The sequence below is a fragment of the Piliocolobus tephrosceles genome, chromosome 5 (genome assembly GCF_002776525.5).
Source record: "Piliocolobus tephrosceles isolate RC106 chromosome 5, ASM277652v3, whole genome shotgun sequence".
NCBI classification, from domain to species: domain Eukaryota; kingdom Metazoa; phylum Chordata; class Mammalia; order Primates; family Cercopithecidae; genus Piliocolobus; species Piliocolobus tephrosceles.
The window spans coordinates 150,389,761-150,505,264 of NC_045438.1; the positions used below are offsets into that span (position 1 = coordinate 150,389,761).

Genomic DNA, 115,504 nt, shown 5'->3' on the forward strand with positions numbered 1-115,504 from the left:
TGTGTGTGTGTGTGTGTGTGTGTGTGTGTGTGTGTGTGTGTGTGTGTTTATGTAGTTGTTTTCTGTAGGCAGATCAGCCAGTTGGAACTTCTTCAACAATACTGGAAAGGAAGTTTATCCATTAAAAATTTTTTTTAGGTTGGGCGCGGTGGCTCACGCCTGTAATCCCAGCATTTTGGGAGGCCAAGGTGGGCGGATCACGAGGTCAGGAGATCGAGACCATCCTGGCTAATACAGTGAAACCCCGTCTCTGCTAAAAATACAAAAAATTAGCCGGGCGAGGTGGCGGGCGCCTGTAGTCCCAGCTACTTGGGAGGCTGAGACAAGAGAATGGTGTGAACCCGGGAGGCGGAGCTTGCAGTGAGCCGAGATCGCGCTACTGCACTCCAGCCTGGGCGATGAGCAAGACTCCATCTCAAAAAAAAAATTTAATGTATTTATTTATTCTTCGGCAAGCATTTATTCAGTAAATCTGTCCTATGTGCTCACTGTATGTTAAGCAATGTGCTAGGCAGTGGGATATAAAGATGTCCTCAAGGGACTAATGACCTGGCCTGGGGATGAGCAAGATAACCAGAAGAAGATGGTAAGGAACGGGGAGTGCTATATAAAGACATGCTCAAGTCACTGTGAAGGGGGAGAGATAACCCCAAAATGGCTACTGCAAAAAAGGCATATATTGGAACAGGCATATATGCAACTCTGGAATTTCAGACTGATTAATGCCATAAATTCTAGATGATTCATCTAAAATGAAGTACAAATTCTAGAAGTAAACAATCGTATTTAAGCTTGCATTATTTCTTTGTGTTACCAATACCAGGATCTTTTTTTTCTGTAGCTGTAGCCAGTCAGGATTCTGGGGTTATATAAAGAAGACAAGATGACAGCTGTATTTCAGGGCATCTGAGGGTAGGATATTTTGGCATTAAGCTAAACACCACAGTAGTAAATCTATTAATATCTGCCTAAGTCAAGAGTGCCTATTTTGAACAAAGCTTGTGTATGTTATGATAAAATATTTCCCATAGTATTTTGTAATTTCCTCTCATGTTTAGTTCTTTCTCATTATGACAACTAAAGATTTTATGAGAGGAGGAGTCAAACTGACATTAAAAATATTTCCCTAGTTCAGAGATGTTTATCATTGAAGTTGTCCTTCTGCCTTCTCCTTCTGTGCTCTTGGTATCTCGTGATGCTTGACACCTGCCGACAAGCACTGATGGATCAGTACTAGACACTTTGGCGCTGAGAGTATCACCTGAGTCCTCCCCTTGTCCACTTGTAGTAAATCAGGTGGCATAGCTCCTACACACTTACCAAGGGACCAAGTAGAGCAAAATATTCAAGCTAAAGATACCATAAGCTTTCACTTGGTGGCTCTGATTAACAGATTGGGAACTGCATGTTAAAAGAGGTCAGAGCATTGAGTAATTTTGAAGAACAGTGTAGGAGAAATATGGAGCCTCAGAAAAGTGTTGACTCCAGGCCGGGTGCGGTGGCTCACATCTGTAATCCCAGCACTTTGGGAGGCTGAGGCAGGTGGATCACCTGAGGTCAGGAGTTTGAGACCAGCCTGGCCAACATGGTGAAACCCCATCTCTACTAAAAATACAAAAATTAGCCAGGCGTGTTGGCGTGTGCCCGTAGTCCAAGCTACTCGGGAGGCTGAGGTAGGAGAATCGCTTGAACTCAAAAGGCAGAGGTTGCAGTGAGCCGACATCATGCCACTGCACTCCAGTCTGGGTGACAGAACAAGAATTTGTCTCAAAAATAAACAAATGAAGAACAAAAACAAAAAAACAAAAAAACAGAAAAGTTTTGACTTCAGGCGTCTATCGCTCCATCAGGAAATTCCAGAACAGCTGCTCCAGTTCTAACGGAAACCACACTCAGGTTGATTTGATGGGCTATTTCACAACTGAACTAAGTATTTTTTGCCAGGGTATGTGTTAAATTTTCTGTACGATCCTATCTTTGTTGTGAAACTTGCCAAACAATTTATGAATACTATTTAGCACCATCTCTTCACGCAATCACCATCAATAAAAGGCTTCCTGTCAGCATATGACCTTTGCTTGTGTTCCATACTCTCTCTTCTAGTCAAGTTAATGCATTACCATCTTCCTCATGAGGAGAATGGGCTACTTCCTGCAGCTTTCCTGCTGGCACACTCTGAAGCTGGCTTCTGCCCCAGCAGGAGAAGTATAAGAGGCCTCTTATACAGGTTTTCCTGCTTAATGTCTGGGGTTGGCCATCCAGTGCACAGGTCTCCTTACTGGCTCCCATCTAGGCTAGATTGACAGCCTTGACCTTGTGCTTACTTTCAGCTCTTCTTCCGAATGTACATACTACATCTCGGTCTCAGCTTTGCCCTAGTTTTGCTGCTTTGGGCTTCCTTCCCTGTATCCAGATACAGCTGTAATCCATTGTGTCCCTTTCTATCATATCTAATGCTACTAAAGACCATGGAATTTATTATTTATTTATTTATTTTTTGAGACAAGGTCTCCCTCTGTCACCCAGGCTGGAGTGCAGTGGCGCCATCTCCGCTCACTGCAACCTCCACCTTCTGGGCTCAAACAATCCTCCCACCTCAGCCTCCCAAATAGCTGGAGCTACAGGTGCATGCCACTACGCCCAGCTGATTTTTGTATTTTTTGTAGAGATGAGGTTTTGCCATTTTGCCCAGGCTGATCTTAAACTCCCGGGCTCAAGCAATCCACCCGCCTCATCCTCCCACAGTGCTGGGATTACAGGCATGAGTCGCTGCACCCAGCCAGACCATGGAATTTATAAAGTTGAATTTTTCTGAACCATTAAAGGGAAAGATGCAGGAAATAAGAGAATGGCAAGTGGAAACGGTACCAAGAATTATTGGCTTCTTGTTGCATGCAGTGATTCCATGTTGGATACTCTCCTTCGGTTCTCACATATACTTACTGAAATGGTTTGGCTCTGTGTCCCCACCCAAATCTCTTCTTATAGCTCCCATAATTCCCACATGTTGTGGGAGGGACCCAGTGGGAGATGACTGAATCATGGGGGCAGATCTTTCATGTGCTGTTCTCCTGAGAGTGAATGGCTCTCACAAGATCTGATGGTTTTAAAAACAGGAGTTTCTCTGCACAAGCTCTCTCTTTGCCTGCTGCCATCCACCTAAGATGTGACTTGCTCCTCCTTGCCTTCTGCCGTGATTGTGAGGTCTCTCCAGCCACATGGAACTGTGAGTCCAATTGAATCTCTTTTTTTTTTTTGTAAATTGCCCAGTCTCCGCTATGTCTTTATCAGCAGCGTGAAAACGGGCTAATACACTTACCTAACTCTCAAAACAGCCTACTAAACAGTTGCTTTTGGCATTTTTCAGATGAGGAAACTGAGGCACAGAGAGGTTAAATAATTTGCCCAAGATCACTTGTACAGAAAGTAGACACACTATATAAATTCTCTGAGCCTTAGTTCTTTGTCTATAGCATGGAAATGTAATAGCACCTACTTTCTAGAGTTGTGGTGAGGCCTATGTAAGTTTAAATATGTACGTTAGAACAGTGCCTGGCGTGTTGTGAGTGCTCAGTAAATTCCTAGCAATTAATATTTTGCTTCAAGTATTTGGAGTAAAGTGCTCTCTTTTTTTTAAGCATGGCAGTTAAGGACCATGAAGCCTAGAGCTGCAGAAAGCGCTCTTTGTTACCATGTACAGTGAGCCTGCCTGACAATGAGGCCCGTTGAAAAGAAAGCAGAGCTGAGAGATTGAGGAAGACAACATCCATGTAACATTGTTTGGGCCCTCAAATCTTTCTGTTCCCAAAGCTAGATGCAACCCCAAACGTCCTAGTTATCTGAGCCAATATAAATTCTCTGTTTTTAAACAAGCTTGAGTTGGGTACCTACGACTTTTGTCTAGAAGAACCTTAAGAGAGTCTCAGGCAGACACTTCTAGAAAACAATGTGCATTTCCAGGTCTTTGCTTTAGCCTTGTGTCAAGGCAGCTAATAAAGCTGGTTTTCAATTGTGCTCAGAGTTCTACAATAGAAGAAAGTAATTTGGTTCCCTTGAGTGTTGAATGGGAAGTCAAGCTACTTATGAGTTGTTGGAACTTTTTTTTTTTTTTTCCTTGACTAGAGGGAGGAGAGTTGCATGGTACCAATTGAAAGGATTTTTTTGGATTATTATAGCTCCTTTGACCCACAGTTTTTACAGTTTGGCAGGCTCATAAGACCCTGATGTTTTTTTTTTTGTTTTTTTGTTTTTGTTTTGTTTTGTTTTGTTTTGTTTTTTGACCCTGATGTCTTGACTTTCCCACTTTATGAACGAGTAAATTGCAACCTGGAAAGATTAAGTAACTTGGACAAGCTGATTAGTCTACTTAGGAGAATAACCAGGTTCTAAACCTTGCTGTCATTTGAATTCTCTCTGATTTTGGATTTTCAGCAATATAAGCTGCACATAGGTTTTTTTTGGACATAGACATGCAGAATTAGAGTCAGCAGCTTATATCAGCTCACCCGACTCCTAACTTAGCTTGGTGTTTCTCTCATTGTATCATGCTTCTTCCTATCATTAAACACTTTTCCTGTGGCCACCATGTTTACTTAATACAGTAGTCTCCACCCCCCTATCCACAATTTCACCTCCACAGGTTCGGTTACCTGTGGTCAACCACAGTCTGAACATGGGTAGGGAGAGTACAATAAGATAATTGAGAAAGAGAGGAATCACATTTGTCTAACTTTTATTGCGGCATGTTGTTATTTGTTCTATTTTATTATTGTTGTTCTTAGCTTCTTATTGTGCCTAATTTATAAATTAGACTTTATCATAGGTATGTATGTACAGGAAAAAAATAGTGTATATATATGGTTTGGTACTATCTGCAGTGTCAGGCATCCACTGGGGGTCTTGGCACTTGCCACTGTGGGTAAGGAGAGACTATACAGTACACAGCAAGTAACAAATGTGCAGTGTAGAGCTCTAGCCCTACAGAATGTTTCTAAAATGCCGTAATGCAGAAAAAGAAGTTCTGTATTTAAATAAATTAATGAGTTAATTACTGGTGGTATGTGCCTGTATTCCCAGCTACTCGGGAGGCTGAGGCGGGAGGACTGCTTGAGCCCAGGAGTTTGCGGTTACTGTGAGCTATGATAGCACCACTGCATTCCAGCCTGCGTGACAGAGCAAAACCCAATCTCAACCCTTATAAATAAATAAAATGTATGAGTTGGTTGGATGCAGTGGCTCATGCCTGTAATCCCAGCACTTTGAGAGGCTGAGGTGGGCAGATCACCTGAGGCCCGGAATTCGAGACCAGCCTGGCAAACATGGTGACACACTGTCTCTACAAAAAATATAAAAATTAGCTGGGCTTGGTGGCAGGCACCTGTATTCCCAGCTACTCAAGATGTTGAGGCAGGAGAATCACTTGAACCCAGGAGGCAGAGGTCGCAGTGAGCCAAGATTGCGCCACTATACTCCAGCCTGAGTGACAGAGCAAGTCTCAAAAAAAAAAAAAAAGTATGGCTTAAATTGGTTTCTTTACTGCAGTACTTCTCAGAGCCTTTAATAAGCTGTTTTGCATTATAAATAGGGCAGGGTGGGGTTAGACATAGGATACAGTGTTTTCAGACTCATCTTACCACAGATCTAGTGTTCTGGGAAATGCAGCATTAGAGGCATGAATCTTCACATTGTTTTCCAGGGTTGAACAATCATCTTACCCCTTGATTCAATTCTGCCCTCTTCTTTGGTGTTCTTTCTGGATATCCTTTTAATTTTTATGCTATTAATTTATTTTAATTTTTATTTTTTAATTCTAATTTTTTCGAGACAGGGTCTGACTCTGTCACTCAGGCTGGAGTGCAGTGGCACAATCTCAGCTCACCACAACTGCTGCCTCCTGGGCTCAAGCCATCCTCCCACCGCAGCCTCTGGAGTACCCAGGACTACAGGCATGCACCACCACGCCTGGCTAATTTTTGTACATTTTGTAGAGATGGAGTTTTGCCATGTTGCCCAAGCTGGTCTCAAACTCCTGGGCTCAAACGATCCGCCCGCCTCGGCCTCCCAAAGCACCGGGATGACAGGTGTGAGCCATCGTGCCCAGCCAAGTTCTCCATTTAAAATTTTCACCTTGGCCGGGCGCGGTGGCTCAAGCCTGTAATCCCAGCACTTTGGGAGGCCGAGACGGGCGGATCACGAGGTCAGGAGATCGAGACCATCCTGGCTAACACGGTGAAACCCCGTCTCTACTAAAAAATACAAAAAAACTAGCCGGGCGAGGTGGCGGGCGTCTGTAGTCCCAGCTACTCGGGAGGCTGAGGCAGGAGAATGGCGTAAACCCGGGAGGCGGAGCTTGCAGTGAGCTGAGATCCGGCCACTGCACTCCAGCCTGGGCGACACAGCGAGACTCCGTCTCAAAATAACATAACATAACATAACATAACATAATAAAATAAAATTTTCACCTTCAATTTTCATACTCCCTCTTGTTTCTCCAAGTTTCTGTATTTGGTTGCTTTTCTGGCGGTGGTTCCTTTTCTCAGTCTCTTTGTGTGGCCTTTATTTTCGGGGTGAAGAGTTCTGGTGAGACAAGGTCTCTCGCGAGTTCTGTTTAATGAAGAATGATCAGCTTGAACACTCTCAGAAAGGCAAGATCAGCCCTGACTTATAATAATTATATCTCAATACTCTCACCCCTCAAGGTGTGCTTGTGGGAGGGAGCAGTACATACAAATGCTTTCAAAGATTGCCCAGAAGTGCCAAGAAAGCCACTATCCCCCTTGTTGAATCCTACTTATCTTCCCAGGCCCAAGCCCAGTGGCAGAACATCTCCACGAAGCTCCCAAACATCGCAAGCCCCTCTCCTGATTTCCAGCATCTCACGAGAAAGTGAGCTCCAGCTTAGCACTTAGCCTCTTCTCCCCTGACAAGCTGACACACTGACCCTCTGTCCACGGTGACATTTGTGTTTTCACTGAAAGAATCAGCCTCCCTGATTAAGATTTGCCACAGTCGTCACCAAGTATGGTGTTGTCTTTTATTGTCCTAAAAAGTGTTCTGTGTCTTCTACATTACCCTTATGTCCTCAAAATTCTAGCAGAAATTTTTAGTATAGTTTGCACACTGGGTAGAATTTATCTTCATTTATAATTTCCACACTCAAAATTCCTTATCTATTTATTTATTTATTCATTATTTTTTTGAGACGGAGTCTTGCTCTGTCACCCAGGCTGGAGTGCAGTGGTGCGGTCTTGGCTCACTGCAACCTCCACCTCCCAGGTTCAAGCAATTCTCCTGCCTCAGCCTCCCAAGTAGCTGGGAGTACAGCAGTGCACCACCATGCCTGGCTAATATTTTCATATTTTTAGTAGAGATGGGGTTTCACCATGTTGGCCAGGCTGGTCTCAAACTCCTGACCTCAAGTGATCCGCCCACCTCGGCCTCCCAAAGTGCTGGGATTACAGGCGTGAGCCACCGTGCCCAGCCCCTCAAAATTCCTTTACTTTCAAGGATCTTCACAGACCGAATGACAGCCTTGCGGGCATCACTGTGGTGCCTCCACGCAAACAACACAGCGTTAGAACCAATATTAGTGCTGATCCAATTAAATGAATGCCATAGGCTTTTTCTCTTGCTTGCGCTTTTTTCCCCCAACATTTTCACATTCATTCTAACACTGAGATGCATTTTATGTAAGTCTCTATTTTAAGGAGTTTCAGAAAGACTAATGCAGGCCTTTGGCTTCACGATAGAGACTACACAGCCAAACAAGCAATTTCAAAGGCCAGGTATGAGTTATTGACAGCTGGAGCTCTAAATAAACTTATAAATACTCATCAGCATTCACTTCAAATGTTAGTACTCTCTACAAGAATAGATTAGAAAATAGCTTCTGAAAGGTCCACAGAAAGTGTGCTTTTAGTATCTTCCACTTCAATGGCTTTCCTAGACACATACGTGCTCTTTTCACTATTTTATATTGAACCAAAACTTTATTGTCACACAGTGCGATTAGCTAAGCAGCTGATTGGTTGTTTTTGTTGTTGTTGTTGTTGTTTAACATTTTGGTATGTCTTGGGACGTGTGGGTCCTGAATATATGCTCTAATTAACACTTCAACAGAGAACTGTGGCCAGCCAACAGGATATCTCATATGCTTCCTCACTCAGCCTTACCTTTGAGACTCATTAATTGGTGAATTCACTACCTACTCAGAAGCTACCCTCACAGGTATAACTGAAGGAAACTGTAGTAGATGTGAGGCCTGATCTGATAACACCTAGGTCTCTTCCAGGGAAGAAGAGGCTAGAGAAGATTACTCTCACTATGAGAAGATTACTCCTGCTATAAACCTGAGAATCATGTAACATGATAAGTACTGCCTGGCTGGCCATTAGTTTAAATAAGTTACTTGCTTGGGCTCAGGTATCACACCAAGGTGTTAAATTTAATCTCTAAAGACTTATGTGGTTTGGAATCAGAATGTTCTCGTTGAACACACTTCTTTCCCTTGTCATGTTGCATCCAAGCCCTGTAACTGACCCAGATTTAACGACTTGGCCAACCTGGACCACCAGGTAAGCTGTAGAAGAGACAGCATTTAAGTTGAGAATGCTTCCGGCTCTACCTTTAAGTTTGGGATGTCTCCAGTTCAGATCTGTCAGCTGATTACACAGCCCATCCAACTTTCCTGGTTTCCTGTCTCACCTGCTTCTAAGTGAAACCTAAAAACCTTGGAGAGTAGAGCTTCAGACTTTCAACATGAGGATTCAGGGGTTAAGTCTGTCTAAGACAATGCCTTGGTTCCCTTTTCCTATCATAACAGATAAGGATAGTCCCGTACCTTCCTGAAATCCCTAGCACATAGTCAGTTTACCATTGAGATACTTTCAGCAGAAAAACCAGCTCAAAACAGCTTAAATAGGCCATTTATTTTACTTTATTTTTAAAGAGATGGAGTCTCACTCTGTCACCCAGGCTGGAGTGCAGTTGCATGATCATAGCTCCCTGCAGACTCAACCCCCTGAGCTCAAGTGACTATGGCACCTCAGTCTCCTGAGTAGCTGGGACTGTGGGCATGCGCCACCATGCCCGGCTAATTTTCAAAAACAATTTCTGTAGAGATGGAGTCTCCTTATTTTGCCCAGGCTGGTCTCTAACTCCTGAGCTCAAGCGATCCACCCACCGGAGCCTCCCAAAGCACTAGGATTACAGGCATGAGCCACTGTGCCTGGACTATGGCAACATATTTGAGTATCTGGGGCTCAGTTGGAAATTCGTAAAAACACCAATGCCCAGGACTACCTCTGGACATTCTAATTTCATTGGTCTGGGAAGGAGGCCTGAACCTGGGTTTTTTGTTTCTTTCTTTTTTTGTCCCCAAGACGGAGTCTCACTCTGTTGCCCAGGCTGAAGTACAGTGATGTGATCTCAGCTCACTGAAACCTCTGCCTCTTGGGTTCAAGTGATACTCCTGTCTCAGCCTCCTGAGTAGCTGGGATTACAACTGCTTCTCACCACGCCTGGCTATTTTTTTTTTTTTTTTTTTTCCGTAGATGGGGTTTCACCATGTTGGCTAGGCTGGTCTCAAACCCCTGACCTCAAGTGATTCACCTGCCTCGGCCTCCCAAAGAGCTGGGATTACAGGCGTGAACCACTGCACGTGGCCCAAACCTGGGTATTTTTTAAAGCTTCCCTTGGTGACTCTAATGTGCAGCCAGGATTAAGAACCACTGACTTAGACTAATCAGGAATTACCCCTGAATCATGTCAGGGAGAGATAAAACTTAACCTCAGTCAGGAAACTGAGAGGAAATGTCTATTGGATATGCAACCCACAGATTATCAAAAAATATTTCTTTAATTTCTCCAAAGAAGATAGACAAATGCCAAACAAGCACATGAAAAGATGCTCAAAATCACTAATCATTAGAGAAATGCAAATCAAAACCACAATGAAGTGCTGCCTCACACTCATTAGGATGGCTACTATCAAAACAGAAAATATCAAGTGTTGGCAAGAACATGGGGTGATTGGAACGCTTGTGCTCTGCTGGTAGGAATGCATAATAGTGCCACTGCTGTGGAAAACAGTATAATGGTTCCTCTAAAAAAATTTTTTAAATTACCATATGATTCAGCTATTCCACTTCTAGGAATACACTTCAAATAATTGAAAGCAGGGTCTCAAAGAGATATCTATACATCCATGTTCATAGCAGCATTATTCACAATAGCCCAGAAAGCAACTTAAGTGTCCTTTGATGAATGAATGAATAAGTAAAATGTGTGGTACAATGGGGTATTTTTTAGCTTCAAGGGGAAGGAAATTCTGACACATTCTATAACAAGGATGAATATTGAAAACATTATGCTAAGTGAAATAAGCTAGTCACAAAAAGACAAATAAATACTGTATGATTCCACTTACAAGAGACATCTAAAGCCATCAAATTCATAGAGAAAGTAGAATGGTGGTCCCAGAAGCTGGGGGAAGAGAGGACTGGGAAGTTATTGTTTAATAGGTATGGAGTTTCAGTGTTGCAAGATGAAAGAGTTCTGTGGCTGGATTGTGATAATGATGATAGTAGTGCAACAAAATGAATGTACTTCACGCCACTGAACTATACACTTAAAAATGGTGTAGGTGAGCCAGGCACGGTGTTTCACGCTTGCAATCCCAACACTTTGGAAGAGCGAGGCAGGTGGATCACCAGGTCAGAAGTTGGACCAGCCTGTAAGACCAGCCTGGCCAAGATGGTGAAACTCTGTCTCTACTAAAAATACAAAAAAAATTAGCCGGGCGTAGTGGCAGGTGCCTGTAATCCCAGCTACTAGGGAGGCTGAGGCAGAGAATTGGTTGAACCTGGGAGATGGAGGTTGCAGTAAGCCGAGATGGCGCCACTGCACTGCAGCCTGGGAGGCAGAGCAAGACTCTATCACACACACACAAAAAAAGATTAAGGTGGTACATTTTACTTTGTGGATGTTACCACGATTTTAAAGATAATGTTTGTTGAACACATGCAGAGCTGAGAATTTGCTCCACTTGCCTTCTATACTAGTGGCTAGCTGGCGTCAGGGCAAAAATGGGGATGCTGCACGGGGCAGGAGCACTCTGAAAACAGCAGATTGCATTCTTTAAAGAGCAATAATTATGAATTCCAGTGATAATTAAGAGGGACGAGGGTGGAAAATAAGAACTGGGAGGGAAGGCTGGGCGTGGTGGCTCATGCCTTTAATTCCAGCACTTTGGGAGGCCGAGGCAAGTGGATCACCTGAGGTCAAGTGTTAGAGACCAGCCTGGCCAATATGGTGAAACCCCGACTCTACTAAAAATACAAAAATTAGCCAGGTGTGGTGGTGCGCGCCTGTAATCCCACCTACTCAGGAGACTAAGACAGGAGAATTGCTTGAACCCAGGAGGTGGAGATTACATCATGCCACTGCACTCCAACCTGGACGACGGAGCAAGACTCCATTTCAAAAAAAAAAGAATTAAGAGCGAAATTCCAGAAATAGCCCACGCATAGTTGGTTACCACCTTTTTGAGAGCCCCTCCCAGATGTTCTTCGGCAAAATGCCCTGCTGAGAGCCAGGAAAGGTGAGACAGCCTGAGGTCCCATCCACTGCAGGCCTCAGTGCGGCTTTTGCAAGAGTCAGGTGGGCTAGATGTCTACTCGCCTCTCAATTTCCCATTCTAATGAAAGCCACTGGGACTGGGCAATTTAAAACTACTGATAATAGCAACATCTCTTATATTTGGCTTAGGGAAACGTATTAAGATTGATGCTAAATTTGAATGGTTCTGACATGGAGGATTATCTACAGTTCTTAAAGTAAGATAATGAAGCTGTACTTCCAAGTGCTGACTTACTATAAGCTGGAAGCTTTCCAACCCCATGAGTCCCCCATTCTGCAGCCCCACTTCCAAGACAGGCCATCTCCTCCATTTCTCCATTTCTCCCTGTACGTCACTTCCCAGGGGGTATGGTGCTCTGAAGGCCAGTGAAAAATGCCAACATTCCCCATCCTCCACCACCATCTGCACCACCACCTCCACCACCATCTCCACCACCATCTCTACTTCCTCAGTTTACTAAACTTTTTTTCTCACCACTTCCCGGACAGACCATACAATTAAATCTTCTAACTTAAAAAGGGCTTTTCCTTGGTTTATCACTAATGAAAGGAAAATAGTCTTCATATCAACCTGAAGAAAGACTTTGAAATTTTAAAATCATGTTTCCAGAAATGTGGACAACAGTTCACCAGACTCAGAATTACCTGGAACAGGGTTGAGGGCGGTGGCTCTCACCTGTAATCCCAGTACTTTGGGAGGCTCAGGCAGGTGGATCACTTGAGGTCAGGAGTTCGAGACCAGCCTGGCCAACATGGTGAAACCCTGTCTGTACTAAAAATACAAAAATTAGCCAAGCGTGGTGGCACTTGCCTGTAGTCCCAGCTGCTCGAGAGGCTGAGGCAGGAGGATCGCTTGAGCCTGGGAGGCAGAGGTTGCAGTGAGCCAAGATCGTGCCCCACTGCACTCCAGCCTGGGTGACACAGTGAGACTCCATCTACAAAAAAAAAAAAAAAAAAAGAACAGAATTACCTGGGACAATTAAAAAGGAAACTCCCTGGGCTATACCCAGATCCACTGCACCAGAATCTCCAGGAACAGGGCCCAGAAGCTGCACTTTAACAAGGATCCTAAGTGATTCTTAAACTGATGAGGCTTGAGAACCAGTCTTTAGAGGAAGGTTGCCAGAGATGAACTGCAGGTGAATGCCCTTGAGCTAAACAAGTATGGGGGTAAAGGAGGGAATATTTATTGACAATCTCCATTATGTTCCTGGTATATAAACTGTGTCATTTAAACTTGACAACAACACTACAAAATTAGGTATATTCTAATCTCTACTTCAAAGCTGATAAATGGGAGATTGAACAAGGTTAAGTGATTTGTCTAAAAACTGCAAAAAAATAGTGAGCCCTAGGCTGGGCGCGGTGGCTCACGCCTGTAATCCCAGCACTTTGGTACGCCAAGACGGGCGGATCACGAGGTCAGGAGATCAAGACCATCCTGGCTAACACAGTGAAACCCCCGTCTCTACTAACAATACAAAAAATTAGCCAGGCGTGGTGGCGAGCGCCTGTAGTCCCAGCTACTAGGGAGGCTGAGGCAGGAGAATGGTGTGAATCCGGGAGGTGAAGCTTACAGTGAGCCAAGATTGTGCCACTGCACTCCAGCCTAGACGAAAGAGTGAGACTCCATCTCAAAAAAAAAAAAAAAAAAAAAAAAAAGTGAGCCCTGAATCCATTTCTTTTGTTTTTGCTTTGATTTTTTTCCTGAGACAGGGTCTTGCTCTGTCACCCAGGCTGGAGTGCAGTGGTGTAATCATAGTTCACTGCAGCCTCGACTTCCCAGGCTCAAGCGATCCTACCACTTCAGCCTTCTGAGTAGCTGGACTACAGGCACCTGCTACTATACCCAGCTAATTTTTTTTTTTTTTTAAGACAGTGTCTCCCTATGTTGCCCTGGCTTGTCTCAAACTCCTGGGCTCAAGGGATCCTCCTGCCTTGGCCTCCCAATGTGCTGGGATTAACAGGCATGAGCCACCTCATCCTGCCCTGAATCTATTTGTCACTAAAATCCCATCGCCATGTCATCTCCTGGAATCTGTGCATTTTTGCTTTTGTCAGTAAAGCCTGGAGGATGTTGCGCTGATAAAAGCTTTCTCATACAGTATTTATCTTTGGGTCTTGTATTCATTTATGCCCATTGTACCAAGCGATCAATAATGAAAACCATTTGTTTATAAGAGGCCCAGAGACCCTCAAGGCACCTACTTCTTGCATCATTCAAACTAGAAGCAAATAACAACACCTCCTTGAGGGGTGTGACAACTGACAAAAGAGCAACACACCCTCAAATAAGGAAGAACCAGCCTAGTCCAGGGGTGTGGTCTGATATTCAATGTTCCCTTTCAGATCACACTTGGGCTCTGACCAGCTGTTATTTTCCACCAGGAAGAGTTCTACTTTCCGAGCTCTTTGTGCAGCCAATTCTTCTTCCTTTACATCCTTCACCTAGGGGAGGCTCAGGTGGTCAAGGTTCTTGGAAAAGGAGATCCTGTATTCTACCAGGCAATGAACCAGTCATTCTGCAAGGGTTTAGTAATCTGTAACTATGTGCGAGGGTTCAAGATGGATAAGGCATCACAAGAAGCTTACAAACCAGTGAGGGAAGCAGATCACTAGACAGCCCGTTCCAATAGTGATAGATACATGCACGACACTTCTGGGGAGAACTATGGAGTAATATGTAATCATAGTAATCCAACCCAGGACTGGATAATGGGAGAGGGCAGGGAAGGCTTCCTCAAGGAAATTCTCAGAGGCTTAAAAGGGTGAATAGGAGTGAACAGATGAAGGAGCTGGCAGAGGAGACAGTGTGAGCAATGGCAAGGATGGAGGAAATCACATAATGTTCAGACCAAAAGAAAAAAGCCATGTCTACCAGAGAGAGCCCATTGACCATTTCCATTTGGCCAAATCAGCATGCTACTTTTCAGTATTTTTTTCTAATTAAATTATTTCCCCAAATGTCTTTTGGCTGTCACTGTTTGTACTTTTTCTGACCAGCGCATGAATTCTAAAATTAGTTAGAAGCTTAAGGAAGACCCAGTAGAAATTAGACCGGAGTCCTAAGAAATCAGGCTGTGGAAAGATGATTATAATAAGGTTTTAAAGTAACATCTCAGACATTGAAATGATCTCCTGTACAAGCAAGTAATATAACCTAGTGCTGAGAGAGGAGAAAGAAAGAAATCAGTCAGGCAGGCAGTTAGAGTGGGTCCCCGGTTGAATTCTTTCAAAGAAGAAAACAGCCTGAAAAATCAAGCTGTAGGCCAGATAAGGGAACTTGCATGGGGGCAGGGGGTGGGGGCAGGGCTTGCCTAAGACATGCCCACAGTCTCGAAGATAAGAAAGTCTACACAAGTGACTTGCCTAGACATGCCCACCCTGGAAAATTCCATCCCCTGACACATATGCAGTAAGGGGAATGAAACAATACGGAGTAACTCAAGCTAAGGGTCCATGTGTACATTAGGAGGACTGGGTGGAGCTACCAGAAATTTCCCTTATGCAAATGAGACACCCAGCCCTCATCAGTTTCTTATAAAAGCTTTTACATTCAACTGTAAAAGCAGCAACCCTCGTTCAGGTCCCCTCTCCATGGCAGAGAGTTTTCTACTTTTGCTCATGAAACTCATGCTCCAACTTCACCCTTGGTGTCTGCGCTCCTCAATTTTCTTGGTCATGGTGTGTCCGGAATTTATTCTTCCAGTGGGTTCTTGGTCTCACTGACTTGGGGAATGATGCTGCGGACCTTCACAGAGAGTGTTACAGCTCTTAAAGATGGTGTGTCCAGAGTTTCTTCCTTCCAGTCGGTTCGTGGTCTTGCTGACTTCAGGAATGAAGCCGTGGACCTTCACAGCGAGTGTTACAGCTCTTAAAGGTGGTGTGGACCCAAAGAGTGAGCAGCAGCAAGATTTACTGTGACTTCAAGAATGAAGCCGTGGACCTTCACAGCGAGTGTTACAGCTCTTAAAGGTGGTGCAGACCCAAAGAGTGAGCAGCAGCAAGATTTATTGTGAAGAGTGAAAAAAACTAAGCTTTCACCACATGGAAGGGGACCCGAGCAGGTTGTCGCAGCTGACTGGGGTGGCCACCTTTTATTCCTTTATTTAGCCCTGCCCATTTCCTGCTTATTGGTCCATTTTACAGAGCACTGATTGGTCCATTCTACAGAGTGCTGATTGGTGCATTTACAATCCTTTAGCTAGACACGGAGTGCTGATTGGTGTGTTTTTACAGAGTGCTGATTGGTGCATTTTCAATCCTTTAGCTAGACACAGAGCGATGACTGGTGCATTTACAATCCTCTAGCTAGACAGAAAAGTTCTCCAAGTCCCCACTCGACCCAGGAAATCCAGCTGGCTTCACCTTTCAGTGGGACAAAGAACTTTGGGTTTACCTCAGACAACAAGAGTCTGATACATTGTGATGCACTGGTGAGACTGGAACAGTGCATATAAGAATAGGCGACTGGATGTAGACATCCACACAGTGTGTGCCTTCTGGTGAGTTAAGTCTCCTAAGCCTCACTTTCCTTGTCTGTAGCATGGAAGCATTAATAGCTATTTTTAATTACTGAGAGAACGCTTGTGGCAGATGACTGGCATATATTAATCTCTCAATAAATAGTAATTATTATTTTTATAACTACCCATACTCATTGTCACTAAACGTACATTACATAACAAAGGTTGAGTGTGAATAAAATGGGATTCATTTATCACAACAATTGATTTACTACATAGAACAAACACTGGAATCCCAGAGTCAGAAGGGTGAACAGCCATGAGGACCACGGGGCAGAGCACCAAAATCACCTGCTATGGCCACCACTGCAGGGTACATAGAGAGATCTAAAAACTGGTATTAGTCCACCCCCAGACTGCAAAAGAGTTATGGTAGAAGAGGCTGGGGGAAGTGAGATACCTTGGAGACATTTTCAATGTATAATAAACTTCCAATACCCTCTCCAGAGGAGAAGGCAAAGAGGGTTTTCTTCTTTATCTGAAGCTAAGTAGAATTGGCATTCAAAGGGGCACTCAAATAACTCGACAACCTTCCCTGGAGTTAGATATCACAGGGAATGATTTCTGAAATACGCCTGAGAACGCTAAAGGCTGTAGTCGCTGATGCTGACAGAAGCAGGAGGAGAGCATTGCACAGGGAGTGAAGTGCACTTCCAACTGCTCCAGAGCATTCCTAGGAACAAACTAAAGTGTTCTGTAGCAAAACAAGCTGCACGAAATGAACAATGCTTATAGAAGCATGACCAACATACCTTAGCATTCTAAGGCTCTGATAAGTCCTGCAGGAAAGATAACTGTTTAGTTTTATTTAACAGCACCTTTCAAACTTAATTTTTTTTTCTTTTAAAGAGACAAGGTCTAACTATGTTGCCCAGGCTGGTCTTGAACTCCTTAGCTCAAGTGATCCTCCCGTGCTGGCTTCCTAAAGTGCTAGGATTACAGGCATGAACCATCATTCCCAGCCCACATTTTTCAAACTTTTAAACCATAGAACCCTGTTTTCCTTGGTAATGCCTATTCATAATCCGTGGATGTCATGCTTTGTGGAAACACTTTTGAAAACACTGATGTGGGCTTTAGACTTAAAAGGTTCTGGACTACCTGGAAAGAGGCCCAGCTCACCTGAAAACTGGAATCCTTCTCATTACTCAAGGAGATAAACTATTGTTCCCACTGTTCTCTGGTGGGCAGAACCTTGGGGTCAGGGTCATTTCTAGTCAAGTGAAACATTTCCAAAGCTCTTCACTGGGAAAACCCTTGTCTTCAGTGATCGTTATCCTCTGTGGCTAGAGGCGGGTTCCTGGCAGGAGGAACCCTCCCTTTCTGCTTTCCATAAATGCTTATAATCATTTCATTGAATGAGCTGGACTTAGCTGGGCTTATAAGCACAAAATAACTTTGAATTTTTTCTTCCATGGCCTCTTCAAATCACTCCATGGTCTAATTCTTCCTTGCCCCAGGATAGGATCATGAGCACATTCCATGACTTTTCCAGTCATCCCTGGAAAATAAATGAAAAGCCCCTTGTTTGGTTATTAACAAATAAAGTCTGTTTCATAATCATATAATTCCAATCCAGCCCAGGATAAAAATCAGAACTCCAATTAACTCCAAATCTTTATCCAATTAAGATTTCTTCCCTTCTCCACTTTGGACTTGGCCACACTGGCAGGCAGAATTGAGAGTATCATCAATTTCTTTTCTCTTTTCCCAATCCTCTTGCTTCCCACTTTATAGCTGCTGTTTGTGACCCCTGCAGGGCTGGGTCCTGGGAAGAGGAGATTCAGGAAAAGGACACAGCTCGACTCAGTTGGATGGCTGGGGTCCTGCTGCCTGTACCCTCTGGATGGCAGATGCCTTCTCTCTTGGTGAGCTTTCGCAGGCTTTCCAGAGAGCTGCCCACTTACTCTTTGATGGAGAAAATATTGCTCTTGACCCCTCAGCATCCCATGTCCACCCATCTGCCTGGGTGGCACTGTCCCTTGAGGCAGGTGTCTTGGAAAAAGTCATGTTTAAGCAAATTCCAGGCCAGCTGCCTTCATATCCAGGTCCTAGTAAAATGTAGTGGAAATATAATGGGCCTTTGAGGCATTCTGTCTTCGCTGTGAGGCAGAAGCAGTCCCAGCTGTCTCTCACTAGGCAAGAGTGGGACACCAGTCCCCACAAGTGTTCTCTAGAAACTTCCTCTGAAGTGCATCCTTTTCCTGACTGTGGGCATGGGATACCCAGAACATGGAAAATTCTCACAAAGATCCTCCCTCTACTACTGATTATTGAAATTCCATCTTAAAATAGTAGATGTCTGTGATAGGCTAATAATGTAGGCATGACTGGTTTCTGATTCTCTCCCTCTCTTTTTTTTTTTTTTTTTTTTTTTTCATTTTGAGGTAGGGTCTCGCTCTGTCACTCAGGCTGGAGTGCAGTGGTGCGATCTTGGCTCACTGCAGCCTCAAACTCCCGGACTCAGGTAATCCTCCTGCCTCAGTCTCCTGTGTAGCTGGAACCACTAGCGCATACTACCACACTCAGCTAATTTTTATTTTTGTAGAGACAGGGTCTTACCATGTTTTCCAGGCTGGTCTTGAACTCCTGGGCTCAAGGGATCCACCCACTTCGGCCTCTCTAAGGGTTGGGACTACAGGTGTGAGCCACTGCGCCTAGCCAATTTTTTTTTTAATAACAAAAATTATTTGATGCTAGGTCTTGCTCTGTTGCTTTGTCTGCTGGAGTGCAGTGGTACGATCTTGGCTCACTGCAGCCTCAACCCCCTGACCCCCACCCCCAACAGTGGGTTCAAGTCATTCTCCCATCTTAGCCTCCCAAGTAGCTGGAACCACAGCGTGCACCATCATGCCTAGCTAATTGTTTTACTATTTGTAAAGATGGTGTTTCACTATGTTGCCCAGACTGGACTTGAACTCCTGAGCTCATGCGATCCTCCCACCTCAGCCTCTTAAAGTGCTGGTATTACAGCCATGAGCCACTATACCCAGTCTTTTTTTTTTCTTCCTCCCCCCGCCCCCCTACCTTAACGTTCCCTGCATGACTAGACCAGCATCTGCCTGTATCATCTGAGGGATACTTGGCACTACTGCATTGTTCTCGGCTTTGGGGAGCTCACTTGAAATCAAGCTATAGAGAATGTTATTTTAGTATCCTGTTATTTACAGCTTTCTTGCTCTGAAAGTTTTGATATTAAGTTGGAAAGTTTGCGATATTGCTGCAGTTGGATATAGGCATAACAATTTGCCAATACGCCAGATACGATATAGACAACAGCATCCCTAACTTTAATGGAAGTTCCTAAGGTTATAATCTCTAGAGATCTCATATTTCTCAATTTAAAATGTCTTTAGGGCCAGGCACCGTGGCTCACACCTATAATCCCAGCACTTTGGGAGGCCGAGGCAGGCGGATCACCTGCGGTCAGGAGTTCAAGACCAACCTGGGCAACATGGCGAAACCCTATTTCTAAAAAAAAAAAAAAAAATAGCCCAGTGTGGTGGTGGTGCACACCTATGGTCCCAGCTACTCGGGAGGCTGAGGCAAGCGAATCACTTGAACCTGGGAGGCAGAGGTTGCAGTGAGCCAAGATCATGCTGTTGCACTCCAGCCTGGGTGACAAGAGTGAAACTCTGTCTCCTAAAAACTAAAAAGTAAAATGTCTTTAGTTTTCTCCCTTTCCATTTGATTGTCCTGAATTACTTGATATTAGTAAACCTTTGTTGTTGTTAGTAATTACATTTCTTTTTAAACAAGTATCTTTATATATTGACATATGAAACCTTAACAGGGCTTTCATAGGAGTTATCTATTGCTGTATAACATATTACCCCAAAACCTAGTGGCTTAAAACAACAATGTATTACTTCATAGTTTCTGTGGATTAGGAATTCAGGAGCAGCTTAGTTGAGTGCCTCTGGCTTAAGAACTCTCATGAGGTTACAGTTAAGCTATCAGAGGCTCACGTGGTCTCATCTGAAGTCTCAACTGGAGTGGGGATGGGGTGGTGGTGGTGAGGATGGCTGCTTCCAGTCTCACTCATGTGTTTATTAGCTGACCAGAATCTCCCACCAGATGGGCCTCTCCATACAGAGACCTCACAACACGGCACCCAGCTTCCTTCAGGGTGAGAAATCTGAGAGAAGGCAAGAGAGAGTGTGGCAAAGAAGGAAGCCATGGTCTTTTTATAACGTGATCACACAGTGACATCCTATCACTTCTGCTGTATTTTATTCCTTAGAGGTGAATTAATAAGCCCAGCCCACACACAGGAGGAGGGAATTATACCAGGATATGAATGAGGAGGTAGAGGACATTGGGGGACATCTTAGAGGCTTCTTACCACAACTTCATAATGGTTAGTTAATAAGATTGGAAGATACAAATATTATTGTCTCAGAATCTTCTAGTGTTACTTATATCTACTACTGACTTTAGAGAAAATTCCAACTAGTCCAAGATTGCATATAATCTTCCAAGTTGAAAACTCACATAACACTACTTTATTAACTAATAGGTCAGGCATGGTGGCTCATGCCTGTAATCCCTGCATTTTGGGAGGCCAAGGCAGGTGGATCACCTGAGGTCAGGAGTTTGAGACCAGCCTGGCCAATATGGTAAAACCCCATCTCTACTAACAATACAAAAATTAGCCAGGTGTGGTGGCAGGTACCTGTAATCCCAGCTACTCAGGAGACTGAGGCATGAGAATCGCTTGAAACCAGGAGACAGAGGTTTCAGTGAGCCAAGATTGTGCCACTGCACTCCAGCATAGGGAACAGAGCGAGACCCTGTCTCCAAAAAAAAAAAAAAAAAAAAAGAATAAAATATGGCAACTGTATTCTACCTAAACCCAGGTGAGCTGAGCAAACTATAATTACAATTATGAGCTCCTTCAAAGTAATATAGGATACACAATTTGTCAGATTTCAATGAAAATATCTTTATAACTATGACCTATTGCCATCTGTCCAAAAAAAAAAAAAAAAAATCAGCAAGGCCAGGCGCAGTGGCTCACACCTGTAATCCCAGCAATTTGGGAGGCCAAGGAGGGCGGATCACCTGAGATCAGAAGTTCTAGACTAGCCTGGCCAACATGGTGAAATCCCGTCTCTACTAAAAATACAAAAATTAGCAGGATGTGGTGGTGCATGCCTGTAATCCAGGCTACTAGGGAGACTGAGGCAGGAGAATTGCTTGAACCCAGGCAGAAGTTGCAGTGAACTGAGATCATGCCACTGCACTCCAGCCTGGGTGATAGAGCAATACTCCGTCTCAAAAAAAAATCAGTAAAATACTTGCCTATAAGATGAACTGAGAATTTTGGTACCTTAAATATCTTATTATTTCATATTTTATTATAAACCAAAACTATAGATTATCTCCTTTTGTTAAATAATTGCATACTATTCTTTCTTAAGCTATGTACAGGCAGTATTTATATATTATTTGTATTCCACCTATTTTCAAACAAAATTTGTGGGCATTAGAATTTGGCAAATTTAGGCTTCATAGTACTTCTTCATATTTTATATCATTTCATTCTTCAAAATGATTCTAAATTTATTTTCTCCCGTGATCGTTATAAGTCTATGATGTACTTGGGATAGGTGGCTACTTTTTTTTTGAGATGGGGTCTCACTCTGTCACTCAGGCTAGAGTGCAGTGGCAGAATCTTACAATCTTGGTTCACTGGAATCTCCGCCTCCCAGGCTTAAGCAATCCTCCCACTTCAGCCTCTCGAGTAGCTGGGTCTGCAGGTGCACATCACCCACATCTGGCTAAATTTTTTTTGTATTTTTGGTGGAGATGGGGTTTCGCCACGTTAACCAGACTGGTCTTGAACTCCTGCACTCAGATGATCTGCCCGCCTCGGCATTCCAAAGTGCTGCAGTTATAGGTGTGAGCCACTGCACCCGGCCTTATTTCTACTTTAGAAGACAACAGATTTGGAGTTTCCCAAAATCATAAAACCTGTAAAAAACAAAATCAAAACATAAACCCAACTCCTGTGCATTTCCCATTATGCCTGAGCTCCATTCATTCTCAGCATGGTGATTATTCTTCGAGTGTGTTCATTACAGAGCCACCCACCAGCTAGAGACACACTCTTTGTTCCTATTTAAACCGTCCCCTACAACAAAATCAGTTTACCACATAAAACAAATGTTTGTCAAAAACAATCCTCTGTGAACCTGTTTAAACAAGCTTTTGGTTTCTTCCTTTTTAAAAAAATACAAGGAGAGGCAAATTTCCCCTAATATTAAAAAACACAACTTGGCTTTTTTCCTGAAACCAGACAACTTCTGTGTAAACACTCTCTTTCCTTCTTTGAAACCAGAAGACTCCCACATGGAAATTATTTCAATAGTTCCTGACAAAAATGCTCCTAGGCCTCTAAGAAAGTAACACATGCCTGGAGAAAAAGAAGGAAAAAGGCCAGGCATGGTGGCTCACGCCTGTAATCCCAGCACTTTGGGAGGCCGGGACAGGCGGATCACTTGAAGTCAGGAGTTTGAGACCACTCTGGCCAACATGGTGAAAATCTGTCTCTACTGAAAATACAAAAAACTTAGCTGGGTGTGATGGTCCATACCTGTAGTCCCAGCTGCTTGGAAGGCTGAGGCACAAGAGTTGCCTGAACCCAGGAAGTGGAGGCTGCAGTGAGCCAAGATCACATCAGTGCACTCCAGCCTGGGCAACAGGGAGAGACCCTGTGTCCAAAACAAAACAAAACAAAAAAAGGAAAAATTAAAAGGCACTAAAATGCCTACTATCCATGGAATAAGTATTCATTTTAAGAAGGAAGGGAACCCAAATCGTTTCACTGTGATTGAAAAGCAATGAAGTTTAAAAATTGAAAAGACAGGTCAGGCGCGGTGGCTCATGCCTATAATCCCAGCACTTTGGGAGGCCAAGGCAGGTAGATCACCTGAGGTCAGGAGTGAGTTTGAGACCAGCCTGGCCAACATGTTGATACCCTGTCTCTACTAAAAATACAAAAATTAGCCAGGCATGGTGGCAGGCGCCTGTAATCCCAGCTACTGGGGAGGCTGAGGCAGGAGAATCACTTGAACCAGGGAGGCGGAGGTTGCAGTGAGCCGAGATTGTGCCACTGCACTCCAGCCTGGGAGACAGAACGAGACTCCGTCTCAAAGAAACAAAAAAAAAATTGAAAAGACAAAGGAACTTAACAGCATGATTCAAAAATATTCAGGGAATTTCATTCCATTGGCATTTTTTGAGCTATATGATTTATGAGACACCACGTTAAGAGCCAAAGGAAATACAAGTATGAGAAAGTCCATTTCTATCACCAAGTAAATTATTTCATGCTGGGAAATACTGCAAGGTAGATATTTTCATATACCCCATTTTACAAGTGATAAAACTGAGATTCAAAGAGATACAGTTACTTGCTCAAGACTGGAAAAAGTGATATTCACCCAAATTCTGTGACTTTGAGCAAGTTATTGAACCTCTTTGGGCCTCAGAATTTGACTAATGAGTAAAAAAGGGAGGGACGTTCCAGAAACAGGGACCAGCCTGAGCAAAAAACAGACGGCAAAGTCAGTGCCGTGTAAATAAAAGATATGGGTTATGGGGCAGTGTAATAGGAAATAGTTTTGAAAGGCTATTTTGTGGGGTCATATCTTGGAAGATTTTGATTACCAGGCTGACGACCTGATTTGAAATATGAAAATAGGAACCCACTGAATACTTTTGGCAAGGAGGTGGCATGCAGTGATTGCGGCATTCTGAAAGGTATCATAATTCCAGTGTCTTTAGACATTCGGTGGATAGGCGCCAGCGTTAAAATGTTTGCCATTCCATGTATCATCTTGTCTCTGATGGTTCTGCTCTATTCTGGGCTGAAGGAGTGGCGTAACATGATGAAGAAGGAGGTATTCTGGACCATGTAAAGGACAGCAGATTGCTAAGGTCAACATTTAATGAGTCAGAAAGTCGAAAAGAGATGAGTTTGGAATGGTAGGGTCTGGAGATGACGGAAGAACTGGAATGAATGTTAAACTCAAAAGTGTCGATTCTCATAGGCAATGCGCACCCATGGAAGAGTCTAAGTAAGGTAATGACAAGATAATCGAGTTATAAGTAGAGAAATCATATGTGCTCCTTTTAAACTAGTTTTTGTTTGTGTCTGCCTATAAGCCACCTCATCATTCACCATTTGTCATTCAAAAAGCAAAGATCGTCCTACCCCTTGTGAGTGCCCTTTGTATTACAGATGCTAACTTTTAAAAATATCTTTTTATTATAATCTATATTGGTTTTCTATTGCCCCATAATAGATTACCATAAATTTATCAACTGACAGTAACATTCATTCATTCATTATCTCATGGTTCTGTAGGTCCAAAGTCCAGGTACAACATGCTTGAGTTCAGCTAAGCTGAATTCTGGTCTGGAGACTTGACTAAGGAAGAATCCACTTCTAAAGCCATGCAGGTTGCTGTCAGAATTCAGTTCCTTGTTGTAGGACTGAGGTCCCTGTCTTGGTGGCTGTTGATTAGGGTTGTTGTCAGCTCCTAGAGGCTGTTTGCAGGTTCTTATCCTGTGGAGACAGCCATCTTCAGAGTCAGCTGTGGAGAAACTCCCTGGCACCACGTTCCTGTCCTGCTTCAAATGTCTTCCTTAGGACAAGCCTCATCTCTTATAAGGGCTCGCCCGATTAGGTCAGGCTTACCCAGGTAGTCTCCTTTCTTTCTTTTTTTTTTCTCACTCTGTTGCCCAGGCTGAAGTGCAGTGGCATGATCTCAGCTCACTGCAACCTCCACCTCCCAGGTTCAAGCGATTCTCCTGTCTCAGCCTTTTGAATAGCTGGGATTACAGGTGCACACCACAACACCCGGCTAATTTTTGTATTTTTAGTACAGACAGGTTTTCACCAGGTTGGCCAGGCTGGTCTCGAACTCCTGACCTCACGTTCTGCCCGCCTCAGCCTCTCAAAGTGCTAGGATTACAGGCGTGAGCTACCGCACCTGTCCCAGGGAGTCTCCTTTCTTAGAGTCAGATGTGCAGTGGAACATTGCCCCATCACAGAAGTGATTATTGCTTCATCTGCAAAGTCTTAGGGATTATGCAGGGCATGTACACCAGGGGATGGGAATCTTAGGGATCACCTTAGAATTCTGCCTCCCACAGATTCTAAGTTTCTTGTGGGCTGGAATTATACAGAGGATGCTTTAGAACCCAGGACAGTGCTTTGCCCATAGAGACAATTCAACAAATACTACTGAGATAAAGAAGTACATCACTATCATTCTATTTAAAATAGACTCTCCCTCTGCCTCTCAGTTTCCCCTGACCTTCTTTATCTCCTTAGCATGTACCACAACCTGACTATATGTGTGTGTGTGTGTGTGTGTGTGTGTGTGTGTGTGTGTGTGTGTGTGTTTATATTTATTGTCCATTGCCTGTCCTCCCACCACTCGAATGAAAGCCTCCTTAGGCCAGGAGTGGTAGCTCATGCCTGTAACCCCAGCACTTTGGGAAGCAGAGGTGGACAGATCACCTGAGATCGGGAGTTCAAGACCAGCCTGGCCAACATGGTGAAACACAGTCTCTACTAAAAATACAAAAATTTGCTGGATGTGCTGGTGCATGCCTGTAATCCCAGCTACTCAGGAGACTGAGGCACAAGAATCGCTTGAACCTGGGAGGCAGAGGTTGCAGTGAGCCGAGATTGCGCCATTGCACTCTAGCCTGGGCAAGAGTGAGACTCCATCACAAAAAAAAAAAAAAAGAAGGCCCCCTTAAGGTATGACTTTTTTCTGGCCTATTCACTCACCACTTTGTCCCCAGTGTTTAAAGCACTACTTGGCACATTTTAGATACCCAATAATAAATATTTAGTAAATGAATGGATGGCTGAATGTTCTCAACTTGTCCAGGCATTAAAGAAGATGATGCCCCAGGGCTACAGAGTTATGTGCGGAAATATTCCAAATTTAAATTCAAGGATACATTTGAATTGCATTTCAATTGAATGAATGCATTTGTAATACACAAACATTCACTGATACATTATGTGTCCAGCATGGTGCTAAGTATTTTATCTCATGCAATCAGGTGAACAGCTGGAGAAAAAGTTGAGACTAAAATCATGTCCCTCTTCTACTCAAGGCCTCCAATGGCTCCCTTCTCCCTCTGGAAAATAGTGAAGGTCATCATAATGGCCTCTACATCCCTGTGCCTCATCTCCCACTTCTCTCTTCCTCTACTCTCCAGCTTCCCTGGCCCTCTGTGGTTATCACGCCAGCCTTGCTCCCAGCTCAGGGCCTTTGCCCTTTCAGTGCCTTCTACCCAGCCTGCTCATTACCCCAGATGCTGGCATGAATTGCTCCATCATCTCTTTCCATTGGTTCCTCACTTTGCACCTTCTAAGTGAAACCTTCCATGACCGTTGTGTTAAAATCACAGCCATTGCTCATCCTCCCTCACCCAGAACTCCCTGTTCCCTTTCCTGTTTCTGTTTTCTCCATAACACTCCGCACCATATATCACTTATATCTCATTTATATATTTTCTTCATTGTGTGTCTTCTCCCACTAGAATGAAAGAAGACTGGGGATTTTTCTGTTTTGTTCACTGCTGGAACACAAAAATCTAGATATTCCAGCACCCAGAACAGTGCCTGGCACAAAGTAGGCCCTCAGTAAATATTTATTGTGTCTTACAGAGCTAACAAGAATACAACAATAACTCAAATAAATTTGGGCTCAATATTTTCCCCATGAATTTCAAGCCAAATTTCCAGGCTCTCTGTCCCTCACCGCAGCTGAAAATATGACCCCATTTCCCACCCTTTAAACAGTGTACAAAACCCCAGGAGAAGAGGTTTTTGGTGTATTCTAAGAAACCTGGTGTTCTTATTCTTTTGTATAGGAAAGTTCCCAGTAACTTCTAGTAACATCTGAGCCTTGAATTGCCTTTGTAGAAGGCAGAAAGAAGTAGGTTAAAGTAACTGAGCTTTTTATCTGAGCTAATGAAAGCACTTTGAGTCAATGTTAGCCATGGGTTGGCCCTCCTTAAAAGAACGGTTGAGCAAAAATACAAATAAGGTGTCTTGGGAATTCAAAGGGACTGTCAAAAAAAAAAAAAAAAAAAGGCTACCAGGGGAACGTGGAATGTAGAAAACTGTAGTTATTACAAGGCCTGGGAGATCCTTCAGAAGGTTTAGGTTTGGATGCGGAGCTGTGTTCCAATGGCAATGTTGGAAATTTGTGATTGGCTGCCATCCTTCACCGGCCTCATTTTATTTGCCTTGCAATAATGCAATCTCGCATTTCACACAAGTTTTTAAACCTCTCTCACAATATGGCTTTATTCTTTCTTTCTTTCTTTCTTTCTTTCTTTTTTTTTTTTTTTCCAGACAGGATCTCACTCTGTCTCCCAGGCTGGATCTTGGCTCACTGCAAACTCTGCCTCCTGGGTTGAAGCGATTCTCCTGCCTCAATCTCCCGAGTAGCTGGGATTACAGGCACATGCCACCATGCCTGGCTAATTTTTGCATTTTTAGTAGAGACGGGGTTTCACCATGTTGGCCAGGCTGATCTCCAACTCCCGGCCTCAAGTGATCCACCCACCTCGGCCTCCCAGAGTGCTGGGATTACAGGCATGAGCCGTGCGCCAGGCCACAGTATGCCTTAATTCTAATAAGCTAACAACACAGCAAATTCTAATGGATTCGAAACAGTAGCTGAACAATGCCTCTAATTTTTTATTTTCAACAAAGTAAAAAAATCCCATAACAGTTCCTCAGTTCTACTAAGTCTCTCTCTGCAATAGACTTGAACAACAGAAGCTCAGCACACACTCACAAGCCTTGTCTACTCGCAGGAACACTAGCATATACTGGTGTTTTCTCCAGCATGGGAGCTGATTATAATCCTGAAAAACACAATCCTGAAAGCCACCATCCCATATGTTGAAATCCTGTAAGATCAAAGTTCTGAAAAGATAATTCTGGAAAAAATCATTTTAAAATTATTTTTTAAAGTTTTATTTACTGGCTGGTGCCGTGGCACATGCCTGTAATCCCAGCATTTTGGGAGGCAGAGGCAGGCAGATCACTTGAAACCAGGAGTTTGAGATCAGTCTGGCCAACATGGTGAAACCCCGTCTCTACTAAAAATGCAAAATTTAGCCAAGTGTGCTGGCGTGTGCCTGTGATCCCACCTACTTGGGAGGTTGAGGTACGAGAATGGCTTGAGCCTGGGAAGCAGAGGTTGCAGTGAGTTGAGATCACGCCGCTGCACTCCAGCCTGGGCGACAGAGTGAATCTCCATCTCAAAAAAAGAAAAAAAGTGAACGGTTTAGCACCATCCCCTTGGTGGCAAGTGAGTTCTTATTCAGTTCATGTGAGAAGATTTGGACCTTCCCCACCCTTGCTCCCTCTTTCACCGTGTGATACACCAGCTTCCCTTTTGCCGTCTGCCATGATTGTAAACTCCCTGTGGCCCTCAATGGAAGCATATACTGTTACAATTCTTCCTGTACTGCCTGCAGAACTATGAGCCAATTAAACCTCTTTTCTTTATAAGTTACCCAGCCTCAGATATTCATTTACAGCAACACAAAATGGTCTAACACAATGTTCACATTCATTTTCTGCTTGGTGCTGCTCTTTTTAAAAATTCTTCTCATTCCATATACACTGATATGAGCATTCTCTATTACATTTTGACACTTCTGTGCCATGCTTCTTTGTTGTTGTGAGTACACAGAGATCCATTTTGCAAGCACTCATATACAGACCACAGATTTGGTGGAAACAATCCTGTTGATCAAATAGCAACGCCATCTTATCCTAAGTGTTGCGTGAGAGTCTTCTTACCCTACCATGTACATAATTATTTTCAAACTAGTCCATAACTTCACTGGCTTTTCAGGCAAATGTGGCTCTAATTAATTAGAAGCTTCTGGAATGTCATCACCTGGAAGGAATGCCAATGCAGGCAAATTACGAATCTTTAAACTGAAGTTTTCATCATTGCCGTATCATGTGGCCAGTCCACTCATCTGAACTTCCCACCAAATGCATTGGGCTGAATGGAAAATAAAAATTATATTGGTAACACATTGAAATTCATTTTTAGAAGACTTGATTGCCCCTAATTCCAAATCTGACATTATGGTTTGGGGATTCAATTGAAATCCATTTTCTTCTGCATAAAGACAACAATAAGGCAGTAGTTCCACCTAACATGATGCAACTCTCCTGTGACTGTGATTTTCAGGATTTTATATGTTAGGGATCTTAGGCGTTAGTGATTTTGATCTTTTTGAGATTTCAACTTTTGAGATTATGGCATTCAGGATTGTGTTTTTGGGGATTATTACCTAAATCCCTCCAGAACTAAGTCAATCAGAGCCTGCTCTGGCGAGGCTGGCTCATGGCATTTTCTGACCTAAAGGTGAACCAGGATTTTGTCCTTTGGTAACTAGTTGATGCTCTAAAAGGTGAAGTTACTTAGACAGGTCAGGATCTAGACAAACAAAAATATATGAGTGTTTTTGTGTTCTGGGTGAGAGAGAGAAAAAAGGAATGAAAAGGAGATGGTGTGTTGTTTGTAACTGCATTTTATATAAATGTAAGGATCTGCTTATCTGATGGATTGATATGGTTTGACTGTGTCCCCACCCAAATCTCATCTTGAACTGTAGCTCCCATAATCTCCACGTGTCATGGGAGGGACTCAGTAGGAGGTAATTGAATCATGAGTGCGATTTTCCCCCATGCTGTCCTCTTGATAGTAAGTACCCATGAGATCTGATGGTTTCATAGGGGGCCTCCCCCTTCCCCTGGTACTCATTTTTCTTCTTCCTGCTGCCATGTGAAGAAGGGCATGTGTGCTTCCCCTCTCGCCATGATTATAAGTTTCCTGAGGCCTCCCCAGCCATGCTGCTGTGAGTCAATTAAACCACTTTCCTTTATAAATTAGCCAGTCTCAGGTATGTCTTTATTAGCAGCATGAGAAAGGACTAACATACAAGCATAGAAAAAGCAAAACTATAAAGACAGAGAACATATCAGAAGTTGCCTGGGGTTGGGGAGGATAGACATTGACCAAAGATAGACACTGACCACAGATAGACACAAGGGAAATCTGATGCAAGTGTTCTAAAACTAGATTGTGTGGAAGGTTGCACAACAGTATGAATTTACTAATAGTCATCAACCGTTACATTTGAAGGGGATGGATTTTTAATAATTCCACTTGCATTAGCATCAGAAAGAATAAAATAGGAATAAATTTAACCAAGGAAGTATAAGACTTGTACCTGAAAACTACAAAACATTACTGAATGAAATGAAAGAACACCTAAATAAATGGAAAGACATCTATGTTCACGGATTAGAAGGCTTGATATTGTTAAGATGTCAATATTCAAATCTGAGACTCCATGCAGTCCCCATCAAAATGCCAATGATCTTTTTGTGGACATTGAAAAACCAAAACCCAGTGCTCGAATTCATATGGAAGGGTAAGGGGCCCCAAAGAGCCAAAACAATGTTGAAAAAGGGTTGGGCACGGTGGCTCACGCTGTAATCCCAGCATTTTGGGAGGCCGAGGTGGGTGGATCACGAGGTCAGAAGATGGAGACCATCCTGGCTAACATGGTGAAACACCGTCTCTACTAAAAATACAAAATCTTAGCTGGGTGTGGTGGCAGGCGCCTGTAGTCCCAGCTACTCAGGAGGCTGAGGCAGGAGAATGGTGTGAACCCAGGAGGCGGAGCTTGCAGTGAGCCAAGATAACGCCACTGCACTCCAGCCTGGGCGACAGAGCAAGACTCCGTCTCAAAAAAAAAAAAAAAAAAAAAAAAAAAAAACCACGCAGTTGGAGGACACATACTTGTTGATTTCAAAAGTCACTACAAAGCTACAGTATTCAGAACAATGTGGTATTGGTAAAATAAAAGGCATATACACCAGTGGAATAAATTTGAGACTCCAGAAACAATTCCATAAATTGATGGCCAATTAATTTTTCACAAAGATGCCAGGACCATTCAATGGGGGAAAGAACAGTCTCCTCAACAAATAGTACTGAGATAACTGGATATCCATATGCCAAGTAATGGAGTTAGATTCCTACTTCACACCATATGCAAAAATTAACTCAAATAGATGAACGACCTAAATATAAGAGCTAAAAATATAAAATTTTTAGAATAAGACATAAGAGTAAATCTTCATAATCTCAGGTTTATGCAATAGATCAGCAAAGTTTTTTTTTTTTTTTTTTTTTGAGACAAGGTCTCTCTTTGTTGCCCAGGCTGGAGCGTAGTGGCATGATCACAGCTCTCTGCAGCCTCTACCTCTCAGGCTCAGGTGATCCTCCTGCTTCAGCCTCCTGAGTAGCTGGAACCACAGGTGCATGCCCCCTCACCAGCTAATTTTTTTGTATTTTTCGTAGAGCCAAGGTTTTGCCATTCTGCCCAGGCTAGTCTTGAACTCCTGGGCTTAAACAATCTGCCCTCCTCAGCCCCGCAAAGTGCTGGGATTATAGGCGTGAGCCACTGCACTGGGCCAGCAATGGATTTTTAGATATGGCGACATCTCTAGGAAAAACTAGATAAATTAGATTTCACCAAAATTTAAAACTTTAAAGGACATTATTGGAAATGTGAAAGGAAAACATAGAAGAAATTATTTGCTAATCATACGTCTGGTGTCTAGGATCCAGACTATATAAAGAATTCTTACAACTCAACAACTAAAAACCACCCAATTAGAAAATTGGGCAAAGAACTTGACTAGACATCTTCCCAAAGATAAATAAGTGACTAACAAGCACGTGAAAAGCTGCTTAACAAAACTAGCAAATAAGGGAAATGTGAATGAAAACAGTGAGATACTACTTCACACCTACTAGATGGCTATAAAACAAAACAAAAACAGAAAATAACACGTACTGGTGAGAATGCACAGAAATGGGGACCCTTATACATTGTTGATGAAAATGTTACTTAATATTTTCATTACAGTGGTGCAGCTGCCATGGAAAACAGTTTGGTGGTTCTCAAAAAGCTAAACATAGTATTACTATATGCCCTAGCAATTTCACTTTTAGGTGTATATTCAAAAGAATTGAAAACAGGGACTCAAACAGATACTCATCTGCCAGTGTTCACTGCAGCATTATTCACAAGAGCCAAAAAGTATAAACAACTCAAATCAACAGATCTGTTGATCTGTCCATCAACAGATGAATGGATAAGCAAAATGAGGTATATACCTCCAAAGGAATATTATTCAGCCATAAAAAAATGAAGTTCTGATACATGCTACAATACAGATGAACTTTTAAAACATTAGGGTAAGTGAAATAAGCCAGACACAGAAGGACAAATATTGTATGATTCCACTTTATATGAAATATCCACACTAGGCAAATTTGTAGAGATAGAAAATAGATGAGAGCTCACCAGTGGCTGGGAGAAGTGGGGAATAGAGAGTTTAACGTTTCAAGTTACAATGTTTCTGCTTGGGCTGATAAAAAGTTTTGTAAATTGATGGTGGTGTTGCTTGCACAACATTGTGAACATAATTAATGCTTCAGAACTATATGCTTAAACACGGATAAGATGAAAAATTTTATGTTATAGTATATACTCTGACACACACACACACACACACACACATCACCCTAGTGAAGTTAGGAGATTCTGATTTCAATAAATAAAATAAAACCACAGACTGTGTACAAAGACTATATCTATTTTTATCACTCTTAAGCAAACCCAATCCTGGTTAGTAAGGAATTTTACATACAGTAGGCTCCTATTAAATATTGACTAATGCTTAAGAAAATGGGTGATAGGAAAAAAAAATACCAATTCTGAGTGGGATAGCCCTAAACTCTAAGGATCTTATTAGTATTTTCCTGGTTGTGTTAATGAAGAGCAATCTTCCAAGCAATAAAATGTGTTTTGAGAGAGGCGATTCCTCTCTATTGAAACAGTTGCTGGTTTGGTACACTGCCAAACCCCCAGAAATTATGAAGACGGAAGACACTGGAATTTTCCATGGACCTGAAAGATGAAAATTGTAAACAAAGGGCACTAATTAAAGCATTTTTCCTACTCATTGAAGCAAAATATGCCTAAGAAACTGACAATAATATTAAAATATCAGCCAACAAATGACAGAATTACCAAATCTCTGCTAGAGTTTATTCTTTACTCGCATGCCAACCCAACCTTTTTAAAATCTGCACTGGCCACCTTGGCTGTAGAGGACTGTTCCTGTGCTGGTGACGGGATCCAGTGCCAGGCTCAAAGGCACAGATCTAAGGCTTGCCTTGTGTCTGCCACACTTGAAGTAGCACTGACTTGAGGGCACTTGAAGTACCAGTGACTTGAGGAGAACCACTGATAGGAAGTGTCTTATTTGTTTCTGTCACTTACAGTTTTCTATGTTAGAATAATCCCTACTACAAATTTCCAAGGGATCAGGGATTACCAAAAAAAACCTGGAGATTTATTTCATATTTGAAACATGTTTTTTTTTTCATGTTTTCTTTATTTGTTATTACTTTTGTAATTGGATTTATAGAAGCAGACTGGGGTGGGAAGAGATGAATCACTGGTCATTTGGCACACCAATGCTTTACCTGGTTATACTCCTAGATTAACCTGGCATCTGAAAAGCAGATGCCAAGACAGAATTCGATGAGTGCTATGGGCTGAATTATGTTGCCAGAATGTTCGTATGTTGAAGTCCTAATGCCCAGTACCTCAGGATGTGACTGTATTTACAAATGTGAATGGAGTTAGGATCTCTAAAGACGTAATTAAGTTAAAATGAGATCGTTAGAGTGGACCCTAATCCAATAAGATTGATGTCCTTATAAGAAGAGGGTATTATGGGGCCAGGCGTGGTGGCTCAGCCCGTAATCCCAGCACTTTGGGAGGCCGAGACAGGCGGATCATGAGGTCAGGAGTTCGAGACCAGTCTAACCAACATGATGAACCCTGTCTCTACTAAAAAAATAAATAAATACAAAAATTAGCTGGGCATGGTGGCGGCGTACTCAGGAGGCTGAGGCAGGAGAATCGTTTGAACGTGGGAGGTGGGGGTTGCAATGAGCCAAGATCACACCATTGCACTCCAGCCTGGGTGACAGAGCAACACTCCGTCTCAAAAAAAAAAGAAAGAAAAAGAGGATATGATGACACAGACACACAGAAGGAAGACCGTGTGAAGATACAGGGAAAAATGGCCAATTTATTAAATCTCTTTTGCATTGCTATTAAGGAATACCTGAGACTGGGTGACTTATAAAGAAAAGAGGTTTATCCCTTTCCCATTTAGAAAAAAAAAGTGCAGCTGGCTGCCAGTGCTCATTGAATTTTACGTAAACACGCTCTTTGGGGCTGAAGCAAATCTGACTGATTTTCAATGTGAAAATAAAATACAAACACTGCTCTCGTGGTTATTTCTAAACAGAACTAACATCAGAACTAACATCTGAATCATCAGAATTGTCTATTTCAGAAAAACCATATTCATCAAGTGAATCTTCGGCCAAAAACTGTTTGGGAACGATGTTACCATCACATGTAGGAATGCTACGTTTTCTAGGATTCGACAGTTTCAGCAAACGAGAATTACTACGTTTTGTAAATGAAAATACCACTACTAAAAACAGAATGCTATATAGAGAACGATGTCTTTTGTTTCCAAAGTATATATACTAAGTGATATGGAAATAATAAAGGTGAGATATTTCACGGCAAAGTTATCTCAGGGTAAACACTGCAGCCTCAAGTGTTGCCAGCAAATATTCTCTGGGCAAATGGGAAAAAGGTGAATTGACTGACACTTCTGCAGGCTGTACAAGCATGACACCAGCATCTGCTTGGCTTCTGGTGAGGCCTCAGGAAGCTTTCAATCATGGCAGAAGATCAAAGGGAGCTCAGGCGTGTCACATGGCAAGAATGGAAGCCAGAGAAAGGGGAGGTGCCAGTCTCTTTTAAACGGCCAGATCTTGCATGCACTAACACTCATTGCTGAGAGGAGGTCACCAAGCCATTCACAAGACAGTCACCCCCACGACCCAAACACCTCCTACTAGGTCCACCTCCAGTGTTGGGGGTCACACTTCAACATGAGATTTGGAGGGGACAAACATCCAAACCTTATTAGTAATCTACAGGTCAAGGAGAGAGATCGCCAAAGGAACCAGCTCTGCCAACACATTGATCACGGACTTCTACCAAGTAATAAATTGGCTTAATTTTTGTTAAGCCACCCAGTCTGTGGTACTTTATTAGGCAGCTGGAGCAGACTAATAAAACGAGTAAGAGACTTATGAGGGAAGTTCCTGTGAGGGAAAAAAGGGGGAGGAAATAAGAGAAAGTAGACAGAGTCTCAGACTGCAATGAGGTGTGACATATGTGGAGTGAGAAAGGAAAGGAAGTGGGCAAGAGCCTCAGGCTGCACCAACTGACTGGGGAATCCAAGTTCTTCAGCGTCTGACCTAGCACCCCTTCAAGCTCAGTCATTGGTTGGGAGCAGTTCAGGGGGTGTGTTCCAGGTATGAACCCTGCAACAGACCTGAGGGCTGGGGCCTGTCGGTCACCTGCCCTCCCCACAACCTGTTCTCCTGAAGCGAGACCTGGGTAGCATACCTCCATGCTGCCTCGCTGGGTGACAGATTGCAGGCCTGTCCCTGCCCTTCCCCTTCCCTAATACCCTCCTTTTCCTTGCCTTCCCGAAGCACCTCCGTAGAAGCTCATGAGAAATAGCAGAAAACCAGAGGTGAGTGGAGGTTATAGGGTAAACAATGGGAGAAATGCCAACCTATTGGAAAATTAGGCAGGGAAAATTCCAATTTACCCTAGTTTCAAAGAGTCTTTGGGAGGCTGAGGCAGGAGGATCACTTGAGCCCAGGAGCTCAAGACCAGCCTGAGTAACATAGTGAGACTCCAACTCCACCAAAAATGCAAAAATTAACCAGGCATGGTGATGTGCCTATAGTCCCAGCTACTCAGCAGGCTGGGATAGGAGGATTGCTTGAACCCAGGAGCTCAATGTTGCAGCGAGCTATGATTGTGCCGCTGCACTCCAGCCTGGATGACAGAGTAAGACCCTGTCTCAAAAAAACAAACAAACAAACAAACAAACAAAAAAAAGTCAAAACTACAGTTCAGTTCAGGCCAGGCTCAGTGGCTCATGCCTGTAATCCCAGAACTTTGGGAGGCCAAGGTGGGTGGATCACCTGAGGTCAGGAGTTTGAGACCAGCCTGACCAATGTGGTGGAACTTGTCTCTACTGAAAATACAAAAATTAGCTGGGTGTGGTGGTACATGCCTGTAATCCCAGCTACTCGGGAGGCTGAGGCAGGAGAATCGCTTGAACCCAGGAGGCAGAGTTTGCAGTGAGCCGAGATCGCGCCACTGCACTCCAGCCTGGGTACAAGACTCTGTCTCAGAAAAAAAAAAAAAGATCAGCTATGTCACAATCACTTGGAACACCTAATAAATATAGACTGTCCTGTGGTGGGATTGGAGCTGAGAAAGTTGAATGTGTGTGAGTGTGTGTGTGTGTGTGTACATGCATGTGTAAATGCACAGCTAGTCTGAAGATCACACTGCCCATAGTTTCTCACCATGACCCATATTTACAACACAAATGGTTGAGGATTATAGTTTGTCACTGTGAGAAAGAACAAAAAATTAATTGGCTTCATGAGCTCCTTGTATCAACTGAAGGCCCTGCATGCTCTTTGAGGGAGTGCTGAGATTCAAAGAACAGAAATGAAGGGAATAATATACGGTTCTTCTCAATCATATTGCCATGTGGAGACTCAGTGCTCTAGGAATTTTTATTATTAGCAACAAAAGGATCCACATGCCCACCTCTGTCACTTCCCACCCACTCCACATACACGGCTTCTTTGTTGGCAGAATATTACTCTAAGGGTGTTTTCACCCTTAGAATACAGTTCTAATTTCAGTTATTTTTCAGTTTTCATAACCGTTTTTGAGTGTGTTTGCTCATTCCAGTTTGAATAAAGAGAAATTTGGGCTTAGATATTATTTCATGTCAATCAGAGCCTTAAAAGAAGCTTAGCTCGGCCACGTTCGGTGGCTCACGCCTGTAAGCCCAGCAGTTTGGGAGGCCGAGGTGGGCAGATCACTTAAGGTCAGGAGTTCAAGACCAGCCTGGCCAAGATGGTGAAACCTCCATCTCCACCAAAAATACAAAATTAGCCAGGCATAGTGGTGTGCACCTGTAATCCCAGCTACTCAGGAGGCTGAAGCATGAGACTCACTTGAACCCAGGAGGCGGAGGTTGCAGTGAGCTCAGGTGAGACTGTGCCACCGCACCCCAGCCTGGGCGACAGAGCGAGATTCTGTCTCAAAAAAAAAAAAAAAAGTTTAGCTCTTCCATGTCTCTGTTTTATTTTTCTTTATGATATTATTGTGTTCTCTACTATAAATTTCAGTTAATGTGTTCGTGAGATTATTAGAGAAGTGCAGATACACTACCTGTGCTCTCACACCACAATAATCAACACTGAAGATGTCTGTGACCAAATTGGTGGAGATATTTTCCCCACTAACAGGAAGCAATCAGTTCTGCCGCAGACACTAGCTGGGTGTTCTCCAATTCAATTCTGACGCTATCTACCTGGAGACAGTGTCAGATCCCACAGGTTGAGGGCTCAGTCCCACAACAGCGCCTTTCCTTTAGATGCCAGTTGCAAGCCCAAGCCTGTCTAACTTCAGACCAATCCACTTCAAGTTGGGGTTCCCGTGACCCCCTCTTAATGCGCGATTAATTTGCTGAAGTGGCTCACAAAACTCAGGGAAACACTTAGGTTTACTGACTTATCTTAAAGGCTATTTTAAAAGATACAAATAAATAGCCAGATGAAGAGATACATAGGGTGGGGTCTGAAAGGGTCCTGCTTGCAGAGCCTCAGCTCCTGTGGAGGGGGATGCGCCACCCTCCCGGCAGGTGATGGGTTCTTATTCATTTTCTTGCAAGCCTCCAGAATTTCAGCTGTGCAAAAGTTTCCCATACCTTATCCTCTTGGGCTTTTTGTGGAGACTTCATTGGATAGGCATGATTGACAACCAGGGAGAACTGTGATTGGACAGAAAGAACATGATCTAATGCTTATAGATTGAGCGGGGAAACCCAGTAAGGCCAAGATTCTTCCTGGCCTCTCTATGCAGCATTCCTTCCTCCCGAGTGTGGGACAGGACCCCTTCTGACATGGTGGTCTTACAACCTAAAATCAGACAAGGAAGGCAGTTCAGAGAATTTCAGGTCAGAAGATTGTAATATATTTTTAGTTTCTGTGGCCTGCATGGAGAAGAAAAGAAGATAAAAGGGGGGCAGGAGGTCAGAGAGTGAGATTCTGTTTTCTGAGGGCTAAAATGCCCCAATATAACAAAAGACTGTCTCACCTTTATCACTCTGGAGCCATTCTGAAGCTGCTTCAGGAATCAAGGACAAAAGACCAAGTATGTTACGGAAAGACTGCGTATTATTTTAGTTACTTAGGAAATTAACAAGGGCTATCGGAGTTATAAGCCAGGAATTGTGGACAAAAACCAATATACATATACATATAACATAATATCATACCACCCCAGTAATAATTTTCTCTCCTTTCATTAGTTAAATTATATTAAGTAAAGCAGAAACAACCTCAACGTCCACCAACAGATTAGTGAATAAACAAAATGTGACATATTCATAAAATAGAATGTTATTCAGCATAAAAAGGAATGAAATACTGGCCCAGCGCAGTGGCTCACACCTGTAATCTCAGCACTTTGGGAGGCCAAGGCAGGTGGATCACCTGAGGTCAGGAGTTCAAGACCAGCCTGACCAACACAGTGAAACCCTGCCTCTACTAAAAATACAAAACTTATCCAGGTCTGGTGGCACATGCCTGTAATCCCAGCTACTCAGGAAGTTGAGGCTGGAGAATCGCTTGAATCCAGGAAGTGGAGGCTGCAGTGAGCCAAGATCACATCACTGCACGCCAGCCTGGGCGACAGAGTGAGACTGTTTTGTGTTTGTTTTATGAGACAAACAAAAGAATAAAGTACTGACACATCTTACAACATGAATGAGCCTTGAAAATATTGTTGTGCTAAGTGAAAGAAGCCAGACGCAGAAGGCCACCTACTGTATGATTGTTTATACGAAATGTCCAGAACAGGCAAATCCATAGAGACACAAAGTAGTTGAGTGCAGTGGTCCCCAACCTTTTTGGCACCAGGGACCGGTTTTGTGGAAGACAATTTTTCCATGGACCTGTTGGGAGGTAGCAGGGAGCGGTGAGGGGATGGTTTCAGGATGAAACCGTTTTACTTCAGATCAGCAGGCATCAGATTTTCATAAGGAGCACACAACCTAGATGCCTGCATGCGCAGTTCAAAAAAGGGTTCCGGCTCCTATGAGAATCTAACACCTCCACTGATCTGACAGGAGGCGGAGCTCAGGCGGGAATGCTCGCTGACCCCCCACTCACCTCCTGCTGTGTGACCTAGTTCCTAACAGGCCACCAACTGGTACTGGTCAATGGCCCCAGGGTTGGAGACCCCTGGTTTAGCAGTTGTTCCCAACTGGGTCGGGGAAGGGAATGGGGAGTAACTGATAATGGGAGTGGAATTTCTTTTGTTTTGTTTTGTTTTGTTTTTTTTGGGACATGGTCTCTGTTGCCCAGGCTGGAGTGCAGTGATGTGATCTTGTCTGACTGTAGTCTCAAACTCCCAGGCTCAAGTGATCCTCCCACTTCAGCTTCTGATATGGTTTGGCTGTGTCCCCACCCAAATCTCAGCTTGAATTGTATCTCCCAGAATTCCCATGTGTTGTGGGAGGGACCCGGGGGAGGTCATTGAATCATGGGGGCCAGTCTTTTCTGGGCTATTCTCATGATAGTGAATAAGTCTCAGGAGATCTGATGGGTTTATCAGGAGTTTCTGCTTTTGCTGCTTCCTCATTTTCTCTTGACACCACCATGTAAGAAGCACCTTCGCCCCCCTGCTATGATTCTGAGACCTCCCCAGCCATGTGAAACTGTAAATCCAATTAAACATTTTTTTCTTCCCAGTCTCAGGTATGTTTTTATCAGCAACGTGAAAACAGAGTGTTACAACCTCCCAAGTGGCTGGGACCACAGGAGCCCACTGCCACACCTGGCTATTTTTTTGTTTTTTGTTTTTTTGTAGAGTCAGGATTTCATCATATTGCCCAGGCTGGTCTTGAATTCCTGGGTTCAAGTGACACCCCTGCCTCAGCCTCCCAAAGGGCTGAGATTATAGGCATGAGCCACCAGGCCTGGTGCGGATGGCATTTCTTTTTGTGGTGATGAAAATGTTTTGGAATTAGATAGTGTTGATAGTTGCATAAACACCAAATTTAAAAGGGTGAATTTTATGTTACATGAAGTACATCTCAATAAGAAAATTAGGAATACATAAAATAATGGAAGCAAACATACCATAGTATATAAAAGATTTGCATCATCCGCAAACACACACGCACATGCGCGCGCACACACACACACACCACAAATGTCTGTATCTCATAACAGCCATCTTTATTTAAACTTGCTCAATTTCATTTGGATAGGACTGAAATAATTATATAATTAAAATTGGGTGACTTTGTTAAAAACAAGCTGACTTTACTAGTAAAATGGAAGATGTGTAGGCCAAGCTATGGAGACAGAAAGTAGATTAGTGGTTGTCTGGGGCTGGGGCTTGGACCAAGGAGTGAGTGTAAATGGGCATGAAGTTTCTTTTTGACAAGATGGAAATGTTCTAAAGTTGGATTGTGGTGACAGTTGTACAACTCTGTACATTTACTAAAAGTTATTGAATTGTACACAACATTACTCTATGTAAATTATACTTCAGTGTGTAAATTATACTGTTAAAACAAAATGCAAAGTAAATTAATAAAAGATCTACAGGCCAGGTGCTGTGCCTCACCCCTGTAATCCCAGCACTTTAGGAGGCTGAGGGGGGCGAATCACCTGAGGTCAGGAGTTCGAGACCAACCTGACCAACATGGAGAAACCCCATCTCTACTAAAATTACAAAATTAGCTGGGCATGGTGGCACACACCTGTAATCCCAGCTACTCGGGAAGCTGAGTCAGGAGAATCACTTGAACACAGGAGGTGGTGGTTGCAGTGAGCCGAGGTTGCGCCACTGCACTCCAGCCTGGGTAGCAAGAGCAAAACTCTGTCTCAAAAAATAAAAAATAAAAAAGTAAAAAACATAAATGCCTATGAGTTAGTCCTGGAAACAAAAGCATTGCACATACACAGAAGAAACACTGAAAGGAACTATACCAAAATTTTCCTGATGCTGTTTTTGCATGGTGGAAATATGTTTATTTGTTATTTTCTTCCTTATCCTTTTGGTTTTTCTAAGTTATCTATAGTGAGCAAATATTTGTAAGGTATGTTATCATTAAAATGCTTTTATATATCATGTATTTCAGCAAAAACTAAAACTTAACATGTTTTTATTTAAATAGTGAACAAAATGATTGTTATTTAACTCTAGAGCAATCTGTATACCTGATTTCTTTTGGGAGATGTTACTAGCTGAAGGACTGTCAAAATGGAGTTAAACTCGCTCAATTACATGCAAACATGGCAAACTTACACTCTGGCTATAATGGAGTACCTTGGATCCCTAATACCATCACAATAGGAATAAATATCAAAGCTGTATAAAAATGTAAAACAATATCAACAGGCAAAACAAAAAAAAAACAGCTTCTTTAAGGCATCAGAAATCAACAAAATCAGCCAGGACTTAAGGAGCCAAGATCCTGTATAGGTGACACCAACATAAATTATTGCTTTGCCCGCTTAAAGCATTTGCTAATTCCTAAACTGTGCACAAGTAGGGCAAGAGACTGAAAAACCAAGCAGAAAGCAGCTGCTGAAAGACTATAAAGGTAAACAAAGGTTTTGGCAGTCTCATAATACTGGGAGAAAAACTGGAGCTCAAGGCCTGCCAAAGATGAGAAGCCGTGATAAATACTCTAGCTTTCCACTGAGAATCTTAAAAAAACTAAGCCCTAGAGCCAGGTTTCTTAATGTTGGTACTATTAACATTTTGGACTAGATGATTCTTTTTTAATGGGGGGCTGTCCTGTGTATTGTAGCATGTTTAACAGCGTATCTGGCCTCTGCCACTTCCAACTTGTGTCAGACATCAGTAGAACACAGCCCCAATTTGTGACAATCAAAAATATTCCCAGATATTGCCAAATGTTCCCTAGAGATTAAAATCACCCTCAGTTTAGAACTATTGCGCTAAGACTAAGGGACTCCAGAAAGAAGCCCTCTCAAAGCTTGAAATTTAGCTTTTACTCATCTCAGTCTCTGATTTGACCAACTTGCTTGGCTCTTACTAACTGCATGCTAAGAAAAAAAAATGAAATTAATGTTCGCTGAAGGAAGATAACATCATCTAGATCTCTTATAACTTTTCACCCACAGTGTCTGGAATTCAATCAATATTTAGTAGATATGGTAGAAAGGAGTAATAAATGACTCAAAACCGAGAGAAAAAAATAGGCAATAAAAGAGACTCACAGTGACCATATAATGGAGTTACCAGAACAAAACTTTAAAGTAACCATGTTTAGTGTGTTCAAGAAATCAATTAAAAAATGGAAAATTTCAGCAGAAGAATGGGATTTATATAAAAGAGAATCAAGTGGAAATTATAAAACTAAAAAAAAAAAAAAAAATTAAGCAGATAAGCACAGTCCCAAAAGAGAAGAATCGAGCCAGGTGTGGTGGCTCACATCTGTAATCCCAGCACTTTCGGAGGCTGAGGCAGGCCGGTCACTTGATCCCAGGAGTTCAAGACCAGCCTGGGCAACATGGCAAAACCCCGTCTCAAGAACAACAACAACAATTTAGCTGATTGTGGTGGCATATGCCTGTAGTCCCAGCTACTTAAGAAGGTGAGGTAGGAGGATTGTTTGAACCCAGAGGCCGAGGCTGTAGTGAGCCATGAACACGCCACTTCATCCCAGCCTGGGCAACAGAGTGAGATTCTGTCTCAAAAAAATTAAAAAAAGAGGAATCATGAACTAGAAGATACATCAGCATAAAATATTCAAATTTAAGCATAACAAGAAAAAGTATGAATGGAAAACACAGAAAAGAGCATAAGAGATACATGAAATTTGTAGACCTCATGTATATTTAATCAGAGGTCCAAAAGGAGAAGAAAAAGAGATTAGCTACAAACCATAATTAAAGTAATAATGACTGAGAATTTAAATAAACTGATTAAAGGCGTCAAGAAGCTCCATCCACCCCACAATCTGAACTCCTATATGTCAGAAATTATGTAAAATGTAAAAGGGCTAAATACTGCAATTAAAGAACAAAGATTGGCTGGGCATGATGGCTCATGCCTGTAATCCCAGCACTTTGGGAGGCCAAGAGGGGTGGATCACGAGGTTAGGAGTTTGAGAACAGCCTGACCAACACGGTGAAACCCCCTCTGTACTAAAAATACAAAAATTAGCCAGGCGTGGTGGTGCGTGCCTGTAATCCCAGCTACTCAGGAGGCTGAGGCACAAGAATTACTTGAACCTGGGAGGCAGAAGTTGCAGTGAGCTGAGATCGGACCACTGCACTCCACTCTGGGTGACAGAGTGAGACTCCATCTCAAAATAATGATAATAATAATAAAAATAAAGAGCAAAGATTTCAGGCCAGTGCAGTGGTTCACACTTGTAATGCCAGCATTCTGGGAGGCTGAGGCTGGTGGATCACTTGAGGTCGGGAGTTCAAGACCAGCCTGGCCAACATGGTGAAACTCTGTCTCTACTGAAAATACAAAGAATTAGCTGGGTGTTGTGGTACACCCCTGTAATCCTAGCTACTTGGGAGGCTGAAGCACGAGAATTGCTTGAACCTGGGAGGTGGAGGTTGCATTAAACCGAGATAGCACCACTGCACTCCAGGCTGGGTGACAGAGTGAGACTCCACTAAAAAAAAAAAAAAAAAAAAAGGAACAAAGATTTTAGTCTGGATTAAAAGAAAACAACAAGTATATGCTGCTAAAAAAAAAGATGCATTTTAATTATAAAGACATAGAAAGACTGAAATAAAATGATGAAAAAAGATATGTGTACATTAACCAAAATACACTAACCCAAGTAAATCCAGGGTAGTTCTACTAACATCAGATAAAGCAGACTTTACAGCAAGATTTATTTGTCAAGCTCTAGAGGGGCATTACATGCATCAAAAGACATAGCCAACAGAGTGAAAAGACAAACTACAGAATGGGAGAAAATATTTGCTAATCACATATCTAATAAGGAGTTAATAACCAGAATATATAAAGAACTCCTATAACTCAACAACAACTTTTTAAAATACCAGTTAAAAAATAGGCAAAGGACTTGAATAGACATTTTTCCAAAGATAATATACAAATAGCCAACAAGCATAGAAAAGATGCTCAACATAATTAATCATTAGAGAAATGCAAATCAAACCCCATTGAGATATCACCTCATACCATTAGGGTGGCTACTTTAAATTTATTTTTAATTTAAAAAGTTTTTTAAATAGAGACAAGGGTCTCACTGTGTTGCCCAGGCTGGTCTTAAACTCTTAGGCTCCAGCAATCCTCCTGCCTCAGCCTCCCAAAGTGCTGGGATTACAGGAGTGAGCACCACATGCTGCCAGGATGGCTACTTTTTTAAAAAAGTCAAACAAATAGAAAATAACAAATGTTGGCCAGGTGCAGTGGCTTACGCCTGTGATCCTAGCACTTTGGGAGGCCCAGGCAGGTGGATCATGAGGTCAGGAGATCGAGACCATCCTGGCTAATGCAGTGAAACCCCATCTCTACTAAAGATACAAAAAATTAGCCGGTTGTGGTGGCGGACACCTATAGTCCCAGCTTCTCGGGAGGCTGAGGCAGGAGAATGGCGTGAACCCTGGAGGCGGAGCTTGCAGTGAGCCAAGATCACGCCACTGCACTCCAGCCTGGGTGACAGAGAGAAATTCCATCTCAAAAAAAAAAAAAAAGAAAGAAAGAAAGAAAAGGAAAAAAAGAAAAAAGAAAATAACAAATGTTGACAAGCATGAAGAGCAATTGGAACACTTGTGCCCTGTTGGTGAGACTGTAAAATGGTGCATGACTAAGAAAAACAATTGGTGGCTCCTACAAAAGTTAAAAATGTAATTACCACAAGATTCAGTGATTCCACTTCTGGACATATTCCAAAAGAATTAAAGCAGAATCTCAAAGATGAGTAGATAAACAAAATGTGGGACATACTTCAACGAAATGTTATTCAGCCTTAAAAAGGAAGGAGATCCTGTCACAGGCTACAACACAGATGAACCTTGAGGACAACATCCCCTTAGCGTCCCTACAACCTAACAGAGATACTTGATCAGTGTTTGATGTTGATGGAAAGAGGATGAGCAAGAAGAGGAAGGAAAGGAGGCAGGCAGAAAGGGAAGAGGAAAGAGGTACATATAACTTGATTGGGACCAGACTATGAAATATGCACCTGAAATGCAGGACATGGTGTAAGGGATGAATAGGAAGCAGGAATTGTTCCCTGCTGCAATGAGAATTAAAGTCAAACTCTCCACAATGAAGGATGGCTCTGCACTGGCTCCTGTCCTCTTCTCCGGCCTCACTTTCTCCCACTGTCCTGCACCCACGCTGGCTTTCTGCCCCTCTGTCTTTCTTCACCTTCTCAGAGAGGCTTTTCCTAACCTCGAATTTTATTTTATTTTATTTTTTTTTTTTTTTGAGACGGAGTCTCGCTCTGTCGCCCAGGCTGGAGTGCAGTGGCCAGATCTCAGCTCACTGCAAGCTCCGCCTCCCGGGTTTACGCCATTCTCCTGCCTCAGCCTCCCGAGTAGCTGGGACTACAGACGCCCACCACCTTGCCCGGCTAGCTTTTTGTATTTTTTAGTAGAGACGGGGTTTCACCGTGTTAGCCAGGATGGTCTGGATCTCCTGACCTCGTGATCCGCCCGTCTCGGCCTCCCAAAGTGCTGGGATTGCAGGCTTGAGCCACCGCGCCCGGCCCTAACCTCGAATTTTAAAGTAAGTCATTTGGTCTCAATAGTCTGTTTTACAGTCTCCTTAGCATTCTTCACTCTCTGAAATTCTTTTTTTTTTTTTTTTTTTTTTCTTCCTGAGACAAGGTCTCACTCTGTCACCCAGGCTGGAGTGCAGTGGTGCAATCATGGCTCACTGCAGCCTTGACTTCTCGGGATCAGTGTGATCCTCTCACCTCAGCCTCTCAAGTAGCCAGAGAGCTGGAACCACAGGCGCATACCACCATGCCTAGCTAGTTTGTTTTGTTGCTGTTGTTGTTGTTGTTGTTTTACCAGAAACAGGGTTTCAACATGTTGCCCAGGCTGGTCTCGAACTCCTGAGCTCAAAGCGGTCCTCCCGGCCCCACTCCTAAAGTGCTGGGTTTACAGACATGAGCCACCACACCCAGCCTGAAATTATTTCTATTTGTGTGTGTTTGTTGTAAGTTTCTCCTATAGACTGAAGGCTCCAAGACAACTGAGCTTTGCCTTGCCTCACCACTACTTCCCCAGCATCCAGAACAGGATCTACAATGCTTGATGCACAGAAAAGGCTGGATAACTATTTGTTGCGAGGGATGTGCTCTTCCATACTCCACTTTACAGATGAGAAAACAAGGCTCTGAGTCCATGTAGCTTGATGGAGCTGAGATTCCATCCCAGATCTATTTAGTTCCAGAGCCTGAACTTCTTAACCACATCACTAAAACTGTACTGCACCGGTTAATGTTAAGTTGGAGTGTGTGTGGTGAGGGAAGGCTCCTGGGTACAGCTGTATCATTAGGGTCTGTCTTTGGTAACACACCAGAGGAGACCTCTAACCTCAATGATGCAGGTGGATCTCCATGGAAACAGGTAGACTGAGTCACATAGTTTTATTTGAAATGGTGCTTCTCAAACTTGAACTAGCTTCAGAATCACTTGGAGAATTTGTCAAAAACACAGACTGTGAGGCTGGGCTCAGTGGCTCACGCCTGTACTCCCAGCACTTTGGGAGGCCGAGGCAGGTGGATCACCTGAGGTCAGGAGTTTGAGACCAGCCTGGCAAACATGATGAAACCCCCCCTCCCCCCCCCACTAAAAATACAAAAATTAGCTGGGCATGGCGGCGGATGCCTGCAATCCCAGCTACTCGGGAGGCTGAGGCAGAAGAATCACTTGAACCTGTGAGGCGGAGGTTGCATTGAGCCAAGATTGCACCACAGCTCTCCAGCTTGGGTGACAGAGCAAGACTCTGTCTCAAAAACAAAACAAAACAACAACAGAAACAAAAACACAGATTGTGGTTGCTCTTCCTCACGCCAGCCCCAACCACCTGGAGACCTCCCTCCCAATTTTGGATTCAGTAGGCCTAGGTTGAGATTCAAGAATTTGCATTTCTAACCCCAAATCACACTTTCAGGGAAAATAAAATATTTAATTAGAATGGATAAATGGATAACTTTTTAAAAGTGGCTTAATTTGGGATGGATAGGTAAGTGTTAAAGCAGGTGTGTTAAATGTAAATAGTAGAATTGAAAGGATAGGTGCGTGGAGCTTCACTGTAAAATCTTCGAACTTGCCTATGTTTGAAATTTTTTTACAAGAAAATGCGGCAGGAGCAGCAGCAGGGGGGTAGCAGGGAGACTTAATAAAAGATTAGGAACTGTAATGGAATATAGGCAGCAAATTAGCAGGGACTGTGTTACTACAGAATTAAAGCAACCTGCAAAGTAATGTTAAAATTAATTACATGTATAGACTAGTAAGCTGTTTACACATCACCATCTTCTAAAGACTTAATTGAGTGCTTATCTAACTTGACCTTTGCTTCGGTTTGTGACAGGAAATGATTAAACAGTGTGCCAACAGAAAAACATCAATCAATTGCTGCTTAGTACAGGTTAAATCCTGTACAGTGAAGACAGAGCAGAGCTTGTATTGCAAAGTGTGTTCACTTTTTTCCCAAGCCCGGGATGAGCATTCACAGAAAAAGGATTTTGATAACAATCAGAAATTATTCAATAATCTTATATGCAAATACTTTCTATAGCCATTCATTCATTCAATTAATTGGACAGCTATTTATTGAAAGTCTACTATGTGCCAGCACTGCAGGAGGTACTGAAGATTCTTTTTCTTTTTCTTTTTTTTTTTTTTTGAGACGGATTGTTACTCTGTTGCTCAGGCTGGAGTGCAATGGTACGATCTTGGCTCACTGCAACCTCCGCCTTCCTGGTTCAAGCAATTCTCCTGCCTCAGCCTCCCAAGTGGCTGAGATTACAGGCGCCTGCCACCGCACCCAGCTAATTTTTGTATTTTTAGTAGATACAGGGTTTCACCATGTTGGTGAGGCTGGTCTTGAACTCCTGACCTAAGGTGATCCACCCACCTCAGCCTCCCAAAGTGCTGGGATTATAGGCTTGAGTCACCCCACCTGGCCAAGATTTGTTTTTTTAATCAATGAATAATGTAAAAGAACACCAGCCCTCATGGAGCTGACATTCCAGTGAAGAGACAAAGATCAAATAAAACACAAGCCACCTGGTGTAAATGCAATGGAGAAAAACGAAGATGGGAAACAGGGTAGGGAGTGCTGGAGAGAAAGTGGGACTGGGTTGTAGTTCTAAATAGGATGTTTAGGAAAGGGTGTTTCCAGAAGGTAACTTTTGAGTAAGACCTGAAGAAGGTAGAGGAGTGAGTCATGTAGGAATCTGAGAGAGGAACCCTCAAGGGAGAGAAATCAGCCTGTGCGAAGGCCAGAAAGTGAGAATACACCCGGTGAACCTAGCGAACAGCAAAGAAGCCGCAGAAGTTGGAAGGGATGGAGCAAAGGGGCAGTGGTAGGAGATGAGAACGGAGAAGTAGAGGTGACAGTTGGGGAAAAACTATGTTAGTCCTTTGAAGCCTTGTGACCAAGGTCACTGTGACCGCTGGAGGATTAGTGACATGATTTGCCCGACATCAAATATTTGTTATTACCAGTATACTGTAAAGATGCTGAACGAATATGGCACTAACTCTGCCTGCAGGGAGCTGACCTGCTCCTAAGAGATGTATTCACAAACACTTAGAACACAGTGATGAATTGCAAAATCTAAACCCAGTGAAGGGGAGCTGTTTACCTATGAGGTGATCAGGGAAGCCTTCCCAGGACATGTGAATGGACGCAGAAGAGTGGATGAGATTCTGGCTGGGAAAAAAAAAAGAAAAAAAAGTCATGGAGATGAGAGTGCATAAGGGTAGAGGGACTATGGAACCTAGAACTTGTAAGAGGTGGTGGAAGGTAAGACTCAGAGGCTGGGTCATTGAGGCCACCTCCAAGAAGCCCTTGAATGTTGTAAGGAGTTTGGACTTTATAGGAATGGGAAACCACCAGAATCTTTGAACACAGAAATTCATCATTAACTATAAGGTTAATCTGGGCAGTGAGATTTCATTTAGCTTTTTCTTTTCTTCTTTGTTCTTTTTTCAATTTTTAGAATAATTTTTAAATTTTAAGTAGTGATAAAAATAACATGCAATTTAGAGTCTCAATCAATCATTTTTAAGTAAGTTTCAGTAGTTTCTGTGGTGTTAAGTATGTTTACATTGTGGTGCAACAGGTCTCCAGAACTTTATCGTCTTGCAGAAATGAAACTCTATGCCCATTGAACAGCAACTGCCCATTTTCATCTCCCCCAAGTCCCTGGCAACCATCATTCTACTTTCTGTCTCTACGTATTTGACTACTCTAGGTACCTCCTATAAGTGGAATCATACCATATTTATCGTTTGTGACTAGCTTATTTCACTGAGAATAATGTCCTCAAGGTTTATTTATTTATTTATTTGATACCAAGTCTTGCTCTGTTGCCCAGGCTGGAGTGCAGTGGCACAATCTCGGCTCACTGCAACCTCCGTCTCCCAGGTTCAAGTGATTCTCCTTCCTCAGCCTCCTGAGTAGCTGGGATTACAGGTGTGCAGCACCACGCCCGACTAATTTTTATATTTTTAGTAGAGACGGGGTTTCGCCATGTTGGCCGGGCTGGTCTTGAACTCCTGACCTCAGGTGATCAACCCGCCTCGGCCTCCCAAAGTGCTGGGATTACAGGCGTGAGCCACCGTGCCCAGACTTGATGTCTTTCCTTTTTAAGGCTGAATAATATTCCATTGGATGTGTAGACCACATTTTGTTTATCCATCCATCCATGAATGCGTACTTGAATTGCTTCCATCTTCTGGCTGTTGTGAATAATGCTGCGATGAACATGGGTATGCAAATGCTTCTTTGAGATCTTGCTTCCCGTTCTTTTGGATGCCCAGAAGTGGAATTGCTAGATCATATGGTAATTCTATTTTTAATTTTTTGAGAAGCCACTATACTATTTCCATAGCAGCTGCACCATTTTACATTCACAGCAACAGTGCACAGAGTTCCGATTTCTCCACATGCTTACTGACACTTGTAATTTTCTGTGTTTTTGATAGTAGACACCTACAGTGGGTATGAGATTTCCTTTGTTGGTGGTGGCTTTTTGTTTTGTTTCGTTTTGTTTTTGAGTTAGGGTCTTGCTTTGTCACCCAGGCTGGAGGGCTGTGTTGTGATTATAGCTCACTGCACCCTGGAACTCCTGGGCTCAGGCCATTCTCCCACCTCAGCCTCCCAAAGTGCTGGGAACACAGATGTGAGACATCATGGCTGGCTTCTGTTGTTTATAATTCAAGTAGTTAGTACCCTCCAATTCCCTTCACCCCTTCTCATTGCCACCATCCTGATCTCCACACCAAGTGGACTTGAGCTAACTACTCCTATTTCTACTTTTCTAGAATCCACCGTAACACATAGGAGTGAAGCTCGAGAAACTTGGATTATCTGAGGCCCTTTCTTCCCTTCATGTCATTGCACTTTCTTTTGCTTAACATTTCATAGCATAAACTTTGCTGCTTTGCTAGGTTCTGTGAACATAATGTGATTTTTAGTATTTTAACCAGATTTAACAAAAAACATTTCAAAATCCAGGAGAGAAAGGCATTTTATTTGCAGTTCCCTTAAAAGTGAAAGTGGAACTCAGTGCCCTCTGCGCAGGCTATTGCAGCCTGAACAGCAGGTTGTTTTTGGCCTCTAACAATCCAGGCTTAAAGTGCATCCCATTTTTATTGTTTGACTGTTAAGATGTGTGACTCTAGTTGATTAGATAAGGAATTCTAAGCAAGGCAGTGCAAGGGTGGAGGAGGAAGATGATAACATTAAAGGCTTTTCTCTTTCAGTTCCTGATCTCAGAAGCTCTCCATCATCCTCTGAATTTCCCTCACAAAGATCCACTTAATAACCATGTCCTTGGCAAGTGCTGATTCTTGTTTGAAAGTTTTCTGTTCTGAGCAAAAAGTCTTTAATTTTTTTTCATCCGCCTTAAAAAAAAATTGCAGTAAAGTGCCCTGGGCCAAATTCTGCCCTTAGTTACTATTTCTATGGCATTTGTATTGCACACATAAGCAAACCCTGAGGTTGATTCTGGCATGAACTTTTAACAATAACAGCTTCCATCTGTATGTCATTTGATATTGTGACAGTGATTACCTGTATAGTTGCTCGTTTGATCCACACATACACAAAAGCTATGTGATAGATAAGCCAGAAATATTTCACAGGTGAAGTAACTGAAACTTAAGAGAGGTTAAGTGGCTGACGGAGGGCCATACAAGCACAAGTGGGTCTCAAGCCCAGATTTCCTGATTCTTAAACCTATGGGTGTTGTTTTGACGATTATGACATTACAAATACATACACAAAGATTATTATATTCTTCCCATACCATGTATGGTGCTTCCAAAATAATATGAAAAGTGAGAAAGAAAACATAATTAAGTGAAATAAACCAAATCTGTGAAATACAGGACATGAGTAAGTACTTTGCAGGAACTATTGGGAAGGAATACAATAAATTGCAAACGACTAGAGGGCAGTGGTTGAGGTTAATTTGTCTTTGCATTTTAGATCATCGTCAAGTGTGCATGCACTTAGTGAGCACTGACTGAATGAAGGAATCAGTGAACACAGCTACCTGGAGTCCTAGAGGAACAGGCTTTGATGTGGCTGGGAGAACTTTCAAGTTCTCCCAAGAATGAAAGCCCCAGCTGGTTAACCGGAGCCTGACTGTGCACAGCCAGAGAGCAGGAAGAGAGGAAGAAAGGGATAAAGAGATGACCTTGATTTTCAGTGACTCTCATTCCACCCCCGTGAGAATCATTTGGTTGATAACACATGCAACACCGGGCAGAAAACTTGTGCAGAGAATTTCCAATATTTCTAATCTATTATCATTTTTTATGCATACAGTGATGTGAATGACCTGCCAATTGATATGAAGAGCTTGTGGTCATCTGAGGTGGTGCCTGGCCCATAGCAGATGTTCAGGAAATGTTACTGATAGAACGAACGAATGTGAGGAGTTAACAAGGAGCAGACAATACTTTTCTAGGCAAAGAGGTGGCTGGTCCTGCAGAAGAAGCTGTCTTATATACTCTTTTCCCTAACTGTCATTGAAAAGTGGGACCTTTGGTGTGGAGGAATGGCACTCCTTCATTACTCTCCACTTCGGACTTAGGAAAAAAATCACAAATTACAAGACAAGCCCCCTGGCAAGAATTCTATAGAATTCTATGAATTCAGTTAAATTATGAATTCATAATTTAAATGGTTAAAGGAAAACTGTTAAAAGTCTTAGGTAGGTCGGGTGCAGAGGCTCATGCCTGTAATCCCAGCACTTTTGGGAGGCCAAGGTGGGCAGATCACTTGAGGCCAGGAGTTTGAGACCAGCCTGGCCAACATGGTGAAACCCTGTCTCTACTAAAACTACAAAAATTAGCCAGGCATGGTGGTGTGGTCCCAGCTATTCGGGTGGCTGAGGCAGGAGAATCACTTGAACCTGGGAGGCAGAGGTTGCAGTGAGCTGAGTTCGCACCACTGCACTCCAGCCTGGACAAGAGCAAGACTCCGTCTCAAAAAATAATAATAATAAATAAAAATTTAAAAAAAGAATAGAATATACTTTAGTAAATTGAACAATTCTTTCATATAATGAAACATCATACCTAAACTTACTGGTTTCCTGAGGAGGTATTTTCATATTTCCAATTTTGCTTAAAGTAAGGCTAACCTATATCTTGTAAGTGGTAATTAAGTCTGTTCATTGATGTTCAACTATGTCCTTACTGATTTTCTGCTGTCAGGATCTATTAATTACTAATAGAACGGTGTTGAAGTAAGTCTTCAAGGATAATAGTGAGTTAATCTGTTTCTCCTTGCAGTTCTGTCAGTTTTTGCCTCACATATTTTGATGCTCTATTCTTCAGCGTATACACATTAAGGAATGTTATGCCTCTTAAATAAGTGATCCCCTTTTTATTGTGTAATGCCCCTCTTATCCATAATTTTCCTTGTTCTGAAATTAATACAGTTGCTCCAGCATTTTTTTGGACAGTGTTAGCATGGTATATCTTTCTCCATCTCTTTACTTTTAACCTACCTCTGTCTTCATACTTATTTGTTTTTTAAAATTTTTTTTGGGGGGTCGGGGTCTCACTCTGTCACCCTGGCTGGAGTGTATTGGTGGGATTGTAGCTCACTGTAACACTAGAACTCCTGAGTTCAAACCATCCTCCCACCGCAGCTTCCCAAGTAGCTGGGACTATAGGCATGTGTCACCACACCCTGCAAACTTCTAAAAATTTTTGGTAGAAACAGGGGTCTCACTATCTTGGCCAGGCTGGTCTTGAACTCCTGGGCTCAAGCAGTCCTCCCACCTCAGACACTTAAAGTGTTGAGGTTACAGGTGTAACCTGGCTTCTGTCTTTATACTTAAAGTGGGTTTCTTGCAAGCAAGGTAATTGGGTCTTTTTTTTTTTTTTTTTTTGAGACGGAGTCTCGCTCTGTCACCTGGGCTGGAGTGCAGTGGCCGGATCTCAGCTCACTGCAAGCTCCACCTTCCGGGTTTACGCCATTCTCCTGCCTCAGCCTCCCAGTAGCTAGGACTACAGGCGCCTGCCACCTCGCCCGGCTAGTTTTTTTGTATTTTTTAGTAGAGACGGCGTTTCGCCGTGTTAGCCAGGATGGTCTCGATCTCCTGACCTCGTGATCCGCCTGTCTCGGCCTCCCAAAGTGCTGGGACTACAGGCTTGAGCCACCGCGCCCGGCCGGGTCTTTTTTTTTTTAATTCAGTGTGACAGCCTGTCTTTTAATTGGTGTTATTTAGACCATTCACAAATGAAATGATCATTGATATAGTTAGATTAACATCTACCATGTTTATGACTTTTTTCTGTTGCACTTATTCTTTGTTCCTTTTTATTTTCTCTTTTCCTGCCTTCTCTGATTTTAAATGAGCATTTTAAATGATTCTATTTTCTCTCATCTCAGAATATCAATTTTTCCTTCTTTTTTTAAAAAAAAAATTTTTGTTGGGCTGGGCGTGTTGGCTCACGCCTGTAATCCTAGCACTTTGGGAGGCCGAGGCAGGAGGATCACAAGGTCAGGAGACAGAGACCATCCTGGCTAACACAGTGAAAACCCGTCTGTATTAAAAATACAAAAAAAATTAGCCGGGCGTGGTGGCAGGCGCCTGTAGTCCCAGCTACTCAGGAGGCTGAGGCAGGAGAATGGCATGAACCTGGGAGGCAGAGCTTGCACTGAACCAAGATCATGCCACTGCACTCCAGCCTGGGCGACAGAGCGAGACTCCGTCTCAAAAAAAAAAATGTTGTTGCCCTAGAATTTTCGGTACATATTTGCAATTAATCTCAATCCACTTTCAAACAATAGTATACTTCTTTGCAAGTAGTGCAGGTAGCTTTTGCTAGAGCATTTCTGATTCCTTTCTCTCTTCCCTTATAACACTGATGTCATTCATTTTACTTGTACATATACTGCAATCATCCAATACATTTTGCTATTATCATTTTGACAATTATCTATTTGATCAATTAAGAATTTAAAAATTCTTATTTTGCCTTCATTTGCTTTTCTTCAGTGATCTTCCTTTTTTTATGTAGAGCTGAGTTTCTGGTATATTATTATTTTTTAATTTCTAAAGAACTTCTTTTAACATATCTTTTAGGAAGGTCTACTGTTGATGAATTTTCTCAGTTTTCATTTGAATAAGGAAATCTTCATTTCTCCTTCACTTTTTAAGGATAATCCCACTGGATCTAGAATTCTAGGTTAGTGGGGTCTTTTAATGCTTTAAATATTTCAGTCCATGTAATCCCAGCACTTTAGGAGGCCAAGGCAAAAGGATCACCCGAGCCCAGGAGTTTGAGACCAGCTTGGGCAACACAGTGAGACCCCATTTCTACTATTAAAAAAGAAAAGAAAATAAAACAAATATTTCAGTTTGCTCTCTTCTTGCTGGCGTGGTAGTGTTTATTTATTTATTTGTTTGCTTGTTTTAGATGGACTCTTTCTATGTTGCCCAGTCTTGTCTGGAACTCCTGGGCTCAAGCGATCCTCCCACCACAGCCTCCCATATAACTGAGATTACAGGCACATGTGCTACTCCCAGCTTATGACTCCTCCTCCTCCTCCTCCTCCTCCTCCTTCTCCTTCTTCTCAGCCTTTCACTCTGTTGCCCAGGCTGGAGTGCAGTGGCATGATCTCAGCTCACTGCGACCTTCGCCTCCTGGGTTCAAGCAATTCTCCTGTCTCAGCCTCCTGAGTAGCTGGGACTACAGGCACATGCCACCACACCTGGCTAATTTTTGTATTTTTAGTAGAGATAGGGTTTTTCCATATTGGTCAGGCTGGTCTCAAACTTCTGACCCCAGGTGATCCACCTGCCTCGGCCTCCCAAAGTGCTGGGATTACAGGCATGAGCCACCTCACCTGGCTCCAACATGGTTTTTTATAAGCTTCTCTGAGCTTCCTGGATCTGTGGTTTGGTGTCTGTCATTAATTTTGAAAAAAAAAAAAAAAATCTGCCATTATTATTTCTTACTTCAATTATTTCTCTGCCTCTTTTTCTCTTCTTCTGGTATCCTAGTTATATATATTTGCAACTTTTATAATTTTCCCATAGTTATTGCGTATACTGTTCTGTTTTTTTTTTTTTTTTTTTATTCATTCTTTTTTCTCTTTTCATTTCAGTTTAGGAAGTTTTTACTGACATATCTTCAAGTTCACTGATCCTTTTCTTGGTCATATCTAGTCGATGGATGAGCCCATTAAAAGGTTTTGAAACTTTCATTAGTGCTTTTGATTGCTAGCATTGCCTTTTGGTTTTTTTCTTAGAACTTTCATTTTTCTGTTCACATTACCCATCTATTCTTGCATGTTGTCTACTCTTTAAAACTAGAGTTGTTAACATATTAATTTTAGTTGTTTTAAATGCCTCATCTCATAATTCCAAAATCTGTGTCGTAGCTGAGTCTGATTCTGATGCTTAATTTGTCTCTTCAGACTGTGTTTTGTTTTGTTTTACTTTTAGTATGGCTTGTCCTTTTTTGCCAAAATTGGGAATTTGATGTTTTGAACAAGAACTGTAGTAAATAGGCCTCAGTGTGAGGTTTTAGGCTGATCTGGCTAAGAACTGGGCTATGTTTAGTGTTTTATGTGCATATAAGTGCCAGAGACTTCAGTTTCCTTTAGTGTCCTTGTATTTTTTTCACCCTGTTTGTTTTGGATTTTCCTAAGAACTCTTTCTTAAATAGAATCTGTCTTGAAGTTCTTTTAGTTACAGTATACCGTTATTATGCTGGAACCTAGTTGGTTTGATGGTAAGGTGTGGAGAAGGGAAAGTGCTCAATAACCTTATCATCATCAGTAACATTATCAGTCTTTTAGTGGGCCTGGATCCCTGGGACATGACCTTGAGAAGTGTTTCTTATCCTGCTTTTCCCTCCACTTAGGGGAAATATTAATAGAAGGCAAAAGGTGACTGGAATTGACTAAGCGCCCTTCCCTGAGGTAGGTAACACTCTGGTAAAGGTGTTAGTCTTGGAGAGCAGACCTTTGTTATGAGAAACACTCTGGGTGAATTCCAAAACGGTTACTTCCCTTGCCCACCCCTGCCAGAAATACGAGGGGGCTTTTCTCAGATCTTCATCTTGAGAACCAAGTGGGGTTCCTGGAGGTAAAAACCCCCAAAGTATGGGGCACCGCTAAACTGAGCCTCCAGGAATTACTCTAGCAATTTGTCAGAATTGCCATCCAAGTGCTCCTACCAATGCGTGGCTCCAGTGGCTTCCGCTCCAGGTAAGCTGACCTCAGTTATTATTCTCTATATTCACCTGTGTCTCCAGATTTCAGGGTGAGGGTTTGCTCTATGACTTTATTTCTCCAATGGGTCTTTAAAACATCATTAATTTTCCATTTATTCAGCTTTTTTCTTGTTATAAGGGTAAAAGTGATGACTTCCAAGCATTTCTAAATGTCAGAACTGAAACCAGACCTCTCCTGTATTTTGAGAGACCTAATCATTCTTCCTCTCCTCTAGCTGAGTGCTGAGAAAATTAAGACAATAAGTTATCAAGGAAGGTGGTAAGTGTTGGAATTCAAACGCATTATTACTTCCCAACTCTTAATGCTATAAACTGTGTGCTTATCAGTTACATTCCTCCTTCGCTTTGACTAGGTTATGATAGAAGAAACTATTACCAAGAAAAGAGATTGGGAACAAGCTTGTCTACTCTGCCAAGGGTTTTATTTAAGCATGAACAAACAAGTTCATGGGCACAAATCAGGGGCTTCAAAGTCTACAGGAAGGAGATGTAGCTTCCTTGTTGAAAGAGAACCATTCATGAAATATATAATATATAAAGAGAGACAAGGGAGGCGGAGTCACTTGGCTAGATCTCAAGATCTGACTAAGCCCACTTCAAATGATGTAGTTCCACTGCTTACAGACAGAAAAGCTCACCATTCAGCAATTGTCCCAGTGCCCAAGTCAGCCCTGAGCCTAGGGACACAAGGGTTTGAAGGAGGAACAATGGGGAAAGAGGCTGGAGGGTTTTACCCTTGGTACCCTCACACTTCTTTGTTATTCAGGCTGCCTTTCTTCCATCGTGATGGCACTACCTCTTCTGTCTCCCGAAAATATTCATTCCCCAGTTTTACACGTCTAGCTGTCAGCTCATGGTCAGCCACCGAAGCCTGGATGCTCATGTTCACAACACCAACATTTTCAGCACATGCAAAGGCACACCGTTTCTAGAGAGTATTAAATTTTGACAAAGGGTGCCTTAGAACAAAGAAGCTTCTAAGATAATAACCTACGAGACCGACAGTATAATTTTCAGGCAGAGGATTCGACCTGTACCACTCACACCATGTCACCTAAATAGATGCCAGTGCACCCTTTTTGTAATCTGTATCAATGATTTTCCTTCCACTCCTTTTACTAGGGATGAGGGGCATGATCAATAGTAACATCCTTAAAAGAGAAAAGTAATTTGGGGAACAGAGGTAAAGTGCCAAAAGGGTATATGCCTCTATAACAGAAAACATTGAAATACAGTTCATGGGCACCATATATCTCTTTAAAAGGACTGTCAAACACAATTAGTCAGAGCATAACATTTTGCATTTTTAAAATGATAGAGAAATTTCTCAGTCGGGTGCAGTGGCACACACCTGTAATCCCATGACTTTGGGAGGCAAAGGCGGGTGGATCACCTTTGCCAGGAGTTGGAGACCAGCCTGGCCAACGTGGCGAAACCCTGTCTCCACTAAAAATACAAAAATTAGCCGGGCATGGTGGTGGGTGCCTGTAATCCCACCTTCTTGGGAGACTAAGGTAAAAGAATACCTTGAAACCGGGAGGTGGAGGTTGCAGTGAGCCGAGTTCACGCCACCACCACACTCTAGCCTGGGCCACAGAGCAAAACTCCGTCTCCAAAAAAAAAAAAAAAAGAAAGAAAGAAATTTCTCACAGAAAGGAGAAACTTGTGATAGAATCACTTAAAAGCCAACTTAGAATAACTTCCTGGTTTTCACCTTCTTATGTATTTCATTTTGCACAGCTAAAATCTTCTACATTTGGGACAAAAATATTAGAATCCAGTTTGCTTTTCTATTCTGTGACTTAATTTTCACCCACCTCCCAAATGACTTTGAAGTGGGACTTCTGAATGTCAATCCTAGACAAAAGCTAATGTGTAAAGGAAAAAAAGAAATCTTTATTTTTAGCTAGAGAAAGAATTCCAAAAATTTTTCACCATTAGTGAGGAAGAACACTGAGATACTTGCCATCCATACACATAGGAGCCCAAACCTGTAATGGTGCATTTAATCCTAGGCAGTTCCTTTCTAGAAAGATAGCTCAAAAATATAGGAAAATTCAAAGAGGAGTGAAAATCTAGTAAGATTCAGAGATAGTGTTAAAGAGAAATATTAAAAGATATTTCAGATGCCAGATACTTATTTTTTGTTAGTTAATTAACTGCTTGTTATAATGGCATTGTGGTTACATTTTTAAATGCCTGTAAATTCTGAGATATATACAGATGTATATAGGGGTGAAATTACATAATACTAGGAATTTGCTTTAAAATACTTCATAAGAAAGGGAAGAAAGGGAGGCAGGGAGGCAGGAAGGAAGGAAGGAAGGAAGGAAGGAAGGAAGGAAGGAAGGAAGGAAGGAAGGAAGGAAGGAAAAAAGGAAGAGAGGGAGGGAGGGAAGGAGGGAGGGAGACAGAAGTAAAGCAAATGTGGCAAAATAATGAATATGAATCTAGGTGATGATGTGTTCGCTTCCTGTGGCTGCCGTAACAAATTACCTCAAATTGCGGGGCTTAAACAACAGAAATGTATTGTCTCACAGTTCTGGAAGCCAGAGGTCTGAAATCAAAACAGGGTCTTGCTCCCTCTGAAGGCTCTAGGGGAGAATCCTTCCTGCCTCTTCCAGCTTTTGGTGGCTCCAAGGCTTCTTGGCCTTGGGCTCAGGCTCATCACTCCGATCCATGCCTCGGGATCACATGGCCTTCTCTTCTGTGTCTGTGTCTTCTCTGCTTTTGTCTCTTATAAGAATGCTTATCATTGAATTTACAGCCCACTAGATAATTCAGGATGATCTCATCTCCAGATCTTTAATTATATCTGCAAAGACCTTCATTCCAAATAGGGTCACATTCATAAATTTTCAGCATCAGGACATGGGCATAACATTTCCAACCCACTACTGAACGTATTATATTATTATACTATTCTTTCTATTCTTTTTTAAGTAGTATTGAGTACTTTTTAAGATTTTATACTAAAAAAGTTTTTTTTTTTTTTTTTTTTTACATTTTCGCTAAGCATTGAATTAGCAGAATTCAAAGAATCTTCTATTATATTTTGCTAAGCATTGAATATGGCAGAATTCAAAGCAGAGAACTTTATAGCTGAGGCAGAAAGTACTGGGAATGTTCAGGGAACAGAGAAATGTGAACTGATAAGGAATAATAGGGAGAAGCAACTTCCTTCCTCGTTGTCAGCCAGACACAGATACTGTACATAAAATAGTGCAAAGGAAGCATAGAATTCCTTTCCAGGCGAACCTGATTCCATTTCCACTAGCAATCCCATCAACCTTTGCCTTTCTCTTTTCTAAAGGGGCTGACAATGCTGGAGAGGAGGGATACGAGAGCCTCAGGCCTTTTTGTAAAACATCATTTCAGCTTCCAAATTAGGTCATGTCTATCCTGGGCCACACTGATTCAGGCTGCTTGTCCTCAAGTTAATGGTGATGTGATTGTTCCTATGCCGGGGCTGGCAGGGCTAAAAGTGTGTCAAGGTTGTTGTCCATACATCTTCCACTTTGCTTTTTAGCGCTTCATCATCTCGAGGAAGAGAACTTTCCCAGATACTGAAGTCAAGAAGACGCTGGAGTACACTTCCTTAATTCACCTCCAAAAAGGTAAACCTTTTTTACTCTGGGCCCAGGACACACCCACAGCACAGGGAGCATGCAGTGGGCCACACGGTGCGTGTATGGCAGGAGGACCTTTCGATGGGAGGAACGAGGAGAAGGATGGGACTTCTTTTCTGCTTGTTCTCTCTTCCATGTAGCTGGAAAAGTAGGAATGGCCTGGGGGATAAAAGCAAGGCTAGGGTACAGATGCTAATGTGAAAGGGGACGGCCTGGAGTCGTGCAAGGCACAACCTACACAGCTATGTGTGGTGGCCCAGCTGGTCCCTACCTTATCACAGTAAGGAATACCAGATGGGGATTTAGGGTCATAGCACTATTAAAGAATGCTCATTTCGGCCGGGAGCAGTGGCTCCTGCCTGTAATCCCAACACTTTGGGAGGCTGAGGCGGGTGGATCACTTGAGTCAGGAATTCGAAACCAGCCTGGCCAACATGGTGAAACCCCCTCTCTACTAAAAATACAAAAAATTAGCCAGGCATGGTGGTGGACACCTGTAGTCCCAGCTACTTGGGAGGCTGAGGCAGAAGAATCGCTTGAACCCGGGAGGTAGAGTTTGCAGTGAGCCGAGATCGTGCCATTGCACTCCAGCCTGGGCAACCAAGTGAGACTCCATCTCAAAAAGAAAAAAAAAAAAAGAAGAAGAAGAAGAAGAATGCTCATTAATTTGTGTTGTCATGCTAACTACCCCTCAGAAAAGTGTGTCAGTTTCTTCAGGCTAACAAACTAATATTGCCGGGCATGGTGGCTCATGCCTGTAATACCAGCACTTTGGGAGGCCGAGGCAGGTGGATCACCTGAAGTCAGGAGTTCGAGACCAGCCTGACCAACATGGCGAAACCCCGTCTCTACTAAAAATACAAAAATTACCTGGGCGAGGTGGCAGGCTCCTATAGTCCCAGATACTCAGGAGGCTGAGACAGGAGAATCGCTTGAACCCGTGAGGCGGAGGTTGCAGTGAGCTGAGATCGAGTCACTACACTCCAGCCTGGGTGACATAGTGAGATTCCATCTCAAAAAAAAAAAAAAAAAAAAAAAATGAACACTGAAGCAAATAGCAACTTTTTGGCCATCTGTAGTGTGGGATTCCCACAGTGTGACTCACCCTGCCATGGAATCCTGGAGGGGAGCACTGGTAAAGCAGCTAAAGCCTTGACTGCTGCAGGCATCATGGCCTCCAGGAACAACAGTGCTCTGCTGAGCAGGCTCCATGGGCCCTGCCCACTGACATCCATTTGTCAGAGTGGTGGGGTTAGGCAGCATGTTTTCTACTAGCCTCTTATGGATGTGGGACCAGGATGGAGCCTCTGACCCAGGCAGGTATGGGCTGACTGTGACTTCTAGCCTGAACATGGCCAGACAGTTTCTTTCTGCCAGCAACTTGAATGGAAAAGTAACAAGAAAAGAGGTCAGTTAGCAGGAGAAAGAACAGAAAACAAAAGGATGCAGAGACTGCTGTCCAAGTATTACAAGATCTCTGGAGTGTCAATTTTTCTGGTGGGAAACCTCTGTGGCCACAGCACCTTTGCCCGAATTATCACCCTGCCTCTAGGAAGAATGAGGTACACAGAGAAGCGCAGGGTGGAGAAGAAGAGTTTCATTTAGTGTTAGAACAGCTCGGAGGAGTGCGTAGCTCCTCTCTGCAGGCAGGTCGTCCGGTCGAGCGTTCAGCTCTCAGCAGACAGCAGGCCCTGGAGAGGATGGCTCCTCTCTGCAGGTATGTCTTTGCAGGTCTCTGAAGGTCCCGGCAGAGAGGGCAGCTCCTCTCTTCCAGCAGGTTGTCTCTGCAGCTCTCAGCGGAGAGGGTACTCCTCTCTGCAGCTGGCCTTCCCATCGTCTCCAGCTCTCAGCAGAAAGGGTACTCCTCTCTGCAGCTGGTCATGGGGTCTCATCATCTCTCTGCCCTCTTCATCCTCTGGCCATCCTCTGCCCTGCTCTGGCTGAGCCTATGGCTTTTATGGACCTCAGAGGGGAGGAAGTACATGCTGATTGGCCCATGAACAGCTATGGGTAGACCTGGAAGAGGTCCCATGAGTTCCCACTTCAGTTTATGGGACTGGCAACCTGGCCCCAAGCCTTCAGGCCCTCCCTGGCATGAAGGTGGGGCCTTACTGGGGACCCACTCCTTCTGCGCAGGACTCTGTCTGCCTCTTGCTGCCATTCATGGCCCTGGGGCTCAGCTGAAACCCTGCTATGAGATCGAAGCAGGCCCCAGGATTGGAGAGAGGTCAGGCAAACACCCCTGAGCTGGCAGGGATGGGGCAGTGGGGGGTCCTTCCTGGGGTCGCTGAGGGTGCTGGCTGCAGAGACACCTGGCTCCTGCATCTAGGAGGGTGGCTGCAGCCACACCCTCACCCAGAAAGGCAGATCCTGCCTGTTCCTGGCCCTCCCCCAAGAGCACAGGAAAGCTCGGATGGATCCACAGCTACAGTTTGGGTTCCTGTAGCCCCACCCAGGAGAGTGAGGCTCCTGGCTGCTCCGTAGAACAGGAGACCTGGGTCTGCAGCTGCATTGGGCGGCTACGGCAGCACCCGGGGGAGCTCCCGTCCCAACTCAGAAGGGGCGGGGCTCCCACCAGCTCCATGGAGTGTGCTGCCATCACAACTAGGTTTGTTGCCAGGATGTTCCAAGCCAAAGATAAGAAGGAGCAAAAACTATGAATATGCAGAAGAAACTCCCCCATGGGGAGAGGAGAGGATACAAGGAGAGAAGCAGGGGACCTAGCGTGTCCTAAGAGACCACAGGAAAATGACAAAGGAAGAGAAGAGCTCTCTTTGTTACGGGACTGGAGAGGCAAAGGTGGAGTGTCATTCAAAAAGTCATGTGAAATATCCTAACACAAACTTCTCTTGGAAAATTTTACAGTAATACAAAGTACCAAATGTGAAGTTTAATGAATCTTGGCTGTTGGCAAACCACTGATGATGGTATGTCCCTGGAAATCTATGTCAGAATCTCAGCTGGGGGAGGATGGAGCATGTGTGAAGTTGAAGTGCAGTTTTATCTAAGAGGGCAAAGGTTTTAAAAAGATTGAGAAACTGGCCAGGCGTGGTGGCTCAAGCCTGTAATCCCAACACTTTGGGAGGCCGAGGCAGTGGATCACCTGAGGTCAGGAGCTCAAGACCAGCCTGGCCAACATGGTGAAACCACATCTCTACTAAAAATACAAAAAATTAGCCGGACATGGTGGCACGTACCTGTAATCCCAGCTACTTGGGAGGCTGAGGCAGGAATCGCTTGAGCCAGGAGGCAGAGGTTGCAGTGAGCTGAGATTGTGCCATTGCACTCCAGCCTGGGTGACAAGAGCGAAACTCCGTCTCAAAAAAAAAAAAGATTGAGAAACTCTTCCATTATACTTTCCTCACTTTTTCAATTTTCTGAATCCTCACTCTAATTTCCCCTTGAAGATGCCCTTCTTTGATACCTGGGGAGCAGACTAGAGCCTCTATAAGATCTCTTTCTTCTATTTTTATGACATTGGTTTGCCTAAGAATGAAATATTAGTCCAAAAGTGTATGTGGACGTTAATAATAGAAGCCAGTTATGCCAAGCCAAGAAAAGCACTTAAAAAAAAAAAAAAAAAAAAAAAAAAAAAACGAACCAGCATCTAGAGGGAGCAAATAATTTTAGCTGTCAAATCCAAAAATTGTGTATCTAACCCACTGAACTGTGGAATTATCCTCAGAATTCTAACATTCAGTGGTTGAAAATGTCATAAATCAACAAATGTTCATTGGCTTGTTTTCTTTTCTCATATATAAGTGCTAAAACTTCATTTATTTTCTTATATAGCAAAAGATTCCTCAACTTAGTCAACAATCAGGCTACAAATTTCCACACATCCATTTTTTTTTAAAGCAAAAAGTGTACATCAGTGTATTTAAAAAATTTTTTTTCTCTTCTGTAACTGTTATATTCTTAAGTGTAAATTCTTAATGTAATGCACATCGTCAGGCCTGTTAGAGAGAACACAAGGAACAAATTGCTCAGTGGAAAGCACATGAACTTCCAAATTAGAAAGGAGTCCCAACTCTGACATTCCCCTCCTTTCTAGCTGTTTGATTTGGGAAGAATTGGTTTAACGGTTTAACAACTGTTTTTTTTGGGGGGGGGCGGTGAGTACAGAATCTTGCTCTGTAGCCCAGGCTGGAGGGCAATGGCATGATCTCAGCTCACTGTAACCTCCGCCTCCCAGGTTCAAACAATTCTCCTGCCTCAACCTCCTGAGTAGCTGGGACTACAGGTACACACCACCACACCTGGCTAAGTTTTTGTTGCTGTTGTTGTTGTTGTTCTTTTGAGACAGAGTCTCACTCTGTCACCCAGACTGGAGTGCAGTGGTGTGATCTTGGCTGACTGCAAGCTCTGCCTCTCAGGTTCATGCCATTCTCCTGCCTCAGCCTCCTGAGTAACTGGGACTACAGGTGCCCGCCACCATACCTGGCTAATTTTTTTGTATTTTTTTAGTAGAGACAGGGTTTCACTGTGTTAGCCAGATGGTCTTGATCTCCTGACCTCATGATCCACCCGCCTCGGCCTCCCAAAGTGCTGGGATTATAGGCGTGAGCCACTGCGCCCAGCCAATTTTTTGTATTTTAATAGAAATGGAGTTTCTCCATGTTGCCCAGGCTGGTCTCGAACTCCTGAGCTCAGGCAATCTACCTGCCTCAGCCTCCCAAAGTGCTAGGATTACAGGCATGAGCCACCGCGCCTGGCTAACAACTTTTTATCTTCCATTTCTTGATCTATTGAATGTTTAGCGTATGACTTATTCATAGGGCGTTGGTGAGACAAAAATGAACTTTTTTGAAGGGTGAATACTACTTCCCATTTAGTTGTCCAAGTTAGAAACTTATGAATCATTCCTAATACCTCCTACTCTCTCACTCCCCACATGTAATCCAAAATAATCCAGGAGGTTCAGCCTTCAAAATATATCTCAATTATTCCCCCTTGTCTCCATCACCACCACTGTTATCAGTCTTACACGTTATGGTTTTTCACATTCACTGCTGCTCCAGTCTCCCGACTGGTGTCTCCACTTGTTTTTCCCCCGGTCCCCAGTCTACCCCATATAGCAGCTCATTTTTAAAAGCATAAATCATGCCATTCTTCTGCTTAATTCTTTCTGATGATGTCCCACTATATATACTTTTTTTTCTTTTTTTTCTTTTTTTTTTTTTTCTTTGAGACAGAGTCTCACTCTGTCGCCCAGGCTGGAGTGCAGTGGTGTGATCTCAGTTCACTGCAACCTCCGCCTCCCGGGTTCCAGCGATTCTTATGCTTCAGCCTTCCGAATAGCTGGGATTACAGATGTGTGTCACTACACCTGACTAATTTGTGTATTTTTAGTAGAGACAGGGTTTCACCATGTTGGCCAGGCTGGTCTCCAACTCCTGACGTCAGGTGATCTGCCTGCCTCGGCCTCTCACCACTATAATTTTTAAATTACTTCTTCATTGAGATATAATTCACATACTATAAAACTCGCCCTCTTACAGTATACAAATTAAAACACACAATGTGGTTTTAGTGTTTTCACAATGTTCAATCATAACCACTATCTAATTCCAGAACACTTTCATCATTCCCAGAAAGAAACTGAAAACTCATAAGTAGTTACTACTATTCCCACCCCTTCCAGCCCCTAACAACCACTAATTGAATTTCTGTCTCTATGGATTTGTCTGTTCTGGACATTTCATATAAATGGAATATTATAATATGTGACTTTTGAGGCCTGGCTTCTTTCACTTAGCATAATGCTTTCAGGATTGATCTGTGTGTTGGCATGTATTAGTGCTTCATTTATTCTCATTGCCAAGTAATATTCCATTGTATGGATATACCATATTTTGTTTATTCACTCATGGACATTTGGTTATTTTCACTTTTTGACTATTACAAATAATGCCGCTATGAACATTCATGTGCACATTTTTGTGCAGACATGTGTTTTCAATTATCTTGGGTATATTGGGAAGAATAAAATGCTGAGTCATATGGTAACTTTATGCTTAACTGTTTAAGCAACTGCCAAACAATTTTCCAAAGTGGCTGTACTATTTACAATCCCCCCAGCACTGTATGAGGGCTCCAATTTCTTCACATCCTCACAAACACTTGTTATCTGTCTTTTTGATGATAATCATTCATGCAGTGGTTTCTCACTGTGGTTTTGATTTGCATTTCCCTACTGATTAATGATGTTGAGCATTTTTTCATTGCTTGTTAGTCATTTGTATATTTCTTTTTTTTTTTCTCTTGAGACAGAGTCTCACTCCATTGCCCAGGGTGAAGTGCAGTGGCACGATCTCAGCTCACTGCAACCTCTGCCTCCTGGGTTCAAGCAATTCTCCTGCCTCAGCCTCCCAAGTAGCTGGGATTATAGGTGTGCCCCACCATGCCCGGCTAATTTTTTGTATTTTTAGTAGAGACAGGGTTTCCCCATGTTGGCCAGGCTGGTCTCGAATCCCTTACCTCAAGTGATCCACTGCTTTGGCCTCTGAAGCTGGGATTACAGGCGTGAGCCCCGTGCCCAACCTACATATTTCTTTGAAGAAAATTCTATTCAAATATTTTGCTCATTTAAAAAACTGGGCTGGGCATGGTGGCTCACACCTGTAAACCCATCACTTTGGGAGTCTGAGGCTGGATGATGGCTTGAGGCAAGGAGTTCAAGATCAGCTTGGGCAACATAGTGAGACCCTGTCTCTACAAAAAACAAACAAGCAAACAAAAAAAAAAAACCTGTTGGGCATGATGGCATGTGCCTGTAGCCCTAGCTATTCAAGAGACTGAAACAGGAGGATCACTTGAGCCCAGGAGTTCAAGGTTACAGTGAACTATGATTACACCACTGCACTCCAGCCTGGGCAACAGTAAGACCCTGTCTCAAAAACAAAAAGGGTTATTTGTCTTTCTTTTTATTGCTAAGTTGTAAGAGTTCTTTATATATTAGATATAATTTACTTAACAGATATATTGTAAGCAAATACTGTCTTCCATGGTGTGAGTTATCTTTTCACTTTCTTAACGATGGAGGTCGTTTTTACTTTTTCTTGCCTAATTTTTCTGACTATGACCTTCAGCACAATGTTGAACAGAAGTGGTAACAGTTTTAGCCGTGTGTGGTGGTGCACACCTGTAATCCCAGCTACTTGGGAGGCTGAGGTGGAAGGATTGCTTGAGAGCAGCAGTTCAAGGCTGCAGTGAGCCACGATTGTGCCACTGCCCTTCAGTCTGGGAGACAGAGCACGACCCTGTCTCTAATTTTAAAAGGTGGTAAGAGTGAACGTCCTTGTCTTGTTCTTAATCTTAGAGGGAAAGCATTCAGTCTTTCATCATTAAGTCTGATGTTAGCTGTGGGTTCTTTTTTCATAGATAAGCTTTATTAGGCTGAGGAAATTCTCTTCTGCTTCTGGTTTGTTGAGAGTTTTTATCTTAAAAGGGTGGTGAATTTTGTCAAATGCTTTCTCTGCTATTTATTAATGTGACCATGTGGTTTTTGTCCTTTATCTTATTAATATGTTATATTAAATCAACTGAGTTTCATATGTTAAATCAACCTTACATGTCTGGCATAAATTCCACTTGGTTATAGTGTGTACTTTTTAAAATCCGTCATGGTATTCAGTTTGCTAGTGTTTTGTTGAGGATTTTTGCAACTATAATTCATAAGGGATATTGATCTATACTTTTCTAGTTATGTCATTGTCTAGTTTCGGTATCAGGGTAATATTGGTCTCGTAGAAACATTTGGGAACTATTCTCTCCTTTTTGGGAAGAGTTTGTGAAGGATTGATGTTAATGCCTCTTTAAATGTTTGGTAGAATTCACCAGTAAAGCCATTTGGGCCTAAGGTTTTCTTCATGGGAAATTTTTGTTTGCTTGTTTTTATTACTATTTCCAATCTCTTTACCTGTTAAAGGTCTGTTCAGTTTTTCCATGTCTTCTTGATTCCATTTTGGTAGCTTGTGTCTTTCTAAGAATCTGTCCATTTCACCTAGGTTATCTAATTTGTTGACATAAAATTGTTAATAGTATTCCCTTACAATCCTTTTTACTTCTGTAAGTTTGGTAGTGATATCCCCTCTCTCATTTCTGATTGTAGCATTTGATTCTTCTCTCTTTTATTCTTGGTCAGTCTAGCTAATTGTCAATTTTCTTGATCTTTTTCCCACTGCATTTTGAATAGAACCCAAACTCCTTATCTTAGCCTGTTAGGTCCCACGTGAAGAACCCTTTCTACACTCCAAATTCCCCCCGCCCCCTCACCTGTCAGTCTGCTGCAGCCACACTGGTCTTTTGTAAGCTCCTGAATGCACCAGTCCCTTTGCCAGCTCAAGGCTATCGCAAGTACTGGTTTCCACTGCTGGGAAGGCCTCTTCCCCGAGGTTTTGTCTGACTGGTTCTTTCCCACCTTGCGGAGTTCAAGTGTAGTAAGCCACCTTTCTAATTTGGAGTATGTACATATTACCTTCCTTATCTTACCTTCCGTATAGATACCTACCAATAGCCTCATTTGTAGCATTAGCCAGTTTCCGTGATGTAAACAATGCCACTACCATGGCTGATTTCAAGCTGCCAACACAATGTCACTGAACACGAAATAAGGAAAAGAGTCTATAACCTTCCTTATATACTTATCCTATATTTTCTTTACTACTGTACATCGAGCATTTAATTTTTTTAAAAAAGTGGTAAGAGTGAACGTCCTTGTCTTGTTCTTAATCTTAGAGGGAAAGCATTCATTCTTTCGTCATTAAGTCTGATGTTAGCTGTGGGTTTTTTTTTTAATAGATAGGCTTTATTAGGTTGAGGAAATTCTCTTCTGCTTCTAGTTTGTTGAGAGTTTTTATCTTAAAAGGGTGGTGAATTTAACATAATGCTTGGCTCATGATAGTAGTTCAATAAAGTTTTAAAAGTGAGAGTTTGAAACCAGCCAGGCCAACATGGTAAAACTCCATCTCTACTAAAAAAAAAAAAAAAAAAAAATACACGCCAGGCGCTGTGGCTGACGCCTGTAATCCCAGCACTTTGGGAGGCTGAGGTGGGTAGATCACAAGATCAGGGGATGGAGACTCCCTGGCTAACATGGTGAAACCCCGTCTCTACTAAAAATACAAAAAATTAGCCAGGCACGGTGGCGGGCACCTGTAGTCCCAGCTGCTGAGGAGGCTGAGGCAGGAGAATGGCGTGAACCTGGGAGGTGGAGCTTGCCCTGAGCCAAGATCATGCCACTGCACTCCAGCCTGGGTGACAGAGTGAGACACCATCCCAAAAAAAATAAATAAATAAAAAATAGAAAATTTAGCTGGGTGTGGGGGCACACGCCTGTAATTCTAGCTACTTGGGAGGCTGAGGCAGGAGAATCGCTTGAACCCAGGAGGTGGAGGTTGCAGTGAGCTGAAATAACACGACTGCACTCCAGCCTGGGCGACAGAGTGAGCACCCTGTCTCAAAAAAACAAATAAATAAAAATAAATAAATTTAAAGGTGGAACAAAATTAGAACTACGAAATTTACAAAATACTATAGCAATATAACACATGATTGTTGTTATTATTAATTGCACAATATTACTTACAAGTTTGCTTATTATTAGACATCAGGACCTGTCACTATTTCTAAAACATGGGCTATCTTTATTTAATGTGAGTGAAATGATGATACTAAATAGATGCCCTCAGGCAAAAGTGGGTTTTGTCTAACACGTAACATTTTTATTTGGCTATTGTTTAATTTTTAAATATCTTGGAGGACATTCACATTTCAAAGGAATCATTTCTTAGAAAGTACTTAGCCTTGACACAGTGCTTTGTACACAAAGTCCGCTCATTAAATAAGTAAATGTTTATTTGTTCATTCACATATTACTTGAGATTTATTGAGTACCTAGCATGTACTAGACATTCACTAAGGCCTTAGGATTCAGAGTCAACTACAAAAGCTCTTGACTTAAGAGGAGACAGAATGGGCCGGGCGCGGTGGCTCATGTCTGTAATCCCAGCACTTTGGGAAGTCGAGGCGGGCGGATCAGGAAATCAGGAGATCGAGATCATCCTGGCTAACACAGTGAAACCCCATCTCTACTAAAAATACAAAAAAAAAAAAAAAAAATTAGCCAGGCGTGGTGGCAGGCGCCTGTAGTCCCCGCTACTCGGGAGGCTGAGGCAGGAGAATGGCGTGAACCCGGGAGGCGGAGCTTGCAGTGAGCCGAGATGGCGCCACTGCACTCCAGCCTGGGCGACAGAGCGAGACTCCGTCTTAAAAAAAAAAAAAAAGGAGACAGAATGTACCGGTGTTCTCCATGAAGAAAGGTGAGGACAGGGACAGAGTCTGTGGGTGGTGCCAAGGGAGGAGCAGCCGGACAGATGGGATAACAATGGTATAAACCAGGAGACACAAACAAATGCCCCAGGAGCCAAGTGAGCTTGGTGTGGGACATTGTAAGTGGCAGAGTCTGTGGCTGGGGGAAACAGCATGTTCTTTTTTTTTTTTTTTTTTTTTTTTTTTTTTTTTTTTTTTTGAAACACTTTCACTCTTGTTGCTCAGCTTGGAGTGCAATGGCACAGTCTCGGCTCACTGTAACCTCCTCCTCCCAGGTTAAGCCATTCTCCTGCCTTAGCCTCCTTAGTAGCTGAGATTACAGGCGCCAGCCACCATGCCTGGCTAATTTTTGTATTTTTAGTAGAGGCAGGGTTCCACCATGTTGGCCAGGCTGCTGTCGATCTCCTGACCTCAGGTGATCCACCCGCCTCAGCCTCCCAAACTGCTGGGATTACAGGCATGAACTACTGCACCTGACCTGGAAACAGCACGTTCCATGTAAAGATATTTATATCTAAATTTAAAACAAAAATAAAGTGGCAGCCAGACAAAATACTTCTTCAGGAGGGATATAGTTCATTGGCCAATAGTATCAGCCTAAGCAAAGCAAACAGCGGAGAGAAAGGAGAAGAACCCAAACCACTGCTGATTTGCCGGAGCTGGCTAGTTCCAGCTCAAGAGAGCCAGGTTCCTACTTTGTGCTCAATGACGTCATGTTGCAGCTGGCAATGAGCCATGGTGGTGGCAGCAGTTACACCAGGGAAATCAACAAATTCTTCAAATCAAGCTATTGGTAGGCAATGCTGAACACATTATTTAAATGTTAAAACAAAAAAACCAGAGATGTGCTCCTATTTGAAGAAAGAAAAATCTTTTCACTTAGGTTTCAGAAACTTCTCACTTCTGCCTTTAAAAATATTATAAGGCCGGGCGCGGTGGCTCACGACTATAATCCCAGCACTTTGGGAGGCCGAGGCGGGTGGATCACAAGGTCAGGAGATCTAGACCATCCTGGCTAACACAGTGAAACCCCGTCTCTACTAAAAATACAAAAAATAAGGCGGGTACGGTGGCGGGCACCTATAGTCCCAGCTACTCGGGAGGCTGAGGCAGGAGAATGGCGTGAACCTGGGAGGCGGAGGTTGCAGTGAGCTGAGATGGCACCACTGCACTCCAGCCTGGGCGACAGAGTGAGACTCCATCTCAAAAAAAAAAAAAAAAAAATATATATATATATATATATATATACACACACACACACACACACACGCACACACATATAAGCAGTTTTTACTTGTACTCAGGATTAATACATAGTTAAATGTATGTTTTCCTACCAAAAATGAATAAATAACTAAGCAAACAAATAAAATGAGTACAAGAGAAGGCTTGTATTTTTATTTCTTTATGTATATTTTTAGATGATAAACTCATCTGAGAATATGGTTGTGAAAATGATAGGAACTAAGGAATTATCTTAATTACAGGGAATCAACTGTCATTTTCATCATTTAGTATTGATTACTATTTACAGTCTGTAAGAAATTCCTTTCATTAAAATCAAATCCCCCAAATGTGGGAATAAGTTCAATTATAGTGCTACTTACAGGTCCTAATTTAATAGTAGTTTTTCTAATTCCACTTCCCATTTGAAGAATGTGTAATTTATTTATTTATTTATTTTTATTTATTTATTTATTTTTTGAGACAAGGTCTGGCTTTATACCCCAGGCTGGAGTGCAGTGATGCAATCTCTCTCTCTCTTTTTTTTTTTGAGATGGACTTTCGCTCCTGTTGCCCAGGCTGGAGTGCAATGGCGCCATCTCAGCTCATCACAACCTCCACCTCCCAGGTTCAAGCAATTCTCCTACCTCAGCCTCCCGAGTAGCTGGGATTACAGGCATCAGTGGTGCAATTTCTGCTCACTGTAATCTCCCCCTCCCAGGCTCAAGCAATCCTCCTCCTACCTCAGCCTCCTGGGTATCTGGGACTACAGGTGTGCACCACCATGCCTGGCTAACTTCTGTATTTTTTGTAGAGATAGGGTTTCGCCATGTTGCCCAGGCTGGTCTCTAATTTGTGAGCTCAAGCAATTCAACCGCCTTGACCTCATAAAATGCTGGGCTTATAGGTGTGAGCCACTGCACCTGCCCATTATTATGTAATTTATAAAAATACTTTTAGAACTGGGAATAACCTTGGAGATTATTGTGTCCAGGGCAAGCATATAGATTTCAACTCTTCCAGATTATTGGTGGTGGTTGCCTGGAGTCCTGTCCCAGCTCAGCAAGCAAAAAGACCGTGTTCAATATCAACAACTGCCTTTGATATAGGAGGAGAAGGTGATATCATGAATCCAATCTAGTCCTAATCTAGTCCAGTGTCTTTATTTTACAGGTTGGAAACTGAAGCCGTAATAGGTTAAGAAACTTGTCAAAAGTCATACAATTAGTCAATGGCATAGCCAGGATTGTAAATTCAGCAGGAAGTTGTTATTGAATAAAATTTCTCCCTTTCACCTTCAGGGCCCAGTTGTTATACAGCCTTGTCCCCAAATACCTCTGAAATACATTTCCTCCACCCCAATTCCACTAATCTTGTCTATTATTGGGAGTCCCTTATTTTTTCTACCTGTCCCTAATATCTCTCAATATTTCCACATACAATCATCCTCCTTGGCCCAGAACACTTCCAGAGAAGAATTCTAAACACAAATATTATAATGTCACTGTAATGCTTAAACAATTCCATGATCCCAGCACCTTGTAACACTGTGCTCTCCATGCCTTTGCTTATTCCCTGCAGTTCCCCTCTGCCCAGCAAACCCTACTCTTCCTTCAGACCAGTGAAAACATCATCTATTCTGTGAAGCTTTTCTTAATTCGTCCCTACAACAATCCGTTTATAAAAGCAGGAACGACACTATCCTCATCTCAGTCTGTCTTCTGTCTTGTACTGCCTCCAGAGTTCCGCAGAGGAGAATGTCCATTCACATTTATTGATAAATGATAAGTCAGTCTGGAACTACATGCACGTCCACATCAGGATGCCAGGGCACTATGCCACTAGGCAGAGATTCAAGATGTTAGTTTTTAGTTTTTGCTGCTTCACTCCCCCCAACTTTTTTTGTTTAGATAGGGCCTGACTGTTGCCCAAGCTGGAGTACAGTGGCACAATCACAGCTCACTGCAGCCTCGGACTCCCCGGCCCAAGTGATCCTCCCACCTCAGCCTCCCGAGTAGTTGGGACTACAGGCATGTGCCACCATGTCTGCCTAGCTAATTTATTTTTTTCTTTTTGTAGATACAGGGTCTCACTTTGTTGCCCAGGCTGGTCTCAAACTCCAGGGCTCAAGTGATCCCCCACCTCAGCCTCCTGAGTAGCTGGAACTACAGGCATGCACCACTATACCTGGCTAAGAAGTTTTTAATGTCATGAGAAAGTGCTATGATATGATGATAAGGGGGAAAAGCAAAATAAAATATATATGTGTGATAAATTTTATCCTCATAAATATACACTGAAATAAGACTGGGGAGACTGTTAATGGATGACTGGATTATCAGCAATTGTTTTCAGACTTTTAATTTTTATGTTATGATTATTTATCCATTTACCACTACTTTATTGAAGTATAATTTATGTGTAGTAAAATGTACATCTTTTTTTTTTTTTTTTTTTTTTTGAGACGGAGTCTCACTGTCACCCAGGCTGGAGTGCAGTGGCCAGATCTCAGCTCACTGCAACCTCCGCCTCCCAGGTTCACGCCATTCTCCTGCCTCAGCCTCCCGAGTAGCTGGGACTATAGGCGCCCACCACGTCGCCCGGCTAGTTTTTTGTATTTTTTAGTAGAGACGGGGTTTCACCGTGTTAGCCAGGATGGTCTCGATCTCCTGACCTCGTGATCCGCCCGTCTCGGCCTCCCAAAGTGCTGGGATTACAGGCTTGAGCCACTGCGCCCGGCCCAAAATGCACATCTTAAGATGAATTTTGAGATTGAAAAAATCAACGAATGTTTGTATATATACACCTCTGTATGATCATCTTCTACATAAAGATATAGCACATTTTCATCACCCCCAAAACTCCCTTTCTGCCTCCAGTTAATACCCAAATTGCATTCTGACTTTTATCACAATAGTTTTTTGTTCTTAAATTTTATATCAATGGGATCATACAGTATATATTTTTAATGGTATCTGACTTCTTTCATTCCAACTAATGTTTTTGAACATCTTCCATATTTTTGCCTATATCAACGATGTGTTCTTTTTCTCTGCTGATTAGTATTTCATTGTATTATTATACCACAATTTGTTTATCCACTTTCCTATTGATGGACACTTTGGTTATTTCCACCTTGGGGCTATTATGAATAAGGCTCCTATAAACATTCACAAACAAATCTTTTTATGCACATATACATTTATTTATGGGTATATATGCAGAAGTGGAATTGCTGAGTCATTAAGGTAGATACAGGTTTAACTTTGTCAGAAATTGCCAGCCCGGCCAGGCATGGCTCACGCCTGTAATCCCAGCATTTTGGGAGGCTGAGGAGGGCAGATCACCTAAGGTCAGGAGTTTGAGACCAGCCTGGCTAACATGGTGAAACCCCATCTCTACTAAAAATATAAAAGTTAGCCAGGCCTGGTGGTGCACACCTATAATCCCAGCTACTAGGGAGACTAAGGCAGGAGACTCACTTGAACCCAGGAGGCAGAGGTTACAATGAGCTGAGATCATGCCATTGCATTCCAGCCTGGGTGACAAGAGCAAAACTCTGTCTCAAAAAAAAAAAAAAAGAGAAATTGCCAAACCACTTTCTGTAGTGGTTTGCCATTGTATGCTCCCACCAGCAATGTATGAGCGTTCCAGCTCCTCCACATCCTAACTATCATGTAATTGTCAGTCCTTTTAATTTTATTGATTCTGCCTTGTTTGTAGTGGTATCTCATTGCGGTTTGAATTTCCATTTCTCTGATGAATAATTATGTTGAGGAGCTTTTCATAGACTTTACAGCCTTTCAGTTATCTTCTTTTGCAACGTGCCAATTCAAATCTTTTGCTCATTTTTAAGGATTGCTTATCTTTTTATTATTGGTGTGTAAGAGTTTTTAAAACAGATGTCTTTATATCCTTTCTGGTTATAAACGTCCTTTATCAAATATCGATATTCTTTTTAGATAATAATATCGAAATATAGATAATTAGAGAAAATAAAAATAAAATACACCTTTACACTTTCTTTTTTTTTTTTGAGATGGAGCTTCGCTCTTGTTGCCCAGGCTGGAGTGCAATGGCATGATCTTGGCTCACTGCAACCTCTGCCTCCCAGGTTCAAGTGATTCTCCTGCCTCAGCCTCCCTAGTAGCTGGGATTATAGGCATGCACCACCACACCAGGCCAATTTTTGTATTTTCAGTAGAGACAGGGTTTCTCCATGTTAGGCTGGTCTCGAACTCCCGACCTCAGGTGATCCGCCTGCCTTGGCCTCCCAAAGTGCTGGGATTACAGGTGTGAGCCACCGCGCCCAGACTCCTTTTCACTTTCTTAATGGTGTCTTTTGATAGGCAGAGGTTTTTAATTTTAGGGAAGTTTAATTTTCAATTTTGTCTCCTATGCCTTTTGTGACTTGTCTTAGAAATATTTTCCTACCCTGGCCAGGCACAGTGGCTCACGCCTGTAATCCCAGGACTTTGGGAGGCCGAGTTGGGTTGATCACCTGAGGTCAGGAGTTCAAGACCAGCCTGCTAACATGGTAAAACCCTGTCTCTACTACAAATACAAAAAAACTTAGTGGGGTGTGGTGGCGGGCATCTGTAATCCCAGCTACTTGGGAGCCTGAGGCAGGAGAATCGCTTGAACCCGGGAGACGGAGGTTGCAGTGAGCCGAGATCACACCATTGCACTCGAGCCTGAGCGATAGGAGTGGTACTCCGTCTCAGAAATAAATAAATAAATAAATAAAAATAAAGAAAGAAATGTTTTCCTACCCTAAAGTCATAAAAATATTTTTCTATGATTTCTCCTAGAAGGTTTGCAGGTTTAGCTTCATATTTAGATGTATGGTCATTGCTATTCTTTAGTCATAAGGGGGAAAGGGACTTAATCTTAAGCAAAGAAGTGTAAATGGCAGGCTGCTATTGAGGCCATCCATTATTTAGGTTGGGAAAGTTGAAGTTTTGGCATAAACACTGTATCATGTCACCTGGGTGGATGAACAAGTACATCTGTTGTCCTGGCCTAGTAGAACATTCTGATCCCAACTCTCACTCCACAGATAAGGGGTACCTGGGCTTTCTTACAGTTACAGGGTTGGGAGAAGATTTAAGGGATTTGGGAGGAGATTAGGAATAAATAGAATTGTAGAGAAGCCAGGGCATCAAATGACCGCCTATGCAGGGTTCAGACTCACATTTGTTCTGGGCTGCTTCAACAGTTAGTGAAGACTCCAGTGAAAGTTGGGGCCCTGATACCCTCCAACATGGATACCTTCAGAGCTAGGAGACATGGGGGAGAGGGAAGGTGGGGTAAGCCAAGGAGAATCATATTGTTAGTTGTAATGAGCTAGCGTTAAATAGATGTTAGTCATGTCTCCAGTGTGGATGTTGAGAAAGATGATCAGAATTTGGAGTCCCAAATTCCTCAATTCCCTCCAGTTGCTAATGAAGCTACTGTCACCCCATGTGAGTTTGCCAGGTATGCACAGTAGACAAGGCCAGGTGCAAGGACACTTTATGACAACAAGGACTTTTGGTCCTGATCTCAATATTGTCTTCTAGTGAATTAGACTGAACTTTGTGTGTTTCACGGTCTTATCCTGCTGCCGTGGCCTAAGGCTCACATTTAAAAGCAGGAGAGCAATTTCTTTGGCCTTCTCCCACAGGCCAGAAATGACCAACATCTGGCATATGCACAGCCACTCCTACTTCTGTGGCTATAGTGGATACTGTGGTATGCTACCTAGATCTCCCTTTCAGGACCTAGCCATTCATTCCCCCAGCTACCAGGGGTGTTGGCCACTGATGGCTCATAATTGCATCCTTCTCCAGGAATGGCCTTGGTCAAAGGAAGTTGCCTTTCCCAAGCAGACAGACCTCCATAGTCAACGTTGGAGAGTGTGATGGGAAGGGGTTAGTGCTAAGGCCTGGAACTTTCGACACATTTAGGACAACTCAGCTCCAGAGCTCCCCATGAGGTTGGCTAAGGCCTTTGTTGCAACTACAATGTGTCATCTTTCTTCCCTCCTTTCCTCACAAGCTTTGTTTATTTCTATTTTAAGGTGGAGTCTTGCTCTGTCGCCCAGCTGGAGTGCAGTGGTACAATCTCAGCTCGCTGCAACCTCTGTCTCCCAGGTTCAAGCGATTCTCCTACCTTAGCCTCCTGAGTAGCTGGGATTTCAGGCATGCTTCACCACACCCAACTAATTTTTGTGTTTTTAGTAGAGACGGGGTTTCACTATGTTGGCCAGGCTGGTCTCGAACTCCTGACCTCAAGCGATCTGCCCAGCTTGGCCTCCCAAAGTGCGGGGATTACAGGCATGAGCCACCTTACAATTTTGTTCTCAAGCGCACTCCCTAATAAACATCCTGCAAACAATTCTCTGAGTCTCAGAATCTGTTTCTGTGAAATCTACCTAAAACAATGGCCATGTCACAATACATTACCAATTAATCATATTACTTGCTTTTTCATGCTGGGCCTGGAAAAATATTAAGGTTCCTTCTGAAAACAGCCTTTAAGTAACTTAAAAAAAAAAAAAACAGGTGGAGTGATAAACAAGTTGAAACCCATTTATCATCCCTGCTTCAAGCCCACATTTTAATATCAGTCCTCTAAATCTTAGTGTTCTGGTGGCAAGAAGAGACAAGGAGAGACATGTCTGAGGAAAAGCACACCGAGGAAAGAGGAGAGATACTTGAATCCAAGTTCTCAAGCAAAGCCAGTCTAAACTGTTTACCCTAAATATCTAAAGAGTCTCCCAGATGGCAGATAGCCCTGGACTGTGAGTTATAGAGGAAAAACTAATATAAAAAGTTCAACAACTCAAGAAAAGGACCTGCTGGGTGCGGTGGCTCATGCCTGTAATCCCAGCACTTTGGGAAGCCAAGACGGGCGGATCACGAGGTCAGGAGATCGAGACCATCCTGGCTAACACGGTGAAATCCTGTCTCTAATAAAAATACAAAAAAATTAGCTGGGTGTAGTGGTGGGTACCTATAGTCCCAGCTACTCAGGAGACTGAGATAGGAGAATGGTGTGAACCCGGGAGGCAGAGCTTGCAGTGAGCCAAGATCGTGCCACTGCACTCCAGCCTGGGTGACAGAGCGAGAGCAGGATGCTGTCTCAAAAAAAAAAAAAAAAAAGAAAGAAAGAAAAAAAGAAAAGGACCTGCCACTTACCCTCAACAGCCTATCTGTCATGCCAAATTTCCACTCCCTCACACCAGAGTCACAAGACATCCTTGACCGTGACCATTCATACCAGTATCCTCCAACTCTCCCTGGAAGTCAACATGCACTGGAAATCAGGTGATGTGTGGTCTATTCTAAACACTTCCACAAAAAGTTGCCCATCTTGGGGTAAGACACACTGGGCACTAATTTGGTCATTTATAAAATAAATGTATGAATAAGATTTCTAAGACCCATTCTTGGTTTACTATATAATTCTGTGCATAGGAACCATGCTGAATGTAGGAAAATTTGCTGTTGGTGGTAGTGGCATTGTTCTAATATTAGAGTTGGCCTCTGCCTTGCTCCATGGCCTATGCAGATGCAGAGCAAAACATAACACTGAGGAAGAAGATGAGGGGGGAAATGGAGGCAAGATGATGAGACCATTATGGCTAAGTGACAAGTGCAAGGATGGTGGACAGAGCAGGCAAGTCTTCCCACAGTTGTTTTTTTGTTTTTGTTTTTGTTTGAGACAGGGTCTTGCTCTGTCACCCAGGCTAGAGTATGGTGGTACGATGTAGACTCACTATAACCTCCACCTCCTGGGCTTAAGTGATCCTCCCACCTCAGCCTTCCTGGTAGCTGGGACTACAGACATAGGCCGGCGCATCTGGCTAATTTTTTTTTTTTTTTTTTTTGGTAGAGACGGGTTTTGCCATGTTGCCCAGGCTAGTCTCAAACTCCTGAGCTCAAGTAATCTGCCTGCCTTGGCCTCCCAAGGTGCTGGGATTACAAGCGTGAGCCACCACGCCCAGGCTTCTTCTCACAGTTTTTCTGTGCCAGACATTTCTGGCTCTCAGACAGTAGGAACCCAAATACCTGCCTCATTAAAAGTCTTTGGTCAAATCCTTCATTATCTCTGATCTTTGTTTCTGAATCTATAAAATCGGATGTATTATCAGAATGCTTTGGCTGACATCAGAAACACAACAGAAAATAACTTACACAGCCACCCCAGGTTCGTATTTTTCTATTTTAACAACTCCAGTGCAAAACAATCTTCTCTCTCCAGGAGAGACTGTTAGCAGTGCAAATGAATTCAGATGTTGCTATGGTTTGGATATGGTTTGTTTAGCCCTGCAAAGTCTCATGTTGTGATTTGATCCCCAGTGTTGGGGTCGGGGCCTAGTGGGAGGTGTTTTGGTCATTGGGGTGCATCCCTCATGAATGGCTTGGTACCATCCCCTTGGTGACGAGTGACTTCTTGCTCTTGGTTCATTCAAGAGTTTAAAAGAGCTTGGCATCTCTCTTGCCCCCTGTCTCACCATGTGACACATCAGCTCTCCTTCTCTTCTGTCATAACTAAAAGCTTTCTGGGGCCTCACCAGAACCCAAGGAGATGCAAGTGTCATGCTTATACACCCTATGGAACCATGAGCCAAATAAACTTCTTTTCTTATAGGTTAGCAGGCCTCATGTATTCCTTTATAGCAACATAAATAGACTAAGACACATGTCCATTCCTGAGACAATCACTGGGGCTGGTTGGCATCCATCCACATTTATAGTCAGACAGGAGGGGACACCACTCTTGATGTCCCCACTGGCACTGCAGAGCAGAGTAGAGTAGTTTTCTTCAAGGAAGGATGCTAGTGAATAAAAACATATGTACCATATAGATGTAATCTATTTCTTCTACCTCTGAAACCTCACATTATCTGCTGTCTATTGCTGCCTAACAAATTATCAGTGATTTAATGACTTAAATGAAAACTAATCGATCTCACAGTTTCTGTGTGTCAGGAGTCTAGGTACAGGTTAGTTGAGTCCTCTACTCAGGATGTCACCAGGCTGAAACATGGTGTGGCTGGGGCTGTGATTTCATCTGAAGCTCATGGTCCTCTTGCCATGGTCATTCAGGTTGTGAGCAGAATTCAGTTCCTTGGAGTTGTAGAGATGAAGTCCCCACTTTCTTACTGGCCATTAGCCAGGGACCACTTTCAGCTCCAAGAGCCACTTTCATATGCTAACCACGGCCGGGCGCGGTGGCTCAAGCCTGTAATCCCAGCACTTTGGGAGGCCGAGACGGGCAGATCACGAGGTCAGGAGATTGAGACCATCTTGGCTAACACGGTGAAACCCCGTCTCTACTAAAAAATATAAAAAACTAGCCGGGCGAGGTGGCGGGTGCCTGTAGTCCCAGCTACTCGGGAGGCTGAGGCAGGAGAATGGCGTAAACCCGGGAGGCAGAGCTTGCTGTGAGCTGAGATCCGGCCACTGCACTCCAGCCTGGGCGACAGAGCGAGACTCCGTCCCAAAAAAAAAAAAAAAAAAAAAAAAACATATGCTAACCATGAGCCCCTTCCATAGCAGTTCACAACTCGGTGGTTTCTTTCTTCCAGGCCAGGCCCGCTATAATGTTTCTGTGGTGCTTCACCATCTTGCTAAAGGTCCAGCTGATTAGGCAGGCTCACCCAGAATAATCTCCCTTTAGATTAACTGAAAGTCAAGTATTCCGTAGCCCAGTCACGGCAGTGATATCCCATCATAGTCACGAATCCTACCCACGCTCCAGTGGAGGGAATTATATAAAGCATGTACACCAGTGGGTGGGAAACTTGAGTGTCGTTTTACAATTCTGACTTCCACAACCACTAATGGAAAGTAACTGAAAAGAAGAGGAGACAAATCTTCAAACAGAAGAGACAACAGTGGATGAGAGGTGTCAACAGATCTGTATGCCTGCCAAAAAGGAGTGCTGAGAACTACAGACAATCTCAGGGTGTGAAGAAGCAAGGTATTGCTGAAGGCAGGGCTGCTAAAAGGGTTCAAAATAGGCATAATCATTGAAAATCTGTCTAAGATAAGCAGTGAGACGCTTCCAGGGTCCCCTTGCTCACCCTTGGCAGGTAGGCAAGAAGTCTTCTCCTCACTGTCCCCAGAAATTTATTCTCTAAAGAAATCCAGCCAGGCGCAGTGGCTCACACCTGTAATCCCAGAACTTTGGGAGGCTGAGGCAGGCAGATCATGAGGTCAGGAGATCGAGACCATCCTGGTTAATACAGTGAAACCCTGTCTCTACTAAAAATACAAAAAATTAGCCGGGCATGGTGGCACGTGCCTGTAGTCCCAGTTACTTGGGAAGCTGAGGCAGGAGAATCGCTTGAACCCGGGAGGTGGAGGTTGCAGTGAGCCGAGATTGTGCTACTGCACTCCAGCCTGGCTACAGAGTGAGACTCTCTCTCAAAAAAAAAAAGAAAGAAAAGAAAAGAAATCTGACCAGAACTTCTCTAGATAAGAACATTAGGTACATTCCAAGGGAGATGTTGTTAAGTGAATATCTACACACAACATCGTGAGACCCTGCACAAATCTCTTTCCTTGTCTTTCTGCCGGAAAGTTGGCAGTCAGGCTCCTATTCTTTAGGAAGAAAATTGGAGAGATCTTCTCTATAGAAAATGATCCCGGAAAACAAAATTTCTACAAGCTGACATTTGTGTATTATTCTGGTGTAAAAACCCTTGGCACATGATCACCCTGTTCTGAGGGCCACAGGTTGAAAAGCAGCACACACACACACACACACACACACACACACACACACACACACCCACCACCACCGCTTCCAATCAGCCCTTCACCGCTTTACCTGCCATCAAGTGAAAATGATGTAGTCCAGACTGGCCTTGAGCAGGTCATAAAAGCAGCTGTAATTTGCATGACTTCCACACCACCTACTCCTGCTGCATGGCTGCCTTTCCTCAACTGATACTTATGGCCTCCAGTGTTCCTAATAGGTAATGGATTGAGGAAAAATAATTCAAGTATAGTTTTGTTTTCTCTGGGTTATTTTGTTTGTTTGTTCCCTTCCCCACTCTCCTCTATGACCACTCCTGAGTGGTGCCCAAAATGTTGCAGCCCTTCAGCTGGTGCCAGCAAATCAGCATATTGTATAAAGGAATTTGCAAACCATACTTGAATTATTTTTCCTCAATCCTTAGGAGGCTGAGGAGGGCAGATCACTTGAAGTCAGGAGTTCAAAACCAGCCTGGCCACATGGCAAAACTACATCTCTACCGAAAATACAAAAGTGAGCCAGGCTTGGTGGCATGCACCTGTAGTCCCAGCTATTCTGATGCAGGAGGATCGCTTGAGCCCAGAAGGTGGAGGCTGCAGTGAACTGAGATTGCACCACGGCACTTCAGCCTGGGTAACAGTGCGAGACCCTGTCTCATAAAATAAAATAAAGCTGTTATTTTCCTTCCTTTTGCCTTTTGAATTCTGCTCACCATAAAATTAAGCCAAATACTTTTCTGGGGGGCAGCAAAAACTTGTCAGATTTATGAAATTCATTAACAGAGCAGAATTCTCAAAGGAAAGGTTTGGAGGCCTGCCACACCTTAGACTTGACCAAAGCAGATGAAAACCTCAGCCCAGTAATGTTCTTAAATTCATAACTCAATTGGATTATAAATAATGGTGCCATTCTTTGGAAAGGCTATTTCTCAAACCCTCTAATGAAAAAGCTAGGGAATATTGCTATCAATTCATCCTTTCCTCTTCAAGCAAAGAGCATTCCTCCGCCTTGAACAGATGGGGCTCTGTGTGACAAATAGCAGTGTTCCAGGGAGCAGCGACGGCACTGACATCTTGTACCTAGTGTTTATAAGCTGGGTTGGCCCTCTGCTTTCATTTCCTTTGACTAGACTGGAGCAGTGTTTAAGATTCAGACAATGGAACGGCAGGGGTTAGTCCCAGTCATCCTCACATTCCAGCCATTCTTTATGAAAATGAGCAGGGTGAGTGCCTTCGAGGAAGGATTCCAGAGAAGGTAGGAGGTGCGGAGGAGGAAAGAACAGCAAAACCTCTCTAGCCTGGCAGTGCCTTCATGCTCACTGTATTACTAGTTCAGGTACTGAAGCTGCAGTTAATTGCTATTCCCAAGGGATGCAGCTGGTTTTTTTTTTTTTTTTTTTTTTTTTTTTTTTTTTTTCCCATTTACAGAGGCAGCTATAACAAAGAGCATGTGAGTGCATGCGCACACACACACCCCTGTTCCTGTTTTCCCAACTGCTTGCTGACTGGCTTCTGTGAAGCCCTCACCTTCCCCATCATTATCACAAAAAATACCAGTTATCGCTGAGTGAGAAAATCATCTGTCTCTTAAGGAACAGACAGGGCGTTTGCTGTTCTAACGATTTCACCTGCACTGTATGGAGCTTAGAATATGATTAATGTTGCATCAATCTCCCCTTTGGCATGCTCTTGCAGATAAGGGCAAACTGCCCAGCTGTCTTCCAAACAAGATGGTCTATACTTAATGACAGTAAGCGGGAAAGAGCAAATTAATTTTAGAGCAAAGGGACAAGTTTACACTTCTCAACCTGCAATTTGTTCCTATGATATTGAAAATTCTTCATAGGTATTGTGGGTGGATTCGAAACCAATCACATTTACTGCATATATTTCTGCATATAAACATCTTTGAGTGCACTTTGCCTTTCCGCCTCTGATGCCTTATACAAAAAAAAGTCATTTAATGATGACTGTTTTCCAGGTCCTTATTAAATGTACATGATCTTTAAACACTCATTCCTTAACAAATGTTTATTGAACTCCTATCACTTGTCAGCCAGATTCTGGATGCTGGGCATGGGGGATTCTTGCCCTCATGGAGCTTCTAGTCTGGTTACTTACCATGCCCAATTAGTATAGGATCCGAGTTGCAAGAGGTGTAGAGTTTATACATTAGGGGTGCTCATTAAGAAAGAGAACACAGGCCAGGCACGGTGGCTCACGCCTGTAATCCCAGCACTTTGGGAGGCTGAGGTGGGTGGATCACGAGGTCAGGACATCGAAACCATCCTGGCTAACACAGTGAAACCCCGTCTCTACTAAAAATACAAAAAATTAGCCAAGCGTGGTGGCGGGCTCCTGTAGTCCCAGCTACTTGAGAGGCTGAGGCAGGAGAATGGCGTGAACCCGGGGGTGGAGCTTGCAGTGAGCCATGATCGTGCCACTGCACTCCAGCGTGGGAGACAGAGCAAGACTCCATCTCAAGAAAAAAAAGAAAGAAAGAGAACACAAATGTACTGTGCCAAATATTACTTAGAAACGGTACAGAAGGCCGGGCGTGGTGGCTCAAGCCTGTAATCCCAGCACTTTGGCAGGCCGAGACGAGCGGATCACGAGGTCAGGAGATCGAGACCATCCTGGCTAACGCAGTGAAACCCCGTCTCTACTAAAAAAATACCAAAAAACTAGCCGGGCGAGGTGGCAGGCGCCTGTAGTCCCGCTACTCAGGAGGCTGAGGCAGGAGAATGGCGTGAACCCGGGAGGCAGAGCTTGCAGTGAGCTGAGATCCGGCCACTGTACTCCGGCCACTGGGCTCCAGCCTGGGCGACAGAGCGAGACTCCATCTCAAAAAAAAAAAAAGAAAGAGTAGAGAAATTGCAAAAAAACTGTAGGCACATCTAAATGAAGGACCTGAGGCTTAAGCTTCAAATGTTTCACAGTAAATCCTTTGACGGCAAGGTAGGTAGGATTTTATCTCAGTTTCACAAATAAGAAAAGCTGGGCCTGGGCGTGGTAGCTCACGCCTGTAATCCCAGCACATTGGGAGACGGAGGCAGGTGGATTACTTGAGCCCAGGTGTTTGAGACCAGCCTGGGCAACATGACAAAACCTCATCTCTACAAAAAAAACACAAAAAAGCGAGCCACGGTGGTGCACACCTGTAGTCCCAGTTACTAAGAGGCTGAGATGGGAGGATCACTTGAGCTCAGGAGATGGAGGTTGCAGTGAACCATGATTGTGCCATTGTACTCCAGCCTGGGCAATAGAGTGAGGTCCTGTCTCAAAAAGAAAAAAAAAGAAAAACTGATGTTGCCAGATGTGCAGTGGCACATGCTTGTAGTCTCAGCTCTTTGGGAGGCTGAGGTGGAAGGATCACTTGAGCCCAGGAGTACAAATCTAGTTTGGGCAATATAGCAAGATCCTGTGTCTAAAATAAATGAATAAATAAATATATTTTTAAAAATCTGATGTTTTCTTAGTAAATGGCTGATTAGGGGTCAATAAGACTCCGAAGCAAGCATTCCTCTGCTTGTCAAACCAAAGAAGTAGAAATGATAACCAGAAGGCACCCAGTTGGAAATAGCTCTTCCTCTAACCAGGGCACAACTCAGATTATGTTGAAAAAACAACAGGCTGCCCAGACATCTCTGCTTCCATCTAAACCAGGGGACAATTTGCCCCTCAAAACATTTATTATAATCTCAGGCCTTGTTTTTCTTGGGGTTTAGGTCATTGCAATTTGTGTATTTTTGAATTTCATTGCAGTTGGGTCTGGTCAAAAATTCCTATTTTGCTTTTTTTGGTGACTCTACAGCTAAATAAGGAGGGTGGATGGAGCAGGTTACCATTTCCCAAACCTTTCTGCATAGCATTAGTCCTAAAGGATGTACACCACTGTTACACAAAAAAGAGATATGTGGACATATTAGCTAGGAAATGTTAGATGAATGAAAGTTAAAACTTTCAGGCTGGGCGCCATGGCTTACACCTGTAATCCCAACACTCTGAGAGGCCCGGAGGGGGCAGATCACCTGAGGTCAGGAGTTCGAGACTAGCCCGGCTAATATGGTGAAACCCTGTCTCTACAAAAACTACATAAATTAGCCAGGTATGGTGGCAGGCGCCTGTAATCCCAGCTACTAGGAAGGCTGAGGCATGAGAACTGCTTGAACCAGGGAGGCGGAGGAAGGTGCAGTGAGCCAAGATCACGCCACTGCACTCCAGCTTGGGTGACAGACAGAGACTCTGTCTCAAAAAGAAAAAAAAAAAAAAAGACTTTCTTGGCCGGGTACAGTGGCTCATGCCTGTAATCCCAGCACTTTGGGAGGCCGAGGTGGGTGGATCACCTGAGGTCAGGAGTTCAAGATCAGCCTGACCAAAATGATGAAACCCCATCTCTACCAAAAATACAGAAATTAGCTGGGCGTGGTGGTGGGCGCCTGTAACCCCAGCTACTCAGGAGGCTGAGACAAGAGAATTGCTTGAACCTGGGAGGTGGAGGTTGCAGTGAGATGAGATCCTGCCATTGCACTCCAGCCAGGGTAACAAGAGCGAAACTGTCTCAAAAACAAAACAAAACAAACAAACTTTCTTTACTACTGGTCTTTTAAAGGACATAATTTGCTAATGTGCATTGTTGCTCTTCAAGAGGGAAATATGGTATGCAGCTTTTCCCAAACTCATTCTATTTATTTAAAAATTATTTATGGAGGCGGGATGCCATGGCTCAGACCTGCAATCCTAGCACTTTGGGAGGCTGAGATGGGAGGATCGTTTGAAGCCAGGAGTTTGAGACCAGCCTGTGCAACACAGGGAGGCCAGGGGTTTGAGACCAGCCTGGCCAACATGGTGAAAACCCTTCTCTACTAAAAATACAAAAAATTAGCCAGGTGTGGTGGCACATGCCTGTAATACCAGCTACTTGGGAGGCTGAGGCAGGAGAATCGCTTGAACCCGGGAGGCAGAAGCTGCAGTGAGCCGAAATCGTGCCATTGCACTCCAGCCTGGACAAAAGCGAAACTCCGTAAGTTTACTAAATAAATAAATAAACAAATAAATAAATGTAGAGCTGCACATTATTTCAGCTGACACACCAAACTGGGATGGTCTATGAACAGATGGGAGCCTTTGAGCCAAGCCTAATAAAAGTTAGTGAGGTAGATTCAGCCTCTCCCTAAAAAAATTAGAGATTGTATAATTTTTCTCCTCCCTAAATTCTTGTTCAGATCAACTCCACCCATATGTTGCTCACATACATCCTCCCCTATTCAGTGAAAGAGGCAGAAATATTTAATGACAAGAGAGTAAATGTCTGTAACTGACACATCAGGATCTAAATACTCAGTGTTAATCAGAGCTGTTAAGTAAAGCATTTAAAAATTCTTTTTTATACAAACATCTAATCAACAATGAAATGGACATGACTGTTCTAGCCCCAAACACATTCAGAGGAAAGACTCACCTGCAGAAGTCATCTCAGAGGCATTCCAAAACGTTTATACATCGTACACGCCACGACGTGAAAGAATTTGGTCAGACTGGAAGTCAACAGCTCTCTTGGGATGCATCACATGCTTGAAAGCTAATAACATTATCCAGGAACTCTGAAAAAGGATTAATAACTGAGCTTTAACATTCAGATAACACTGGTTTCTCCAGAATATCAGAAGCCCTGAAGATGGAGAGAGGAAGAACATTTACCCTTTTTTTTTTTTTTTTTTTTTTTTGAGACGGAGTTTCGCTCTGTCGCCCAGGCTGGAGTGCAGTGGCCGGATCTCAGCTCACTGCAAGCTCTGCCTCCCGGGTTTACGCCATTCTCCTGCCTCAGCCTCCCAAGTAGCTGGGACTACAGGCGCCCGCCACTTCGCCCGGCTAGTTTTTTGTATTTTTTAGTAGAGACGGGGTTTCACCGTGTTAGCCAGGATGGTCTTGATCTCCTGACCTCGTGATCTGCCCGTCTCGGCCTCCCAAAGTGCTGGGATTACAGGCTTGAGCCACCACGCCCGGCCAACATTTACCCTTAAATCATAGCTTTGGAAACACTGAACTTCTAGAGTAAAGGCAGGAAGGGTGCATATTTAACTAAATTCAAGGGTGTGTCTGCTCATCATTCTTCAGGGTGATGCATTAATCCTGCTTCACCTACAAACAAAAGTGTGATCTCAGCCTCTGGGAACAGTTCTGTTCTTTGGGTACACCCTCTATGAAACTCAAATTGAAATTACCTCTTTGTGTTATTCATCAGGCACCAATTGTTCTTCCATGAATATTCCATTCATGCCTGCTATGTGACCACTGAAGTCTCAAAGTCCTAACTTACTGCCGTACAGATGTAATGATCTATGACTGCATCTCTGTGGGTAAGAGGCAGGATACTATACTGAATTGAGCAAAAGAGCTATTCCTAACACCCAATTGGAAAGTGAAGCAAAGATCCAACATACAACTGCTTTTGATGGGTGCGTAGGGAAACTACCAAACAATACATTTAATGACTGTAAGAATGGGAAGCTCGCATTAATTCAGCTCCTCCAAGAATCAGATGTCAAATCAGGACTATGTACAGGAATTTTATTAGGGGAAGTGCCTGTGTGAGAGAAAATGGGAGAAAGCTGGGTAAGACTGGGCGAAACATCAGACCACCATGCAAACCTGACCCTAAGTGAAGGAGGAGGGAAAGTTGGGCAGAAGTGTCCTCAACTACTCTGCAGTCAAAAGAAGGCTCAGCAAGGCCAGTAGGTAGTCCTGAAGCCCAAGGCAGCTATGAGAGGCATTCCCTGTCTTCCAGACCTGCCTGAATATCCCTGCTGCCCTCAGTCACGGGCTGGGAGTAGCAGCTTTTGAAAGGCCTCACCTCAGCAAAAACACTTCAGTAAATTTTAGAGCACAGCCGGCTCCTCGCTCAATTACACGCCCCCAAACTTGGAGATCCGCAAGGCGTAGTCGTGGAACTGTCTTAAAGCTGCCTAGAAATCAAAATGCCTCTAGTATTGAGAAGAAGGTGGTTTGAGTTTAGGATATCAATTAAATGTATGTAGGTTGTTGATTGAAACAAAACAAAACCAGAACCATTCTTTGGGAGAAAGTAAGAAGGTGAGCAGAGAAATGGTAGAATCTGTTTGTCACCCTAACCATAAGCACAGTTCACCAACACGCTAATCTGACCCATAAAAACAATCAAAACTGACACTCGGGGGGCCAGGTGCGGTGGCTCCTGCCTGCAATCCCAGCACTTTGGGAGGCCAAGGTGGGTGGACCACCCGAGGTCTGGAGTTTGAGACCAGCCTGGCCAATATGGCAAAACCCCATCTCTACTAAAAAACAATACAAAAGTTAGCCAGCATGGTGGTGTGCGCCTGTAATCACAGCTACTCAGGAGGCTGAGGCACGAGAATTTTTTGAACCCAGGAGGTGGAGGTGGCAGTGAGCCGAGATCGTGCCACTGCACTCCAGCCTGGGCAACAGAGTGAGACTCCATCACAAAAAATAAAACAAAAAACAAAACAAAACAAAAAAATCTGACAACACCTATTTCACTCTAAAATCAAGATTCATTGACCAATACTGACAATAGTTATGGTTTGGACAGCAGCCTCAACATATGAAGAAGATTGAATTTTAGCAGCTGTAGGATTTTTAAGTATTTCCCCCAGAGAACAATTCATCCGTTGCATATATTGCTCTGAATGGAGTTTGAATAGATTTGTGCCAGAGTCTTGGATATATGCCTTTTTTTTTTTAATAATACCAGACTAATAAAATACAGGCCAAAGTACCTGGCTGAGGCAGATCAGGAGAAACATCTAAAACACTTAAGACCCAAGTCCAAATGGAAATTTACTACCTGATAAAGGTGGCATTTCTAATTAGCAGGAAAAAGATTGTTTAATAAATTGTGTTGGGACAACTGGTAGCCATCTAGAAAACAATGTTTGGATTCTTATCTCATATACTAGAATAAATTCAGAAAGGATTAAGGGTTTAAATGTTAAAATAAAAGTGCTAATGGGAGAATTTCAAAATCCTTTCTGCATGGTAAGGGACTTTCAAAATGTTAAACACACTTTGGGAGGCCAAGATGGGCGGATCACTTGAGCTCAGGAGTTTGAAACCACTCTGGGCAACATGGCAAAACTCTGTCTCTAACAAAAAACACAAAAATTAGCCAGGCATGATGATGGTGCGCGCCTGTAGTCTCAGCAACTTGACTGAGGCGGGAGGATGGATTGAGTCTGGGAGTTCAATGCAGTGAACCATGATCGCACCACTAGACTCCAGCCTGGGCAACAGAATGAGACACTGTCATTCACTTTGGCATTGTTTGTAATATCAAAATATTGTTAACTATCTAAATGTACATTCAATAAGGAACTAATTAAATAAACCTTAAAATATTATGTAGCCTGGCTGAGCATGGCGGCTCACACCTGTAATCCCAGCACCTTGGGAGGCCAAGACCAGTGGATTGCTTAAGCCCAGGAATTTGAGACCAGCCTGGGCAAAGAGTGCGGCCCCCATCTTTACTAAAAATACCAAAAATTAGCCAGATGTGGTAGCACATTCCTGTAGTCCCAGCTACTTTGGAGACTGAGGTAGGAGAATCCGCTGAGCCTGGAAAGTCGACGCTGCAGTGATCACGCCATTGCACTCTCGCATGGGCAACAGGAGTGAGACCTTGTCTAAAAAACCAAAAATGTATGCAGCTATAAACAAAGAATAAAGAAGCTCTTCATGTACTAACACAAAACAATCTTTAAGGTTTAATGCAGTGGCTCATGCCTGTAATCCCAAGGCTATGAGTGGCCAAGACAGGAGGATCCCTTGAGGTCAGAATTTTGAGGCCAGTCTGGGCAATATAGCATGATCCCATCTCTACAAAAAATTTAAGAATTAGCCAGTTGTGGTGGCATGCACCTGTAGTCCTAGCTACTCAGGAAGCTGAGGCAGAAGGATTGCTTGAGCCCAGGAGTTTGAGGCTGCAGTGAGCTATGATCGTGCCACTGCACTCCTGCCTGGGTGACAGAGCAAGACCCTGTCTCTTAAAATAAAAAAAAAAAAAAAAAACTTTAAGATATCTTATTAAGTGACAAAGCAAGGTGAAGAACAGTACAAATAATATGTTAAAATTTGGGTTAAAATAGTGTAAAGGGGGATATAAAGGTACAAATTTGTTTATATATGTAGAGAATATCTCTCAAAGGGAACATAAGAAACAGGTAGTATTTCTTGTCCACATTTTTCACTGAATATCATTTTTTCCTTTTGAATTTTGAATCACCTGGATTCAAAAAATAAAAATCTAAAAATCTAAAAAGTATGAGTCTTTCTGACTTGGTGCATGCTACTGCACCAAGTCCGTGAAAAGTGGATAGTGCACACTTAGGGAATATTCACTCAACAGGAATTACCTTGGGTTGGCCACCCAGCTACTGACACAGACACTCTGCCCTCACTAAGTCTAAAGATTTAAAATTTGTAAATAAAGAAAACTGTCAGATATGGTGTATCTATCATCCTGGACAAACATACCTTCATAGTGATTTGCAATGTTCATTTATTTTTTAGTTAATTACTTACTTACTTTATTTTATTATTATTATTATTATTATTATTATTATTATTATTATTATTTTTGAGATAGAGTCTTGCTCTGCCACCCAAGCTGTAGTACAATGGCGTGATCTCGGCTCACTGCAACCTCCGCCTCCTGGGTTCAGGTGATTCTCCTGCCTCAGCCTCCCGAGTAGCTGGGATTACAGGCATCCGCCATCATGCCCAGCTAATTTGTGTATTTTTAGTAGAGATGGGGTTTCGCCATGTTGGCCCAGCTGGTCTCGAACTCCGGACCTCAGGTGATCTGCCCGCTTCGGCCTCCCAAAGTGCTAGGATTACACGTGTGAGCCACCATGCCCAGCTTCATTTTATTTTTTTAGAGACAGGGTCTTGCTCTGTTGCCCAGGCAGGTCTCCAAAGGCATGATCATAGTTCACCACAGCCTCAAACTCTTGGACTAAAGCAACCCTCAACCTCAGCCTCCAGAGTAGTTAGGATCACAGGTGTGCACAACCACGACAGTTAATTAAAAAAAAATTTTAGGCCGGGTGCAGTGGCTCATGCCTGTAATACCAGCACTTCAGGAGGCTGATGCGGGCAGGTCACCTGAGGTCAGGAGTTGGAGACCAGCCTGGCAAATATGGTGAAACCCCGGCTCTACTAAAAATACAAACATTAGCCAGGTGTGGTGGCATGCACCTGTAATCTAGCTACTGGGGACGCTGAGGCAGGAGAATCGCTTGAATCCAGGAGGTGGAGGTTGCAGTGAGCTGAGATTGCAACACTGCACTCCAGGCTTGGTGACAGAATGCGACTCCATCTCAAAAATAAATAAATAAATACATACATAAATAAAAACTTTTAAGGAGAGAATGGCAGTTGGAGGCAGGGGGAGCTGAGGAGGTCTCACTGTTTCCCAGTCTAATCTCAAACTCCTGACCTCAAGCATTCCTCCCACCTCAGCCTTCCAAAGCACTGGAATTATAAGCATTTTATTTTTATTTTTACTTTTTGGAGACAGAGTCTTGCTCTGTCACCCAGGCTGGAGTGCAATGGCACAATCTCGGCTCACTGCAACCTCTGCCTCCCGGGTTCAAGCGATTCTCCCACCTTAGCCTCCCAAGTAGCTGGGACCACAGGTATGCGGCACTGCACTCGGCTAATTTTTGTATTTTTGGTAGAGACAGGGTTTCGCTATATTGGCTAGGCTGGTCTCGAACTCCTGACCTAAGGTGATCTGCCCGCCTCAGCCTCCCAAAGTGCTGGGATTACAGGCTTGAGTCACTGCACCCGACGGCAGCATCAGCTGTTTTTAAAGTCCCATGTATGGTTGTTAGTCTGCAGGCTCTCCTCATGGCCACGAGGCAGCAGCCTGCAACTGCTCCTCTTCCAGCTCGTTTGCCTCCTAGGCCAGGTGTGTGTGTTTAGCTCTGGGCAAGAGGCCCTGACTTCTGCAGGATACCCACACCAGGAAGGTCAGAGTCAACAAGAATGGACGTGGATTTTAGTCTCTCCTCATGGGGCTCCAGCTCATGCCAGTGGGTCCCAGCTGGCTCTTGCTCCCCAGCACCCCACATCCATCTTCTTTCCCAGCTCTTCACTCCCTGAACATCAAGTTCCAGCACCACACACAAAAACAAGTCTTACAGAGCCTGCTTAATCACGTCCACAACTATGGGAGTTCAAATCCCTGCAACAAATCTCTCTCTCTCTCTCTCTCTCTGTCTCTCTCTGTCTCTCTCTCTCTCTCTGTCTCTCTCTCACACACACACACACACACACACACACACACACAGAGGCATATGCACAGTATGGCAAAAATCTTCCCTGGCTTTAACTGTCCCTGAGGTTCCCCCTCTACCACCTTTGTAAAACATCCCCAAACTTTCCTCAAGTTATCCTGACTTCAGGGGATCCTTGGTTTCATTTTTGAGATCCCCTGACTGATACAAAATTAGAGCAAAACCCACTCTATTCTATTCAGAATCCTCACCATCTTCCAATGATCAAGTCTTTATGTCTGGTCTCTTCTCTCCTTAGAGTGAGTTCTGGCCCAGGAGCCTCTTGAGTTTCACTTTCAAATACATGTTTTTAAGGCTGGTCCTAATAGACTCTCAGAAAACATTTTAGATGTGCCTGTTCTCCAATGGTGGCCAGAGTAATGCTGTGACTAAACTCAAATCTGCACTACAGTTAAATCTATGCAAAGTGCCTGCACCTGAAGTTGGTCATGAGTAAGCATTCTTCCATTAGCAGCATCCTCAGAGATAACATGACCTGAGACACATCGAACCCAAATAGTAACATACAGCTCTGTATGGGATCCTCTCGTTACTGTGAGAGCCACAGATGAAGCAATCTCGATCCTGACTTGTAGGATTCATGCAATTCCTACAATTTGTAGGAATTATTCATTCACATAAATAATTTTTAATTTAACTCATATATTTTTTTAAAATCAACTGGTAAAGATATTCAGATTACAGTTAATTTAAATGGATAAGATCAATTTTATTACAATTTTTAAAGAAACACTAAGAAATAAACTTACTTTTTTAAAATCTAAAAGTACATTTTGAGATTAAGTGCATTTTAAATCTAAAAGTACATTTTGAGATTAAGAATAAATGTAAGTAAAACATTTTGTATTATTTTAACTTGATTTCTTTATCGTGCTCATGCTCATGTGTTAAATACCAACATTGTGTCTGATTATGAATTATTGTCAACATTCACTGAAAAACTTAATTTGCTTTTCACTAGGCTTACAAACAATCTACTTCAGGTTCATTGAGTATTATTTTCACTTGCAACATGCATCTGTTTCTTTTGTGAGAAATTACTTATTGGTATGCAGCATTAGAGTTTCTCTTTAAAAAATTTGTTTGTACAATGAGAACACTTGGACACAGGGAGGGGAACATCACACACCAGGGTCTGTCATAGGGTGGGGGGGGGGGCGCAGGGATAGCATTAGGAGATATACCTAATGTAAATAACGAGTTAATGGGTGCAGCACACCAACATGGCACATGTATACATATGTACGTTGTGTACATGTACCCTAGAACTTAAAGTATAATTTTAAAAAAATTGTTTTTAAATTGTCCAGACTGGAGTGTAGTGGTATGATCACGGCTCACTGCAGCCTCAACCTTCTGGGCTCAAGCAATCCTCCAACTTCAGCCTCCTGAGTAGCTGAAAACACAGGCATGCACCACCACACATTTTTAAATTTTTTTGTAGAGACAGGGTCTCACTATGTTGCCCAGGATAGTCTCAAACTCCTGGGCTCAAGCATAGCCCCACTTTGCCCCCAAAGTGCTGGGATTACAGGTATGAGCCACCACGCCTAGCCTTAAAATTTTTATTTGTACTTATTTTTATTTTTTTAAAACTGCATTATAAAATATTTTTAAACATTCATAAATCAAAAGAATATTATAGGGCCGGGTAGATAATATTTGGGAGGCCGAGGCGGGCGGATCACTTGAGGTCAAGAGTTTGAGACCAGCCTGGCCAACATGGTGAAACCCTGTCTCTACTAAAAATGCAAAAAATTAGTCGGGCATGGTGCTGCATGCCTGTAATCCCAGCTACTCAGGAGGCTGAGACAGGAGAATCACTTGATCCCGGGAGGCAGAGGTTGCAGTGAGCCGAGATCATGCCGCTGCACAGCAGCCTGGGCAACACAGCAAAACTCTCAAAAAAAAAAAAAAAAAAAAAAAAATTTATAAGAAACTCCAAAATAACAATCACTTACATTAATAATTGACATTTAGCTGCTTTTACATCATCTTTTTTTTTTTTGAGATGGAGTTTCACTCTTTCACCCAGGCTGGAGTGAGGTGGTGTGATCTCAGCTCACTGCAACCTCCACCCACCAGGTTCAAGCAATTCTCCTGCCTCAGCCTCCTGAGTAGCTGGAATTACAGGCGCCACCACCACATCTGGCTAATTTTTGTACTTTTAGTAGAGATGGGGGTTCACTATGTTGGCCAGGCTGGTCTCGAACTCCTGACCACAGGTGATCTGCCCGCCTTGGCCTCCCAAAGGCTGGGATTACAGACATGAGCCACCACGCCCAGCCAAATTTTTATTAAAAGCTCTTCCAGGGCCAGGTGTGGTGGCCCACGCCTGTAATCCCGGCACTCTGGGAGGCCCAGGTGGGAGGATCCCTTGAGTCAGGAGTTCAAGACCAGCCTAGGCAAGATAGTGAGCCCTTGTCTCTATTTTAAAAAATATTTTTTTAAATATTAAAATAACATCTTTAAAAAGCTCTTACAGGAAAATTTGTTGTCATTCTTCTCTCTTCAAATATATTAAGATATTTCGACCTTTTATAATAATGATTGCATGGACTGTGGAGGATAAAAACACACACACAGGCACATACATAGCTAAGGCTTTTTTAAGGTCAATTAAGTGGCTGAACTTTTTTTAGGTCTTTTTGAGAAAGCATTCACGTAACAACCAAGGTTCTCAATAGCCTTATAAATGCTGCCTTACAATCTATTTTTGGAAACACATCTGTTTGCTGCCATTACAGAACATTCCTCCCTTTACAAAAATGTAGGATTTCCTTGTTCAAAACGGAACAGTCATTTTTAGAGGGATATTTCTTCCATTTGTCTCAGAATTTTGCCAAGGTCTTCAGGAAATGCTTTTTAAAATTACAAAGCGATACCTGCAGTGCTACCTGGAAAGCAGAGCCGGTGAGCAGGGAAATAAACCGTCTATCAGCAAGTGCTTCATGTGGAAACTGGACCTCCTCCTAGCTCACATGAAGGTGCTTTCCCTGGAGAAAGATTTTGCAGGTTATTGTTTTCCTTTCATTTTGAAGACTTTCTGGGAGACAACTGTACTCGGTGCAGGCAAAGATCTGTAAGAAGTATTTAATGAGGGCCTAGGAGGTCAGGAATCATAGTTCAAAAGAGCAGACTTACATGTTGAACCTTGAATCATGAATTTTGAATACTGAATCCTGAAGCAAAAAGGGCCTTTTCATTTCCAGGAATTGAGGCTTTAATTAGTCACAGCTGCCTTAAACTCCAAATAAGATTAGTTTGTTATTTTCCCTAGTTATCTGTCTTCATATTAACGTGACTAAAAGAAAAACATTTTTTTTTTCAGCTAGGCGCAGTGGCTCACACCCATAATCCCAACACTTTGGGAGGCCGAGGCGGGGGGATCACTTGAGGTCAGGAGTTTGAGACCAGCCTGGCCAACATGGCAAAACCCCATCTCTAATTAAACTACAAAAATTAGCTGGGCATGGTGGTGGGCGCCTGTAATTCCAGCTAATTGGGAGGCTGAGGCAGGACAATCACTTGAACCCGGGAGGCAGAGGTTGCAGTGAGCTGAGATCGTGCCACTGCATTCCAGCCTGGGCGACAGAGTGAAACTGTGTCTCAAAAAAGAAAAAGAAAAGAAAAACATTTTTTAAAAACTCCTTTACTGACAAGAGCATTGCCCCGCCCACACATCCCCAGTGAGGCCGGAGGGAGGCAGGAGTCGGGGGTGAGCAGGGTGCACTTATATCCTCAGTGGCATGGAGCAAAGACACACTAGAGTCTGACAGATTGAGAACCACAGGAAGAATCCACTGGGGCCTTTCTCCACCAGGTTCCACAAGAGAATTAAGCCCTGATGCCCCATGGCATCCATTGTTCTAACGAATTAACTTCACTCCTGTGCATTCAGAGTGGTGCTCATTACGTACCAACCTTAGAAAAAATGAAAAGAGTCGCTCACATCATTTTCAGTGTTCTGGAATTCAGAAGAGGAGCCTGAGCTGCGGAAGTCTTCAGAGCATCACGTTGGAAGGGGTGGGTAGAAAGCCTGGCAGAGACTCAGAAGCAAAATGTTGAGAGTTGACGCTGAGTCAATTGCTTCGGTTCTCTAGGTCTGCAACCTCATGGGAAAGGAGTCTTTAAAGAAACACCTTGACATCCATGAGCCCATTGCCCACAACCCCTCCACCTTGGTCACCCTAACCTTAGGCTCTGAGCCCTATTCTGACCGAATCAAGCCCAGCTAATTTTTTTTTTTTTTTTGGTAGAGACGAGGTTTCGGCCTGTTGCCCAAGCTGGTCTCAAACTCCTGAGCTCAAGCCATCTGCCTGCTGAAGCCTCCCAAAGTGTGGAGATTACAGGCCTAAACCACCGTCCCTGGCCACCATGGTGAGTATTTGGGGGTGTGTGAGTAAGGAGGGGAGTGAGAGGGGATAGAACCAACTTTTTCTGTGTTTTGTTTTGTTTTGTTTTGTTTTGTTTTGTTTTGTTTTGTTTGAGATGGAGTCTCACTCTGTAGTGGCATGATCTTGGCTCACTGCAACCTCCACCTCCCAGGTTCAAGCCATTCTCCTGCCTCAGCCTCCTGAGTAGCTGGGACTACAGGTGTGTGCCACCACACACTGCTAATTTGTATATATTATTTTATTTTATTTTATTTTATTTTTTTGAGATGGAGTTTTGCTCTTGTCACCTAGACTGGAGTGCAGTGGCATGATCTTGGCTCACTGCAACCTCTGCCTCCCGGGTTCAAGCAATTCTTCTGCCTCAGCCTCCCAAGTAGCTGGGATTACAGGTGCCCACCATCACACCTGGCTAATTTTTGTATTTTTAGTAGAGACAGGGTCTCACTGTGTTGGCCAGGCTGGTCTCAGACTCCTGACCTCAGGTGATCCACCCGCCTTGGCCTCCCAAAGTGCTGGGATTATAGGCATGAGCCACCGGGCCCAGCGTATATTTTTAGTAGAGACGGGGTTTCACCATGTTAGCCAGGCTGGTCTTAAACTCGTGACCTCAGGTAATCTGCCCACCTGCGCCTCCCAAAGTGCTGGGATTACAGGTATAAGTCACCGTGCCTGGCCTGTATTTTGTATTGTATGTTTTCTTCAACATGTAACCAATCAGTATCTTGTCAATGTAGTCAGCTGATCAACTGACAAAAAAAGAAATGAAAAGAAAAAAGAAAAAACTTGTGACCATGCCGGGGAGCGGGTGAAGCCTGTTTAGATACTCTCCTTCAAAGCAGCCACCTTGGGAGGCAACTCACATAGCAGTGATGGCATCTCCGCACTGGGGGGGCTCTTCTTTTAGATCACCTTCACCGCCCTGAGAGCAAGGCAGTGTGGTTTATTTTCACGCATACCTTGATTTTGGACCAACCAATATTTCCCAGCTGATTCACTCATCTTACTGCCAGACTTAACTGCAAATGACTTTAAGTTACTTATGCAGTCCAGGCCTGGTGGCTCACACTTGTAATTCCACCACTTTGGGAGGCTGAACCAGGTGGATCACTGGAGGCCAGGAGTTTGAGACCAGCATGGTCAACATGGTGAAACCCTGTCTGTACTAACAGTACACAAATTAGTCAGGCATGGTGGTGCACACCTGTAACCCCAGCTGAGGCTGAGGCAGGAGAATCACTTGAAACTGGGAGGCAGAGGTTGAAATGAGCCAAGATCAAACTATTGCACTCCAGCCTGGGTGACAGAGTGACAAAGTGAGACTCTCTCAAAAAAAAAAAAAAAAAAAAAATTACTTATGCAATGAAGCCAGTCTTTCTTGATTTGTTACTGACTGGCTATGTGACTTTGGTGATGCCTTATCATTTATCTGTCTAAGGCAAAACAATTGGATTAAATAATCTCTAAGATTCCCTCCAGCTTGAAAATACCAGGACTAGGTGATGGATGAAGACCTGCCAGTGCTGAGAATGCTTACCAGAATGTGTCATAGGCTCTGAAGGAAAAAAAAATAGGGAACATCACAGCAATCCATGCATATACTTCCCTGCTGAGTATTTTGACAAGAACAGAGACCCAATTATTCAATTAATTCATTCTGTGAAACTTCCATTAAGAAGGTACTAGATGTCAAGCTCTGTGTCACGGATTGGAGATATTCAGATGAGCAAAGGAAGTTTCCTACCATCTTCAACAACAGTAATAATAAAATGAGTACTTTTTACTGGGTTCCTTCCATGTACCTGCCACTTTACACACTTGAATTCTTTTCCCCCCAGCTTTATTGAGGTATAATTCAGAAATTAAAATTCAAGATATATCATACATATTATGTAATGATTACCATAATCAGAATAACACATCCATTACCACATATAATTACCATTGTGTGTGAATATATGTGTGTGTGGTGAGTACACTTTAAGATCTGCTTGCTTAGAAAATTTCAGGTAAACAGTACAGCATTATTAACCATAGCGACCATGCTATTCATCAGGCCCTCAGAACTTACTCATCTTTATAACTGAAAGTTTGTACCCTTTGACTGAATATGGAAACCTAAGTGTCCATCGATGGATGAATGGATCCATCTATTTCTCCTAGCCTCAGGCCCCTGGCAACCACCATTTGACTCTGCTTTTATGAATTTGACTTTTTAATTTTGTAGTTTTTATTTATGTATTTTTTTGAGACAGGATCTGGCTCTGTCACCCAGGATGGAGTGCAGTGACTTAATCGTGGCTCACCGAAACGTCTACCTCCTGGGCTCAAGTCATCCTCCCACCTCAGCCTCACAAGTAGCTAGGACTACAGGCACATGCCACCAGGCCAGACTAGTTTTGTTTTGTTTTGTTTTGCTTTTTTCTATTTTTGGGTGTTTCACCATGTTGCCCAGGCTGGTCTTGAACTCCTGAGCTCAAGTGATCCATCCACCTTGGCCTCCCAAATTGATGAGATTATAGATGTGAGCTACCACACCCAATAGAGTTCAACATTTTTAGATTCCTATAAGACAGTATTTCTTTCTGTGTCTGGCTTATTTCACTTAGCATAATGTCCTCCAGGTTCATCCATGTTGTCACAAACGGCAGGATTTTCTTCTTTGTTATGGCTGAACGTGATTCAGCTATGTGTGTGTGTGTGTGTGTGTGTGTGTGTGTGTGTGTTTATCCATTCATCCATCAATGGACACTTACATTTCCACATTTTGGTTACTGTGAACAATGCCGTAATGAACATGGGAGTGAAGATATCTCTTCAACCTACTGATTTTATTTTTAAAAATTTTTTGAAGAGTCTAGCTCTGTCACCCAGGCTGGAATGCAGTGGTGTGATCTTGGCTCACTCTCACTGCAGCTTCCACCTCCTGGGTTCAACTGATTCTTAAGCCTCAGCCTCCCAAGTAGCTGGGATTACAGGTGTGCACCACCACACCCAACTAATTTTTGTATTTTTTGTAGAGACAGGGTTTCACCATGTTGCCCAGGCTGGTCTCAAACTCCTGACCTCAGGTGATCTGCCCAAAGTGACCTCCCAAAGTGCTGAGATTACAGGCAAGAGCCACTGTGCCTGACCAACATACTGATTTTATTTTCTTTGGATATATACCCAAAAGTGAGATTGCTGGATCATGTGGTAGCTCCATTATTAATTTTTTGAGGAGCCTCCCTACTACTGTTTTCCATAATGGCTGCACCAATATACCTTCCCACCAACAGTATACAAGGGTTTCCTTTTCTCTACATCTTCACCAACATTTATCTCTTTTCTTTTCTTTTTTTTTTTTTGATAACAGCCATCCTAACAAGTGTAAGGTGATCTGTCACTGTGGCTGTGGTTTGCATTTCTCCGATGATTAGTAATGTTGAAACTTTTTCATATTCATACACCTAGTCCTTTGTATGTCTTTTTTTGGAAAGTGTCTATTCATATTCAGGTCCTTTGCCCCCACCTTTTTTTTTTTTAGATGGGGTCTCTGTCACACAGCAAGTTGGAATGCAGTAGTGTGATCATTAACTCACTGCAGCCTCAAATTCCTGGGCTTAAGGGATCCTCCTGCCTCAGCCTCCCAAGTAGCTGGGACTACAAGTGCATATTACCGTTCCTGGCTAATCTTTGTCCATTTTTTAATCAGATTATTTTGTTTTTTGCTAATGAGTTGTGTCACTCGCTAATTCCTTAAGAAACAGTCCAATGGGGGAACAAACAGTCAAATGAATGGATGAAGACACACTGTGATAATGAAAGCTAACATTAATGCTTACTGTATGAAGGCACAATGCTGGTCACTTTACACGGTGTGATGGCGTGATCATTAATTTTATGTGTCAACTTGACTGTGTCATGGGGTGCCAAATATTTGGTTAAACATGACTTCTGGGTGTGTCTGTGAGAGTGTGTTTGGATGAGATTAGCATTTGGGAGACTGAGTAATGCAGATGGCCCTCCCCAAAGTGTGTGGGCACTACCCAATCTGTTCAGGGTCTGATTAGAACAAAAAAGGCAGAGGAAGACTGAATCCACTCTCTGCCTGGCTGCTTGAGCTGGGACATCAGTCCTCTCCTGCCCTTGGACTGGGACTCACACCATTAGTGCTACTGGTTCTCAGACCTTCAGACTTGGACTGTATTTAAACCACTAGTTTTCCAGGGTCTCCAGCTTGCAGATGGCAGATCATGGCATTTCTCAGCCTCCATATTTGTGTGAACCAATTCCTTATAATAAATCTCTTTATAGCCTATTATTTTTGTTTCTCTGGAGAACGCTGACTAGGAGATTATCTCATTTCATAAATGAGATAATAATAATAAAACTGCAAAGGAGTTGTATTATTAGTGACATTTTGTGGATGAGGAATCTGAAGTATAGAGAATGTGTCTAACTTGCCCAGGGTCATGCACAGTGCAGATATGTAAGGTTAAAAGTGGTTGCTCCAGACCAGGAATGGTGGTTTATGCCTGTAATCTCAACACTTAGGGAGGACTGCTTGAAGCTAGGACTTAGAGACCATCCTGGGCAACATAGCAAGGGTTCATTTCTAAAATAAATAAATAAAGTTAAATAAACTTTTTAAAAAAGTGCTTGCTCCGGAGGGCTAGGACAGGAGGGAGAAAAGGATGGGCAATGGCTGATAATTTTACAAATCTTTCTACACTATTTGATACTTGAACTGTGTGAGGGTGTCATGGCATATGTTATTCACAAGTCTATTCACAAGTCTAGAAGCAGACAAAAGTCCCTGAAGAAGGAAGGGACAGGGCAGCAGGGTGTCCAAAGTGGCCTGGGAACAGCATCAAAGAAAGGCTTCTCCAGCCCAAGACTTTCCCTGGGGTCATTTGTCCTTTCCTTCCATTTCATTAAGGTGCTGCGACCTTCTACGGTCTGGGGACAGGACATTTTGTTTATGATTCATAGGTGACAAGATAGTTCAAAAGAATCTCCATTCCCTGCCCCCATGTTTTCCACATCATGTCTTTATGTGTCATTGACTGTGCTTATTCCACAACAGTCTCACAGTTGTGTAAACCAGTTTGGTGGGAAGTGGCAATTCCCATCCTGAAAGACACTTCATCTTGGAGAGGACATTTGAGCTGGATCCAAAAGGTTCACGGGGTAGTTTGCCAAGCAGGGAAAGAGAATGACTTACTCAGGTATCACTGGGTTGCAAGAAATGGAGATGAATTCAAACTAGCCGAAGAGAAAAGAAGGCAGGAAAAGAAGACAGTAACTTGAATTCCCAACTTTCCAGACCCAGGCTACAGCCCTGCAGCAACCAACACTTACAAAGTGTTCTGAAGGTGTGGAACAGCAGTTCAGTCTTTGTCTCCTCCACACTGGACTCACAAACTCCTGCTTCCTCCTTTGGCCACTTCCTATGGTTGATTAGACATGGTTCCCATCTAGGAGGGAAACAGAAGGTAGGATCATAGGAGCAGGAGTCTGAATGATCTCATGCTTGGAGATCATGTGGAGATGCAGTCCGTATTTATTTTTCTGCCAAATGAAAGAAAATGTCCTTTCTGAATGAACCACAGCAGTGGAGAAAGTGTGGTGGATCTGAGGAAGTTAATTACCAACTCCCACCACACACAGGACCTAAAAATACCAAATTCCCTCCTTCTTTTCTCAGTGTCCCACCACCCGTGACTCTCTCCCTCCTCCACGCTGCTGGTCACTGTCTCTCCCCTGTATGCTCATCCCATGTACTCAGTTGACCCAGCATTTTCTAAAGTCTGTCAATACTTTTTTTTTTTTTTTTTGAGACAGAGTCTTGCTCTGTCACCCAAGTTGGAGTGCGATGACTTGAGCTCAGCTCACTGCAACCTCCACTTCCTGGGTTCAAGCAATTCTCTTGCCGCAGCCTCCTAAGTAGCTGGGATTATAGGAACCCACCACCATGCCTGGCTAATTTTTTGTATTTTTAGTAGAGACGGGGTTTCACCATGTTGGTCAGGCTGGTCTCAAACACCTGACCTCAGGTGATCCATCCACCTCCGCCTCCCAAAGTGCTGGGATTACAGGCGTGAGCCACTGCGCCTGGCCAGACTGTCAACACTTTTGACTTCTCTGTTTCTTCTCTCTTTATCAGGTACCCCTTCTCCACCCCCAACAAATTCTGACTTTTAACAGAACCTGTATTCACTTAGAAGACAAGACAATGATAGCTAACCTCTGCTTGGTCGGCTATCATTGGGACATGGAACAAGGACATATGCAAAGGGGTCTGAGGTGGTCATTTTTCATTATGTGTACAGAGAAAGACAACAAAACTCATGTAGAGAGAGAGAAGAAGAAGAAATTAAATACAGAGAATGGGATGAAAGACCACAGAGCTGAAAAGAAAGAAGGTAGTAACTTAAATTCCCAACTTTCTAGACCCTGGCTACAGCCCTTCATGAGATGTGGTAACTTTTCAAGGATGTGTTCTTCCAATGTATTTCTCTTTTCGCTTCAGCTAGTTTGAATTTGTCTGTGTCTTCCAACTCAGTGATACCTGATTAAGGCATTCTCTTTCTCTGCTTGGCAAACTACCCCCTCAACCTTTAAGATCAGCTCGAATGACCTCTCCAATGTGAAGTCTCTCTCAAGATGGGAATTGTCACTTCCCACCAAACTGGTTCACATAACTGTCAGAGTGTGTCCCACTTTAGATTGCATCTGGCTGTCCTCCCTTGCCGGGGGAACCCCTTGAGGACCGAGAAAGTGCTGTTCCTGAATTCCCAGCAACTCTCACAGTATCTCAGATGCTGCCACGCAGTACACATTTGATAAAAGAATGGATTCGCTGGCAGATGGGTAGAGAGAGCTCTTCTACTTTCTACCCGTGATGTGTAGAATAAAAGCTAAAGTTCACTTGGTCCCCTGCACTCCTTAGGAGCAGCTGAGTTCTTACAATTTCCAATCTGAAGTCTTCACATATGGATAAATCCCTCAGGAAAGGCCTATGTTTCGTTTTGGCCTTCTTCTTTCTTCTCACTTTGTTTTAGTTTTGGCTAGTTCCAAATGATTCCAAGCTTATACACAGCCAGGGACAATCCCTCTCCCATCACAATGTGGGCTGGAGCCTAGTCAAGCTATTCCTAAATGCCAGTCCAGGCCTGGGCTACTTCAGAATCAGGCCAGCCCAGACCTCCAAACCTCTGCCTAAGGGAAGATTCGGGCATCTGTGCTTTAGCTGGTTCCAAATGATGGTCAGCCAGGTGTGGGATCCTGGAGAGGTTATCGTGCTTATGAGGCTGGCTTGTGGGTCTGTGCATTGTTAGAGACCACAGACCCTATTCTGATCAGCTGCCTGTCTTGCTCAGAAGAGGGCAAGGGAAGAGGGCTCTGCCAACCTGGGGCACAGACGGGTATCTCCATCAAGAGATGTGTCCTGAACCTTCTCTTCCTCACCATTGTCCCTGCTGTTATCCTGCTTCTGACCCTCCTCACTTCTAGCTTGGACACTCCATTCCCAAATAATTTTCAGTGTATGATTTCTCTGGGGTCAACTCTTTTGTATACAATACTTGATTAGATTCCTAAAGCACAGCATTTCATTGTTTTCTTGCCCACGTGCTTAGTTCCTGCTAGTCTCTGCTCTTCCACAGTTATTCATATTGAAATTCTATTGCCTGTAATCCCAGCGCTTTGGGAGGCCGAGGCTGGCAGATCACTTGAGTTTGGGAGTTTGAGACTAGCCTGGCCAACATGGTGAAACCCTGTCTCTACTAAAAGTACAAAAATTAGCCGGGCGTGGTAGTGTGCGCCTGTAGTCCCAGTTACTCGGCAGGCTGAGGCAGGAGAATCGCTTGAACTTGGGAGGCAGAGGTTGCAGTGAGCTGAGATCGCACCACTGCACTCTAGCCTGGGTGACAGAGTGAGACTCCACATTAAAAAAAATAATAAATATATATATATATATATATACACACACACATACACACACACACATACACACACACACACACACACACACACACACATCCTTTCCTCATTAACAAGAGCTACAACAATACCAATAACAACTACCATTTGTTGAATATCTGTTACCTATGTGCCAGTCACCACACCAGGCATTCTACATACATTATCTCATTTAATCCTCACAAGAACCCTGTAAAATGGGTACTATGATACCCATTTGACATGCAAGAGAACCAAGGCTTGCATGTCCAAGGTAAACACAAAAAGTAACTAACAGAGGCTGAGCTGGGTGCCATGGCTCATGTCTGTAATCCCAGCACGTTGGAAGGGTGAGGTGGGTGGATTACTTGAGTTCAGGAGTTCAAGACCAGCCAACATGGCAAAACTCTGTCTCTACAAAAAAAATACAAAAATTAGATGGGTGTAGTGGCACGCACCTGTAGTCTCAGGTACCTGGGAGGCTGAAGTGGGAGGATCACTTGAGCCTGGGAGGTTGAGGTTGCAGTGAGCCGAGACTGTGCCAGGGCACTCCAGTCTAGGCAACAGAGTGAGACCTTTCTTTAAAAAAAAAAAAAAAAGTTACAGAGGCTGGAAAACAAACCACAGTTTGGGTCTGACATCAAAGTCTGCTTTTCCTACTCTGCTACTCTGAGTCCAGTTTCCTTTACCCCTTACTTTTTTCTTTTTTTTTTTTTAGACAGAGTCTCACTCTGTTGCCCAGGCTTGAATGCAGTGGTATAATCTCAGCTCACTGCAACCTCTGCCTCCTGGGTTCAAGCAATTCTCCTGTCTCAGCCTCCCGTGTAGCTGAGACTACAGGTGTGTACCACCACACCTGGCTAATTTTTGTATTTTCAGTAGAGACAGGGTTTCACCATGTTGGCCAGGCTGGTCTTGAACTCCTGACCTCAGGTGATCCACCCACCTTGACTTCCCAATGTGCTGGGATTACAGGCATGAGCCACCGTGCCTGGCCTACCCCTTACTTCCGTCAAAAGAATTATCATCTTTTCTATCTCCCATTAATTTTGTAACTCTTTTGTGGAGACTACATATTGCATTGAACTGTAAAGCATAATCAGTATTGTTTATATTGCTTATATTTTTTGTGCCAGAAATATAGAGATGAGTCAAGGCAAATCCATTATCACCCTTAGAAAAACCACTCACATGCACATTCCAATTATGTAGGTCAGCAGCTTTATTTCAGAAAACACATCTGAAGCAGTCACACTGTAGAAGTGAGAGCTGTGGTTTTTGAAGACCTGCATTTAAATCCCAAGGCCATCACTTCCCAGGTATGTGACCTTGGGCAAGTTGCTTAAATTGTCTCTTTACTTTTCACCGGTCAGTTATAATGAAGGATGACAACAATAGTTTGTGCCTCATAGGGTTATTGTGAGGATTAAATAATGCAACTATGCTTGGTAAGTAGTCAGTGTTTAATATATGTTATCTACTGTTAACTGTTGTGAAATATAAATGTTCTTGTGATAAATGGTTTGGAGTTCCTCCTGGGGGAGAATTCTTTTTCCCTGTTTCATTGCTGCTTGGCTTGACTGTGTGACCTGCTTTGTCCAATGAAAATTAAGAAGGGATGTGTACCATTTCTTTTTCTTTCTTTCTTTTTTTGAGACAGAGTCTTGCTGTGTTGTCCAAGCTGGAGTGCAGTGGCATGATCTCAGCTCACTGCAACAGCCACCTCCCAGGTTCAAGCAATTCTCCTGCCTCAGCCTCCCAAATACCTGGGATCACAGGCATCTGCTACCACGCTTGGCTAATTTTTTGTATTTTTAGTAGAGATGAGGTTTCACCATGTTAGCCAGGCTGGTCTCAAAGTCCTGATCTGCCTGCTTCGACCTCCCAAAGTACTGGGATTACAGGCGTGAGCCACTGTGCCCAGCCAATGTGTACCATTTCTGAGCAAAACTTGAGGAGCTATTGTGTGGTCTGCCACCTTCTCCTCTCCTTCTGTTACAAAACCAGCGTTGTCTCAGCTAGGGGCTGTTTCGTCAGCCTAGGACTCAGAAAGAAAATGATAGAAGCAAAACCACAAGCAGGCTGTGATGGACAAGTCATGCGTGTAGGGCATAAAGCTTTCTGTAAACCACTGAGATTCAAGAGTTGTTGGTCACCATAACTTAGCCTAGGCTGACTCATGGTTGTTAAACTAGGTTTATAGAAAGCCTCTTATTTAAAAGTATTTGCCTGTTCTATGATTATTCTTTGATTCTCTGCAGACTTAAGACATTAGCAATTTTTAGATCAGCCTGGCAGGCTGATCTGCTACTTCTGACTGAAATAGCTTTGGAACTTAGTCTTACATCTGAAATGGGATGATTCCCGAGTCCTTGGGATGTTTGTTATCTATCAGTTGTCTGCCAGTTCCTCAGAACCCATGGTGTTTCCGGTTTCTAAAGTAAAGCTATGCTAACAAGCTCTTCCTGACAAAGGAGCATAGACCAGGGCCCTCTTAGTGACTAGTACGCATGGCTGTATTCACTGGCATATGGTGGTCTGTGGGCATTGTAGGGATGGCTGACGGCTGGGCCAGAGTGCTCTGTCAAGGAAGCCTCACTGGTCTTTCCATACCTCAGCCCCAGTCCAGGGCCTCTAGCCAGGCTGGGCCAGCCCTCTGATGGGCCTTTACCTATATGCAGTGGGCCCACACTCTGAGCTTCTTCTCCTTGCTGACTCCAGAATGGGACATTGTCTGTCCAGCATCCCAAACTTTCCTGTCGTCATGATAGAAAAGTCCTTGCATCCCTCCCGAGTAGCTGGGACTACAGGCACACACCACTAGACTGTTGTTTTAAGACACTAAATTTTGGTGGGATTTACTACAACGGTAACCAAAACAGCTCTAGGGGAACGGAAACAGTTCTAGGGGAATGGAAGTCTTCAGAAGGATGTGAAAGCCAGTCTCAAGTATCTGAGGGGCTTCAGGTATAGCAGGAGTTAGATTTGGAGGCTGGGCATGGTGGCTCACGCCTGTAATCCCAGCACTTTGGGAGGCTGAGGCAGGTGGATCATTTGAGGTCAGGAGTTTGAGATTAGCCTGGCCAACATGGCGAAACCCTTCCCTACTAAAAATACAAAAACTTAACCATGTGTGGTGGTGTATGCCTGTAATCTCAGTTACTCGGGAGGCTGAGGCAGGAGAATCACTTGAACCTGGGAGGCGGAGGTTGCAGTGAGCTGAGGTTGTGCCACTGCACTCCAGCCTGAGTGATACAGCAAGACTCCGTCTCAAAAAAAATTTGGCGTGGGAAGCACGAGGAGGCAGCACTTCTGTCACTGGGTGGAATGCCCAGGGATGCTAATCTGATTCTTCACCGAGGCCTTTCCTAGGCGAAGAACTTGAGGAGTCCCCTGACTGAATTCAGCTTCTCTTCAAATTTGAGCACTCTGTCACCAGAATTCAAGCACAGAATGGGTGGCCACTTTGGGGGCTGTTGTAAAAAGGTCCACAGGACTCCCAAAGGCACCTTCAAACTCTAAAAAGGCGTAATTCCTAATGATGTAAGGCTAAACTGATTTGAAAAAGAAATGTTTAGTAAACACTTTTTTTTTTTTGAGAGAGTCTTAGTCTGTCACCCAGGCTGGAGTGAAGTGGCATGATCTTGGCTCACTGCAACCTCTTGTCTCCTGGGTTCAAACAATTCTTATACCTCAGCTTCCCAAGTAGCTGGGATTACAATCATGTGCCACCATGTCCAGATAATTTTTTTGTATTTTTAGTAGAGATAGAGATTCACTGGATTGGCCAGGCTGGTCTTGAACTCCTGGACTCAAGTGATCCACCCACCTCAATCTCCCAAAATGCTGGGATTACAGGTATGGGCCACCATGCCCAGACTAGTAAACTCTTCATAGAAGAGGTGAGGACTAATCTGGTCTTTAAAGTTGGAAAGGGTTGGGAAAGCAGAAAGAAGAGTCATTCTGCAAAGAAGCAGTGGGAACTGTTGTTTTTTGTTTTTTTTGAGACGGAGTCTTGCTCTGTCGCCCAGGCTGGAGTGCAGTGGCGTGATCTCGGCTTACTGCAAGCTCCGCCTCCCGGGTTCACACCATCCTCCTGCCCCAGCCTCCCAAGTAGCTGGCACTACAGGCACCTGCCACTGCACCCGGCTAATTTTTTGTATTTTTAGTAGAGACAGGGTTTCACTGTGGTCTCGATCTCCTGACCTCGTGATCCGCCCGCCTCGGCTTCCCAAAGTGCTGGGATTACAGGCGTGAGCCACCGCACCCCAGCCAGGAACTGTTTTTTTTTAACCTGTAACACCAAATGAATCATGCCCCTCTCACCTTAAGACCTATTCTTCTCATCCATTCATGGTGTTACGGGCCATCAGCCTCCCAATCCCCTTCTCAGTCACTTGCAATCCTTCGCCTCCCTCAATCCTCACATCCCATTGGTTGCTAAATTGTTCCACTTTTCTCGCTGCAGTAAGTTCTGCATCTGTTCCTTCTGCTCCATTTGTGCTATCATTGGCTTTGTTCACACTATCATCATCACCTCTCATCTGGATGACTACAATAGCCCTCTGGATGGATACAGTGTTGCCAAATTAATTACCCTGAGTCAATGCTCTGAATATGTCAATCCCTGGCTCCAAATTCAAATGCTTCATTCAGTTCCTATTGCCTTTGCAATAAACATGAAATTTCTCAGGCACTCAAGGCTTTCATAATCTGGCAGAGAATGAGGGAGAAGGAGAAAATGAGACAGAGAGGGGATTGATTAAATTTTGTATATCCTACCTTCCTTACTTCCTTCCTTCCCTCCCTCCCTCCTCCCTTTTCTTTCTTTCTTCCTTCCTCTCTTTCTTTCTTTTTTTTTGAGACTTAGTCTACCCTGTTGCCCAGGCTGGAGTGCAGTGGTACAATCATGGCTCACTGCAGCCTTGACCTAGGCTTTCTAGCAATCCCCCTGCTTCAGCCTCCCAAGTAGCTGGAACCACAGGCACATGCCATCACGCCTGGCTAATTTTTTATTTTTTGTAGAGATAGAGTCTCCCTATGTTGCCCAGGCTGGTCTCAAACTCCTGGGTTCAAGTGATCCTCCCACCTTGGCCTCCCAAAGTGCTGAGACTTCAGGCATAAGCCACTGCACCTGGCCTCTGTATTAGTTTCTTAAGACTGCTGTAACAAATGACCATGAACTGGGTGGCATAAGACAACAGAAATTTAGTGTCTCACAGTTCTGGTGGCTAGAAGTCTCAAATCAAGGTGTCAGCAGAGCCATGTTTCCTCTGGAGGCTTCCTTTCCTCTTCCTAGCTTCTGCTGGCTCCTGGCAAACCTTGGCTTGTGGCTGTATCACTCCAATCTCCGCCTCTGTCTTCACATGGTCTTCCTCCCTGTGTATCCAAATCCCCCTCTCCTTTCTCTAATAAAGACACTAGTCAGGCCAGGCGCAGTGGCTCATACCTGTAATCCCAACACTTTGGGAGGCCGAGGTGGGTGGCTCACCTGAGGTCAGAAGTTCCAGAGCAGCCTGGGCAACATGGCAAAACCCTATCTCTACTAAAAATACAAACATTAGCTAGGCATGATGGCACATGCCTGTAGTCCCAACTACTTGGGAGGCTGAGGCAGGAGAATTGCTTGAACCTGGAAGTGGAGGTTGCAGTCAGTTGAGATCATGCCACTGAACTCCAGCCTGGGTGACAGAACAAGACTCTGTCTCAAAAAAAAAAAAAAAGAAAGAAAAGAAAAAAAAAAGACACTAGTCATTGGATTTAGGGTCCATCCTAACCCAGTATGGCCTCATCCTAACTTAATTATTTCTCCCAAGACCCTGTTTCCAAATAAGGTCACATTCACAGGTACTGGAGGTTATGGCTTGTACATACCTTTTTGGGAGGTACAAATTCAACCCTCTACAATTCCCATTGACAGAAACTGCCAGAGCAATGGCTTAGCATAGGGATGGCATCTTGCTTGTGAAAAGGTCCCGGATAAAGTGAAGAATTTCAGGAATGGTGGGAGGTAATATTAAATAGGGTAGGCCAGAGTGGTTTTTTGTTTGTTACTTGTTTGTTTTTGACACGGAGTTTGGCTCTTGTTGCCCAGGCTGGAGTGCAATGGCACGATCTCAGCTCACCACAACCTCTGCCTCCTGGGTTCAAGTGATTCTCCTGCCTCAGCCTCCCTAGTAGCCGGGATTACAGGCATGTGCCACCATGCCTGGCTAATTTTGTATTTTTAGTAGAGATGGGGTTTCTCCATGTTGGTCAGGCGGGTCTGGGACTCCCGACATCAGGTGATCTGCCCGCTTCGGCCTCCCAAAGTGCTGGGATTACAGGCATGAGCCACTGCGCCCAGCCTGAGAGTTTTTTGAACAACAGACTAGCATGCATGATTAACGGATAAAGTTTTAATTTTGTGAAAAATCAGTCTGGAAGCTGGATTTAGGAGTGATTAGAGGAAGGCAAAGCTAGGAAGGTTAAGAAGATGTCTCAGTAGCCCAAAAGTGAAGAGGTACGCACAGACCTAGATTCTTAGCCCCAGAGGGCGGGAAATTTCACCTCTTTCTGAGCAGCAGCTGAAAGTCTGTAGGCAAAAGCCTGCAACAGTGTTTGTAACATAGTAGGGCACTCAGAACACATTTGTTGAACAAGTGAATGGACAGGCAAAGTGAGATTGCAGCAGTAGGAATGGAGAGGAGGAAAGATGAAACAGTCCCTTCAGAGGTGGACTGAGATGGCTGGCTCTACAATAAGGTGGGCTGAAGTAGTTGTCCTCCAGTGTACACAGGGGACTGGTTCCAGGATCATCCAAAACCATTCACACTCAAATCTGACGATCAGCTCTGCAGAACCCACAAATAGGAAAAGTTGGATCTCCCATTTGTAACCTGCCAAATACTGTCTTTTCTTGTTTCTTTTTTTTTTTTTTTTTTTTTGAGACAGGGTCTTGCTTTGTTGCCTAGGCTGGAGTGCAGTGGTGTGAATATGGCTCACTGCAGCCTCAACCTTCCAGGCTCAAGTGATCCTCCCACCTCAGCTGCTCCAGTAACTGAGACTACAGGCACGTGCCACCATGCCCGGCTATTTTTTAAAATTTTTTTTGGCGAGATGGGGTTTCTTTACATTGTCCAGGCTGGTCTTGAACTCCTGGCCTCAAGTGATCCTCCCGCCTCAGCCTCCCAAAGTGTTGGGATTACAGGTGTAAGCCACTGTGCCAGAGCACGAATATTGTATTTTCAATTAGACTTTGGTTGAAAAAAAGCCACGTGTAAATGGACTCGTGCAGTTCAAACCCGTGTTGTTTGAGAGTCAAGGGTAGCGTCTTAACATCAGGCCCATAGCTTGGCACCTGGTGGAGGCGGACGAGGCCTCTCCTAGCACTTGCCCCACACTTTCTAGCATAATAGGTCTCCACGCCCTCTCTTCCACCTTAACGTGTGCTTCTGCATCACGCTATGCATGTTTCTGTGTGTCCTCAACAGCACCCTGCACACAGTAAAACCTCAGCACATCTTCCAGTAAGTGGATTTCTAGATTTAAGCAAAATCGAAAGATTCCTGGATCTAAACTCTGGATTTTGACTTCTGTACACTTCAAAATGCCTGGCACTCGGTGAGCGCATCTTAAGCACTTGTTGAACCAAACAGAATAAATCAGATTCGCCCAGTTCCGCCCTGGCAGCGAGGTCTGCATTTGGCAGGATGACAGAAACCATTGCTATTAAATTCTTATGTAAGAGTTAATGGCCCTTCCAGCCCACTTGACATCCCTCCCACGACAAGAGAGGCCGGGAAGGGAAGAGAGCACTATTTACAAACATACACTGTTTCGGTGGTGGATTCACAGATTCATTTCTAGTCTCGGTTCACCACAGAGATCTTAAAATACCGCTGCAGGCTCCGTGTGGGACAGAGGGGGCGGCGTGCCGGGGCTCGTAGGGGAAGGCCTGCCCACCCAGCGCGGCGGGCCGTGGTCCTGGCTGCCGTCCTGGGACTCCGGGTGGCAGCGGCCCCAGAAGGCGGCTCGAGTTCACTGTGTCCGGGGGGGCCCCGCGGGCGCCGGTGCAGGCTTGGCCTGGGAGGTCCCCTGGGGAAACAATGCGTTCCGCCCCGTACTGCAGCCTCCCCTAAGCGCCGCGCCGCTCGCCGCTCCCCTCACTGCCGTCCAGCCGCTCCAGGGGGCGCCGCGCGTGGCCGTGTCCGGCCTCTCCCGAGCCCCGGCGGGTGGCGGGAGCGCAACATGGCGGCGCGGGGCCCCGTGCAGCCGCGAGGGGCCGCGGCGCTGCGGTCTGCGCTGGGGCGGCGCGGCTAGAGCTGCGCCTCGGCCCGGCGGCGAGGCCTCCTCCCCGCCCGCCGCCGCCGCCGCCGCC

At 43.5% G+C, this 115,504-nt stretch overlaps 1 long non-coding RNA gene across 1 annotated transcript; it reads right to left on the reverse strand.

The window, feature by feature from the left end:
• Positions 1 to 17,530: 17,530 nt before the first annotated feature.
• Positions 17,531 to 95,143, reverse strand: LOC111541051. The gene is made up of 4 exons (XR_002731157.1): positions 94,999 to 95,143; positions 88,915 to 89,056; positions 49,390 to 49,457; positions 17,531 to 17,664 (listed from the first exon to the last, which is right to left on the reverse strand). It is a non-coding gene; the product is annotated as an uncharacterized LOC111541051 (long non-coding RNA).
• Between the last annotated feature and the right edge of the window lie 20,361 nt (positions 95,144 to 115,504).